Below are 137,040 nucleotides of genomic sequence, written 5' to 3' on the forward strand. Positions count from 1 at the left end.
TGGGGCTTACCGGCCTGGGAATCTCTATCCACATATTTTCTGGACACTGGCTTACAAGGGCTGCAAACAATAGGTATTGATTTGGCTACCTCTCTCAGGAGTGAAAACGCCAAGGGACGCTATTGGAGCAGAGCAGTGGGCCCTCGTGTGAACTGAGTGGGCATTTAGGCCAAAGCCCAGTGATTCCTGACATGAAGCTGCCTGCCGTTTTCCTGCCTTCGCCTGAAACTGAATCTTCATGAGGAGTTGCAATTCTGAGGCCTAAAGGGGCATTAGGTAGAGAAGGCTGCCTTTTTTTTTTTCAAATAGAGGTAAAATTCATATAACATAAAATTAACCATTTAAAGTGAACAATTCAGTGGCATTTAGTGTGTTTACAATGTTGCACAACCAACACCTCTAACTATTTCCAAAACATTTCCATCACCCTAAAAGGAAACCTTTTCCCCATAAGCCATTAGTACCCATCCCACGCCCCAGCCCCTGGCAGCCAGTGATCTGCTTTCTGTCTCTGTGTTTGCCTATTCTGAGTATTTCGTACAAATGGAATCATACAACACGGGGACTTTTGTATCTGATTTCCTTCACTTAGCTTAATGCTTTCAAGGTTCATCCATGTTGTAGTATATATCAGTACTTTATTCCTTTTTTTAAATTTAGATATAATTGACATATAACATCATATTAGTTTCAGGAGTGCAACATAATGATTCGATACTTCATTCCTTTTTACAGTTGAATAATATTCTGTTGTATGGTAATGCTACATTTTATGCATTCATCCATTGATGGACATTTGGGTTGTTTCCACCTTTTGGCTATTGTGAATATTAATGCTAAGAACATTTGTGTACAAGTTTTTGTTTGAACATCTGTTTTCCATTCTTTCGGGTATAGACCTCAGACTGGAATTGCTGGGTCACATGGTGACTCTATGTTCCTAACTTGTGAAGAAACCATCAAAGTGTTTCCCAAGGGCTGCCTTTGGAGAAGCCCATAGAATGAATGCCTGTGCCTGTTGCTGTGCCCACGGAGCAGAGCCCTTGCATCTTTGCGCTATCTGGAGCCTGAGTGAGCTGGGATAAGCAGCCCACAGGCTCCACCATGCCCCATTTGAGAGCTTGGGAGAGTCCAGCCAGGCAGGCTAGAAGCCCCAGCACCACCAGCTCCCCCTAAGTTGTCACCCTCCCCTACCAGGCAGTGGGAGGAGCCCTCAACCTCTGTGGTTGCAACTGAGGGACAATTACCAAGAGCTGCATCTGAAGATGTTCAGTCCCCCAGGCTGTTAGCCCGAGGGCCTGGTCTACAAATCCCAAAGGGGCAACATGAGACAGGGAAGCCACGCTGGAAGGAGCTTCCCAAGGGGCTACTACAAGAGGACTTACAAAGGGGGACTGCAGAGTAGCTGTCGGATTGTGAGCCAGTGCTCCTAGGGGGTGCCTCAGCCTTGCTGGCTCACCTCCCTCCAAATCCCTACTTGGAGCAGGAGTCCTTGTCATGGGCTGAGCCCCTACGCCAGTTCCTGCTTCATTACTACAGTCCCATGGAGGCAGGACTGCTGCTCTGAGCCCCAACCCACATGGCTGGGGTCCTTCCCTTTGGGTGGTACTGAGAAACTCTTCCCCTAGAGGCCAGACCACATCCCAGGGCCACTGGATCAAGACACACAACACACACCCATCACAGGCCTTTTCTGTTCCAGGCCCTGGGCTGTGAGCTAAGAATTTAATGAGGACAAATTCACTCATGTGTTGACTCAACCTCCACGTGTTGAGAACCTGGCACGTGCCAGGGGTAGGAGCTGGATATAGCAAAGAACAGGCCAGACAGGACCCCTGGCCTCATGGAGCCCAAATTCAGCAGGGAAGGACAGGAAGAAATAAAAACAAATAACACAACAAGATACCACTTGACACCCACTAGGATGGCTATAATCAAAATGACGAATAATAACAATTGTTGACAAGGATGTGGAAAAATTGGAATCCTTGTGCATTTCTTGGTGGGAATGTGAAAGGGTGCAGCCATTTTGGAAAACAGTTTGGCAGTTGTTCAAAAAGTTAAACACTGAGTGGGGCCAGCCCAGTGGTGCAGCAGTTAAGTTCACACGTTCTGCTTCGGCCACCTGGGGTTTGCCGGTTTAGATTCCGGGTGCCGACATGGCACCACTTGGCAAGCCATGCTGTGGCAGGCGTCCCACGTATAAAGCAGAGGAAGATGGGCATGGATGTTAGCTCAGGGCCAGTCTTCCTCAGCAAAAAGAAGAGGATTGGCAGCAGATGTTACCTCAGGGCTAATCTTCCTCAAAAAATAAAAAAAAATAAATAAAAGTTAAACATTGAGTTTGACCCAGCAATTCCACTCCTAGGTATGTATCTAAAATAACTGAAAACAGATGTTCACCCAAAAACTTATGCATCAATGTTCATAGCAGCATTATTCATGATGGCCAAAGCGTGAAAAAAAACCCAAAGGTCCATCAATTGGCAAGTGGACCGGGGGCCAGCCCAGTGATGCAGTGGCTAAGTGTGCACATTCCGCTTTGGCGGCCCAGGGTTTGCCAGTTTGGACCCCGGGTGTGGACATGGCACCGCTCATCAAGCCATGCTGTGTCAGGCGTCCCACATACAAAGTAGAGGAAGATGGGCACAGATGTTAGCTCAGGGCCAGTCATCCTCAGCAAAAAGAGGAGGATTGGCAGCAGTTAGCTCAGGGCTAATCTTCCTCAAAAAAAACCCAAAAAAAGCAAATGGACAAACAAAATGTGGTGTATCCATACAATGGAATAGTATTCAGCCATAAAAAGGAATGAAGTACTGGTACATACTACAACTTGGATGAACCTCCTCAAAACATTATGCTAAGCGAAAGAAGCCAGACACAAAAGACTAAATATTATATGATTCCATTTATGTGTAATGTCCAGAATAGGCAAATCCAGAGAGACAGAAAGCGGATTAGTGGTTGTCAGGGGCCGGGGGGAGAGAGGAAGGGGGAGTGACTGCTAACGTATATGGGGTTTCCTTTTGGGGTGATGCAAATATTTCGGAACTGGATGGAGGTGATGGTTGCACAGCATTGTGAATATACTAAATGCCACTGAATTGTACACTTTAAAATGGAGAATTTTATGTTGTGTGAATTTCACCTCAGTGACAAATGCACGACTTGATTTCAGCAGTGATTAGTGGTACGTAGACAGTGAAGACAATAACCAGGACAGAGTGAGGGGGGGTTTTAGCCAGGGAGGTCAATAAAGGCCTCTCTGAGGAGGTGACATTTAAACTGAGACTTGAAAGTAATGAGCCTGTCACACAAAGTGCTGAGAGAGGACCACTCTAGGGCGACAAGATGAAAAAGACTTGGACTCCATGTTCACAGGTCGGTGGGGGAGCCATATGCGGAGAGACAGTGAAACCACCACCCTGAGACCCATAGGCACAGAGTATCATGCGGACCCACAGGAGGGCGCTGACTCTGGCTGGGTGAGCAGGCAAGGGCAGAGAAGAAGCCTGAGGAGATGATTCCTGAGCTGAGCCTTGAATAATAGGCAAGAGTTAGCCAGGGAAAGGAGAAGGGGGAACCAGTGAATACCTGAAACCATGATGCCGCCCCCACTCAGAAAGAGCGTCACCTCCTGGTCCCCAATCCTGGCCTGAGCCAGCTCCAGTCGTGCCACTGCTGAGTTGCTGAAGGGCAGGTGCCTGGTGGCATCTAAGAGGAGTCTTGGCCACTTGCTGGGTTGGAGCAGGTCTGGGAGGGGAGGGCAGAGCAAGTCTTTTTAGATCTGCTTTTTCTTTCGTTCTCATGATGTCTGGGGGAGTGCAGAGTCCAGGTGAAGTGGCCAGGCCCATGCCTCATAACTTACAAGTATGTTACGTGTATTTTTGGTGCATAGCTAATCCTACTGCACTATTCCTACTCAAGCCTGGAGATCAAGGGTCCCGCACAGTGGCCCATGACCTGCACAGAAGGCGCCGTGAGCCCTGACCTTCAGTGCATATATCCAGCCACCAGGCCCATTCTGTGGGGGCCAGGCAGTCCACAAGCTGCTGGCTAAGCTTTGCAGAATCAGTGTTGGTCAGTCTTTTTGCTGTGACGCAAAGAACAGCACCCTCAAAAGCCTTTGTCTGCAACTAGCGCCTGCCTGAAAATGGTGAGTCAGCTCAGCTTTTTGGTGATTTCTAGCAAAAGAGAATCCCTGGAGAGATCTCAGGATGCCCACGTCTAACCCCCTTATCTAACATATGGGGAAACTGAGGCCTGGAGCAGGGATTGAGCCAGCTGGTAGGTGCAAGAGTCACAGAGCAGGATGACAGGGAAGAACGTAGGCACTGGATTCAGAGAGAACGGGGTGGGAACCATGGCCTCCCCACCTCACTTGCTGTATGGCTCCGCACAAGAGTTTTTCCCTGTCTGGGCCTCAGTTTCCCTATCTGTGGAATGGGAATAATAGCATGGCCTCTCAGAGCTGTTGTGAGGATTAGAGGTTGTGTGACATAAGATGCCCAGCGCTTCAGAGATGCTCAGGCTTTTTGTCATACCTGTTCCTTAGTCTGTGGCTCAGGCTACTTGACTAAGTGGCTTTTGTATGTGGAGCATCTGAATAGCCCGGCAGAACAGGGACCTCTGGAGAGGCTAATGGCCACTGTGCATCCCATCCCAAGTGTATTCCAAACGGGACCCGGGGTAGCGGGCACCAACCATTAGAAGGAGCATTGCAGAGAAAAATGAAGGAGCCACTTGTCTAACAGTCAATATCCCTTTCAGAATCTAGGCATGTTCCGGGTCAACATCAATAGAGCAAGGCAGAGAGCTGAAATTCACCGTCCTGTTTTCTTTTGAGTGACATGGAATGCTCTTTTTTTATGCAAAGAAAAACAGAACAACCCATGCCATTGTTCTGACATCAATTCAAAGCGCTTTCGGTGGGAGCAGTTCCCGCCCACTCCACCCCCCCAAAGTTGAGTCCCTTCCAATCCCCAGCCGCTGGATAAACTCCAGCTAGGTTTGCCAGGGAAAATGCAGGGAGTCCAGTTACATGGGATTTTCAGATGAACAACAAATAATTTCACAGTGTAAGTATGTCCCAAAGATTACACGGAACATACTTATAGTTCAAAACTATTCGTTGTTTATCTGACATTTAAATTTAACTGAGCATCCTGTATTTTTATTTGCTAAAACTGGAAACCCTAGCTCCAGCCAAACCAAGCGGGAGTTAGACCGGCGCCTGGCCACAAATCTGGGTCACTAGGCAAATTGCAGCGCAGGATAAAGCCCGCCTGAGCTGCAGCCCCGGCTGCCCAGACCTGCAGGAGCGGCCATCTTGTGGACAGCACTGAAACAGGGAGACAGCCAAGCAGGCTGATTCCTGTCCCTGCTGGGCTGCGGAGGCAGCGCAAGGGAGTTGATCCCTCTCTGCACCCAGTTCCAGAAGCAGCTGGTCTCAGTGACAGGAGGCAAGTACCTTTCAAACTACTATCCCAGACTGGCTAGCCCCTGCCTCCCTACCCCAGCCCCAGCAGCAGGCTGCAAGCTGAGCCCTGCCCAGTGTGGGAACCACTCCCAGCCAAGCAAGGCAGTGCACCAACAGCTCATGCAACGCTTTCTCCTGGAGTGCCTGCTCACACCAGGCCACCTGCAAGGCATCAGAGCTGGATATGGTGGTGAGCAAAGAAGATACAGCCTCCACCCTCTAGGAGCCCGAAGACTACCATTCGCCAAGGATCACATCTGTGCCAGACACTTTATAGGAGTCTTTGCATTCAGGCCTCATAATAATCCTAGTGCTATTATGATCATTTTATAGATGCAGATAAAGAGGCTCGAAAGCATAAGCTAGGAAGTGGGGCTGCCAGGATTTCAACCCAGGTTTGTCAGGATCCAGAAGACAGGATGTGCTCAGAGGGTGGAACTACAATGCAATGTGCGGGGACGACCTGGGGATGAAGGGGTCCGTTGCCTTTGGTGGAAGGAGGCAGGAGGCACCACACCAGGCTTTGAGCGCTGGAGGACCTCTAAGGTGTGGAGGTAGGGACTCAAGGCATGCTCCCCGAGTGGAAAGTGCCACAGCCCTGCTAGAGGACAGCAATGCTGGTAGGAGTGGACACTGGGACAAGTAGGAGATTTGTTTTATCACATTGTTCAGACTTATGACGTCCCCCCAAAGTGGACACTGTAGTTACTTGGCTTGAGCTCACCCCGCTTTGGCACAAGAGAACAACAGGTCCCTCTTCCATGGCCCTGTTTTAAAAGCCACGCTGCACTGGAGTATTGTTACAGCCCCTCAGATGGAGACACTCAGTCAGGAGGCATCTCCTAAGCGGCCAGTCCTCAGCCTCAGCAACAATTGCCAGGCTTCATTCATTCATTCGTTCGTTCGTTTCTTTAGCAACAAACACTTCCCAAGTACCTATTAGGTGTGAGATGTTAGGTGTGTGTGAGCCACCCAGCACCACCTGTGTTGATAGGGAATGACAGCGGGGCTCCCTCACGAATCATCTTCTAGGGTTTGGGTATCTCTCCTGCCACTCTTTCAGGCTCCAGGTATGTGGGACAGGGCAGGAGGGGTCCTCAGAAGCTGCCCCATGGCCCAGCAGGATGGTGGGCTTTGGAGCTGGTGGCCAGTCAGGGGTACCCGAGAGGGAGGGCGGGCAGGGCCCTGGCCAGTGGCAGTCTGAGGGCAGCAGGCCTCCATCCCAGAGTCCCAGGGCGGGAGGGCCTGTTTCGGAAGCGCCGCCCCCTCCCCGCCCCGCCCCGCCTCCCGTCTCCGGACTGGGCTCGAGGGGAAGCCCCAGGCGGGTTCCTGGCAGTCGCTATCCTCCCCGCTCCCACCCCCGCAGCGGCCGCCGGGAAGCCCAGCCCCCAGAGCCCCCCAGGGCCCCCCAGGCCAGGGCTTGTGCCAGGCAGCTCTGGTGGCGGGGCAGGGCCGGGAGCGTCGCCGCGCGGCCCCCGCGCCCTTGACCGCGGACCTCGCCGCCTCCCTATTGGCCGGGCGGGTCACGTGTTGGGCCGCCCGTCCCAGCGGGCGGCAGAGCGGCCGCCGAGCCCCGGTTCTCGCCAATCCCCACGGCCCCGGCCGCGCTAGCGCGAAGCCGCCCCTCGCTGCCGTCCCCAGCTCGGGGCCGGGCCTGGGAAAGCCGGGCTGCTGCCGGGGTCCCCAACACCGGTGCCTTTCCTCTCAGGACGCAGCCGTGCTCCATCTGGCTCGGTTACTGGTTGCTTCCCTCCCGAGGGAGCCCGTTCTCCTCGCCCTCAGCCAGGCCTGGAGCGGGACTCCCTCCTGCTGTCCTCCCCGCCCTTGGGACTCGGCTGCCTCTCACTCCTTTAGAGCCCGTCACTATCAACTCAACTCATCCCTCCCTGGCAGATGGGGACCGGGCATCTCTGAAACGTTAATGGAGGCGTGGAGGAAACACATCGGTTCAGTCACCACGAACACAACTGCTGATTTATGCAATGTGTGTTTACTAAGCACCTGCTGGGTGTTGGGGATGGAGGAGGGAGTGAAACAGGTAAGATTCCCACCCTCAGGGACCGGCCATTCTAGTGGATAAAGCAGGACAGCCAGGCCTTGCCTTTCATGAGTCAGCCCCTTTGTATTTTGATGCGATCAGAGGCATTTGCCTGTTTGTCCATGCGTGTGTTCCTCTGAGCTCTCCCCACCCGGTCCTGGATTCTGGTGGGCACCTTATGGAGAGGGGGAGAGAGTGGGAGACAAGAGCCAAGATGAATTGGCCCCAGCCCTAGCCCTCAAGAAGCTCAAAGCCCAGTGGAGAACAAGATGTGAAAACCCATAATTATACTGTAAGCCAGTAAGTGATGTGCCTGAGGCCTGACTCTGTGGGCACAGAGAACGATGCAGTGTGAGCAGGCCTGGGCCTTCTGCGGAGAGCGAGAGCAGAGCCATTTACTGAGAAGGATGGGAAAGCACAGACTTGTTTACCAGCACCACAGTCATTCTCCAGTGCAGGCTGGGAGCTTGACTGGCTGCCCTGTGCAGACACCAGTGGGGGTGTGAATCACTGGGCTGCGGAGTGGAGGTGTCAGGTTAAAAGGAGGATGCCCAGTTACATTTGAATGACAGATAAGCAAACAAACAAATGGAGGGACAATCATTTTTGGTGTAAGTATATCCCAAATATTGCATGGAATATACTTATACTAAAGAAAATCATTGTCTATATGAAATGCATATGTAACTGAGTGACCTGTATTTTTGTTTTCTAAATCTGGAAACTTTGGGGAGTGAGATTTGGGAATGGACCAGAGGGACCTTGTCTGGGAAGAGCCGAGGCCCCGCTGACTAGAGTCCCCAGTCTGGCGCTCCCCTCAGATGAAAATGTCTCCCCATTGTCTTGGAGCCCGGAGCAAACGGAGACTGGTGTCCAGCCTATCATCCCCCGACCCTGCGGGATAGAGGAGGGGCAGCTTCCAGTGGGGGAGGGAAAGAATAGAGGAAGTAGGATGAGTCTCACCCAAGGAATAAAGGCGTGAGGGCTGAGGCTTCCTGGAGAAGATTTCTAAAAGGGGCTCCGGACCTCCACACCAAGCAGGATGCTCTGACAACTCTGTGGAATTCATCATTTTCCATAGTGCGGGAAAGGCGCTGGCTGCTGGTCTGCTTCCGCCTGGGGGTGAGCAGTGAAAAAGGGAGAGAGCCAGGAAGGGTAGCATTAGAGTGGGGCTAGGGGTCCAGTAGGGGAGGGGAGTGGGAGCTGGTTCAGTCCTGACAGCAACTCAGGGCTCCCAGGGTGTACGTGTGGCCCCCAGGAGCTGCAGCAGTGCCTGAGGAGGTTGTCAGAAGCCATCTGTCGTGACACCCTAAGCCCCTGCCCCTGGGCCATCTTCTTGGTCTGTGTCCCTCTTTTGGTCCCTTCTCTCTGAGGCGACCTGTGGAAAACGGGCATGCTTTCCCCATAAGCTCGTCCCCTTGCCAGCTGCAGTGCAAACTGAGACTCCACGTCTAAAGGACAGGTGCCTGAGCCTTTCCCGTATAGGGGCTTCTTGACTGGGGGTCTGACATCGGATAAACCATGGCTATAACCACCACATACCCCACCCGGCAGCTGTCTGAACCCCAAGAATCACCGCAAATGGAGAAAAGGACGTCTCAGGGCTCAACAGTGGGCACTGAGGCTCTGTGGACATGGGTTTTATAAGGCCCAGGACACACGAAGTATAGACAGCCCACAGAAAACCAGAGCTGAATTTGGCCTAAAGTAAATATGCTAGCCACTGTAAACAGGAAAAAAATTGCTAGCTAGCAATGATTTTGTTTGCTTTTTCACAAGTTAGAGGCATTTAGGGAAAGTTATTTTAAAGGTCCAGATCTCTCCTGAAACAGGCACCCCCCAAGGCTGGTGGAGGCAATGCCTTCGTTTTAGCTCCCACAAATGTACAATGGGGATTGGAGGCCTTGGGAGCAGCCCGTCAGTCATAGAGGTGGATGTTACAAAAGCAACAACAAATAAACAAACGAGGCAGCTGCTCAGTGCAGGTTGGGGGACGATGTGGCCGCTGCCAAAGCACAGCCTCTACAAAGCACGTCGGAACACAAGGATCGCAGCAGGAGGAGTGCAGATGCGTGGGCCCTGGAGTGGATCAGCCCTGGGGTCACATTGCTGCATGCCACTCAAAAGCCGTGTGACCTTAGGAAGGCCCCCATACCTCTCTGAACTTCCGTTTCCTCATCTCTAAAATGGGTATAATCATCATCCTGACCTCGCAGGGCCGTTGTGAGAAGCTAATTAAATAATATATGGGAAGATATGTTGTGGCTTCAAGAAATGGGCACTCTTGTCAGAATCAGAGCAAATAACTGGCCCTTTAGACAGGAAGCTAGGGGAGCCCGGCTGGGGGCATTTTGTTCACAGGTACGACTCATCACATTTCACTGAGATGGATTTCTCAAGAGGAGTTCCCCAGCAATGACTGCCACAGTTAGAACGACCCAAACCCACCTGGCGTGGGCTTGACTGCACACCGCTTCCTGTTGGCCTGTTGGAGGCCATGAGATAGAGGGTGCAGAATGGAGGGTGGTGGGGGAAGGGGGGAGCAGGGCTGCTTTGGCTAGTGTTTATCCACCAAGCTTGTGCTGGCCAGGCTGGGCTGGTTAGGCTGGGGTATTCAGAAGGGCCAGAGCTGCGGCTGTGATCAGTGTGTGTGAGACACGTTTGCCTTGAGGAAGGGGATGGAGGGAGCAGAAACGATCTAGACTTGCCACCCTCCCTTGTCTAGACTTCTCCCAGTGGCATCCTGGAGCTGAAGGGCCCCCGGCACTCATGGCCAGCCCTTGCTGTGCAGGCAAGAAAAAGGACGAAGAAGTGAGAAAGCAGCCAGTTTCTCTGCTCCAGCCAGGCTGGTGCTAGAGTATGTCGCGAGTGTGTGGAAACTGCTGTGGTCTGTCTCTCCTCTTCTGAGAGAAGGCTAAATGAAGGGTCTGGAAAGCCTTGAGAGAAGGCTTTCTAGAACTGCCACAACAAAGTACCACAAACTGGGTAGCTCAAAACAGCAGAAATTTATTGTCTCAGTTCTAGAGGCTAGAAGTCCAAAATCAAGGTGATGGCAAGGTTGTGTTGAATCTGAAGGTTCTAGAGGAGGATCCTTCCTTGTCCCTTCCAGCTTCTGGTAGCCTCAGGCGTTTCTTGGCTTGTGGCCGCATCACTCCAATCTCTGCCTCCATCTTCACTCTCTAGTGTCCTCTCCCCTTCTTAGAAGAACACCAGTCATTGGATGTAAGGCCCACCCAAAATTCAGGATGATTTCTTCTCGAGATCCTTAACTAACTACATCTGCAAAGACCCTATTTCCCAATAAGGTCACATTCTGAGGTTCTGCAAGGACATGAATTTTGGGGGGACAATTGAACCCACCACACGCTCCTAACTGAATTTTGTATCAATGTGGCCATTCCAGAATTGGTCTTTATTAGATATTATTTATGAAGATATTGTTGATTGAGAAAAATGTGCTTCAAAGCGGCTTCCATTGTCACCAAAATCCCCTCTGAAGGGGTAGCCACAGAAACACATCCTGCCCACTGCTATACGCTAGTCCCCAGTATGGTACCAGGTGTATAGTAGGTGCTCAATAAATATTTGCTAGGTGAACAAATATGCTGAAATCCATTTAATAGCCAAATGGACTTGCACTTCAGCTGAGAGAAGCTGGCCGTGGGCACAAAGTCCCAGATTTTCACAAGAGAGTGCAAGGCATTTTTCAGACCAATCTGACAAGTCTAAAAGCAGTCCAAGCTGAGCCCCTCTGGTCAGCCTTGCCCACCCTCTGGGAAGTCCCCAGAGGGCATCCTGGGGCTCCAGGAACCATGTGGAAACCCCTGTTGTGGGTCAGGAATCAAAAGCAAATAAAATTTTAAGTGCTGGTGATACACCACACCCAGCACCAAGGCGTTGACAACCGCCCTGCAAAGTTCACTCCATAAAATTACACAGCTTTTTATTCTACCCCACAAGCATTTACTGAGAGTCAGCCTACACTGTGTCTTCTAAGAGAGAGTACAATTGTTATCATGCAAGCCGGGTGGTGAAAATGGCTCGAGAGTGAGGAAATACCCTTTCGATTAAAGGGATCCCATTGTTTGCAGGACGCGTATTTTGCTTTCTTTGATTTCCAAAAGGGAAGTGCAATATGAAAAAAGGTATTTTTTTAACTGCGATGAGGAAAAAAAAAAGCTAGAAAACATTAGCCATCTCTAATTGGACTAAATTGAAGGGCTGGGCTGCCAGGGTTACTGTTTTGAAATAGATCGTGCTGTATGCCAGCTTACCAACTGGTAATAGGTCCCCATGACCTTCAGTATAGTCTAGACTCTTTAGCATGCCGGTCTTTCACAGCTGTCACCATCTTCTGCCTCACTGTTAGGGATTAAATTGTTTTCTCCCAAAAGATGTTGAAGTCCTAACCCCCAGTACCTGTGAATGTGACCGCATTTGAAAATAGGGTGTTTTCAGATGATCAAGTTAAGATGAGGTCATTAGGGTGGTCTCTAATCCAGTATGACTGGTGTCCTCATAAAAAAGGAGACATTTGAACACAGAGACATGCACATAGGGTGAATGCCATGTGAAGATCGGAGTGATGCTGCCACAGGCCAAGGGACTACCAGAAGCTAGGAGAGAGATCTGGAACATATCCTTCCCTAGCACCTTCAGAGGGAGCGTGATCCTGCCAACAGCTTGCTCTCAGACTTCTGGCCTCTAGAATGTAAAGAGGATAAGTTTCTGTTGCTCAAGCCGCTCAGTTTGCTGTACTTTGTGACGGCAGCCCTGGCAAGCTAGTGCACCCGCCTTCTGTCCGGATCCTTCCTGCCGCCCCCAATCTACACTCTAACTGCTCCTCCCTAGATGCTCCGTGCATGCTGGCCATCGCCATCATGTGCTTTGGCTAGGGGGAATCACACAGCCAGGTGTACCAGGGACAGTCCCAGACTATTCCTGTTGTCCCAGCATAATAATGAATAGTTCCCCCTTCCAAAGGCGTCCTGGTTTGGGCCATATGTTCTGAGGTCACCCTAGCATTTTTCTGTGCCAACTCCAGCTTCCAGCGATCCTCCCCTCCCTTCTACCTGCTCTGTTCCAGCGATCCTCCTCTCCTTTCTACCTGGTCTGCTCAAGTTCTACTTGGTGCTCAAAGTCCATCCCAAACGTCGCTGCTTCTGGGGAATATACCCCACTTCAGCCAAGGTTTCATCAGTTCATCCTCTGAGTTCCCAGGGCAGTTTATACATCTCCAACCCACATCACTTGTCACGATGTCATGTCAGCTCAAATGTGCCCTTCTCAGGGATGCCCCCTCTGACGTCCTGACTGGCCCAGGACCCTGGTTATTGCTCTCATAGCACCCTGGACTCCCCTGCCTTCGTGGCCTGTAGCCCAGGCTGTCAGGAGCTATTTGGGGGAGTTCATATCCATTAGGGTAATCCATTACTTGCTCCTAACCAGTGGTGGCAGGGACCATGTCTGTGTCCTGGCACACAGTTTGGATGAAGAAACATCATGGGTGTTTGTTTAAGTGCTTCTCATCCTGTAAAGCTGTCATCTTTTGCCTGTCTTGGCTGCGTCTTGGCTCCTCTATCTCCTTTAGCACTTACTACTGTGTCTAGAACATGAGAGGTGCTCAATGCCCGTTTATTGAGATAGTGTTTAATTTAAGAACATAACTCAGTGGCTGAACAATACTGAGTCCATAAAAGACATTGTATTTATTTCCCTCCCTGAAGCCACACCATGTGATATTGGGGTCTTCCCGGATGATAAACACAACTGGGACAATAATAGGTCTCAGAGCGACTGTTCCACCAGGGTGGAGAAGTGATATAGTTACAGTAGTCTGATGTCCAGCAATAGCTGCAGTCAACCACTACGGGGGGGAAGATGTAGGAAATGGCCTATTTCAACCTCTGATCCAGATGATTGCAGAGGCAAGAGCTGTTGCAGAAATACACCACTAATAACTCCTCACATGTTTTTAGCCCTGAGAGTTTATAAAAGGTTTTCACTTATACAAGCTACATTGAGTCTCACAATACCTCTATGAACTAGCGAGGGCAGAGAAAGGAGCCCTGCAGCTGCCTTTATTCAAAAGGGTCAAATAGCATGTCTTCGAAGTCACACCCTTCAAGGAGAGGTGTGCTGTCCAGGAGGGAGCTTGAGTTTATAATTGAAAAGTGGGGTTCTGGTCCAAGCTCTACCAGCTACCAGCACAGTTACCTTAAGCCACCTGCAGCCTCTCTGAGTCTTGGTTTCCTCATCTGTAAAAAAAGAATGATCACATTATTTATTTGTCTTCAAAGGCTGTTCTGTGGACCAGATAAGAAAAGGGATTGAGAGGGCTTGAAGAGCTTGAAAGCTGTGGACATATTAGGGGCCATCCAGGGTGGCCTTCCCAATGAACCCAGAGAGAAAAGAGAAAGAAAGAAGTATGGCACTGGCATTAGGATAGGCATATGGATCAATGGAATAGAATTGAGAGTCCAGAAATAAATGCATACACATATGGTCATGGATTTTCAACACAGGTGCCAAGACCACTTGGTGGGCAAAAACAGTCTTTTCAACAAATGGTGCTGAAACAACTGGATATCCACGCGCAAAAGTATGAAGTTGGACCCCTGCCTCACATCATACACAAAAATTAACTCAAGTGGATCATAGACCTACGTGTAAGAGCTAAAACTAAAACTTTTAGAAGAAAACATAGTAGTAAATCTTCATGACCTTGGATTTGACAATGGTTTCTTAGATTTGGAACTGAAAGCACAAGTGAGAAAAGAACAAAATAGACCAATTAGACTTCATCAAAGTGAAAAACATTTGTGTTTCAACCGAAACCATCCAGAAAGTGAAAATACAGCCCACAGAATGGGAGAAAATCTTTGCAAATCATATATCTGATAATGGACTTATACCCAAACTATATAAAGAATTCCTACAACTCAGCAATAGAAAGATAAATAACTCAGTTTTTTTTAAATGGGCAAAAAATCTGAATAGGCATTTCTCCATAAGTTATATGCAAATGGCCAGTGAGCAAATGAAAATATGGTAAACAACATTAGTTATCAGGAAATTCAAACCAAAACCACCATGGGGTACCATTTCACACCCACTGGGATGGCTAGAATAAAAAAGATGGATAACAAGAAGTGCTGGTGAGGATGTGAAGCTATTGGAACCCTGATGCATTGCTGGTGGGAATGTAAAATGGGAAAGCCACTTCGGGAAACAGTCTGGCAGTTCTTTAAAATGTTAAACATAGAGTTAACATATGACCCAGCGGTTCTCACCCTAGGTGTATATCCAAGAAAAATGAAAATGTAGGTCCACACGAAAAATTGTACACAAGCGTTCATAGCAGCATTATTCATAAGAACCAAAAGGTGGAAACAACCCAAATGTCCACCGATGGATGAATGCATAAACAAAATGTGGTAGGTATATACATACAATAGAATATTATTCAGCTGTAAACAGGAATGAAGTACTGATTCATGTTACAACATGGATGAACCTCAAAAACATTATGCTAGGTGAAAGAAGCTAGATGCAACAGGCCACATATTGTATGATTTCATTTCACATGAAATGTTCAGAATAGGCAAATCTATAGAGAAAGAAAGCAGATTGGTGGTTGCCAGGAGATAGTGGGGAAGGAGAAATAGGGAGTGACTGCTCATGGATATGGGGTTTCTTTTGGGGGTGATGAAATGTTCTGGACTTAGATAGTGGCAGTGGTTGTACAGCTCTGTGAATATACTAAAAACCACTGAATCGTACACTTTACATGGGTGAATTTTCTTGCGTATAAATTATATCTCAGCAAAGCCGTGAGAGAGAGCGAGAGCCTGCGCAATGTTCTGTGTTGCGGGCAGGGCCAGGAGGGATGAGGGCTGAGGATGTGGGAGGGGAGCTTAGCTTGAGCAGGTTTCCATGTGCAGCACTGAGACCTGGGCTTTCCTGGTGCTCTATTAGCAATCTGAAAAGTTGCCAACTCCCTCATTCCCCAGCACTTCAGCTTTGTTCCCATAAGTCCCACGTCGAGAGAGGAAGGGCAGGTGGGTGGTCTGCAGCTGTCACTAGAAACACTGCCACTAGAAACATCTCGTCTTTTACTCCCTAGGGGCCCGACAGGGGCAGGGGAAGGGCTGAGGTGACTGAGGCTCCATCCTGCTCCCAAATAGCTATCCCTGGAAGCCTCCACTTGAAGACTCATAGGGTTAACAGGATTTGGGGGCGGGGGTGCACATGCCTCCTCCTTGGTTGATGACCTCGTCGAAGTGATCCCCCCTCCCCCCCCTCTCCCCCCCCCGCCGGAGGCTATATCTGGAAAGGGAGCGCCTTCCTCAGACTCCCTCTGGGGCACTTTTCTAAAGGACTCTCCCCAGCTCCTCACCCCTGATGGGCGTGATCCTTAGGAGGCAGTTTCTAGGGTGATTCCATTGTATCCTGCTCCCCTGCACACCCCAGCCTTCTCCCTGGTGTTTTTTTCTCCTGAGTGGAGAGGAAGGATCTAGGAAGACACTCTAGGAAAGGATCCTCCTTCGCAACTCCCATGAGTTTTTGGCAGTGACACAAAGAGGTGGGAGTATTTATTCTGGAAAGGACCCTCATCCTTCCAGTCGCCTGGGACTTGGGCTCTTGGCTAATTCTGGCTCCCAGTGGGAGGCTTTGTTTCTGAAGCAGGACACGGGACCTCCTGTCTGGGGTGGAAACTGACCTTGCAGGGTACGATCACGCCTGAGATGAACCATGGAGGACCTTGTCAATGAGTCTGAATTTTTGGTCCCCTTAGTTCAGGCTACTGTGGGGGCTTAATTAATCTTGTTTTTGAATTGTGGTAAAATACACATATCAAATTTACCATCTTAACCATTTTTAAGTATACAGTTTAGTAGTGTTAAGTACATTCACATTGTTGTGCAACCAATCTCCAGAACTCTTTTCATCGTCCTAAACTGAAATTTGTCCCCATTAACACTAACTCCCCATCCCCTCTCCCCGGCCCCTGGCAACCATCAATCTACTTTCTGTCTCTGTGAATTTGCCTACTCTGCATGCCTCATACAGGTGGAATCATGAAGTATTTGTCCTTTTGTGTCTGGCTTTTTCGCTTAGCATAACGACTTCAAGGTTCATCCATGTTGTAACCTGTGTCAGAATTCCCTTCCCTTTTAGGGCTGTATAATATTCCATTGTATGGATAGACAACATTTTCCTTGTTCATTCATCTGTCAATGGGCACTCGAGTTGCTTCAGCCTTTTGGCTCTTGTGAATGTTGTTGCTATGAACATGGGGGTGCAGATATCTCCTTGTAACCTTGTCTTTGGTTCTTCTGGGTATATACCCAGAAGTAGAATTGCTGGATCATATAATAATTCTATATTTAATTTTTTCAGGAACCACCATACTGCTGCGCCACCTAACTTCCCACCAACAGTGCACAAGGCTTCCAATTTCTCCACATCCTTGCCAACACTGGTTATTTTTTGGGTTTTTTTGTTTGTTTGGTTGGTTTAGATAGTAGACATCCTAATGGGCGTGAGTTGGTGTCTCGTGGTTTTAATTTGCATATCCCTAATGATTAGTGATTCAAGTACTTATTGGTCATTTGTATATCTTCTTTGGAAAAGTGTCAGCTCGAGTCCTTTGCCCATTTTTTAAGTGAGTTATTTGATTTTTTGTTGTTGTTATAGGAGTTCTTTATACATTCTGGATATTAATCCTTCATCGGATATGTGATTTGCAAATATTTTTTCCCATTCCATAGGTCGCCTTTTCACTCTATTGTGTCCTTTGATGCACAGAAGTTTTTAATTTTTATGTAGCCTAATTTATCAATTTTTACTTTTGTTGCCTGTGCTTTTGGTGTCATATCCAAGAAATCATTGCCAAATCCAGTGTCAAGAAGTCTTCTTCCTGTTTTCTTCCAAGAACTTTATAACTTTAGCTCTCACATTCAGGTCTTTGATCCATTTTGAGTTAATTTTTGTATATGGTGCAAGATAAGGATCCAACTTCACGCTTTTTCATGTCAAGATTTTCCAGCACCATTTGTTGAAAAATTGTCCTTTCCTCATTGAATAGTCTGGGCACCCTTGTCAAAAACCTTTTGACCCTATATTTGAGGCTTTATTTCTAGGCTTTCTATTTTATTCCTTGGTCTACATGTCTGTTCTTATGCCAGTACCACGCTATTTTGATTACTGTAGCTTTGTAGTGAGTTTTGAAATCAGGAGGTGTGAGACCTCCAACTTTGTTCTACTTTTTCAAGGCTCTTTTGGCTATTCAGTGTTCCTTGAAATTCCACATGAATTTTAGGATAGATTTTTCTGCAAAATTACCATGGTGGTTTTGATGGAGAGTGCACTAAATCTGTAGATTGCTTTGGGTAGTATTGATGTCTTAACAATATTAAATCTTTGAATCCATAAACATGGGGTGTCTTTCATTAATTTGTGTCTTTAATTTTTTTCAGCAGTGTTTTGTTGTTTTCAGTGTACAAGTCTTTCACCTCCTTGGCTAAGTTTCTTCCTAACTATTTTATTCTTTTTGGTTGATTAATCTTAAATAACAAAATTTCATTCGAGTTCAGCAAATATTTGCTGACATTCAGGTTTTTCCACTTTCGTTTCTTCCTTTCTCATATATTCTCTTTCAATTTTCATCTTGGGTCTCCAAATCTTTCAGTGTTTGAGAAGTAGCATTCTATTCACCTCAATATGAATCAGGTCAGCTCCTTCAAATAAAAAGATAAAGCTCTTTGTAAAAATCTGTTGAATAAGACACACTTGAATGTATCATGAAACAGGTCCTCTTGGGGCCTACTTCCTCAAAAAATTTTTAGTGTAAGAAACCGAGATTTTGTTACAAAACTCACAATTAGGGGCAGAAGGAGGTATCTTGTGAGTTGCCCTTTCTTCTGGGTGGCTTTGGTTTGATTTGTGGTCTGACTGGGGCCTGAGGCAATTTTCTCACCATGCTGCTTGTGGACTAAACCTCAAAGCCATCCCTGAACACCCTCTATTTGCCTAGCAATGAGAGACAAACAGGGCTGGCTCTTGGAAACACTGTGATGTCATAACAATAATCCCTGCATGTCTGGCCCCTGTGTCCAAGAGGCCCAGTGACAAAAACTCTGGGCTTCTCTTTGTGAGTACTTTCATGCCTCATTACTTGGCTCGAACTTCCCATCCAGCACCTGGGAAAATAGACCCTGCCGACCAGCGGGGCCTCTCCAAGGAGGCCCCACCTCAACACTGAGTTCTTTGAGAAAGTAGAAGGGAAACATCAGCAAGAAGCACTACTGCTTCTCGTCTTCTGATCTTCACTCTCTTCTGAATGTGAACACAGAGTCCAGCTTGATGCCCATGGTGTACTGGAGCCCTACGGTGTGCACGCCCGCAGGTCACTGGAGGTCCCAGAGAGAAGGTAGGGAAAACTTCTGGTCCCTGGGGGCCACAGGTGTCATGCTCAGGCTGTCCAGACTGGGCTCCTGGGTCTCCTCCATCCAGGAGAGCACTCCCTGTCCCCCCATGGGTCTGGGCCACCATCTTCTTCCAGTGGGGGCTTCTCCTTCGCCCCACCCAAGCTCTTTCCTTGTAGCACACCCTTGGTGTGTGTGGGGAAAACTTCATCACTTTCTCCCCTTCAAGGTCCTGGGCCTCTTATAAACAACCAACCAAACAAACAAGCAAAAACAGATTGATAATTGTGGGCAGCCTCAGGAACCTTCACTGAGGCTACCTCCCTCCCCTGCTTTAAACTTCAGCTTTATTGAAGTATAATTTATCCACAGTGAAATTCACTCATTTCGTGTTTAGAGTTGAATGAGTTTGGGCAGTTGTATACAGTGGCACAATCAAAGTATAGAACATTCGATCACCCCCAAAACTTCCTTCTTTGCCCTTTTGCAGTCAATCCCCTTCCCACACCTCTGGCCCCAGTCAGTCTCGAATCTTTCTCTCATTGTAGTTTTTCCTTTCCCCAAATGTAACATAAATGGATTCATACAGTTTGTAATATTTTGTGTATTGTTTATTTTGCTTAACATAATTTTTTGAGACTCATTCCTATTGTAGCATGAATCAATGGTTCTTCCCTTTATTGCTGAGTAGTATTCCACGGTATGGACATATCACCATTCAGCCATTAGTTGATAGGAATTTGAGTGGTTTACCTGTCTGACTATTATTTTCAAAAAGCTGCTATGAATATTTGAATACAAGTTTCTTTTATGAACAGAAGTTTTCATGTCTCTTGGGTAAATACCTAGGAGTGGTATTGCTGGGCTGTGTGTACTCTTAACTTTATAAATCACTGCCTGTTTTCCAAAGTGGCTGCACCATTCTGCTGAGGCTACTTTTAAAATAAAGGGCGGAGTGGGGAGAAGGAGGGAGGCAGTGCCACTCTGCAGTTCTGGAAGCAGAAGTTAGTCCCAGGCACTCATGTGTTTATTCTTCACAACAAGCTAATGAAGTAGATACTAATATCCCCATTTCACAAATGAGGAAATCAAGGCTCAGAGAGACGTCCTTGCTCAGCCACATATCTAACAAACGGAAGAGCTCAGATTTGAGCCCAGAGGCCTTCATGCCAATGCCTAGGGGCTTGCCCCCAGCCCTCTCCCACCTCACTTCCCATCAGCCAACCAGGCAGCTTGGGATCACTGCTGCCTTGACACTCTGTACCTTGTATTCACCTCTGTCCTTGCTGTGCTAGGACACAGCAACCCTGGGAAGTGGCATTTGACTCCTTTTTCAGAGGAAGCAGCTGATTATCAGAGCGGTAAAGTAACTTTCCCAAGGCCAACAGCTTGTCTCTAGAATTGCTGGGACTGGAATCCAGGTTTCCTGATTCTAAGTGTGTTCTGCCAGAGCACAGTGCCCAGCAGCTACATTTTAAATTTTTCATTTCTGACCACAGCTTTCTTCAGCTTTCTCCTTCCTCTATAAGGACGTCCTTCCCTTTCCTCTACCTTCCTCCACCCCGGGCTGATATAGTGGACCTGGTAGAACAAGGTGGTGGCAGTCCCTAGCTTGCATCAAGCCCAGGCAGGAGTGGGGACTGGGAGGTCAGAACGCCAGCAGTGGGGCCCGTGTGGTGAGTGTGCTAGCAGAGAGAAGCAGGAAACAGGCCATTTCCTTTCTCAGGCCTGCTTCTCACCCAGGAGGCTGGGGGTGGGAGTATGGTGTGCACCTGCCTGAGGGAGGGCAGGACTTGGTCAAGAACACAGCCACCTGGCCAAGGGCAAGGTGGGAATCCTATTGCTCAACCTTTACAGTTTTCAAAGTGCTTTCCCCCCTGTTCCTACTTGATCCCTACACCTACACTGGGAGGCAGGCAGGGCAGAAGTCACTGTCTCCCTTTCACAGGCCAGAGACCGTCTTCTCTATGGGCCTTTACTGCTTGGGTGGCCTCCTTCCAGAGCTGAGGCTGGTCTGGGGCTGGAGCCAGGTTAGAGGTTCTAGAGAAATCTTCTCCAATAACTACGTCCTTAGGATGAGGAGTGTCCCTGCTCTGTATCCTTCCCCTCCCCACATTGAGTAAAGGGCGTCAGTCTCATCCTTGAACACAGTGCCTACTGTATGCAAGTTCTCCAACCCAGCTGCTGCCCTGCTTCCACCCATCCACATTTCCTCTCTCCCTCTGCTTCAAGACTCACAGATTTGGGAATCCAGAGTTATTCAGTAGCCCACCAGGGAGCCTCTCTGGCATGCAACGTGTGCAATCAAGAAGCATTTACTGAGCACTCTTTGAAATCCAGTACAAAAGTGAATGTAATTCAAAGAAGTTCACAGTCTGGGGAGGAGAGCTGGCGGGGCAGACATGTAAGCAAATGCTGACATCAGTGCGATGAGAAAGGCTCTGGGGGGAGCTTTAATTCTGCCTGGCCCAGGAGCAAGTGCTATTTTGTTGCCTTTCTGGGAGTTTGGCCAATCCAAGAGAAAGGAACAATAAGTGTAAAGGGCTGGAGGGAGAAAAGATCCTGGTGCATCCAGAGAATAGAAAGAAGTTCCCTGTGACCAGACCAGAACTTGAAGTGAAGAGAGAGAAGTAGCACATCAGGAGAAATGGGTAAAGAGTAGGCGAGTTGGAGTCTGAAGGGCCTTGTTACTCATCTAAGAAATCTGGGGTCTTCAATAGGGTTAAAATGTGTATGTGTATGTATACATATATATACACATACACATATATATGTAAATATATATATATAAAATGATACAGGATTATACACACACACACACACACATATATATATATACTAGTATCATGTAAAACAGCTGTTTTTAGATGCTGGAGTACTAACAAATAAAAGAAAAAAAGAGGTCATATTAAAGTAACCCTATTTACTGTCAATTACCTGAACTTCTTATGTATAATGATTATGCAGCACGAGGAATATTACACATCTTCTTCTATGTGTCCGAGTATGGGTTTTTTTTTTTTTTTTTGATTACACACTGAATTCTCTTCCTGAAGTTGTCTTCCTTCTTTCTCCTTGCTGTATTACTGGTCGCCTGCCCCAAACCTCAAAAAGTAGAAGGAACTTTATCCTGAAATGTTTCATTTCACTAAGTCTCAAGAGAGTTCTTGGAAAGGCGTTGGCACAGTATGAAGGATGCTTCGGCTATTAGCAGGATTTGCAAATTGCGGATCCTGCACCTGAGTCAGTGAAATTTCCCTTGTTCCCTTATAGTATCTCAACTTCAAGCTGCCAACTCTATGTACCCAGTAATAGTTCAATTTAGTGACATCCGCTAAAGTTTTATCTAGAGAAATTTTCCCTCTGAATTTCCCCTTTGTTGGAGAAAAACACTGAAACACAGAGAAGACTCCTGAGACTACGCTTCCCAGCGGCCTCCGTTTGGCGCCTGCTCCAACTTCCCTGACAGGGGTGGCTCCTAGCATCTTGGCCCTGCCCATTCCCAGTACCGTATTTAGAACTACAACTCCCAGCTGACTCCACGCGTCGGACCCGTCAAAGACGGTTTCCCAGCAGCCTCCTGGGCGAAGAGGCCCGCCCCTTGGAGCGGCCCCCCACGCTCACCCGGCGCCTTCCGCCCGCCCTCGCCTCTGTCACGTGACACCCCCCGCCAACCGGGGCGCGGAGGAGGGCAGCGGGCGGTGGTCAGGGGCGGGGAGGCTGCAGGGGGCGGGCCCTGGAGGGGGCGGAGCGGGGCCCGGGAGCCGAGCAGCCTGGCAACGGCGGTGGCGCCCGGAGCCCGAGGTGGGTTTGCGCTCGCGGCTGGCTTGGCTCTGAGCCGGGCGCTGCGGGGATCCGTGGTGCGGGGGCCAGGAGGAGGAAGTTGGGACTCGCCGGGCTGGTGGGTCCTGCGGGGCCCGCGGGGCCTCGCAGCAACCGCGGGGGAGGGGGGGGGCGGCGGTTCGTCCGAGCGTCTTCGCTGTCCCCGCCGACCGGGGCTGAGGCCGGCGAGCAGTAGGCAGGTGCCTCCAGCTTCCCTGTTTCTCCCCACCCGAGGTCCCGGGCCGGCGGCGGGCGAAGGTCGGATGGGAATCCGGGCCGGCGGGCCGGGGCGGGGGTGGGGGCGTCGCGGCCGCTGCCCGGACTTTGCTTCCCCGTCCCGGGGCGGCGAGCGGGCCGGGCGGCGACGCGCCTCGGCTGGTCCTCGCCCTGGCTGTCCGCTCGGGGTGGGTGCCCGGCGCATCCCTGTGGGTCCTGTGGAGCCGCCGCATCCGGCACTGGCCGCGAATCCTCGATCCGCCTTCTCCGCCAGTGTTTCTGTGTCACGCACAAGAGGTTTATCTGCTTTTGCAACAGTTGAGGGAAGATCTGAGAGGGAACGGTTAGTTCCCTGATACGCAGTCGGAAGTATGCACAGGCACGAGCAAGCGCCCTTTGCCGGGTTGCCTCCCTTAGCTGTCTTTTGCTGTGCTCAGGAAGTGAAAACTAATTTTAGTTTATGCCTAAGCAAATATGAAATGAATCTGCTGCACAAATTATATTATGGGCTTTATAGACACAAAGTATGAGGCAAAGTGGATTGTGACTGGCTTTTAAACAGACATGCCAGACCTTCACAAGAATGGAATCATGGCATATTAGAATTGATTAAGATCTTGAAGTTCATATAGTTCATCTGTTTCCCATATGGGGAAACCGAGGCCCAGAGAGGGTAACTAACGTGACCTAGGCTTCGGGGCAACTTAGCAAAGCTAGTGTCGCAAGTCAGGTCTCGGGGGGTATCTTGGCGTCTGTCTAGACTGGGTACTTTTTGTCACAGCTCAGTTTTGCTCCTTGTGAAGTATCCATGCACCTTAGAGTCTTGAGACTGAGCCAGCGATTTTGCTGTGGTTCAGACCATTTTGAATTCCCTTCAAAACTGGCTTACCAGCCAGATAAGACAGTCAGGCTTGTTAATTTATAGAGACGTTTTGCTTTTATCCAACGTATATTTGCGGCATGATCGCTTATTCACCAGATTTGACTCTGAATGACCTTTGGCTCTCACAAAACCGAACCTACCCTTGAGAGCTTCTACACCATGGCGTAGGTTCAAACCAGTGGTGCTGCCAGTGTTTAATAGCAGCCTCCTGAGGTGCTTGCAAGTGGGGAACATGCACTGGGGCTTTAGATTCTAGTAGGGTTATTAAATGGTTGGTCTCCTTAGAGTTAGAGCTCCTTAAAGTTCTAACTTATATTTATCAAGTTGCCAGCGGTTTCATTCATTCATCGAACCCAGAATGCCCGTGGTATGCAGGCAGTATCCCAAGCCCTGGGAAGACAGCAGACGGCACCACTGCCGAGGTCCCTGCTTGACAGAGCTTATGTGTGGAGAAGCAGACAATAAAAAATAATGATGTATTTTCCAGTGGAGGTGAGCACTGTAAAGGAAAATAGAGCTCTGAAACTGCGCTGACAATACAGCAGGCTGGCATGATTGAGAGTGACTTGGGCATTACTTTGAATTGCCATTTTAGGTTGTTGGCCGCTCCTCCATTAAAGCAAATAGTCAAATCCAAAAGGTAAATGTGTCTGAATCAGAGATTCTCTGGAGTCATCATTTCTCCAGCGATTGCCTTTTGGATGATAAGTTCCTCACAGCCTCATGTTTTCTTGCATTTTGCCCCCTTACTTGCAAACAGTCAGTGGTTTTGAACGCCCAGGGAGGCGATCTTCGAATCCCTTGCTGCCTCAGTATTACCCCAGTCTAGCTATAGAAGGCTCTGCTGACGTCAGTATTGGCTGTTGATTCCATGCCAGTGCCTGCTGGCTTCGGGCTGCCTTACACGAGAAGTTTTCTTCCTGCACGCTGGTTTCAGCTGGGAACCTACCCTCTGAAATGATCGTCAGTCTTTGTGTTGTGTGGTTTGTAAAGAAACTAGTTCGTTTGAAATTAGCTCTAACGTAAAGAAACATTCAACTTCTTAAGAGCAAGAGTACAAATAAAATGGCATTACTGATAACTTACTATAAAAGTTCATCTGTTTAGTACCTTTTCAGTTCTCTCCTCTTCTGTATGTTCAGTGGCTTCAAAGGAAGTTTTCAAACTTTTACAGGTTCTGAAAAATGATTAAAGTTATAAAAAATACTCCAGTATTCTTTGTTCCAAAATGAAAGGAGAATTAACAAAATGTAGTTAAGTTTAAAAACCACCGAAAGAACATGTGGTTCTCGCTCTTATTGAGGGCTCCAAAAGAGGGAGAAAAGCAGAGCCTCTTCAAGGCTTAGTAGGCGACATTTTGAACTGGTGGCCAAAGGATTTCAAAGGCCAGAGTTTCTTGTTATTTCTAAAGTTTTTCAATTTTATAAAAGAATAAGTTGTTTTCATTATTCTTTAGTAATTTCCCTTCCCTGTTTCTGACCTCTTTGAAGTTCTGCTTTCTTTATTTTCTGGTTTCTCAGTTCATTATTCCTTTTTGGCACACGAGGGGACAGGGGCTGTCATTTGTCTATAGGGTGTTGACTCTGGACTTGAATCCTGGCTTTAATATTACCTGTGTGGCTTTCCGCAAGTTACTTACCTCTACTGTGCCTCAGTTTCCTTGTCTGTAAAATGAAATAACAATAAGTAAATACAAATAAATGAAATGAAAATAATAATAGTACCTTCCTTAAAGGGTTGTGGGCAGAACTGAGTGATAATCTACGTTAAGTACTTAGGAGAGCGTCTTGCACATAGTAGGCACTCAAGAAAAGTTAACTCACTGACTTAACTACATGGAACTCCCTTCTTTTCTTTTAAAGAAGAAAATGATTCTTGGCATGTCCTAATAAACTTCTGTAAATCCCGTAAGCATGATTTTGTAGACATTCTTCTGCATTTCATTGTTGACTCAAGGTTTTAGTTTCAGGTGACATTGGCAGCAGTGTCCACAATCTTTCAGTGTTAAGTTCCCTTTACTGTTTGGACTCAGAAATTACTCGAGGCCATATTTTGTTTGTTACTACAAATAAGAATAGAGCAAGAGAGGCTGCCTTCTAATTCCTCTGCTTTGGAAGCGAGAGGGTACCAGGAGACCCAGGTGGAGTTAGTTGAGTGAGATCCAGTTGGCATCCTGTAGTTGAAGGATGGTTTTTCATGTTAAATGTTTACAGTGTATTTTTCCACAAGAGCACCAGGACAATCTCATCCTTTTCTTTTCTTTTTCGGTGAGGAAGATTCGTGCTGAGCTAACATCTGATGCCAATATTTCTCTTTTTGCTTGAGGAAGATTGTCCCTAACCTCTGTGCCAATCTTCCTCTATTTTGTATGTGAGATGCTGCCACAGCATGGCTTGATGAGCGGTGTGTAGGTCTGTGTGTGGGAGCTGAACCTGTGAACCCTGAGCTGCTGAAGCAGAGTGTGCAGACTTAACCACTATGCCACTAGGCCGGCCCCTCATCCTTTTCTTTTTAAGAATGTGGCAGGCATCTCTGTGGAAAATTGGCATTGTGGACCAGTACTTTCTTTCCATTTCTAGCCAAGGAACAAGGAGTGGCAAAGGATTCTTTTGTCTGTGTGACGTGGTAGAAAGCTTCCTGCGTTTGGATTCCAGAAGTCAGGTTCAAGTCCCAGTTCTGCCCCTTCTTAACTCTGTAACATGGGACAAGTCATTTTACCTCGCTGCAGGTGGCTCTTCCATTTGTAAGATAGAGCTCAGAAAACCTGCACTACCCAGCTCCCGGAGCTCTTCCAAGAGTCAGATGTGCATCAGCACCCTTTGTACGCTTTGGGGCATTATTATTATTGCATTCATGTGTTATATAAGCCGTCGCTATTTGGAGAACTGCTGTAACAGGGCAGCGTCCTTCCTGTTCTTGGCCCATCTCCCCGGTAACTGTAGGTGTGGCCTCTCAGCCTCCTTCTCCTTCTTCTGTCAGCACTGAAATATGCAAGTGTTTTATTGCCCTCTCAAATGGACCTGAAGCCATTGGTACACCTTAGGAGCTTCCATTGTATTCATTCCTAAAACGATAGTACTGTATAGCCAACAATCACAGGGCGAGGGTAAGGTGGATCTCTGCAGCAGGGAACATTGCCTGCCTTTTTCTGCAGTGCCTCAGAAGGAGAGGCTTCCCTTTTTCCAGTCAACACCTCTCCTTAGCTCCTCAATGCAGCTTGAGGCCCTGCTGAGTTGGTCCATCCACACTAGACTGAATGCTCGCACTCCTGGGGTTAGGATGAGAAGAAATCCAGGGACTTGATTGCTGTCCAGGTCTATACCGCCTTCCTTGTTCGAAGAGAATGCGTGCTGAGTGCTCTTTTCTTGTTACTTGAATGTCTCTCAAAATTTTGAAATGACTCCATAAGTAGCTCTTTGAAATTTCATGTACTTATATTAGTTTAGTATTGCTGTTCCTCCACTCCTTGTCTTGATAGGTAACACCTGTATATTTCAGTATTAATTTTTTTTATCTTCCAAGCTTGTCCTAAAGAGGGCCGAGTTTTGAGATGTTTTCCTGGGCGGGTGAAACCTAACATGGCCCTCTACACGCAGTAGACATTTAGTAACCATTCTGTGACTTGAACTGGACAAGGGCCCGGGAGTTTAGAATCGTTTGGATGTGTTCGTTTCAGCCAGTTCTGTTGCATGTCTAGAGATCATATTCCCTGACTGCAAGATGAACCGGAGCTCAGGCTTAGCCTTTCTTTCCATGGTCAGTTAGCGAATGAATAAGAAAGCTCTTTGAGTCCAGTGATGGGAGAGGCCTCACACATTGATTTCCCACCCTTTTTCTTCCCAGCTTCTGGAGTTTTGGACTGGTGTCATGAGCAGTTTGAGTTTAGATTCGTTTTTGCTTTGCTTGTTGGTGGGAGGGGGTAAGGGAAGTTGAAGGCTAATAATTGAAAGTAAAAATAAAAGTACCTTGTTTGTAACTCATTCAGCTCTTATTCCCTTGCCTGTAGACCTCAACACACAGTGCTGCCCTTTCTTTAGCTTGTGGTAGTTGTTAGATATTGATAGCATGTCCTTACGCTGTGTGAGAGGAAGCACAGTTTCCCAGAGCCTCTCACAGTGCAGTGGGCTGCTGCATCAGGGTGTCGTGCTTTCCCCTTCATGGGAGCCCTGCAGGCAGAAGTGGGTCATAGAGGGGATTCTTAGCATTAGGTGGTGGACTTGAAATTCCCTTGTATGACCCTTAACTTTTGTTATGGCTCTGAGATTATTAGGTGGGGACTGAGAAAATGAGGACTGTGTGGTCAGCATTCATTCCAGCAGGCTTGGAATTGGCCCGAGCTCTTTTACTGAAATAAGAAATGTACCTGCCCCGCAGTGACCTCTGGGCATGATGTGTCAGTACTATTTGTGGGTCACAGTGAAAGGGAAGATTTGCATTTGGTTTCAGTGAGCCCCCAGGAGGGTGCTGCCATTGATACTGGTTATATGGCAAGCAGGATATAAGAAACTCCAGTCAAGATTCCATTTTGAGCTTCCTGGTCCTGAGGTGTTCCTTGCACATGTCGTTGGTTCCGGATCTGTGAGAGAAAGCAAGAGTCCTTACAGCCCTCACAGACAGACGGAGAACAATTGGAGCTGGTCGTCACCTCTTTGTAGCCCTCGTGGTGAGACATAAGTGATTTTGAAAGTTGAGGCTGAGTCTAACTCTGCTGGCCATTTCCCTTCTTCACTGTTATCAACTCTGAGATGACGTGATTGCTTCTCCAGAGGTTCCCATCACTTCTTTTTTTTTTTTTTGGAGGAAGATTCGCCCTGAGCTAACTATTGCCAATCCTCCTCTTTTTGCTGAGGAAGACTGGCCCTGAGCTAACATCCATGCCCATCTTCCTCTACTTTATACGTGGGACGCCTACCACAGCATGGCTTTTGCCAAGCGGTGCCATGTCTACACCTGGGATCCGAACCAGCGAACCCTGGGCCGCCAAGAAGCAGAACGTGCGAACTTAACCGCTGCGCCACCGGGCCGGCCCCTCCCATCACTTCTATGCCACCAAAACAGTGTTTCCTGGTTGATAACGATTGTCCTGATGGCCCTGCCCCTCCTCAGCTCCTGGGAGCTTGGGGGAAATGCAGAATCTCAGGCCCCCTCCAGATGACACCACCAGAATCTGCAGTTTAATAAGACCCCCAGGTGATCTGTATGTAAATTAAAGTTTGAGCAGGCTGGTCTAAGTAGCAGTTCACATCCTGGCTTCCTGATCCTTTGAGACTGCGCTGTCCTTTAGAAGGATAATTCAAGCCACATGTGTAATCTGTTTTCCTAGTAGCCGCATTAAACAAGGAAATGGTTGGAATCGCTTTTTGTAATATAATTTAACCCAGTATATCCAAAATATTATTTCAACAGTGCTCAGTATAATTATTAGTGAGATGTCCCACCTTTTTTGTACTAAGTTGTTGAAATCCGGCGTGTATTTTACATTTAGAGCACAAACCGTTTGGAGTAGCTGTATTTCACGTGTTCGGGAGCTACATGTGCTGGTGGCTCCAGTGTTGGACAGCGCAGCTTTGAGATACCTTCTGGCCTTGATTTGCTGATGATGTCATTGTATTCGCTGTCAATGCCGGAAGAGCAGTTACAGCCTCCGCTGCCACCTCGGTAATACCTTGCATTAACATTCGGGGTAATCTGTGCCAAGGCCTTCGCCCAGTGTTGTTACGTACATCTCATTTGAATCCTCACAACATCTCCATGTCATTGCAGAGTTTTTTCTTGGTTTCGGTTTAGTAAGCCGTATTAAGAAGTCACCATTGGTATACATGTGAAACGGAAGCTGCTTTCTTGGGGGCATCTTCAGAGAACTCGAGGAAGGCCTCCTCTGGCTTATGGGAGAGGGCGGAGAGTCTCTAAATAGAAGTTTCCTTGTGCTGGAATACTACAGACCAGTGGTTTGCCACACTGGCTGCTCATTAGAATCACCTAGGGCGCTTTAACTACCTGCTGCCCGCGCCCCACCCACAGTCATTCAGATTTATTTGATCTCAGGGGAGATCCGACGTCTGCAGTTTTTTAAAGGGCTCCAGGTGATTCTGGCGTTCAGCCCAGCCCCGAGCAGCTGCTCTAGGGGCGTGTCTCCAACTTTACAGCGCTGCGAATCACCTGGACTTCTGCTGCAACTGCAGATCCTGACTCAGTGGGTCGGGAACGGGCGGGAGAGCCCTCCTCAGTTGCAGCAAGCTCCCAGGCGATAGCAGTGCTGCGGCTTGTGGCTCGCACTTTGACTTGGAGTAGCCAGCCGCAGCAGGATCACCTGAGGGCGTTTCCAAAACGACAAGTTGCCTGGCAGCAAGCCTGGAGTTTCTGATTCAGTAGGTTTGGGTGGGGCCCAGGATCTGTATTTGAGAAGGCGCGCTGTTTTCCGTATTTCATTATAAAGTATTATGTTTACTTTAGGTTTTGTCTAGGCGCACTTCTAGTGCACATTTTTTTTGCATAAATGGATGGTGAATTTTATCAAACCCCTTTCCTGCTTTTATGGAGATGTTTTTCCCTCTTTAAACCTGTTAATGTGTTGGGATATTTTAAGGGATTTTCTAATAAAACTTGGTAGCATTAACCAGGTTTGCATTGCTGGCGGGAACCCAGCGTGGTTTTACTGCTGGACTCGATTGGTACTGTTTTCTTCAGGATTCTTACATCTGTATTTGTGAATGCGACTTGGCTTTAATGTTCCTGTCCTGGCTTGTCCTTGTGTAGTTCAGTGTCGTTTTGCTAGCCCTGTAAAGTGAGGGAGAGTATTCCCTTCTTCGAGTCTCTGGGAGTTTGTGTAAGATTGCTTCTTTCTTCCTTGAATGCTGGCCGCAACTTGCCCTGGCGCCACCTGGGCCGGGAGTGTTTGGTGTGGGCAGATTTTAAACTAATAGTTAACATCTGCTATCTCTGTAGTTACGCCTGTCTTTTCATTCTTAAAATCTTAATATTGTTTATTAGTGCCTTCTCTCTTTTTTTCTTGATTAATCTTACCAGAGGTTTGTCAGTTGTGGTTATGCAGAATGAGGTTTATCAGTATGTGAAAATGAATGAGCATAATTATATTCTCGTTTCTTTTTGATTAATTTTTAATGAGTAAAAACTTAATATGATTTTTTTCCTAAAGCTTGGCCCTCATTTAACATCTGTTACCAATCTTTTTTTTTTTTCTTCTTCTTCCCAAAGCCCCACGGTACATCGTTGTATATTCTAGTTGTAGGTCCTTCTGGTTGTGCTGTGTGGGACGCTGCCCCAGAATGGCCTGATGAGTGGTGCTAGGTCTGCACCCAGGATCCGAACTGGCGAAACCCTGGGCCCCCGAAGTGGAGTGCGCTGAAGCAGAGCGCACGAATTTAACCACTCGGCCCTGGGGCCAGCCCCTTTATATGATTTTAAGGTCAAACTTATATCAAGGTATATTCCAAAAAACCTTACTTCCACCTCTGTCTCCTGCCAGGCATGCTGTTTCTCACCCCCAGCCACCATAATCAATATTAGTTTTTAGTTCATTCTTCTGTGTTTCTTCTTTCACAAATTTGAGTAAGCCAGCGCACACACACATTTGTACTTCCCTCCTTTTCTTACACCAAAAAAGTATACTACATACACTATTTAGCCTCTTGCTTTTTTTCACTTAAAATATATCCTGGAAATCATTCTTCTCTTCATTTTCTCCTTCCTTCTTTTGAATTTATTCTGCTGTTGGATGTTTCAAAACATAGTATTTTTATTATTCTAGTATATTCTAATTTCCGTTGTGATAATTTTGTTCACCTTTGAGTTGTTTAGATGCATATTTTTAAATTTTCAAATGCATTTTCTAGGTATTTTTAAAACTGATCTTTAACTTAACTGCATTATGGTCAGAGAATGTGGTCTGAATACTCGTAGTTCTTTGAAATGTGTCAAGGGTAGGTTTATATAGTATGTTGTGGTTGGCTTCTTTCCCTTAGCATACTGCTTTTTATATTCAGCCATGTTGTCTCCTGTGTCAGCAGTTGGTGGCTTTCTGTTGCTGAACAGTATTTCATGGCATGGCTGTGATGTAGTTTGTTCAGTCACTAGTTGATGAACATTTGATTTGAGTCACTCTTTGGCCATTATGAATAAAGCTGCTATGAACATTTGCTTACAAGTCTTTGTGTGGACTCGTCTTTTCATTTGTCTTGTGTAAATACTTAGGCGTGACATTACTGGGCCATATGTTTAGTTTATGTTTAACTTTACTAGAAACTGTCAAACTGTTTTCCAAAATGGTTGTGCCATTTTGCATTGCCCCCAGCCAGGTAAAGAATGAGAGTTCAGCCTGGGCCACATCCTCACCAACACTTGTTATTGTCCGTCTTGTTACATTGTAGCCATGCCAGTGGGTTTATGGTGGTAGCCCGTGGTAGTTTTCATTTGTATATTCTTGGTGAGTAATGATGGTGAGATGTCTTCATGTACTTATTCGACATTCGTATATCTTCTTTGGTGAAGTGTCTGCTCAAATCTTTTGCCTGTTTCTTACTGGATTGTCTGTTTTATTATTAAGTTATAAGAGTTCTTTATGTATTTTGAATAGAAGACCTTTATCAGATATGTGATTTGCAAGTACGTTCTCCCAAACTGTGGCTTACCCTTTCATTTTCTTAACCGTGCCTTTGAAAGAGCAAAGGTTTTTAATTTTGATGAAGTCCAGTTTATCATTTTTTTCCTCTTGCATTTTCTGCTTTTTGTGCTCTAAGAAATCTTTGCTTAACCTAAGTTCACAAAGATTTTCCCCTGTGTCTCCCTCTAGGACTGTTGCAGTAGCTCTAATGTTTAAATCTATTGTGGCAGGCAGACCCTACAGTGGCCCCCCTAATTTCCAAGCCCCAGTGTTCACACCCTGTGTAATCCCCTTCCCTTGAGTTTATAGCCTTGTGAGACCTTGAGCAGAGAGGATCCAGCTAAACCGTACCCCGACTCCTGACCCATGGAAACTGTGAGATAATTAACGTGTGTGGTTTACAGCTACTAAGTTTGTTATGTAGCAATACAAAACTAATACTTCTATGCTTCATTTCAAGTTAATTTTGTATATCGTGTGAAGTAAGTGTCCAGATTCACTTATTTTTCCACATGGATATCAAGTTGTTCCAGCATCATTTGTGGAAAAGACTGTCCTTTTGCCCTTTAATCTCCTGGGTACCTTTGTTGGAAATAGTTGACCACTGCTAGGGCCTCCAAAAGATGGACTTAAGTCTGGACTCTATTCTCTTCCATTCATCTTTATGTCTATCCTTATGCTGATAGTATATTGTCTTGAATACTGAGGCATTATAGTAAGTCTGGAAATCGGGTAGTGGAAGTACTCCAACTTTGTTCTTTTTTTTCCATCAAGATTATTTTGGCTATTCTTGGTCCTTTGCCTTTCCATGTAAATTTCAGAATCATCTTGTCAATTTCTACAACAAATCCCATTGGGATTTGATAGGGATTGCATTGAAGCTATAGATTGATATTGACATCATAACAATATTGAGTCTTCTAATCCTTGAGCACGATATATATTTCCATATATTTAGATTGTCTTTAAGTTCTCTCAGCAGGGTTTTATAATTTTCAGTGTATGGATCTTGTACACATTTTGTTAAATGTATCCCTAAATATTTCATTTTTAATGTTATGCAAATTATATATATATATATGTATATTTTTTTTGGTGAGGAAGCTTCACCCTGAGCTAACATCCGCTGCCAATCTTCCTCTTTTTTTGCTTGAGGAAGATTAGCCATGAGCTAACAACTGTGCCAGTCTTCCTCTGTTTAGTTTGTGGGCTGCCTCCACAGCATGGCTGATGAGTGGAGTAGGTCCAGCCCCAGGATCTGAACCTGTGAACCTGGAGCATGAGAGACTTTAACCTTGGCCACGGGACTGGCCCCTGCAATTGATATTTTTATACTTCAGTGTCCATTTGTTCTTTGCTAATAATACAAATACAATTAATATTTATGTTGACCTTGTGTATCATGAAAGCTTACTAAATTTACTTACTAGTTGTAGTTTTTCTGTAGTATTCTTAGGGTTTTTTACATACTTGATCATATCATCTACAAATACAGTTTTACTTCTTCCCTCCCATACGTTATGCCTTTTATTTCTTTCTCTTTCCTTATTAAACTTGCTAGGATCTCTAAAAGATGTTAAATACAAGCAATAAGAGCAACCATTCTTGCCTTCTTCCCACACTTAGTGGGAAGGGATTTCATCTTTCACCATTAAGTATGATATTAGCTATAGGTTTTTTCATAAGTGCCCTTGACTGTTCCTAGGTTGCTGAGTTTTTTTTTTAAATCATGATTAGATGTTGAATTATGTTTGTAGAAGCCGTGTGTCAGATACAGTCTTCAGGAAAATAGTATACCTCATGAGTAGCCCTGTTGACTCTACATGTCACCATATTCATACCCATTGTCAACCGGCTTTTTCTCCTAATGCTGATAAAACTATTTCCATCTGGAGCTTGGGAATTATTTTTATTCTTCTCTGAAGCAGCATATATTGCTCCTTCAAAAACCATGGAAATTCTCTGTGTCGCATTCATGTGTCATTGTTATAGTACTGAAATTTCTTTATCTTCTCTTTCTTTGCTATTCTTTTGACACTGGTTTTGGTTCTTCTTCATCTCCTTGCCTTTTTTATGTCTGCCTTTTTTCTTAGATTATGTCTTCCACATCTACAAAAACTTCCTCCCTGCTAATAGTGCCAAGTTCCAGAAGTGTGTGTGTGTTCGTGTGTTTGATCCTTTCACCTTCTTCTCCAGCAGAGATGAGTGGCTGCTTGTATTTATGGCTGGAATAATAGCTCACTGCCCCAAGGAGGAAGATAACCATTGTCTATGCTCTGGGTCACTGCAAGTGTTTCTCTCTCTGAATCTCCAAGGCTTCTAAAGAAGCCAGTCCTTGGAGATTCCCTTTGGACACTTCTGACTACTATGGCAGACTGCCTATTGGGCAGGCTCCTAGTCCTGCTGCTGGTCTCTGTCTGCTAACCTTCAAGGTCAACCTGCTCTTGTAAACCAGGACTAATTAAGATGTATCAAGCCCAGAATTTTCAACTATTGGGAGACACTAGGCAAAATTTGAAAACCTCACTTGCTGCTTTTTACTTCTAGCTCATGTAGAGAAGGGACAGGAAGCTCCAAATCAAAATTATCCAGCCTATTTTTGGAACTCTTCTTTGGAATTGCCTTCAGAGACTGCAGCACCTTTTAAAAAATATCCTCAATGGTGTCAAAACTTTGAATGGGGACTCTGCATTTGACTTTAGGCCGAAATCCTTTTGAAGCCCATCTGCTGCACTTCATCCATGAGTGGGCGCTCATGCTGTGGGAAGCGCTGTTTTCTGTTTAAAACTTGAGATATGGTAAAATTCACGAGATGGTGGCTTACGTAGCTTTAAAATCTAAAGGCACTCTCAAAAGAATTAGAAGAATACTTTGAATAGTGACAGCATTGCTGGAATAAGTGCCCATCATCAGAAGGTACTGCTTTGCAGAACTCTTCTAGCTGCATATGCTCTGGTAGGCATCTCAACAAAGGCCTCGTTACATCTTAGTCGTGCCTCCTGGAGTATTTATTCTGTTTTTGTTCACTAGAAGTACATTTGTTCCTTCTTTTTAATATAGTTTAGAAAGACTCTTCCATGATACAAAGTAATATTGCAGTGGGCAAACAAGAAGGAATGTACTGGTTCAGTGCCTAACAGACATGGATTTGGGAAAAAAAAGTCACTATTTGTTTACTTGTCTTTAGGATGAAGGCTAGAGAACTTCTTTGTGATCATCAGATTTTATTACATAGAGATGGAATTCCAAAAACACCTTTTTTGCTCGGCTGCATAAGCAGGAGGTATAACGTCCTCATTTTTTATTTGACCATCTATTAGAGAATGAGAGCAACAGATTGCTGTTAGTGCATAAGAGGACCAGACTGACTGGGTTTGAATTCTCACTTTGACAGTTCTTAGTGCACACATTGTTTAACCTTTTTGTTCCTCGGGGTGTGTGTTTCTATATGAAGATAGTAATAGTAGTTGCCTTCTAAGGTTGATGAGAGTATTGAATGAGTTCATCTGTGCTTACAACAATGCCTGGGACATAGTAGAGGATGAGTAAATGGAAGCCATGATCATTACCGTGAGCAGATGCTCTGTTTTGCTTTACGTGTATAATGTCACCTGTATTATTATCTTTATTACTGTTTAACTTGCCTCATATTTATTCATCTCCCCAACTCAGTTGCTGTCTCCTTGAAGACCTATCTCAATTTTTGTAGACTTGCCTAGCATGGTCCAGAGTGGTTGCCCGGTATATATTTATTGACTGATTTTTGGCCTCCTTGGGAACATGAGTAAGTAATTATATATGCTGAGCAAGGAGTGTCTCAGAAATGATTGGCCTAGTGTCATTTCGTTATTTCTTCTAAGAAGCTATATTAATATTTCAAGGCTGGTTAATTTAATAGGTGTTTGCTGAATGCTTAAGGATGGATTGACAAAGTAAATTGTTCTGAATGTAACCATATGTTGACATGCCATTTTGTAGATTGTTAATTTCTATAGCTAACCTCTTGCCTGTTATGCATTGGATTGTGTCCTCCAAAAAGATATGTTGATAGGCGTAGCCCTCAGTACCTTGGAATGTGACCTTATTTGGAAATAGGGTTGTTGCAAATATAGTTGAGGTCATACTGGAGTAGGGTGAGCCCTTAATCCAATATGACTGGTGTTCTTATAAGAGAAGAGAACACCATGTGAAGACACAGAGACACAAGGGACAACACTGTGTGCCGACAGAGACCGAGCTTGGAGTGATGGAGCTGCAAACCGAGGAACACCAAGGCTTGCCGGTGATAGCCGGAAGCTGGGAGAAGCAAGGAAGGATCCTCCCCTGGAGCCTTCAGAGGAGTGTGGTCCTGCCGACACCTTGATTTCAGACTTGGAGCCTCCAGAACTGTGAGAGAATAAAGTTCTGGGGTTTTCATTTTTTTGTTTTCGTTTTTTTCTTTGGTGAGGAAGATTGTCCCTGAGCTGACATCTGTGCCAGTCTTCCTCTGTTTTGCATATGGGATACTGCCGCAGCAAGGCCTGACAAGCAGTGTGTAGGTCCACGCTGGGGATCTGAACCAGCGAACCCTGGGCTGCCCAAGTGGAGCACATGAACTTAACCTCTATGCCACCTGGTCACCCCCAAAGCTTCTGTTGTTTTAAGCTGCCAAGTTTGTAGTACTTTTTTCAACAGCTTCAGTAAACTCAAGACACTGCCCATCCATTATTTTGCATCTTTTCCCCATTGCTGCTTGAATTAGGATTGTTGACAACCCTGGGTTTCATTTCATCTCAAACGGTTGATTTGCCTACATTTTCATTTATTATTCATCTTCTCGTATAGTTTGATTTTTAAAAAATTGTGTTTACTGCAAGATCAGACAAAGGTATTGGAAAATCTGGCAGAATATCATTGCTGTTATTACATGTGTGCCAGAAGTGGGAGACATTTATAATATTGTTCATAACAGCGTTGTTTGTAAGAGTGAAACCTGGAACCAGTTCAAATGACTCCTGAGAAGAGAGTGGAAAGCAAAATGTGGAACAATGGACTACTATGCAGCAGTGAAAATGAGCGCACAAACTCCACACGTCCACATTTATGGCTCTTACAACAGCGCAGTGTGAGAAAAGCACAGGGCAGAAGAATGTGTAATGATTCCATTTATGTATAAAAGTTCAAAACCATGCAAAAGCAACATATTATTTAGAGATATATACATATGTGAAAAATTATACAGATATGCAAAGGAGTTATAAACACAAAAATCAGCCCTAGGGAGGGAGGGTGGAGTACCTTTAATGACTGATGACTAATGTCTCCAAAGTCATGAAACTCTCTGAGGGTGAGACTGTCTTCATTTGTTCATCAGCTGAGTGCCTAAGCTGCTCTGTGCTGGTGACACAATGTGAAACAGCCTTTGCCCTTAGGAAGCTCAGATCTAACAGGGGGACGTGAAATGTCAATGCATAAGTACAATGCAGCACGAGAAGTGAAATATTAGAAATTTGTGCAACGTATAGAGAAGTGAGGTGTGCGTTCGTGTGCATGGGGAGGTCAGGAAAAGCCTCCTGTGTCTTGAAGCAGGTAAATAAGGGTCCGGTGCCAACACGGCTCCTGCTTCTCCTCCCAGTGAAGGTGCCTGGAGGAATTTGTCCAAATAGCAGGTTATCATCTCTAGCCTTTTCTCCTCTCTTTATTTTTCTAGAAACTGCACATCCGCTCTTTAGTTCCTTCCACTCTACCACTAATTCCAGTTGAGGGAATCTTTGTCAGTAAAGCCCAGTCTGAGAAGCTCCTTGGGAAGTAAGGAGATGCTCTGAACTGGCACCTTCATTGCTCTTAAAACTATGACTGTTTACATGTGTCTACTCTTACCCTTCAACAGTTACTATCTTAACTTTTGCTTAAGGACGTACTGTTAAAATGTACTTTTTGGGAATAGTTTCTCACAGGGGGAAATAGTTAAGCAAAATACAGTTTTGTCATGGAGTCTATCAAGTGGGTTCATGAGTTTTGGAATTAGCAGGTGGATGGGGAACTTGATCTCGTTCCTATTTTAAAACTTTGTTTACTGGCGGGTATTTGATGGTTACAAAATCCATTGGTGAATTTAACGATATGTTTAAATGAATGTAATATCATTACTAGGTAGCCTTTTTACATTAAAAAAAGTTAACCTGATGGTAGTTGACGTTTCTAATAGTTTACTTAGCATAGCGATTTCAATTTCTGAAGGATTTCTAAAGTTACCCTGTTCTATGGCCACAGCTCATGCCGCTGAAGCCTAGCAGCTGTCTTGAAGATGTCCCATTTGTCATGAGGGGACCAGGTAATAGGGGGAATGGATCAGCTCAAGTCCCTCACTAACCACTGGAAAAAATGATTCAAAATGCATTCTCCACTGGATCTGAATTAGATTGTTTTTAGCCAAAGGTCTTTGCATCATTTAAAGAAGTACACGTGAGTGTATTGTGATTTTTAAAATGAATCGTAAATATCAAAATGATACAAAGAGTGAGTTTCTGCATGAAATGCTGTTTAGCATTTTATAATATCCAAAGAAGAATTGTGAAAGCAAATCCCCTATAGCCTTGAGGTTTGATGTGGCCAAGACAAGTGGAGAAGCTCTGATGCATACGTGTTGCATGTATCTGTTTGGAAAATAAGCCACTTTGAAGAGGGGTACTGTTTTGGAATAAATACAGTTGGATTTATTCTAAGAAACTTCTAGTGTATTTCTGGATCCTTGAGTCAGAATAGAAGGTAATGAGGTGAGATCTCCATGTTAGGGATCCACGGAAAGTGTCTCTGGGCTAGGAGTCGAGTGGTTTATTTTTTTTTAATGGAAGTAGGCATGCTTTAAGGATAAACTTCTTTAAGGCTGTTCAGAGCGTTGCCAAGATTAGATGGATCATCTTAGAAAATGTGTATGCAGAATGATTAGGCAGTATTAGCCATTGTATATTTTATGGGAAATCCAGCCAAGTGTATTAGCGCCAGTTTGAGGAATGACTTAGAGTTCATCAGAGTGCCTCTTGGACGAGGAAGGGACCTGGTGTTTGAATGCCTCTATTTTGCCATGCGCTGTGCCAGCATTTTTTTTACATGTTCCTCATCATGGCCCCATGAGGGGGGTAGTATCGTGCTGAGTTCACAGACAGAGAACTGTAGTTTATCCAAGGTTGCATGACTCTTATTATCACTCAAGTGACAAAATTGGGATTTGAAACCCAAACTGGTCTGAATACGGAATCCTGTCCTTGTTTCAACTACATCACACAGTTTTGTAGCTTGTCATAGTGACATTTGACAAGGTATAAGCATACGCAGTGGGGTTAATAGCTTATATTTTAGTTTAAAAGGACACAATTATTTGCTTTGGCTGAAGAAAGTTCATTTGGAAATAATTTATTTTAATAGTTTGAGGCAGAGGGTGACAGCCTGTTTCTGTAAATAACATCTTATTGGAATACTTCGTTTCCATATCGCCTATTGCTGCTTTAATGCTACAATACAGACCCAGTAGCTGCAGCAGAGTCCCTAAAATATTTACTGTCTGAAAAAAACAATTTATTGTCTGGCGCTTACAGGAAAAGCTTACCAACCCCTATTCAAAGGAAAATGTATAAAAATGAAATAAACTCCTAATTTTGCAGATCATCGTTTGTTTTCATGTGGATTGAGCAGATGTAGAAGTTGAATTGACAGTGTACCTCGTCTCAAGATGGCTGGGATGTGAACATTTCTCATTTGTACAGAGAGTGGTTTGGTTGAGGACATCTCAGGGCATCTTTTTCATTTCCTTGCCTGGTAGGTGGCCTACAGTCAGAACAACTTTTAATGTAAAAGTCAGAATACGTTAATTTAGTAAAATCTGTGTTTACGGGTACTCCAGGTACACAGCAGGACTCTCTCGGCAAGTGCTTCTCATTGGGGGCAACGCTCCCCCTAGAGGCCACGTTGGAATTAGGGGTGTTTTTGTTTTTAGTGTAATGTATTGAAAAATACATTATTATATTATAAATCACTGTCCTTTTATTTCTCCTTTATACTTGAGTTAAGACATTATGTTGATGATTTTTTGAAGTTGTGTTTATGTTGATAATATCTATGATTTTCATTTCAAACAAGCAAAGGAGGCTTTACAGAAATTTGTTTTATAACAAAAGGAGAGCTGGGTCTGGTAGTATTGAGCACTGCTGCCCTAAGTATTTGGCATTTCTTTTCAAAACACTTCCAAGTAAAGAGAGCTCCCTTAGAAAGCCCTGGACTTTTGGACTCCGAGGCTGCTTGTGCGTAACTTCTTGCTCGCTGGCAGGCATTAGAAGTTGGTTTTCACACTGGTAGGTTTCCACAGCTTTGGAAGGAGCCTCCAGAGAAAGACTATCCTTAAACTGCATTTAAACGTCCACACCGAGTGAGAAAGCACATTGAATAAACGCCAAAGAGAAGGCCTGTGTACCTTTTGTCACTGTTTGTGCACGGAGAGTTCAGAAAAAAACACTAATCGAGAGCCGTGGACCTCAAATCAGGTGACCATGGGAACTGGAGCTCCCCTTGAAGTTGAGATCTCACTTGCAAGGGCCCCGTGAGGTAGAGGTCAAAATTATTTTCTAATTCTGCTGCTTTTAGATTTTTACCGTAAGGGTAAAAATGGCCTGCATTTGACTAAAAGGGTTGATAGTCTTGTCTGCTGCAGGGGTTTTGTGGAGTCCTGGCCTTCATATTCAGCAGAGAGGGGAGCACTTTCTTTGCCTGGAAGAAGGGCATGGTGGAAGAGGTTTTCGAGCCTTCATCTGAAGCCTGTGCTTCAAAGGCAGCCTGTAGTGTAGGGTGGTCGCGCTCCAGTTCTCTTTGGCGCAGACTGCTTCACAGCGCCCTAGGTTACTGCTGCCGTTCTGCCGGCGAGAGCCGTCATGCCTGGAGCCTCTGGATTAGCCAAGGGTTTGCTCTACCATTTCTTTTAAAGCTTGCATGAATTTCTGGCTTAAACATTGGACAAACAACAGTTAAGTTCTTTGGCCAGGTCTTTGGTGCCCAGTTTATCCATTCATTTAACAAATACCTCTTCAGTTCCTACTGGGTGCCAGGCACTGTTACAGGTGCTGTAAATGCAGCAGGAAATAAAAAAGAATCCCCATCTGGCAGGGTCTTATAGTCTAGTGGGGGGCTTGTATTCTGGTGGGGGGAGGTGGACAGTAACAGCAGATTATCTGAAAGGTTATAAGTGGTAGGGAGAGGAGACGGAGAAAGAGAGGCAGAGAGTCGGAGAAAGAGAGGGAGGAGTCAGAGGTAGAGGGGCATGTGGGGGACAGAGAGCCGGACACTATGAGACCATTGACGTTAGTTGTCTTGAATTTAAAAAGAGACACAATTAAGGCCATGTTGTAACTTTAAAATTTGATTTATTAAATAATGCCACCTTTATGAAGCTTTATTTGAGGGGGTTTGGGGGCCCCAAGGATTGCTTGCCTAGATGACTTGAGTTTTCTTAACTACGTTTCTTAGTCTAAAACTCCTCCACTGAGATTGGGACAAGTCGCATCCAGCCTGGTTTCTTTCAACATAGAGACCACTTGGAAGCACTTGTTCCTAGGAGGAAAGGAAGCTTCAGTGTTAGTCAGGAGGCCTAGGCCAGAGCTGGCCCTGCCACTGACTTGTGACAGTGCCTTGTCACACACCCTCTAGGCTCTCCTGGTCATTTTTCTGTCAGGGAGGATTGGGCTTAAATCATCAAGTTTTTTTCAGGATCAAAAATGATAGAATTCTACCTTTGGTTAGATTCCTGTAAGTAGCATATATGTAGGGCATTTAGTTTCAATTTTCACTTTAAAGCCAAGGTAGCCCAAATTCAATGTTTTTTAAATAAAAGGGATTAAAACTTGATCTATGGGGGTTTGGGGCAAAATATTCTATAACCAAGAGGGTAGCTGACTTTTGCAAACTTCACTGTAACTTCCAGTTATTATTGATCTGCATTTAGAACAACATAGACATTTTAGAGATGAAGATACGGATGGACTTTCCGTGCTTGGTAAGTTAGAGACAGCCCAGGGCCTGCGCTCACCCATCTAGTAGGTTCTCCACAGTGCCACACAGCTTTCCCTGGTCCTGTTTGAGACATTTTCATGTACTTTTTAAAGAGAAGCGTTAGAACTAGGTCGCTGCGGCCGTGCGCTATCCCTGTAGTAGCTAACTTTCTTCCTGATGTTTCTAGGGTCAGGACTAATTTGTGGAAGACTTGTTTATGGTGTCAGCATTCAATAGCTATCCTTTCATAGTTGGGAAAAAATGCTAATAATTTGTTAACAAATATATCAGGCGATGTTCTAAGCCCTTCGTATGTATTACTTCATCGATTTCGCCCAACTAGGCTGCAGTGAAATACAGAGAGAGTAGCAGCCAAAGCCCGGAGTGGTTAGATAGCCTGCCAGGGTCAAAGAGTGAGTTGTAGTTGGGATTTGAACACAGTTGGTTCCAACATCTGTGCTCTCCAGCGTCATGCTGTTCTGACTTCTGTACATTTCAGGGATCAGTTGGAACCATTCAAGAAAGAGAGGGTCACTGATGAGATTTTAAAGTGAACCTCACTGTGGAACCGACCCATGTTACCTGGACCCTTGGATTTCTCAGATACGTATGTGATCCAATGTCTAATAGTAGCACTTTCTAGTGTAACTCTAAAAATCAGGGCTTTAGACATAAAGACTGCATATTATGTGATTCCGTTTATATGAAATGTCCAGAGTGGGCAAATCTATAGTGATAGAAAGTAAATTCATAGTAGCTTAGGGGCTGGGGAAATGGGGAGCGATGAGTGACTACTGATGGCTACGGGGTTTTTGTTTGGGGTGATGAAAATGTTCTAAAATTGATTGTGGTGATGGTTGCACAACTGTGGATGTACTAAAAACCATTAAATTGTGTACTTGAAAAGGATGAGTTGTATAATATAACAGTTATATCTCAATAAGGTAATTAAAAATAAGGGGAACATGAGGACTGTTATATTTAGTTCATTTTAAATTGAAGTTTTTAAATGAGGATTGAAGAAAACAGGAAGACTCATCTCTCTTTTATCGTTTATAAATAGAAACAGGAAGATGAAGACTGAGTTGACTGTGTAACCCTGGATTTTAAATTTCTTATATTGACTTGACATTATAATTTAACTTTTGTTTGAAAACATTGACTTATATTGTTAAAATGTTTTAAATATTACAGTATCTGATTGCTAAAAAGTAGTTTTATATCTGTTACTGAAGAAAGTCCCCCAAATAGATAATGTTGTTTAGCCAATGGAATAATTTCAGGGCACACACATCTGACTTGCTCTGTGTAGTCCATGTCATCCATTCTGCTGTCTCTGAGAATAATGGGTTATTTTGCTTGAATTGGAACTTAAGGTTAGAGAGGTTTTTCAAGGCTATTTTGTCTGAATTTAATTCATTTTGGAGTTATCCATTAATCTTTTTAAGAAGTTATTTGTAATTGCAGGTTGTGCTACCTCGTAGTCGTTTCCGGTTCTTTAAGTTGAGTATCCATTTCCATAAAGAATATTTTATTTTGCCCTAATTGTTCATTTTGAAGCTCCAGTGGTAGTTCTCCGGTCCCAGGGTTCTGGGGTTTGGTGAACCAGTGTACAGGCTCACCCCACCATGATGTTTCACAATATTGTGTATTTTGCACATAACCAAACATTCATTCACCAAATAGTTATGAGTGCCAACTGCATGCCAGGAGAGAGCCATGACCCACACGGACCCTCAGCCTTGCCCTTCGAGAGCTGAATTCTGGTGGGGCAAGCCCAGCAGTCCTAATATTCTAAGACTGTCCTCACCTCGCCATCTCTCTACCTCTTCATCCCAGTGGTTACCTTATCTGCATCTTCGTCACCTCTCTCGGGCCTTATTTAAGGACAGGGACCAGTACTTCACAGCTGTCAAATCCCTAGGTTTTGTGCTGAGGTGTGTGAATATTCTCCATGCTGGGTTCTCCTAGCGCGTGGTTGCTGTTTTAATGAGCCTGGCGAAAAGAATCCCATGTGTGTCCACAATCACCTTGATGAATTGGATGTGGTTTACTTCCCAGTGACTTCATATAGCTCTCTGTGTCATTAACTTTGATAAATAAAATAACCAAAGCATTACTTGGTTTCCTGTTGTTGCTATAATCTTCACAAGTCTAAATAAATCTTTACATTAAAATGATATTGTGTATGTTCTGAATATGATGCTTTCGTTTATGTCTGAGTTGTGATGAATATGCATTATTTAAATGAAGTATATACTTTCCCTAGAAAATACTGATTAAGTCAAATCTTACTAATTTGATTTCCATCAAATCCATGCCACTTTAAATTGCCTTAATTTGGAGAAAACAGAATTCTTAAAGGGGAAAATAGTGTGAGTTCAGTTGTCAACCCTTTTTATCACTCTGCTTGGCTGACTCTAAATTATCTTCAAAAATTAAGAAGGGTGGACATTTGAGGCCTGTTGCACAATTAATAAACGTTAAGATTTTTTAAGTGACAGTTAGAACGCTGTGAGTACAAATTCCAAGAGTGTATGTCATATCTTCTGCTGAGCTCCCCCGTGTGTCCTTAGCTGCCCTGTTCTGTTCTTCCACAGTTCCCTGCACCTTTATTGGAGGTCTTGCACATAACCTGTGCTGTGGTTACTCCTTTGTGTGTCTCATTCCCACTGGAGACTACGGAACTACGGCCTGTAAAGTGTAGTACTGTTCGTTCTCAATTGCAGTATTTACATCTCAGATGTCACCTATGTTTGAAATTGTGTACAAATTCAGTTGATATTGAATGTTGTCTTTCTTGGTAGAGTTTCCAGTATGGCTTCTGCACCAACTTCTAAGTATAATTCACACTCCTTGGAGAATGAGTCTATTAAGAGGGTAAGTTGAGTTTTCAAATTTATCTGTATTTTTCTCTGCATTTCTCTTTTTGTATTTGAATGTTAGTCATTTTGAGTTTATTGAATTATTAATTTCATTATTCATCCACATAATGTAAATTCTTTAATACACATGGTTTTATTTATTATCCCCCCTTGTTCCAGAAAAGACAGAATGTGTTATGTGTGTTAAGTGAGTTTTGCATTTGTAAATCCTTTCATGTAATTTCATCTTTGAGAACCTCTGTCTTGTGAACTCCTGGCAGACATTACATTTAATATGCTAGGCAATCCCTTGCCCCCGAAAGCTTTCAGAAAGAGGTGCTGGAGGGCCAAGGCTCCCTGAGCAGGCTGTTACACCTTCCTAAGTATTGGTGTTATTTTCTAACTATGAGGATAAAATAGTTGTATGAACAAAACAAATACAACGTTAGCAGAAAATGGTTCAAAATACTGAGGGGAAAATTGTGTAATTAGGGGGAGATTTGGGGACATATATTGAAAGGAAGGGATGAATTTCAAATCAGCTTTATTCATGCCCTTTTAAGGCTTTTGATACATGTTGTCCCCCAGCAAAGGTGAACTCACACTCCCACCAGGAGCGTATGGGGGTGCCCGAGCAATCGGAAGACAGCCAACTAGTGTCTTTTAATTTATATTTCTCTGATTACTAACGAAGGTGACCTTTAAAAAAAAAGTGTGTTTATTATTGTCCATTTGTATTTCAAATGACTGTGTCCTTTGCCTATTTGCCTTTTGGGGTATTTGGGGGGATTCTTTTCTGTTTTATTTATTTATTCTAAGTGTTCTTTATATATTATCATAATCAAACCTTTATAATATACATTATAAGTTGTACTCCTAGATTATTGTTGGCCTTTTAATTATGCTTATGATGTTTTGCTTTTGAAATACAGAGGTTTAAATTTTTTATGTAATCACATCTATCAGGCTTTTCTTTTATATTTTCTGCTTTTGGTGTCATGTTTACAAAGGTGTTTTTCATCCCCAAAATTTCATAAGTTTTTATTGTATTATAGTATTGTTATGGTACAAGAATCGGTTCTAAACACAAATAACTTCAAGAAGGTAATTATAAGTCCTTGTGTAACATTACTCTGATAGAAAGTATATCCTCTGTTAATCCCATCTTATCCTGTGTTAATCAAACATTCATGTCCTTTATTTTATGGTTGAATTATGCTTTCTTCTCCTGACCCAGAACTGTGGTATTTAAAAGGTATACCGAATATTAAATTTGCTCATTATACTTTTTTTTATTAGTGAGGGGCAGTGTTAAAGGATGATGATAATTTCTCTCCAGTCTTACCGTTCATATAAGGTGTGTGGTTTTGCTCCTCGTTGAGGAAGGCATTCCTGGCTGGGAACCATTTGTCTTGCCTTCCTAGTTAAACTGCTTAGCTTGCAAAGACTAAAACATACTGAAAATTGGCTAGGAATTTTCATCTTATGCCTGAATAAAAAAAGATAAAACCATTAAAAATCCAGCAAAGTGCCCCTCTTTGACAGCTTATATCTTACCTAAATACACACTTTGCATTTCTCTTGTTTTGTAATACTTTACATTTGCATAGCCCTTGATAATTCACAAAAATGTGCTTCTGCCTTTTGTTTCCCTTAATATTCACACAACCCCTTTGAGAGAAGTATTACTAACTTCACACATGAAATGATTGCAGTGTGACTTTGGAAAACAACTCGAAAAAAATGAATGAAAAGTAATGCCGAAACGACCTTTTGCCCAAACAGGTGTGAATGATGTGCCTCCCCCATCTGGCAGCGGACACAGGCGGCGTGTCATTGGTATTCATGTGTCAGGGCAGCTGAGTAGGTCGACAGACAGCTTTCCTAGGCTTCCAAGTCACGATGGCCAGCTATGGCAGATTATCCTCAGAACCACCTGTGGGTTTTGGTGGGTAATGCACTGCCTCCCTGGCACAGCTGCTGTAGCCATTTAATGAGGCACATGCCTGGGAATACCTCTAAAGCCAAGAGGTCTAGAGACTAGTAAAGTAACGTGAAGAATTTGTGTAGATGGTTCCTGAGGCCGTTGTCCGCTCCTAAGTTCAATGACAGACCACCTTTTCCTCTTACCTAGTTACCTGCATGAAGAAGCATCTTAGTAAAATGGGAAACCCAATATATAATAACAGTTATTTCCTGACATTGTAAGAAGATTCTGTAATTACTGTTGCTTGGTTAAGGCCCCATTAAAATGAAGTTTTCATTCCTACTCTTAACAAAAGATGACTAAATATTTAATGTAAAAAAAAGAAAGCAGCCACCGTATACATGTATCTATAGAATACACTTAATATTTACTTTGTATCACTTTCCTGAATGCTGTTAAGTATAAAGCACTTGGAAGGGGTGTTTAAAAATTAATATTATTGAAAAGCATGCTAACGTTATTTACAGAAAAAGTTAACACAGCTAATGAATGTTGATGCTAAGTTGTATTTTTTAGTTTAATTTTTCTGTGCCAGTTTTCTATAATGGTAAATATCTCTCTAATTCTTTCCTTCAAAAAGTATATTTTGGTTGGTTGTGTTCCAGTTTGCTTAAAAACCTGTGCAAATGTAATATCATTACTTCTGATGCTACTGTTTCATTTCCAGACTTCTAGGGATGGAGTTAATTGGGATCTCAGTGAGGCCGTTCCTCGACTTCCAGGAGAGACTCGCGTTGCTGGTAAGGATCCTATGAAGTTGGGATTTGAGTAGCTTGTTAGGAGGTCCAGCAGGATCAGATGGCTTCAGTCCCTCTTGCTCTTTAGAAGTCAGATTTAGACCAATCGGCTAGCTGTGTTTCAAAGTGTTAATATAGAGAGGAGTATCTCCGTTAGTTTCTTCAAAGAGTTCTTTCACGAGCTTCATGCTCTCCAGCATGGTGATAATTTTTACTCTGTACCAAAGACTGAGAATTACTTCAGGGAAAAAAGTGTGGATTATCTCTTGAAATTCTCTTATTGGAGCGATAAGCTCTCATGGTTTGAGATTATAACAACAAAATGATATTAAGGTTTTCTAGTGAATGATGTATGCTTTAAAATGATCAACTTAAAGGCTTAACGTCTAAGTGTTCTCTTCTTAGAAATGTAGGAGACCATACTGGTTTAAAATAACTTTCATTTGCCAGATAACTAATGTTATTAATATTGATGTAACATTTTGATTATTGACTGACTTTTTCATGATAAATTCGTATTAAGAGGAAGGTATTTACTTTGGAAGGACCAGCTCATTCTGGCTTTGGAAGCATCTGACAGCTTCTAGGCCAAGTGCTGATGCTGTGGGCATTCACCTTTTACGTGAGGGTCCACACCCTCCTCTCAGATTCCCGTGTATTTGGTAATGATGCAGTTACCATCGTTTCAGGGAACCTTTCAGTTTCTTGACTAAGACCTGGGTTGTTTACCGTAAATGGCTAAAGCATGGTGCTAATTAGATTAAGGTCATAAATGGGATGCCTTTGTGAGTTAGTTAGCAGTGCACCATGAGAAACTATTCCATGTCCACAGACTTGCACACATGATCCTAGTCTTTAAAAGGAAACCAGTGGCATGTGGCCTTCCCAATTTCTGGGTAAGAGCAGAGGATAACTTACTTTTGGTGGTCTTTGTATATAAAGTTTTGGTGCTCTGTGTCAGTGCCAGAACCTTACCGAGGTAGCAACTGATTGAATTAGCATGAAGTAGCCTTACTGGGTATTTTTCATTTACCACTTGAGGAGAAAGGGATTTCAAAATTATTAAGAAAAAAATTTAAAGCCATTAACACATTCAAGGACATCCTTGAAAGATAAGAAAAGGTATATTTTTCTTATGATAAATTAAGTTTCCTGATTTCATTTATCCTTATGTTTGAGTCTACTAAAGATGTACTGTTCTCTTGGCCATCTGTTTTATATCACTTAAATGTTTGAAGTGAATCTAGCTGAACTCTTCTCTGGACTATTAAAAGAGAAAGACTAGACTCTAGAAACATTTCTGCTGCTGACATTTATTTATTAAAAACATCACTGTTGTCTGTGTGATTAGAGGTTGGCAAACCTCAAGACCTATCTGCTGGTCAGTCTGTGAGGCTGTCCTATGGGAATTGCCATCCTCTGGTTGAAGTAGCCCAGTAGATGCCTTTCCAACCACCTGATGGTAGTTCACTTATCATTCACTTCTGCTTTCCAGCCCTTCTCACCTTGCCCCCGGTAGTGATGGCAGTGTGGGCGTGCTCAGGGAAGCACTGCTAGTGCCTGGAGGTGACATGTGGCCACGCTAGTTCCCCCGCAGCCCCACCTGACGTAGCATGGCGAAGTAGAAACATTGCCAGTGCTCGCTTTCAACCTTTTCAGTGATTTTTTTATTGTAGTTATTCTTAGCCAAATAGTTTATATTAAATTAGTGCCATTTGTTGTGTATCTTCGTATATATTTCCATTATTTTAGGGTACTTTTTTTATCTTAATAGACAAAGAAGTTATTTACATATGTCCTTTCAATGGCCCCATTAAGGGAAGAGTTTACATCACAAATTATCGTCTTTATTTAAGAAGTTTGGAAACGGTAAGTAGACTCTAAGACCATAAAGATGGCCCTAACTGTTAAAGATGATGCTGAACTGTTTCTCTTCTGCCTTGCAAGACTGACTGTGAATCACATTAACGTGGGGGATACATTTGCTTCTCAACTCTTAATTTTTGGCTTATGCAAAGCTTGTTTACCACTAACACTTATATATATAGGAATAGAATAAATTTAAAAAATAAGTTTTGTCCCTCATAAGAGTGGAGAGGGGTTGGTAACTGTCCTCATGTGCTAGTTTGGAGAAGTTAGGTCTAGAACAGTGGTTCTTTACCAGAAGCAGAGGTGAGAAGCACCTGTGGAGCTTGACAAGTGCCACGAGTGCCGTGGATGTACTGCAGCAGAATGTCCAGGCCTGTGGCCCAGGCACAGCTGTAATTTTTAAGACGGAGGAGGATGCTGATGTGAATCCTTTATAAAGACCCATTGCACTAGAACTTTCCAGGTGTTCAATTACAAAGCACAGGTAGCAGTTTAGAACTAGGATGACTATAGTGTGGCTTAGTGCCACTCTAGCTTTTCATTCCACAACCGTGAAATGTTTTCTGCAGCATTTCACAGAATATTCTATTGCTGAAACAATGAGATGGTGATGAGATGTTCCAGAAGGGAAAGAATGACTGACTAGCTGCTGTGGCTGGCACAGAAGGACCTATGGTAGATGTGGTGGGTTGCCCACAGGCCGGCCTAAAGAGGCAGCTGTGTTTTGCTGAGATGGACCAAGGAGGAATAAAGCGGTCCAGGGTACATGCAGAGTAGCCCACTGCAGCTTATACACAGGAATTGAGACTGTGGGGGGAATCTGCCTTTTGTTTTATTGCTTTTATCCCACAATTTCTTCAGGACAGTTCTAATCTACATTAGTTTGCATCTTTTGATTTTTTTAAATTATGGTCATTATTGTGTCCAAATTCTGAAAAACGCTGTTTATTTCTCCTAATCCCTTTGCTGTGGGAGCCCACTTCTCTAGTGTTCATAGTCCCACAGGGTTCGGAGATTGGGTATTTTATTTATGTGAATCTCTTCAGGCTTCTAAGTAAGACTAGAGCTGAAGAAATGTTCTAGTTTTCAAGAATGCAAAAAAAGATTCTGGGAATTAACAGCAGTGAGGTAGATGTCAACCCTTGGCAGCAATTCTAGAAATAATCACTTAAACAGATGATTTTTTAAGAACCTAAGAAAGAAAGAAACCTTTGGGCGTGTTATTGACACATTGTCTTGATTGGCATATGACAGACCCTAACAAAGAAACATGGGTGAGAATGGTGGCAGTGCACTTAGGTAGAATTATAGACTGTGTATTAAAAGCTCGATGCCAGCCAGGAACGGTGGTCACTAATGTCTTGCTGTGCGGGACCCTTCCTCTCCAGCGTTTCTAATATAATGCAGATAAGCACATAGAAAGCATTCATGTCCAACATGTGAAATACACCCAACGAGCCAACGTGCTTGATGACAGAATCGAGGTTTGAAAAGATCTTAATGGGCTAGGATATTGGAGTGAACCTAGTAATATGAAGTTTAGCATAGATAATATTCACTTAATAACAACCAGCTGTATCAATAAAGGATGGAGGTGGTCTGTGTTAACGGAGACCCAAGCTTATTTGGTCCAGAAATTGGACATGGTTGATTAAAAAATTAATATACCTGTAGGCTGAACTAACAAAAGCATAATGGAACGCCCAGACAAAATGAGACAGTAGTCCCATCTGAAGTGCTATGTTCAAATCCAGGTGCCACATTTTAAGAGGGACATTGACAAACTAGAGAGAGATCAGACAAAGCGAACCAGGCTAGTGAAGGGGCTGTCATATGAGCAATGATACAAATAAATGTTGATCTTTTGTCTGAAGAAAAAAAGACTGAAGGGAGACATGACAGAGCTAGCTTGAAATATATGAAGTGCCTTCTGTGGAGCAGGGGTTAGATTCACCCTGTACAGCTCCCAAGGGTCAAATTGGGACAGATTGAGAGATTTTATGCTGGTATATGCAACAATCATCAAAAGTTAGAATTAAAGCAAGTGTTACAGTGCCTTTGACCTCTGAGACACTTGGCTCGTTGACCAGGCACACACACTCACTTCCATTTTATGCTGTCATTGATGCTGAATTGGGGAAATAATATTTAAACTTTGCTGCCGTGACAAGATTCTGTATATGGTGTGATCTCAACTACTTAAACAAAAACTATCTGTAGAAAAGAGACCGGAAGGAAATACACCAGAAGTTTTAGTACTTGGGATATCTGGAGAGTAGAATTATGCCTGCTTTGTTTTCTTCCTTCCATTTGGAATAAGCATGTATTACTTTTATAACTGGGAGAGCACTTAGCAAGCTTTATTTATTTTGCATTCATATGGCGCTCTAGAAGGTGGGGATTAGCACTGAATGGGTGAATAAAATGCCCATTTGACACTGACTACTAACTTTTTTCTTCTTCCACTAAGTTTTACATAAACATTTTGACTGCTTGGCCACAACATTTAGTCCAAGTAGAAAAGCAAGCAGCTAATGGCAGAAAACATCAGATAAAGAAAGCCACTTAAGTGGCTATGCAGAAGCCTAAAACATAGTCATCACAGTGGTTCTTACTTAAAGTCCCAAACAAGAACATTAATTGTGGATTCTGCTGCAAAATGTGAATGCTTTTCTGTGTGTTTGACAAAGAGCTGTCTTCTCACTGGCATTTTGAAGCGGACGCCTGTGTGTTTCAGGTATGTAAATGCCGCAGTGGGAGTACCGGCTGACTCGGGAGTCAGCTGTTGAGTTTCGTGAGGTGTCAAGGGCATGTTCCTTGCTCCCATTCCCCAGTGCCCTAGAAGCACAGTGGTCGTTTCCTTAGTTTTTCACGGTGGCCTGCTTCCACCTGGCCCTCCTTCGTGGTCTCCCCCCTCCACTCTGCCCTGCACGCTGCCTCCAGAGCGATTCTCCTTAGAACGAGGCTGACCAGCTTACTTCTCAGTCCTAAAACTCTTATTGGCTCCCTGTTGCCCACAGAATAAAATCCACTCTCCTTTATGTGGCATAAAAATCCTTCTGACTTCTCCGGCTTCAGCTCACACCACTTCTCCCCATACCGGTCTCAGACTATGCAGTGCCTCCTCCCTTTCCCAGCACGTGAGGCCCTTCCATGCCTCTGTACCCTCGCATGTGCTGTTCTCACTGCTCCTGGCTGCCCTTGCAGAAGCCACTCTTTGTCTTCAAGAAGCCATCTCAAAAATCATATCGTTTCTGGAGCCGTCTCCAGCTTCCCTTGAAGGAATCTCTCCCTCTTTTTGTCCCCACAGCCCTTTTACCCATCTCTGTGTTAACACTTACTGCTGCGAAACCTTCCCTGGCTGCCCTCTCTAAACTTGTAATACTCCTCCCACCGCCTCCTCTCCCCCTTCTGTGTGTGTTGTTTCTCCTGAGCACTTGCCACTGTCTCCTAGTTTATGTATTGCGCTGCTGCTTCTCGGTCCTTGTCGGTCTGAGGACAGGGATACTTGTCTGTCTGTTCACTGGCGTACCCTCAGCACTTGGGACGGAGTCTGGCACTTCTCAGGTACTCAGTCAGACTGTGGTGAATGAAGGAGTTCTGTCTTGTTTAGTTGCTGCATGTCTGTGGTCTTAACTAATGGTGAGTCCTTTTGGTCCTCCATGCCTAGCTAGCACAGTGACCCCTAGGCAGTAGGTACTCGGTAAAAGTGTATCCAAGGAATGAACTTGGGAGGGAACAGGCCTTGTCACTGTGGTTTGACCACAACTTGGACCCTACGAAATCGTGGCATCTTGAATACGGGTTTTGCTTTTGGAGTTTAGAAATCCTGTAGCCACCTTTTGACCTTGGGGGTGCTCAGGAATTTGGCTTGGGGGTCGATCTCGTGACTACAGAAGGGGCTACTTTAGGTATGTAACATCTGTAATCTCGTAGACTACCATGGGGAAGACTGTTTCCAGGAACGTTTTGGGTTCAGGTGCCATAGAGGATGAGAAAGATGTTAACCCTTTGCGCATTCATATCTTTATTCCAGAAACATCCAGTGAGCACCATGGTGAATCTGACACCATGCTAGATAAATGTTAGGGACACGAGTAATTGCGGTATAATATGGTAGAGCCTGCAGTGGTTGCATAATGCTGTGAGGTTACAAGGGAGAGGATGATTAACCTCTAATGTGATGAGTCATAGAACACTTTATAGAGGAGGTGATATTTGAACTGAGTCTCGAAGAATGGTAACAATTTCCTGGACAGGAGGGAGAGTGGGAGGAGCATATCAGGTAGACAGTTTCCATATCGCATGTTTAACAATATGAAAAAACACCATATAGTCTGGAAATGGCTGAGTGATCTGTTGGAGCTGGAACACAGAGGGCAGAGGGAGGAGTGGGGAATGGGAGGAGACGAGGCTGGAAGAATAGCTGCCTCAAGAGTCTCGTAAGCCACAGTTCAGCAGTATACATGTTACATGGAGAATGACATATCGGATGTGTATTTCAGGAACAGAAGTCAGTTTGCAGCGTGTATGATGGGTTAAGGGAGGGAGAGGCTGGAGGCAGGGAGGCCAACTAGGAAGTTATTTTAGTTTTCCAGGTAAGCAATAAGGGCCTGTAGTCGTAGTCGTGATAGAAAGGAGGAAACAGCGTGAGAGATTCAGGAGGATTTTGGTGGCCATTTGGTGGTGGGAGTTGAGAATGATTCCTGTGACTTTTTTTTTTTTTTTTTTTTTGCTTGAATGGTTGGAGTTGCTCCCATTCATCAAAATAGACATTGTAGGAGAAAGAGTATGTTGGAGATAAACCCCTGGGGAAATAATCTGAATGTGTGCACTTCAACTGTACCACTACTAGGTGGAAATGTGTCAGAGCGGTTGGAAACGTGACTCTGAGGCTTCTGAAGTTATTAGCATGTCAGTAGATGAGATTACCTGAGAAGAGTATGTGACCAGAAAAAAGAGATGCCGGCTGAGGAGAGAACCCTGGGGGACAGGAACGTGTTTTTGTGCTGGGGAGAGAAAGAAGAGCCAGTGGAGAAGAGAATGAAGCAGCAGCGGTCAGAGCAGCAGGAACTCCCCTGAGAGAAGGCTGTGGTAGAAGTCAGTAGAGGAGAAAACTCTTGGGAAGGGAAGGAGCAAACCACGGAGTGAAATGTTGCAGGGTTCAGTAAGATAAAGAATGAACAGAGGCCTAGAGGGTGGCCATCGGGAGGTCACTGGGGGCCCTGGGGAGAACAGGTTCTTCGGAGATGTGAGCCTCATCCGTCTCTCTCTTGGTCCTCCTTCCGCCTTGTGGTGGGAGGATTCTCCAGCTGCCAGGCCTCAGCACACTTCTGTCTGTCCGTTCTCCCCATGACCCCATCTGCCCCTTGGCTTCGGTCTCTTCTCTACAGCTAACATTGTATGTTCACAAAGCTCCTTAGACTTCACTGAGCCCTCTCCCACTTGCCCTCATCCCATCTGATGACAACTGACTGGTAGGCAAAGCAGATGCTACCCCGGCCCGTTCCCTGGTCTTTGTTTTCTAGTGCTGACCTTCCTGCCGGCCCCAGTTTCTCATTTCTTACTGCCTGCTGGAGATCCTCGACTTTCACCTGGCATCCCAGATGCATGGCCAAGCCAAAATTCTTCAGCTCTTTTTCCCTCCCCGGTTCCTTCTTTTGGTGTCCTTGTTTTCCATGATGGTGCTACTTTTCTTCATGTCACCCTGGAGTCACCACTCTCCCACTCTTCCCACCTCCTCTGCAGTCTTCTTCACATTTGCCTGCCCTTTGTAGTCCTCCTGCCCACCCTAGTCTGAGGTCTGTCACCAGAGCCTGTCTCCCAGGCTCTGGCAGTAGCCTCTCCCACTGCGTTCTCTCTAGCTTCCTAAGACAGTACTGTAGTCTTATCATTCCTCTGCTCAGAAACTCGTGGTGGCCCTTTCCTTCCTCATTTCAGATTCCTTGGCCGGCATTCAGGGTCCTCTGTAGCCGACTCCTCCGTCGTCTTCTCACCTCTCTCCTGTGCATCCCCATGTTCTGGCTCGGGGACACTGCTCAGTGTTCCCTAAACGGGCCCTATGCTTTCTCCCCTCTGGACTTTCTTCAGGCCATTTTCTCCGTCTAGAATACATAGTCATCCCCACCTCAACCCTGCTATTCACCTCCCTTTTAAAAGTTATTTTGGAATATTTAAGATAGAAAGTTTATAAAGAATAACATACACATCTGTGGATCCACCACTCAGCTGAAGAAATCCCATTCCCCTTCATTCCAGAGGTAATCACTATTTGAAAGCTGGTATTTCTCACTCCTGGTCATTCGATACACCCCTTTTTAAAATAGAAGGAAGTATAGGAGATGTGTAGAAAGCTAAAGGAAGGGAGGCTTTTAAGCTTTCCACTTGAGCAGATGATAACCCTTGGGCAGTATAATTTGGTTCTAGGATTAGGACTGCTGACGCGATGAGAAATGTGCTGTGTATACAGTTTTCATTTTCTGACGATAAGTCAGAAACAGTACGTTCTTCCTGGATTAAATTCAAGGAGAAATTTGTTGATAGGGTTTTCTCTAAAAGATAGGAACATAGTGATCCAATTCTTCAGGCAGAGTATCACCCAAAGATTCTTGAAGGCCTTCTATAAAGAGAGAACACATATTAACTTTTACAGGGTAAAGGTGAGGACCTAGAGTGTCGAGATCTGTTTGCTTTGCTTTTTGATGGTTTCCCGGTACAGAGACAGGACTTGGAGAATCAAGATGGATGGGTGACCAACATATCCATCAGACCCTGTCTCTCAGCCGCTTCTGAAAAGAGCTTCCGACAGGTGCTAGGTATCATGCGGCCCAAGAGCTGGGCATCTGGCAAGTGTGGCGGCACTTAGGTTCCATAGTCTCTCTAACTGGCTAAAGTTGGAGCTGTAAGCCTTGGACACCACCCAGAAGGGAGGCAGAGTTTACCTGCCGTTGTGGACATTTCAAAGCCAGACCTATATTCTTTCCCAGAGGGAAGGCCCGCCCACTTCATTACAAGCATGAACAAAGAGGATTCCTGTAGTGTTTTTCTTTTCAAGAGAATACATTGGAAACTTTTCAAGGTTGTTCTTTTTTAGCTCCTTCTGCCTAGTGGATTTGGCAGTTCTTTTCATTTTAAAGTAGGTGAAATAAGGTAAAAAGACTGTAATAAAACCATCCCAGTGTGTCTGTAAGGAAGAACATAGGATCCGTTAACTATAGGTGTTCTTTTAAATTTCAGTCTTAAATCATCTCTTTATATTACTGCTGCAAAGCAGATGCTGTTTTCAGGTTAAATACAAATGCTTCCTGCTGATCATCTAGGTTTCTTTGCCTCTGTCCCCATTCTCAGTTTGCCAGCCTCCAAACTGGAGAGTCTGTGGGCTACTGCGCCTTGATGTGGAAAGTCATGAATGAATTTAATGAATTGGTTCCACTACAAGTTCAGGCTTTCAGACCTCAGAAAGGGCCTTGTCGCCGCTTTGGCAACTCTTTTCGTCTCGGACTGACTTCTCGTTACCTCCCCTACTGCATCAGTGACAGACCTTCCATGTTCTTTTATTGACCTGTCTGTTGCTCTGTTGAAAAGTGGAAAGTCGTCCTCACTGAGCTCCCATGAATTCCCTCTCCCACCTGATGATGTCTGTTTTCCCCGGCCTTTCCTCCTCCTCTCCCATCTGAGAGGAAGGAACCAGACGTCTTCTTTCCCACAGCGAGTCCCTCTACTTGAGCCTTGCTCCTTTCTCCGTTTACTCCTCTGGAGCCCAGGTGCCCCATCACTTGTTCTGAGTCTGACATTTGTGGTTTTCCTGCCCCGCTTCCCCCATAGCTCTGTTCAAGTCTCTTTATTTTAAAACACTTTCTTGCATCCCGTCTACCCCCTGATTCTACTATCCTTTTTCTTCCCCTTCTTTGCCAGACTTCTTTAAAGTTAGTCCACACATGCTGCTTCCACTTCCGGGCCATTCACTCCTTCACTTCTTGTGGTCTGGCTTCTGTTCCTTATTGAAACTACTCTTTCACTGCTCAACTCTAGTGGCCTTGGTTGAGTCCTCAGCTTCTTAACTTCTCTGTAGCCATGGGTATTGTTCAGTATTCCTGTCTTCTTTATCATTTTCTTCATGCATTCTTGGCTCTTTTCCTACTTCCACCTTTATCGCAGTTCAGTTTTTTCTTCTTACCTCCTAAATGTATATTTGCCCTGGAGTTCTGTCCTTACCCTCTTCTTTCTCAATTGTCAGTTGCTTTCCAATTCTGTAGCTCCAGTCCTGATCTTTCATTCTTCATTCATTGACTATTTGAGAGCCTGCAATGTGTCAGGCACCATGCCAGGCATGAGGATATAGTGGTGCGCACAGCAAACAGCCTCTCCCTCGTGAAGCTTTAGTTCTGATGGGACTGACAGGCATTAATCAGATCATCACACCAGTGTATAAGAGCAAGCTGCAAGAAGTGTTGCATGGGAGTAGTACAGGAGTGCAATAGCTTGAGGAGCCTGGGAAATTGTCCTGAGAAAATGATGCTTGACCCGTGGTCTGAAGAAGGAATAGGAGTTACCTAGTGCTTGGCAGGGGCTGGGTTGGAGAGAATAAGCTGAGAGAACAGCATTTGAGAGGCCCTGAGACCGAAGGGAACATGAAAAGATGACTGTGTGGCTGGGTTGGGTGTGAGGAGAATGGTGAGTGAGGAGCAGAGGAGGTAGGTGGTAGCCAAATGACCTCAGTTTGTAGACCCTGTTAAGGATTTAGATTTTTAGAGTTCACCAATGAAAAGCTTCAGAAGTGACTTAAACAGAGGAATGATAGCATCCGATTTACTTTTGTAAGAGATCACCCAGGCTACTGTGTGGAGGGCGGATTGTGAGAGGAGCGACAATAGATGCAGAGACCACTGGGCCAATTCCAGTGGTCCGGAGAAGTTGCTGGTGGAGATGGAGAGAGGATGACAGATTGGAGATTGATTGAAGAGGTAAACCTGGGAGATTGGATTAAGGATAACATACAAGGGATGTCGGGATGACTCCTAGGTTTCCACTGTCGTAAGTGGGTGGATGGAGTGTCAGGCACTGAGATAGGAAGATGTGTTTCATTCTGGACATTGTGAGTTTGAGGGGCCTTTGGGATCTCTCCAAGTTCTGTATTTCCAGCTGCCTCCTGGATACCTGTACTTGATTAATTTATCATAACCTCAAACTCAGGGTATCTAAAATTGACAATGTTAACCTTTCTCTAAGATCCCCTCCTATGTTCTTCACATCTCTTAGTGGGGCCACCTTCATCCCAGACACTTGGGCCTAAATCTGAGTCATCTTTGATTCTTCCCCAGTGGCTCATCTCCTTCTTTTGCTTTCTGCTCGGTCACTCTCCACTTTCAGATCCTCATAGCTTCTCACTTGCACTAAAACATTAGCTTCTAGGATTCCGAGGAATGGGCGTAGCGCTCTCCTTGGTGGTGCAGAGTGCTCAGTGGTGCAGAGTGCTCAGTGCTGCTAGATGCATCTTCATAAGGCGCCATTCTGTCATTGCATTCCTCTTCTCAAAACGCGTTCTGTGGATCCCAGTCGCCCTGGTCTAAGCTCTGGGGTACTCCCCAGGGAATCCCCCTGCTACCTTACCTTAAACCTGGACCGCTTGTTTTTTTATAAAACCTCGTGCTTTCCCACATGTGTAGCTGATATCACTGTTACTTGTTTTTAGAACACCAATCTCCAGCTGCTATTATTCCACCCTTTAAGGATCACCTTTGTCGTTGCCATCGCCACAGAACCTTCATGTGACCCAATCAATAAGAAATTGTCTTGCCCTCCTCTGACCTCTCATTCCACTTTGTCTGGATTTTTTTTTTTTTTTTGTGGCTCTTGGTACTTGCAACCTAGCATTGTGGCTATTCAGGTACACATGTCTTATCTCCCAGACTGGGCCCTGAGCTCTGTGAGGGCAGTGTCCACATCTTATTTATCTCTGCGGTCCTCAGCATCTGGTATAATTTCTGTTACTCAGTATACACTCCAGAGAGAGCGTGAATGAATGCATCTTTTTAGATGTTTTTTAATTTACTTCTCAACTATTTTAGATACTTGGAGGTACAGAGGCACAGAATTTTGAGTTAGAATGGACCTTTGAGAATCCTTAAATATTTAATGATGTTTAGATAGTGATGACTCAGGTTTCTAGAGAGTTAAGCTAATTTTCCCATTCCTGGATCTTCCAGTTTGGCCTGCTGGCTTATCTGATCTTGAACTTGTCATTTGGGGAGAACGTGGCAAGTAGCCTCATTACACCGTGGGTGCCTTTGGCCAGGAGCTGGCTAGTTCTCCTCAGTGTCCCATTTTCTGTTTTGTCTTGGGTCAGGCAATCAGAGCTACAGAATTCACTCTATAGAGGGACAAAGGATAGCAAAGGAGGTCTCGTCTCACTTTTAATTCTTCTGCTTTTTTTTTTTCCTTTTTTTGAGCAAGATTAGCCCTGAGCTAGCATCTGCTGCCAATCCTCTTTTTGCTGAGGAAGACTGGCCCTGAGCTAACATCTGTGTCCATCTTCCTCTACTTTATATGTGGCAAGCCTGCCACATCACGGCTTGCCAAGCGGTGCCATGTCCGCACCTGGGATCTGAACCAGCAAACCCCGGGCCACCAAAGTGGAACACGTGACCTTAACCGCTGAGCCACCGGGCTGGCCTCTGCTTTTTTGTTTTTCATTCTTGCTTCCATGTTGATATTAGAGTATCAGACTTTTATTTAGTGTCTAGTCTATGTATTTTTAGATGTAAGTTTGACATTTAGGAATACTGTTGAACCGGACACTCATAAATCTCAATATAATCTAAGCATAATAACAGACTACTTGATAGTATGTTTTTAATACCTAGATTATATTGAGAAGTAAATACATTATAATATGCAGCTATATGTGGACACAGTTAATTGAGTAGTGTCTTGTTTCTCTAGGCATTTGTATTTCAGTCATGTAGTGAGGTGTCTTCACCCCATGCCAACCGCTAAAGAATGCCTTATTATAGGTACCAACAGAAACACCTGCAGCTGCTTGCTAGAGCATACTGATCCACTATATTTGCAGAGCACAGTTGTATCTTCCAAATGCTAAGATATTCTCTGCTATAATAATAGTAATAACTTCATTGTTTTCTAGCTACCATGTGGTAGGCACCATGCTAGGTACTTTTAAACCCATTGTCTCTGATCATCCCTATTTTACAGGTAAATGTGGCTGAGAGATACAGTAACTTGCCAAAGTCATCCAGCTGATAACGTCAAAATTCAGATTTAACCAGTTTTGTCCAACTTAAGAGCTTGTGCTCTTTTCTTGACACCATGATAACCATACTCTTACACTTTTTAAACTTTTTATTTTGAAATAATTAGGAACTCTCAAGAACTTGGCAAAATAGTACAGGGAGGTGCTGTGTACGCATCACCCAGCTTCTCCAGTAACCATACTGCTTTATCAAAACCAGGAAGTTGATTGGCACCAGTCAGTTAACCAAGACTCTTGACTGTGCTTGAATTTCGCCAGTTTTTTTGTGCACTCATTTTTTCATGTTTTTTGTATACAATTCTATGACGTTTGATCCCATGTATAAATTCATGTAATTGCCACCAGCAATCAAGATGTACAACTCCTTTGTCACCACAAAAGAACTCCCTCATGCTGCCCCTTTATAGCCACAGCCTCCTTCCCCTCAACCCCTGGCAAGCACTTCTCTGTTCTCCATCGCTACAATTTTGTCATTTAAAGAATGTTATAAATGGAATCATACAGCACTTGATCTTTTGAGACTGGCTTTAGCCCCTCAGCATAATGCCCAGAAGATTCTGCCAGGTTGTTTCGTGTGTGTTTCCATAGTTCATTCATTTTTGTAGGTGAGCAATATCCCATGGCATGAATGCACCACGGTCGTATACTTTTTGACTTTCTAGAATGCCCATGAGCTATATTTATATTTCATGAAGAAATGGTTAGTTTTTTGTATTGTATTCTAAGGAGAAGGATTTAAAGTAAAAGAAAAACTTAACTTTATTTCTGTCCCCCAAAAGGACATCTTTTAAAGAACAAAAATTCAGTGAGCACCTTTTAAAGTTTTTCTTGATTTATCAAAGTTATCTCACACAGCATTAAAGAAAATATTGTAATTAAAAAGTTTGTGTAGGCCTTCCTATCTTTCTCCATATGAATATATATTTTATTTTATTGTAGTCACAGTGTATTTCGTATGCTGCTTTTTTCCACTTAAACTTATTTTCCCATGTACTGTAATTATTCTAGTAGCTGCATGTCTGTTCCATCGAGTGGACTAACTGCACTTTTCTCTACCCTGATGCCTACCGCTGGTTCTGTTGAGCATCTTCATGCATATAGCTTTTCCTCCTGGTGCCTGATAGCTGCAAGATAAGTTCTTAGGAGTGCAGTTGTGGAGTGAAAGGGTAGGACCATTTTTATGGCTCTTTTGATGTGTGTTCCCAGACCTTGGCTTGAATCTCACCCCTTCCCCCATGTTTAGTAAGCAAGTTACTGAAGCCTTTTAAAGCCTTGGTTGCCATGTCATGAAACAAGGATACTTCACCTATGTCCAGAATGGTCGTGAGGATAAAATGAGACGATGCGTGCAAAGCCCCTGTGGCAGTACCTGGAACAAACAAGGTATTCCATACATGGCAGCTGCTTTAATCTTGTTGCGATGATTGTGGTGTGACTTCACTACTGTGATTCCGTCGCGCCATCAGTCTTGTGGACCCCTGGCACCCAGCACTGGATAAGGATCGGTGGAGAAGCATTGTTAGGTGTTCAGGCCCTTCTCCTTTGGGAAGTGCACCCATGGCTAAAATAGGCACTACTTCCAGATGCTTCGTTTCTAGTACAGGAATACAGACATGTACATTCATGGCAACAAGGCAGAGTGAAGCGAGTGGGGTGACAGCAGACTGCATCAAGTGTTGTAGGACTTCCAAGGAGGAAGCGATTAATTCTGTCTGATCTAATGGGGAAGCAGGGCTTCGTGAGAGGTGATGCTTGCTGAGCCAGGGCTTAAGCCATGGGGAGAATTTTGGTAGTTGGGAGAGCTAGATCATCCTAAGCAAAGGGAAGACCAGGCACAAAGCACAGAGGCCTGATTGTAGACGAAATGTTTGCAGAACGGTGAGGTGGTCGCTTGCGGCGCACAGAATGTTGTGGGAGAGCAGCCTGCAGAGACAGGCTGGAAGCGACATCATGGGGCCTTTGAATTGTGTCCCTGGGCATTTAGTCTTTATTCTGTAGGCAATGCAGAATGGCAGATGTTTGGGGATGCATTTTGGTTGCATCGTTGACTATCTTAATGCTTGCTCTTTCGTGTGTGATCTCTGTCATGCTTTTGTTCGTAAAAAGTGGTAAAAGGGCCAAAGTAAAAATGACCTGAAAGCATACGGTTGTTTTTTATATGTTTTTGAAGTCCGAATTAAACTGACAGAAATACTGACTTTTGTGTTTTTGTTCATTACAGGATTCTGCTCTCATACTTGATGTTCCTCTGGGTGTGATCTCGAGAATTGAAAAAATGGGAGGCGCGACAAGTAGAGGAGAAAATTCCTATGGTCTAGATATTACTTGTAAAGTAAGAGATTCAGTACTTTCTTATGCAAAAAAAGGCACATTAGTGTTGAATGATAAGTAAAAACTTAATGTGGGTTTAAAAAAAACATCAAAGACCCCTGTTATCTAAGGCGTTGGCATGGTTCTTCCCTCATGATCAAGCTTTCCCAAACTGCCTGGGGAAATAGTTGCTATAAAAGGGACCCTCTGTTGTCACCAAGTGTGAGGGCTCTAACTGGTCGTTTGTTAGCTTGACTGAGTGGGAGGAAATCTTTATAGATAAAATTTCACACTTTTTAGTTTTTGTCCCAGCTTACTTCATATGATGTGTTACCAGCTAGACACCTTCACCCCGTGACAGGAAGGAGTACTACAAGAGCTCTCGCCCTCTGTGAACAGGATGTACTCTGACCTCTAACGACCTTTCTAACTTCTGTTTAGAGGTAGTAGCCTGACATTTTGTTTTGGCATGGTGAGCGGTGGAGATGTAATGATACAATGTACTCAGTTACAGTAGTGATCGTTACTGAGCATCTCTGTCAGCCCAAACAGGGGCTAAGAGCTTTACGTTTAATCCTCAGAGAGGGACAGTGGTGTCCCCATTTTATAGATGGAGAGCCTGAGGATAAGGACAGTTGGACAACTTAGCTAAGATTATCCAACACTTGGCAAAGTTGGGGTGCAAATACAGTGAGATAAGCATTTTGAAAACAAAAGAATAAACTTTCTGGCAAGAAAACTTGCTTTCCAGGCATTGAGTATCAGAAGAGTACAATCCGTAGAAAAATACCCAATCCTAGAAAAAGCTAGAGGGCATTTGGAAGTCCCCTGTCCTAGTGGTTCTCACGCCTGCTTGCGTATCAGGGTAAGCTGGGAAACCTTTTTTAAAAATTTAGATCTTTGGGTTCTACTCCAAATCCTACTGTAAGATAATCTCTGAAGGCTTGGGCCCAGAAGGTTGGGCCTCTTTCAAGTCTCTCCAGTGACTGAATGATCAGTCTAGTACCAGGGTCAGCACACTTTTTCTGTCAAGGTCCAGATAGCAAATATTTTAGGCTTTGTGGGACAGTAGGATCTCTGTCATACGTTCTTCTTTGTGTTTTGTTTTTTCAACCCTTTTAAAATATGAAAGACATTCTTAGCTTGAAGCCCATACGAAGAGTGACATGGGCTAAAGTTTTCTGACTCCTGGCCAGTCCAAGTCCTTCATTCTATGGATGGGGAGATGCGGCTTTGCTAAGTAGGATTACTTGCCTAGGGTTGCGCAAGGAGCCAGTGGAAGAGCCAGAGTTCAAACCCAAGTCTCTTTTTCCTAGTCTTATGCACTGTGATTTCTTAAAACCAATCTCCTATCCTTTTGTTTGGATTATGAATACAGTATTGTTTGTCTCCAGTTTATAAAAGATCAAGACTAGTTCACTATCAGAAACCGGAGGATTATGTCATTGTTAGACTTGAATTGAAATTCTCCATTATTCCCCACCTTGGCTTTTTTTTGGTTTTTGTTTTAATCTGAGCTACCTTAATGCCTTATCTACAATACCTTTATAAGGCCTTATGTATCTACCCTTTGGGGCCTAGAAATACGGGGATTTACGTTTAAGGGAGGGTTTTGCATTTTGCATTAAAGGACATGTGGGAGTAGAGTGTTATATTACAGTACTCAAGGGAAAATGGGGTTACTATTTTGATGAAGTGACTTTCATTCTAATACATTTTTAAAATAATCCTATTTGTTACTTTATCAATAAGAAAAACTTGTATTTAAATATTAATCCCCCCAAATTAATAAGACAGACCACATTCTTACCCTTTGGCTGTTTATTCTAAGAACAAAGGACTCAGGAACAACTGACCAGGCCTAATTCTCAAGTGTGACATATGTGTATTTCTTGGAATTAGCACTGAGCCCAAAGACGATGGCCTAGAACAATGTTGTAGCACAACCTTTTAACCCAATTATCTCCCTGGAAACGCCGATGTCTCAAGAGGCGAATTCCATTTTCTCAGTAACAGGCCTGAAGTTGATAGACAGGGAATCTGCTACAGTGGGATAGACTCTCTCTTCTCTCCTCTCTCTCATAGGTCAGCTTTCATCTGCAGTCAATAACCATAATAACAGTTGCGTTTCTTTCCCCAAACAAATAGTTATAATTCCCTACAAATTTGGTTCTACCAGTTCTGCGTATGGGCATTTCTGCTTGCCAGTAGCAACTTTCACATGGCGGATGTTGTCCCAGTGGATGTTGTCTAGCAACAGAGGAGAAGGTAGCTCTGAATGTGTGAATTCTTACCACCAACACCCGCCCTAGCCCCATACCAGGCCCTGCTGACACCTCGGAGCTTTAACAACAAAGCAAAGCCAAAACATACCACCACAAAGTCTTCTCTCTTCTTCCACACCTCACCCCCATGTACTTGGTTTAAAGAGAGTGTATTTTGAAGTCAGCAGTGATGGGGGTTGTTTTTTAGAAATGCATTATAGAAATGATGCCTCAGTAAATTAGTCCTTCAGCATTGTTGATATGGGGGTGTGTTCACTTCTACTCATTTATTATAGCAAGTCTTGGTGCATTGCCATATGACCCAGTTGTTAAATAGGCCGAGGGTCTGACTGCGAGACTCATGCCACAACACAACGCTCTTTCCCAGGTGTCCTTCCCTGTCGAGCCAGGCCCTAAGGAGACCAGGGGGAACATACCAGTTAGTAGATGCTCATATTTCTGTTACAAGTTTGGTGACCTGCCACCTGTGAGTCATTTGCCTTTTCCACTTCAATTTTCTTGTTGGCAAGATGAGATAGTAATTCTTTCTGTCCTTTAATTACATCGAATCCAATGACAAAAAGAAGTTGCTTGAAGCCCTTGTGCTTTGGCACATTGAAAGTAGTTGTTTTGAATCACTGATAGATCAGAATAAATATTTATCTAGAAATGGTCTAATTTCTGGCTGAGTGATTAAGAGGATGATGTTACAGAGTTATCATCTGACCCAAGGCTGTTAGGAAGACAGTGGCTCACAGGTCTTTGAGCCCTGAGGATCCCTGGCTGTCCCGTACTGTACTTGGGGCTCATTGCAAACCCTTTAAAAGCATATCATCTTATTGCAATGATTTTTTTCCTTCTGCTTGACTAGTGCTTTGCTTCATGAGCCAAAAACTCATATCTCAGTTTTCTTTTTTTAAAAAAGATTTTATTTTTCCTTTTTCTCCCTAAAGACCCCCAGTACATAGTTGTATATTTTAGTTGTGGGTCCTTCTAGTTGTGGCATGTGGGATGCCGCCTCAGCATGGCTTGATGAGCAGTGCCATGTCCACACCCAGGATTCGAACCAGCAAAACCCTGGGCCCTTGAAGCGGAGCGTGCGAACTTAACTGCTCAGCCACAGGGCTGGCCCCTCAGTTTTCTTGAAATATGTTGTGAATTGGTTTTTGGATTTTATTCAGTTACATGCTTTTAAAAATGAAAGCACAGAATCCTGGAGCTGGCAAGGCCCAATAGATACCATCTGTATGCAGAGTGATCAATCTTGGGTGGTTCCTTAGAGTCTAGTTCTTTACACTTCCTTCGCTGCTGCTTGCATTTTGGAATGTCTTGTGTATGTCAAGGCCTTTGGTGGTCCTTCACAGTAAAGACTTAGGAAGGTTTAAGAGTGCTCTTGAGATAATAAATGAAAAATCACTGAGAAATATGAAGATTGTGACATCTAAGAGAACATGGACTGGGTCTGTCTCACTCCTGAAGAATCCCAAGGGCCCAGCGCTGTGCTCAGTTTCCTGAATTGAAAGTGCACTGCAGAATGGAGCATTTTTAGTGCTCAGCCATCACTCAGTCACAGCACCATGATTGATTTAAGAGGCAACCTAAAACCTCTAGCTTTGAAATTAAGATAGACTGTTATATATTTTAATATATAATACAAATTGATATTTAAGGGAACTTATTTTGTTTGGATTCAATTTAAAAGGATGTTTTCCTGATTATTAAAGAAATATGTACTGGAAACTACCTTTAAAATCTGATTTCAAGCATTAATTTTTAGTACCTGGAAGCATAGTCACTCCTAATATGGAGTACTTTAATGTGGTTTATCTAGAACTCTGTGAAAGTAAAATTGTATAGTAAAAGTATATTATATTACTTGTAATGAGAGCTTAAAATGCCAGTCATTTCCTAATTTTTAAGTGAGACTTTACAGTAAAAGCATGAGGAGAGAGGGAGAGCTTCTGTATTTTAATGACATGTTTGACAATTCTGAGATTATATTTGATAGCAGATACACATTTGAGAAGTTCTATGAATAAAATACTGCTTTATTATTAAAATACCTTGGAAAGCAGGTAAAGTAGGTAGACGCAGAGATGACGTGCAAGGCAGGGATTGATCTCTCGTTAGAAAGTGCACATCAGCTCTCTCTTCTCTGGAGCACGGGCTGCCTTGTCTGTGTTCACGACTATCATGGGAATATTTTCAGGTGTTCTTAAACTGGATATTTCAAAATATCATACAAAACAAAGTTGTTTTCTTAGTAATCTAGATGAATTGCCCTTTCAGGTAAGTGCATCTTCTTCTCCCTTCGTTGACCAGAAGAGTTTTTGCTAACAAAGGTGACTTTGTTTGAAGACTGAACTGTCGAATTTCTCCTCTGCCTCCTAGGACATGAGAAACCTGAGGTTCGCACTGAAGCAGGAAGGCCACAGCAGAAGAGATATGTTTGAGATCCTCACGAGACACGCCTTTCCCCTGGCCCACAGTCTGGTAAATTCCAGGGTTCTCCTCAGTGTCTTTCATTTAGTCTCTGTGCTGCGCTTCCCGGTGTGATGTGTGTGCGAGGGTGTTTATTAAAGACGATCGAACCATTCCCAGAGGGAGTAGGCCTCTCCTCTGCTGGGCTGTGTGGGATGGCTCACCCCAGTGACTGAACTGCAGTGCCCGTGAGGCACATCGGAGCCCCGCACGAGCCTGGGAGCTCCACCCAGAGCTGGTTGTGCTCTCCCCCGCTGAGCGCGCCCTCAGTCATGGCCAGCCCCCTTAAAAAGGCATAAGGTAACGAGCGGGACCGTGGGTGCCATAGTGCAACACTGGGAAGTCACACCCCAGAGTTCGTTCCTCTCAGCTTAGGAGCTGACGAGCGGTGCGTGTCAGGCTTTTGCGGCACCTGTTCTAAATGGGAACAAGTCCTCTGAGCTCTAATGCCATTTAAGCAAAGGCGCTTCTAAAATCCAGATACGTTGTCTAGGTACTGCAGGCAGTTGCTGAATAGAGCAGGTTTATTTTTTTAAAAGAATGACATTTTAGGTGTTATTTGCTAGTGTTTAGTATATATTTGGCAGGACAGACTTATTATGCATTTAATTACTTACAATTTATGACTTAGTAAATAACAAGCTTCGGGATGTGTATACCTAGAACTTTTCCTTCCCGTTCACCAGACTGCAGGAGTAATCTTACTTTGTTTCACCGTGTGACTGAGATAAAGCTTTCCCTGCATCTTGCTCTTGAACAGTCTTCCTTTCTAGTCTGGCTTCTCCTTGCCTTCTGTTTTGCTGTCATGCCTTGCTTGCATCTTCTTACCCCTCTTCTTCTCCACTGCTTGACTCTACACAAACTTGGAGGTAAACACCTGCTAAGGGGAAAGCAAGGAAATCATTCTTTTAAAAAATATATATATAAACACCTTTAAGTATAGGATAAATATGCTACTGGCTAGACTGAAGATGATGAAAGAGGTCATTCAATAGAAGAGGTGCTTTGTAATGTAACTCTTCTTCCTGTGGCTTTTAATTTTTTTTTTTTTTTTGGAATAAAGGCCTGAGATTTTTTTCTAGTGAGATGAGGCTTCTCTCTTCCCAAATTTCATTGGCAGTTGTTTTAGTCAAGGGAAATTCATGGTTGACGGAAAGGACACTTATACAAAGACTGTGCAACTCCAGAAGGATATGAAGTACTCATCATGAGTCACGTATTGATTATAGATGCAAACGTAATGTTTAATAACAAATGCAATGATATCATAGAGTTGAATACATTTTCAGCCTTTTCTCAGTTTTTGATTAAATATGTGATTTAAGAGATATTTCAGTATTAAATACTTTCTAACTATTGGGATAAAAAGAGTTTTATGGGAACACATCTTCAAAATTATTCTGACAGTGAGAATGTAAGTCTAATCCATGAAAATTCAGTTAGGGAATGTATTCTGTCTTGGGTTTTGTATATCTGGCCCTAAATTATCAGAAATTTAAAGAATGGCTCATATAGCAGGTTTGAAGGAGCTGAGGCCCCAGCCCCTCTCCTACAAGATCTTCTTTCTCCATCAGCCATCCCCTTTCTCTGGCACCTTCTGTCTCTTTTAAGGTTTACTCCCTTAAAAAAGTCAAGTCTTGACCTAGCTTTCCCCTAAACTACTGTCCCATCTCTAACTTCAGTCCAGGCTTCTGGAAAGAATAGTTTATCCTCATCTCTAGTTCATTCATTGCTCCAACCCATTCCAGTATCCAGCTTTATTGCAGGCACCTTCTTGGAACTCAGGACCTCTTACTGGCCAAATCTAGTGGCTCACGTCAATCTTCATTCTGTTTGATTTCTCCCAGCATTCAACAAGTTTGACCACCGTCTTCTTGCAAGCCTTGGTTTCTGTGTTACTCTACCATCTTGACTGTTCCTCCCCACCACACAGGATTGCCATGTGCTCCTCTGGTATACATAGGACTTTCTCAACTTGGAGTCTTTGGTTTTCCTATCCTCTTTACCTGAAGTCCCCTTGTCTCTTTAAACCCCGTCCTCCACCATCTTGCTCAGTCCTAGGTTCTTTTCCGTGCCATGTGCGTTTCCCCGGTGGGAGTTCATCTTACCTCTCATTTGCTAGACTTTGCAGGTCCCTCTGTTAGAGCACCTATCTCAGTCTGCCTTATGGAATAATTACGTAGTAATTGCCTGTCCCCCCTGCTATCCTGTGAGCTTCTCAAGGCAGGGGTCAGCATTTCTTTATCTCTCTAGCCTCAGCATAATGACTTCTGCATAATGTATAATGACACTTTTTTATTCAACTCCGGTTTAGTAGAAAGTGGAGGAAAGATCCATTTTAGGAAAACAAATGGGGTAGATTTCTGGATCTAGCACCAGAGCTTGGGATTCTGGATTGCTGTCATTGGAGTGGTCCACAGAGGGGTTGATTTCTCAAGTCTGTGGTACTTTGCTTATTTTTCATATCTGAGCTGGGAATCCCTACTTCTTCCTTTAGGAAATCAATAAGTGACACACTGGAGAAAAAAATGTGAACTGAATTGCTCATACAAAGTTTTGGAAAATTACATTCTTTAAGTTTTAACCACTAAAAGTCATCTTTAAAAAAAGTTAAACTAGTTACCAAAACAATACAAGATACAGATAAAAACAGATCAGCTATTGACATGGCTTTCCGAATATTAGTCCCTGCTAGTCCAGTCAACATGCGCGGTGTGTCATAAATCGAGTTTGTTTCAGGACACTGTGTTGGATGGTGTCGGGGAGCCGTGCGGACAGATGAGAAGTAGTGCAGGATGGATGATACCTAGTCCCATTTGGTGATGTGACAGAAGTGATAGGACAAGTGCATGTGGCCCTGATATAGGATAGTTTACATTCAGTGATGTAAGAGAGATGCAGAGGAAGTCGACTGGGAAGTCACAGGAAGAAGAGCACATCCAACCTAGATTGGGAAAGCCTGCCTGGAATTGATAGCTGTTTAGGTTGGGCCTTGAAGGATATTCATTTCCAGTGGGCGAGGATGGTGGAGGAAGTGGAATTGCAGGTAAAGGCAAGACCCTGACCCTCGACATAATAGAGGGAAAGCTGGAAGCATTGCGGAGTGTCTATGAGGGTAGCCAGTGATGTTTGGCTGGAGCATGGGGAAGAGGAGCAGATCTAGGGTCATCCAGTGAAGGGTCTTGCTGGGATAAGGAGCTGGTGCTTTGGGAAGTAGCAGAAACAAGTGATAAGAATGAATACACCCTGAAGAACAGATGGGAGAAGAGAGCTCATGAAGCTAGGGAGGGGAGGCAGAGGGCCTGGCGAGAGGGCCCGAGGAGGAAGGAATGATGAGCTCTGTTTTGTTCACGTGGCAGTTGGTGTCTTTTGACAGAATTTACAGCAGCAGTTGCAGGCCTGTCCCTCAGAAAAGAGTCTAGAGATGTATATTTAGAATTGTGGTTCTTAATCTGTTTGGAATCATGGATTCCTTTGATAATATGGTGTAAATTATGGTTTCCCATCTCCTGAAAAGTGCACTTATGTACAAAACTTTATATAAAATGTTGGGTGACTCCAAGCCCCTCTGAAGCTCATCTGTGGGTCCCAGGTTAAGTAACGCTGGGGTGCAGTAGAGAAGTCCAAACGAGATCCTTGGGGAAGGGCAGCTTGTAGTGAGCCAAGATGGGAAGGAACCGGCGAAGCAAACGAGAAGGGTTGGAGAGGTGAGAGAAGAACCTGCAGGGTGCGGTGGGCAGAGGGCCAAAGGCAGAGGGAGGTTAAGAAGATGGCCCTGGGTGTGCGACACTGTGGAGGGTTGAGGAGAGGGGAGGGTCAGGAGGAGTCCTTCAGAGATGATGATATTGAGCTCCCTGGGGACCGGACCCTGTAACTCTGAACTGCTTGAGGTTGGGACCTTCTTTCCTTCTCTTTGTATCCCTGCTGCCTAGTACAGGGCCTGGCATACATTTGGTGACCCTTTTTGAATCCAGGAAAATGATCTGAGTGGAGAGGACAGAAGCCAGTTTGTGGGGGCTTAAAGAGAGAGTAGGTGGTGGTTAAAAAAAGAACAAAAAACAGTGGTAGCAGCCAGGTTGAGAGAAGACGTGTTTTCCTTAGAATCTGAGAAAGGTGAGTGAATATATTTGTGGGCAGGGCAAGGAGTCTTGCCTCTTTTTGAGGCAAGAGAGAGAAGGGCTCCTTTCTTGAGCAGCCTCCTGGGGAAGGCAGAGGGGGATGGGATTAAGCCCAGTTTGTGGGGCAGTTTTGGAAAGGAGAAAGGACAATTATTCCTCTGAGACAGGAGGGGAAGGAAAGTTTCCAAACTGCCACAGTGGGGAATGCGAGAGTGGGCCAAAAAGGGATTTCCTGGAAGCGTCATGTAAGCCTGATTGCATTGAACAATACAAAGGGCCCCTGCCGGAAAAATGGCACTTTGTTAATATCAGGGAAACTGTTAAACCAGCTGCAGATTATCCCAGTGGTTTATATGGGCATTCGAAGTCAGAAGTAAACTTGCTGTTGTATCCTTGAAATGGCGTCCAGAGGCCTGGAGAGCTGGGTTCCAAATCCAGCCATGGGGTCAGAGTGGGCTTTTCCTTTCAGACCACCCCTTTGGCTCTCTCTTGCCTCCTTCCCCATTAGTATTTTCACCACTCAGTGTGTTCAACTTTGAATGGAATTGAAGCAGTGTTGCCACACACAGTCAACGCCAAACCGTTCACTTGACTGTGTAGTGTGTCAATCCAGTAAGACTTGAAAACTATTCAGATGACATTTTCTATTTCAGCCAACGCATTTGTTTTCTTGTTTTATTTTTGCTTTGCTTTTCAAAAACAAGAAATTGTACCAATTTCTCAAACTGCTTTGTAACTCCATACGAGTTTTAGGTAAATGATACATTTTTATATGTGGAATGCTTATGATGTGATGGTAATTTTTTTTTAAAGCAGGAACAAAAATTGTGTACATACGAACAGAGCCTGATAGCGCTACAGAAGAATAGAGTTTGATTGTTAGGGTGGAGCGGTAATGCCATAGTTCCTCTTTCATTGATTTCCTTTATCATTTGCTCATTTTTTACTCAGATGGGATAATCATGGGTAACAGAAATTTTAGATGAGGGTTTTTAAACTGTAAATGCCAACCTATCTTTGAGTCATGAAATCAGTTTACTAGGTTGCAACCAGCATTTTTAAATAGAAGAGACGAGAAAATATTAACATGATAACATATAATATGGAGAAGTATGGTTTCATGAAACGTTTCTTTCAGTTACCTTGTGTGCGTGTCTGGGTCATGATGTAAAGTGTGTGGCTTTCTGTTAATCATGGTCTAGAAAGTTTGAAAAACAGCTTTTAGATCACGGTAGAATATGTATAATAAAGTGCAATTTTAAGTTAATTTAGGCATTAATAAAGTCACATAAATCTATCTTTATAACTACAGGCATGCATGGATTTTCTTGAATTTTGTTTAAGTGAAAGGCTTGACTTTATGACTAAACTCCTGGGCTGTAGACTCCCATAAGGGAAGTGAGAGCTCAAAGAAGTGGAGCCTGAGCCCTGGCTGCTGGGCTCACAGCAGCCACTGATGAGGGACACCTGGTGAGAGCCCTTGTTTGCAGAGCCCTCTGGTGTGTGGTCCTGAGCACGTGCCATGGGGTCCAGTAGCCCGTGTCTGAATCTGGCTCAGTCGCATACCTGCTTGGACACTTTGAAAGTCACGTAGTATTTATGTGCTTCAGTGTTCTCCTCTGTAATGGGGATAATGACAGTCTCGCCTCCATAGGGTTTTTGTGAGCCTTAGATGTAAAGTGCTCACAACAGTACCTGGCACGCAGGAGGTGCCCAATAAATGTCAGCTGTTCTGTTATTACTGCACCATTTTCCCAGCAGGTGCAAAGCACCAGGATGATTACCCCAACACACATTTTTCCAAGAACGTTAATAAAGTAATTGTGATAATATGTGGGGCACTTTAAGCCCTTTGAAAGAAAGATGCTATATAGATAAAGGTTAGTATTCTCATTAACGAATGATTGGTTGTAACTTGATAAAGGATTAGTCGAAAGTCTTCAATTTCAGAGTATTAAATCAGAAAACATCTTAACTAGAAATGTGAGCTACGGGTAGCAGTGATATGTAATAAATAGAATTCTTCAGAAACTTTTCCATTTGTTTTCTTTCCGCCTTTTGACCCTGTGCAGGCCTACTGCTTTCGGGGTAATGGGGCTCATTCAGGTTTGTGTTTCTGCACTTGCCGTTTTTCTGTGTCATTCTGAATTAAACTCTTTGGCATTGCAGTATTTTCAACTTGTTGTTATTCTGTGAGCTGATTAGCAGTCATATAGTGGCAAAGTTTTTTGGTGTTTTTTTGTTTTAGTAAATTTGACCTTCTTATGGGCGGTAGAAATAGGCACAGGAGAGAAGACTTGCTGGCTCTAATTTTGAGAGAGAAGCAACTGGGTTGCAAGGCCTTTTCTGTGGAGACCAGCTGCCTTCCCCGGACTGATGGCACAGTGCTTTCTTCTGTGAGGATGGAAGCACTGTCTCAGAGACAGCAGCACCTCTGAGAGCAGGGCCCGTCTGCATCTGCAGGGGTTGGTTGCTGCTGCCTTTGGTTTTCATAGTCTTTGCCTAGCTTTGGTGAGCCACATCAAACCCTGTCATGTGGCTTAAGTGCTGTACCATTTCTACCTTGTGTCCCCTCTTGCTCTACTCCAATTGCACTTGCTTATAAAAATGATTACATAAAAATTACTAAAGTTGGTTATGGGGGTGTACATCTTTTTTGATCATTTGAATGAGGTATAAATGATCCTACCAGTAGAGAATTAACAACATAGGGTACTTTTTCCTATGCCTTCATTTTTCAGTTCAGAAATGGGGAAATTTTTATAAAGTGCTTTGAGATTTTAAACCAGACTGAAATTTAGTGGACTCTTACTTTCTAGGTTGATCACAGAATTAATAGACAAAAGCAAATAGCTCATTTTCAGGTGTGTTTTGAAATGAGAAGTAATGTTGCATGCGCGTGCACGCCCTCCCCGCCCCCATGCTTTGCAGCCTAGGTTTGCCCTTAGGACTGCAGTATGTTTTAGTTCTCTATTTTCTTTTTGGCCAGGACTTTTTTCTTGAATAAACAGTAAACTTGACTAATTGAGTGTCTAATCATGCTTTTCAGTCTCCTCCCTTCCTGCCTCCTCCAAGACTTGGCCCTCTGTTCTCTCTCAGTCTCTCTCCACTGCCTCTCCGCCCGGCCTTCAGAGGTGCTCAGCCCTTCTCCCTGCTCCCCATCTCCTGGAACTGTGGGCCCTCTTGGACTGCCCTCCGCATTTCCAGCTGTGTTCAGAAGCATAGAAGTCACTGCCTGTCTGCGCGTCCTCAGCGGCCACTCCCTTCGTAACTCATAGTCTGACTTCTGGCCCTCCTACCTAAGGGAAACTATTCTTTTAAAAAATAAAAGTGACTCAAGACCCTAGAAGCTCGGTAGTCTGTGAGACCTCAGCCTTTTCCACTGTGCCATCATTTGACTCTTAACCACCCTTCCTTTCAAAGCTTTTCTTAAAATATTGAGTAGCTACAAGAGAATGTTTGTAAAATATATGTAAAATCTAAAGAGTTAGGGTCTATGGAGCATCCCTTTGTCTCCTAGGATGTGGTGTCTCCCGCTTCGTTCACCATGTCTCTCTTCAGACATGCCTGGTCTGCTGAGTTCTTTTTTGCTGCCTCATGGTATGTAGTTTCCTGGGCTGATTTGTGATTATTGCCTGTGAACTCACATTCATTGGACCTTTATCTGTGGGAATACTGAGGCCAGGATTGAAGGCAGTTTTACATTTCCTTCTGCTAGGCATCTTAGGGAACTACCATCCTGGGACAGTTAGAAATTAAATTCTCTGCTTGATGTTTTTTGGACCATCCAAGTTTTCTGAGTTCAGGCTGCAAAGTGGTTAAGGGCTGCCTTGTGGCTACAAATTCCTGGCAGGGGACAGCAGTGGAGATCTTTTTCCTTCCTTGCTCAGCACCAATAATCCAGGCAGGTGAGTGCCTTTGGAGTCTCAGGTGGTTATTTCCCATCTGTCCTCCTCCTGAGGTCGCAGCCCTTGGGAGGCCAAGCTTCGCTGAAGGGTGTTTCCAGTTTGACACCCATCTTGGCTTCTTGGGTGCACCCGGAGCTTTATGGCCTAGCCCCTGTACCCCAAGAGACCATGGAAGCCAAGTGTGTGAGTGCCCTGAAGCCAAAAGCCAGTGCACTCCTCTTGCTCTCTGCATTCCTATTGGTCGTCAGTTTTTGACTTCTGAGTATTTATTCCTCCCCAGCCAGCTCATTAGTGCACTTTTTCTTTTTTTTTTTTTTTTGAGGAAGCTTAGGCCTGAGCTAACTGCTGCCAATCCTCCTCTTTTTGCTGAGGAAGACTGGCCCTGAGCTCGCATCCGTGCCCATCTTCCTCTACTTTATATGTGGGATGCCTGCCACAGCATGGTGTGCCAAGCGGTGCCATGTCTGTACCCAGGATCCCAACCGGTGAACCCCAGGCCGCCAAAGCGGAAAGTGTGGACTTAACCACTGCTCCACCAGGCTGGCCTTAGTGCACTTTTTCAAAGATTTCTGTGGTATCCAGCATTTTTAGATGTTTTCAGCAGAAGTCTCAGGCCATCTAGACCATCATGCTTCCAGACACCTCTCCCTGCCGCTTCTGAGATCGGAATTGCCTGGCCCTCCCGCCTCGCTAGCTGCTTTCTGCCTCCTCTGCTTCCTTCTGCTGTCTAAATGTGGGTTTTCTAGAAAAGTCCATGCTTCCCCTCCTCCTTCCTCTGTGCTATCTCCTCAGCAATCTTTCTCACTCTCCTGTCGACCAGTGTTGCCTTTCTGAGCATGGCTTCCAGACCTATCACTTCCTGTTTCCCTTTAGCCCCTACATACCTTCAACTGACCCCTAAATGCTTGTTTAAAATTACTCTCTCATCCTTCCCCCAAACCTACTCCTCAAGTGCTCTCAGTTTCTCTAATGGGATCTCCCCCTTGTCCTCTAAAATCAAGGTCATTGGAAGATTTCCATTTTCCTTAACGTTACTAAACCCAGGGCATCTTTCCTGCCGCCTGACTTAGTTCAGGTTTCCATCTCTTCCCTCCTGTACTGTTGGAATGGTGCTTTATGCTGGAATGGTGTTATACCATTTGGAATGGTACCATTGGAATGAAACTGCTTGTCATTTTCCTGCCTCCATCCTGTCTCCTGTCCAGGCCATCCCTACGTGTGCCTTCTCTCAGATTAATTTCCCTGGGACACAGCTCTGATTCACTCCTTCCCTTGCTCTCGAAACTTCAACGGTTCAGTGTAAACACAGCCTCTGTCTCCTCCACAGCGTGGCCCCCGCTCTCAACAGTCACTGTTTTTCTACCCCTCCTAGACTCTGGCAGCGAGACTGAGGTCTTTGCTGATGGCCACATATTCTCTGAGTTTGGCTACCATTTGTGCCTTTTTGTCATCATTGTTAGGTCCGAAGTTGTCTTCTCCTTCCAGGGTAGTTCAAATGCTATCAGCGTCCTTCCAGACATCCTCTGGAGCCCCACAGTGCTTTATCTGTCCCTCTCATGGCATTTACCACTTTCCTCTTTACATGACCGACAGTTGTGCCCTCCTCATCTCTCTCCTTCGGAGGATTTCTAACTCCTTAAAGATGGCGGCTGCATCTTACTCATTTCTCCACCCTTCCCTCCACTTAATGCTTTGTTCACAGTAGGCTCTTGGTAAATGTTTGTTGAGTGAGTATACTAATGGCAGTAGAGTGAATGGTTAGGGACTAGCAGCAACCAAGTCATCAATAAGTATATTTTGCTGTTTAGAAAGGTCATTTACTCAACAAGCATCTACTTTAAATTTTTTTTAAATAGCTAATGTCTGCCCATGATTGGAAATTCAGGAAGTATAACAGAGTATTGTTATAGACTGAATGTTTGTGTCCCTCTAAACTCACATGTTGAAGCCCTGGCCATCAAAGTATTTGGAGGCGGGGCTTTTGCGAGGTGATGAGGTCATGGGGGTGGAGCCCTATGATGGGACTAGCGCCCTTATGAGAAGAGGAAGGAACCAGAGCTCGCTCTGTCCACCACGTGAGGTACAGCAAGAAGGCTGCCTGTTGTAAACCAGGAAGCAGCCTCTTACCAGAATGTGACCTGCTGCCACCCTGATCTTGGACTTCCAGCCTCCAGAACTGTGAGAAATACGCGTTTGTTGTTTTAAGCCCCTCAGTCTATGGTATCTTGTTATAGCAGCTTGAACTGGTTAAGACAGGTACACGGTAAAAATATCTCCCTCCTAGCACCCTTCAGGCACCCCTTTCCCCTCCTCACAGACAATCAGTGTTTTCAGTCTATGGCTATCTACCCAGTGGCAGTTGAGACCTATGCAGGCAACTTGTTATTTACATCCTTTCCCCCTTTAACCCTAGTGGTAGTGTGCTATATACGTTCTTCCGTACCTTGCTGTTTAAATTCCCCAATAGATACTGTCCAGTGGATGGGCTACTCCACTCTATTTATGACTGCACAGTATTATGTTGACTGTACCATACTTTATTTATTCAGTCCTCTGTTGATGGATATTGAAATTATTTCCAATCATTTACTATTATATAAACTACTACAGTGGATAACTTTGCATATACGTCCACCATTTTCTATGTGTTCACGTATATTTTAGGATAAATTCTTAGAAGTAGAATTACTCATATTGCCAAATTCTGCTTCATGGAAGATGTACTGGCTCTCACTCCCACACACAGCACGTCAAGAGTGCCTGTTTCCAGACATCCTCTCCAACTGTATTTATTTCTGTAGCTGCTGTAACAAATCACCACAAATTCAGTGGCTTATAAAAACTTGAGTCTATCGTCTTACAGTTCTGGAGGTCAGAAGTCCAAAATGAATCTCGTGGGGCTAAAAGATCAAGGTGTGGACCGGGCTGTCTTCCTCCTAGAGGCTCTAGGGGAGAATCCAATCCTTGCGTTTTCCAGCTTCTAGAGGCCACCACGTTCCTTGGCTCGTGGCCCCTTCCTCCATCTTCAGAGCCAGCAACAGTGGGTTAAGTCCTTCAGATCACTCTGACTTTGCTTCCATGATCACATCTCCTTCTCTGATTCTGATTCTTCAGCCTCCTCCTTCCGCTTTTAAGGACCTTTATGATTACATTAGGAGCACTCCAGAAATCCGGGGTAATCTTCCTATCTTAAAGTCAGCTGATTAGCAATTTTAATTCTGTCTGCAACCTTAATTCCTCTTTGCTGTGTATGGTAGCATAACACAGGTCCCAAGGATTAGGACATAGACATCTTTGGGAGGCCCTTATTTTGCTTGCCATGCCAATCCAGTCTGCTTTCTAATTTTTTTGTCTTTGCTAATCTAACAGGAGACAATGTAGATTATAGTTTTATTTTGTGTTTATCTTATTTGAGTGAAATTGAATATCTTTTGGCTTGAGCTATTTGTATTTCTTTTTCTTCATTCTCTGTATCTTCTGCCCATTTTTCTTTTGGGGTTTTGGTCTTTTTCTTGTTAGTTATAGGAACTCTTTATGTAATAGCTATACTGACTTGTAATATGAGTTGCAAATATCTTTCCCATGTCTTTTTACTTTGCTTATGGTAGCTTTTGCTATGGAGAGTTTTTTAAATGTTTATTTGGTAGAATTTATTAACTTTTTTCTTTTTTTGTGTGTGACAGAGGTCCCTTAGACCACCCCAGGTTCGGTGATTCACTAGGAGAACTCACAGGACTCAGCACATAGTCGTCCTCACAAATGTGATTCATTATAGCAAAAGGAACAGGTACATGGGGCAACGACTAGGGGAAACCAGGCACAAGCTTCCAGAGTCCTTTCCCAGTGGAGTCACGCAGGATGCGCTTAATTTCTCCAGCAGCGAGTTGTGACGCCACCTGGGAACTGTTACCAACAAGAGAAGGTCGTTAGAGACTCAGTGCCCAGGGTTTTCTTGAGGGGCTGGTCATGTAGACAACCTCTGCCTGGTACGTACCAACAGTCCAGATCCCAGAAGGAAAGCAGGGGTCCGGCATAAACATTAAGGTTTCCAGAAACATTTAGGCAGAGTGAGCCACTCTTATCAGTTAGGGAATGGAGAGAACTCCTCCAAAATCCAGGTTCCCAGAGGCCAGCCAAGGGTCACCCGTGCATGAAGGCCTTTCTAAGTATCGCAGTCTCAGACCAGCTAGCTGAACTCTTTCCTGCACACTTTTCTTTTATAGTTTCTGGGTTTTAAATCCCAGTTAGGAAGGTCTGCCCCACTCAGAGTTATAAAAGAATTATCCTATTATTTCCTCTATTACTTTAATTTCTTTTTTAAAATTTAAATATTTGCTCCATTTGGAATTTATTTATGATTACCGTGTAAGATATGGATCCAGCTGTTTTTTCCCCTGTTGCTGCAACACCATTTGTTGACTAATCCACTGATTTGAAGTACTGCCTCTGTTGTGCGCTGAATTCCTATATGCATTTGGTTTTATTTCTGAACATTTCTTTTCTTGGATCAGTCACTCTTCATGTACCCGTAACAGTCTTTTAACTAGTGAGGATTTTTCTTTTCATTCCTTTCCTCCCTACTTTTGCTCCACAGGCATTTGCAGGATGCCTACATTGTGGCTAGGTGCAGAGAGCTGGAGATGATACACACTCCCTGTCCCCAAGGAGCACAGTTTTCCTGAGTGATGTGGATAGACAGATGCATATGCGCAGGATGTCAGGGGAGCCAAAAGTAGGCACTTGGTATTGAAAGTAGGTGCCTGGTATCGAGGAAGCCTTCCTGGAGGAGGCAAATCCTAAAAGATGAGTAGGAGTGTTAGCCAGGCAGAAATGTACATGGCAAACTGAAGGAAAAGTGTGTGCAAATGCGAAAAGGCTGGACTGCATAGGGGTTGGTGTGTGTGTGGGTGTAGTGGCAAGAGATGGTACTGGAGGAGGAGGCTGGGAAGGCTTTTGGGAAGGCTCCTGAAGCTTGCAGAGCCTAACATGCCCCCCTAGGAAGTTTTGCTTTTTATCTGAAGGTGAGTGGGGAACCATTGAACAGGCTTAAGCAGGAAAGTGACATGATTTGATGTCTGTTTCAGAAACATTACTTGAGCTGCAGCATGCAGAATGGATGGAGAGGGGAAGGATTCCGTTTCTGGGGATGTTTGTCAGTCACCTAGGTGCTTGACAATGAGGGCTTGCAATGTGGCAATCAAGAGGGACAGTAGAGAATGGATTTGAGAAAGATCTAGAAGATAAGATCAGTTGAATTTAGTTATGAAGGGGGATGGGATGATAAATAGGGAAGAATCCAGTCTGGATAACCAGGTGAATGGTGGGGCCAGTGGTTGAGATGGGGAATGTAGGAGGGGAATGAGGAAGAGGCAGCGAGTCCCATTCTAGATATGCTGAGTTGCAGGTATCTATGGGACAACCAGGTATAGCTCCTAGGAGGCAGGTGGCTGTGTAGACCTGGAGCTCTGGCCTGGGAGAGGTTTATTTGCTAGGCCTGAATGTGATCATTGGCATTTTCATAGATGTGGCCACAGTTGCCGGGAGAGAGAATTACAATGAGAAGAGGGGCAGCAGGTGAACTCTGAGAAATGTCAGCCTTCAATGCTTGTGATTGTGGACAAGTAGTAACGAATGCTTTTTCCAAATGGTTCCAAATGACATTTCAAATGTACTTTTGTGGTCCTTTCCTGAATAAATGAATATGTACATTTATATGTGAAGGTAACGTGACCCGGAAATATTAAGCCAATTTCCCCGGTAGAAATAGGACTAGGAGAATTATTTACACAAACGAAAGTATAAATGGTAATTGATGTGCTAGCTGCTTTTGATTTATGCGACTTTTGTCAGATTTTTGGATTAGATTTCTTTTCGTGCAGTTATATGAATTAACTTACCATGTCAAGTCGTGTGAAATAGGCTGAAATCACTATCGAGCATGAAGATGTTACTTATAAACTTTGCCAAGTTTCAGTACCTCCTACGGTTCTTCCTTAAAATTTTAGGCTTTTTCCCCAAACTTTAATGGAAGCATTTTTTTTTTCTTTTACGAAGGGGTCTTGTTTCTTAAGTGTAATCTAAAAGATGAAAATGAGGCAGTTTTACATTGCTGCACCCTTAAATGGTAGATGGAAGCTTTTAAAAAGACAAATGTCTTCGATTTCAGAAATCAACTTAGAAAAAAATGCTCACTTAAATTTCTGTTCAAACATTGTAAAGTTGTCTCGGGAAAGAAGTAGTTAATGAGCAGTCCCCGGAATTTTTAAGGCTCAGTATTCAGAGTTGTAGTTTGTTTGCTTCGTAAACAAGATCTGCTCTTCCTGAAAATCGTGTCCATCGATGACCATGCCATTGCAGGGTGGTAGCATCGTTTGAAAGCACTGTTAAACCAACATAGCTTGTCAGTTTATTCCCCTGAATACTGTGAAAATTGTTTTCTTTTGTAACCGTCTCCCTTTTGAGTGATATTTAACTTTTATGCAGCTGACTCTCAAACATCCAGTTCAGAGACACGACAAGTCTTTGGGGGAAGAGGCAGTCCGTGATGGGCTTCATGAGATCTTGGAGTCCTAATTCGGTGACAGACAGCTCTCCCTCCTCAGAGAAGGAAATTTGTGAATCTCTCAGCATTTATAGATTCTACTAAATAAAAATAACCCCAATCTAAATGTTTTCAGCAAGTCAGTGCATCTTTATAAAGATGCCATTTAAAAATAATGGCTAATTAAGTGAAAGCTAAAATCTGTTGTCATTTCAGATTTTTCCCCCACAGGACACAACAGTGATAAATGTAGCTAAATTAGAATGACAAGTTACATTCTCTTTGTCAGAGCTGTTTTTATCCTCAGTGTGAAATCGGAGATTTTCATCTCAACTTTGTCCTTTAACATTTTTCAAATGTTACATTGTACTATTTTTAATCCTGGAAAAAATGCACATGATTGCTTTTTTTTTTTTAAGTCTCCGTGCATGGTATCTCTTGACTAGTAGGAATCTGAATTGGTGAAATGCCCAAATACTAAAATAGAGCCAAATAAAGGAAGAGCCACTTGCTTGAAGCCAGGGGTGAGTGCTTGGGAGTATATGTTTTCTGATGTCGGTTTCCTGGTTTGGGTATTGTACTCTAGTCATGCAAGGTGTTCACACTGGGGGATGCTGAGTGAAGGATGCATGGGATTTCCCTGTACATTTCTTTGCAACTTCTTGTAAATCTATAATTATTTCAAAATAACTTTTAAAAAACAAGTGAAGCAGCCCCCCCAAAGAGCTGGACCGCACAGAACCCTCAGGCTAGATTCCTAAGTGTTCTGGAGTTTTCCCCATGGCCCTTCAGGATCAGGGTGATGGCCCCTAGAGATTCTGGTTCACTGGGGGTGGGGTGGGCACAGTTGAGCGGCACCCTGGGAAAGCACCCCCAGCCCCAATCCTGAGGCGGAGCTGGGGTGTGGGCCCAGGCCGCAGAAGGAAGCCAGGAAGGGCTCCCTGAAGCACTGACTGCAAGCTCGCCCCCTGCAGAACACTGCTCTGCTCTGAGGCTGCACCCAGCCGGTACTGACTCGTTCTTGACTTTTCCGTAGGCTGTGAAATGAAGTGGGGGCTGGGATGGGTTCATGAAGTTGACTTTGTTTTTGCCCATTTCTCAAACCTCACTCGCTGCTTGATCCTCAGAAAGGAAAGTTCTCTAGAACCAGTTCTCTCTGTGGGACTTCGATTTCCCAAAGAGAGGGTCCAAATTGACCCACGGTTATAGTCAGGAATACCTGTGGGAAAGGTCACCTCACTAAGAAAGCACTAAAGACACAAAGCCTTAACAAATGTGTCGTCTGTAAGAGATAATAAATGACAACTGAGGCCTCCAGACGTGTAACCTGTGTAGGTTTGAACAGTCTTCAGACAGGAGCTTTAATTAGGCTTGTAAACAGGTTGCCACTTGGTGCTTGTTAACAGTGAGGTACAGACGATTGGGCTTGTTAGCCTTGCTTTAATACTTAGTAGTTTTCTTTTTTGTTTTTTTAAATAATCTACTTTTATGTTACTCTATTGAGAACTTGAGTTTCAAAATTCTTGCTTTGTTCTCTTACTGAATCTTTAAGGAAAAAGTAAAAATTAAAATCTTGCAAATCCGTCCTGGAATAGTCAACTCTAGAAAATGTCAGCATTGGTTCTCTTAGCATGTTTGCTTCCTTAGAGCCAAGTAGTTTATGGACAGCTTAGTGTTTAAAGAAAAACACAGTGTGAACACTAACAAGTAATGCTTTTCTACAAATCTGTGTTCTTGTAATTGGAAGCTAATTTATTTGGATGGTTAAAATGCTAGTTTAAGCACCTGGTCCTTACCACCTTAAGCTCCAGTTCAGTATTAGATGTGTTGCTGTGTATTTCATGACAAGAAATATCTGGCTGCTATGTGATTCATAAATTTTCCTGAAATATTTGAAGTCCAGGTCTGGCTCTTACCATCAAGAGTAAACTGGCAGCCGTTTCTGTCATAGAGTTCTCAGAGGCAGGTTTCAGGGGTGAAGGGGGCCACCTCATCAACTCATCCTGTATTATCTGAATGTCGCTTGAAATACGAAGTGTCATTCCAGAATGATTTCATGAGAAAGGCCACCTGATATGTTGCTACCATGAGGACATTGCATCATTCTCGTATTAATGAGACAAATTTTTATGTTACTTGTACTCAGAGTTCTCTAAATCAAACATATTAAAGGGATTATGGAGGTAATTTTTGCTTGGGCTGTATGCTCTTACCTTCTGATGATAACAATTTTATAAACTTGTCAGTAATTTTAATATAAAATACAACAGAATATTTGGAGCAAAAGAAGAGTTGCTTTATTGTTAATGATTGAGAAATAGTAAGTTATGTTGAAAATGCTGCTGGCAAGTCAAAGGACACTGATAGCATTAATGCACATGATGATTTTACTGGAGAGAAAGCCTTATCTGGCCTTTGAGTTAGCAATTGTATTCTTTGTTTTTAAAAGGCTGCCATATTTGCCTGAGCTTCATGGGGAAGATGCAAATAACTAAAAACAAAAAATGAATAAAAACCATGTTGCGATCATGAACTTATTCCAAGAAAGTAGATTCTAGGTTTTCTTCTAAAGTGAGTGACAGTACAGCCTCATGTCTCAAACCATCTGCCATCTACAAGGGTGTCAACAGCCCGGCGCTCAGCAGTATTATTTACCTGTGCCAGGTATAGTCTCTGGTGCTCAGATGTCACTGAAAGAATGCTTAGATGTGTTCTCTAGATTCTGTTTCCGGATAAAGATTGTAGCATACATCTTAGTGCTGTTTTTACCGAAAGTCCCTCTGTCTTTGAGTTAAACTTCAGTTAACAGAAAGCATTTGTTCTTTGCAGTGGTATTGAATAATTTAGTACTGCTGTGGATTCACTGTCAACGTAAAGCCTCAACGAAATGCATAGCTAGATCAGCGTCATTACTAACTTGTGGTCGGTGTGCTATCCATCACAGAATACACGGCACTTGAGCCTAGCACTGCCAGAGTTTAAACCTACTGAGGGTGCCACGTGCTTTGGAAAGTTCCAGAAGACAGTCCAGAGAGCATATTATTTATCAGTTTTTACCTTAAACCTCTTGCCACTTAAATACAGAAAACTCTTGCTGCTAAGTGATGCTTTTCCAGAAATTCTCTGTAATGTAGGGGAGGGAATGCTAACATTCAGAGTTGTGGGCTGATAACAGAGGAAAATGGGCACAAAGGAAGATAGTGGAAAAGTGCCCAGATATGGCACCTCCAGAGAAAGCAGATGTGCAGGGGCTGTATAAGGCTGCACATTTTCATTCAGTCAACAAATACGTATTCTGCCTACTAAGGGCCAGACACTGTTCTGGTTACTGGGGATACAGGATGTAAACAAAGCAAGTGTCTACCTACATGGAGCCCGTGTTCTAGGGGAGAGGTCAGTGAGGGTCCAAGAGTAAACAAACAAGTAAATATGTAATATGTCAAATGTTTGTAAGTGATAGGGGGAAATGAAACAGGAAGGAGAATAGGGGCTGCTGTTGTTGGGGTAGCATGTTGTTTTTCTATGGGGCATCAGAGAAAGTCTCATTGATTAGGGTTACATTTGAGCAGAGATGTGAAAGAAGTGGGGGGAAGCCATGAGGCAAAAGGATTACAGACAGCTGGAAACAGCAGGTGCAAAGGCCCTGAGGTTGATGTGTGCTTTGTGATTTTGGGGAGCAGCACTGGAGGCCAGTGTGGTTGGAGTGGAGTGAGCAAGGGAGAGAGCAGAGATGTGATAGGGGATGTGGCCAGATGGTAGACAGCTGCTTTTGGAAGGACTTCCATTTTTTTACTCCAAGTGTGATGGAAAGCCACAGAAGGATTTGAGGCAGGGGAATGACTTGACCTGACTTAGGTTATGACTTTTAGAGGTAACTAAACTTTAGCGATAACTTTAACTTTAGAGATAAAGATGAAAGCAGGGGACCAGTTAGGAGGTTATTAGTATAATCCGAGTGGGAGATGGTGGATGCTTAGACCAGGGTGGTAGAAATGAGGTGATGAGGTTAACACCAAGGTTTTTGACTTAATCAACTAGAAGGATGGGGCTGTCATCTACTGAAATGAGGAGGTTGTGGGAGGAGCTAGATTGGGTAGGAGGAGTCAAGCATTTAGCTTTGGATGTCTTAACTTCAAAGTCTTCCAGATGCCTCTTAGGCACTTGGTGGTTGTGGAGTGGACGCTTGGATGATCAAGTCTGGAGATCAGAGTAGGGGCTGGAAAGCCATCGATATTTAGGAGCCACTAGGGTACGGATGGTATTTGAAGCCATATTTGAAGCCGAATTTGAATTGGGTGGTATTTGAATTCATCAGTATCACCTTGAGAGAGCATAGATAGAGAAGAAAAGAGGTCCAAATCCTGTCATTTCACAGACATCAGGGCTTTGATTCAGAATTCACAGGGAACAGTTAATTAAGCATTTTCCTAACATGTTGTTTCTTTTTTAATAGATAAACGTGTCGTTGTTCCCTTTTGAAACACTTGCACTCTTGAATAATCATTCCTGAATCTTTTTCTTTTTTTTTTTAGTGGCTGTTACCTGATCAATTGCTAATACTGTTTAAAATTGATAGGCATTTTTTGGTCTGGAAATCTGATTTTTGTGGAACGTAATTTAAAACAAAATTAAAAGAGATATTTGGTGCTATAGAAAATTGAGGTCTCTAAAGTAGTTATTGCTCAAGATAGAAGGTAGTGTAAGTCTAGTCTTAATTTTCCACTGTTATTTCTTTGTTTAAAATCTCAGTTTGTGTTGTGATTTCATGGTAGGCAAATCTGGTGAAAAATCAAAGGATGTAGTCTTGATAGACTATTAGTTTCTTCACGCCGAACTTTAAATCCTTTTTTCCCCCTTTTCTAGCCAATATTTGCATTTTTAAACGAAGAAAAGTTTAATGTGGATGGATGGATGGTTTATAATCCAGTTGAAGAATACAGAAGGCAGGTAAGTCAACAGGTACTGTGACGTGTGGTGAATCTCAAATACGCATGGTGATAATGCATCATCAGTCATGCCCTTTGAGAATCAATAACATCTTTGCTAAATATATATTAATGGCAGTGGTATAATATACCTTCCTCTATCTATTACTATGTAATTTATGACCTCATTTCATAGCCATATTCAAGCTGCATTGAAGGCCGGTTGGCTAAGGTCTATTTCTTTCCCCTACATGAAGAGCATGAGTTCTATGTTGTTCATGAAACGGATGAAATACTTGGAGTCTGGAAAAGTCAAATTCTATACCCTACTATTTGGGAGTTGATGTTACTGTATATATATATATTTGGGAGCTTAACTATTACTGGCAGTTGGATTTCAATTATATTTATTCCACTTTGCAGATTCAAATGAGTTAGAACTGTTTTCCTGTAATGATGACTTTTTCAAGAAAGCTTTGATGGCTGTATTAGAGTTGCCTTAGTAAACTTTACCTACATGCATATTTATTTGGTGTAAGAGGCATGGTATAATGTTGCTGTTTAGGGACAAAGGGCTCTTGTGGCCTTTTTTTGTGAAGAAGATCCTGTGCACGTTATGTAACAAGTATAACCAAGTCTATAGGACACCCAGGAGTTTTGTGATAGAATTTTTTATAGTTGTCATTCTACAAAGCTCTTAAAATAATTGGGAAATTTTGTTGAACGAGCTTTGAGAATCAAATCAAGCCCAGTGTCTTTATATGAAAGGGCAGGGAAAGTAGAAGTAAAGTAAAATTGCAGACCCCTGGACTTTAAGAAGAACCTTCTAGCCACCACCTCCACTAATAAGCACCTGGGTTGATTTCCTTTTTTAGTCTTGATCAGTGGTTTGTGTATTCATAAGCAGATTCGATGCTCAGGGATGTGAGTCTGGAAAGTTTATCTCTAGAGCATGTGTATGAGGTAGTATGTCCTATTGCTTCTAGAAATCAGCTTTAGACTATTGAGTTTTCAAAGGCTGTGTATACCTCATGTTAATGACCTCTATTCTGGGTCAGTTATTGAGGCAGAAGAAGGATCATTAAAACATTTTGCATGCTTTGGAGACCTCTGTAGCATTACGTATTAAAACATTTGTACCTTATTTTTGGCGTGTTATTGACAATATTAAGACTTACTTTCTAGGTCAAAGCTTCTAGCTTGAAACAAAACAGTTCTTGTTTTTAAGTTTGCATGCATATCTGAACTGTTGAAAGTATTTTGTTCTAGACTGCCATTATATTCCATCTTTTTTTCTTATAACTTTCTGATGGGACTTATAACTCTAATTGGACTCAGCATCAGACTCATCCGTTTGGTCGGTGGTCTATAGGACCAGACCTAAAGAAAAGGTACAATGTCTTTCCCCAAAGCAAGCATCCACATAGCTGACTTTCGTGTGTCTATTTGTGTATTTGTGAGTATGGGGAGAGAATATTCCACCACCTCTGGATCTTGTCCATACTAGATACAATTTTGCGGGTAGACGGTAGTATGGGAGGTGTCTTCCATGTCTCCTTGTCACATTTTCAGTCTGCTTAGCATGCAAATGACTGTATTTCTCACACAACCTATAGGGAGATCACCCATCCCAAGCAACTTGGTTGAAAAAACTCCTAGGAGGTGGCGAAATGAGCCTCCCCAGAGGGGTTTCCTTTATTTCCCCTCTGTGGCTTTCTTCATAAACTTAGCCTCTTTCTACTTTGGAGCAGACTGAAGCATTCACTCTGTTTTGAGTAGGGAGAGGAAGTTCCCTGATCTCGTTTCTACCCTCAATTAGACACGGTTACACCATGTACTTTTCTGTGGGGTGGGGGGATCGCAGGTCGGGGTGAACTTGGGTTTATCTTTATTGCAGGAGTAGTGAAGAATAGCTTGACATGAAGTAAAGGAAGATCTCAAATTCAAGAGATTCTGTATTTACCAATGATAGTTTAGAATTATGGAAACCACCAGTGTTTTGTCTTGTGTTCTCATGTTGTCTGGGTTATTGATTTGGCCCCTTATTATAAATCGGTAGGCTGTCACTCCCCTGTAGTCAAAGAGGCATGTGCAGATTCTGCTAGAAAGGAGGCCCAAGGCCGAATCCAGGGGTGAAGTCACACAGCACTGACTTGGACTTCCTTTTTTCCTGCAGGGCTTACCCAATCATCATTGGAGAATAACTTTTATTAATAAGTGCTATGAACTCTGTGACACTTACCCTTCTCTCTTGGTGGTTCCATATCGTGCCTCAGATGAGGATCTCAGGAGAGTTGCAACGTTTAGATCCCGAAATCGAATTCCAGTGAGTACTGCAATTGTTTTTTTCAGAGTGCCTTTTTTCCGTAAAAACGGTAGTCCGGTAATTCAGAGAAACACTCTTTTGGAATTTCAATCCAACAAATGATTATCAAGTGCCTCTGAGTGCAAAGCTCCATGCCAAATGGGAAAAGAAGGACAACAGCACCTGCCTTCCAGGAGCTCACGCTCAGGGACGGAGGAGGAATGCAAGTAGTTCGTATATGAGAGAGGGTACAAGTAATGCTGTCATACGTAAACCAAGTGCTACGTGGAAGGACAGAGGAAAGGACAGTGTCTTTGTGGTTTCGTCTTTGTAGCACAATACCTGACATATGATAGGCTCTTGATAAATGTCGGCCGAGTCATGCTGGAAACCATGCACTTTCTTACGTTATAGAGCTATAAATACAGGCTTTTACATAGGATTGGCTTATCCTCGTCACGTTTGCAAGCTGTGCTAATACATCAGCAAACTGTAGTCAAGTGCAGGTTATTTCAGACAGTATACTCACGGTATCGTTGGACCTAGTGCACAAAGTTCTCTTTGACTCTTAAATATTTATGTATGAGTCATACTGTCTACTCTGTATACATAAATTTTATTGACTAAAAATTTAGAGAATTTCTTCCCCTCTGTTAATTTTCAGGGCATGTCATAATAAGTACATTGTTTTATTTTGGTTTTTCAACAAAGGTTGAAGAAACTAAGATTTAATGTCACTTTGCCTTTAACTTCCAAGTCTAAACATTTTTGTCCTTAAAAGGATATTTGTGTAAAACTTTTGTATACTGTCAACATAATATGAATTGTAACTTTTAAAATTTACTTGCTTCTCTAATTATGAGTGCCTGTTCATGTCTTCATGACATATTGTGCTTGAAAGTATGTTCTTTAGCTCATTCTGCTGGAACACAGTGCTAGTGAAGCTGGAGGTACGAGTTCGCTCCTCTTGTGCTCTGTCTGGACAGACTTTTCTGTGTCAGCCGCAGACTCCTGCCCTGCCCTGGCCAGCTGTCTTGATAATACATGCCTTGCTCACTAGAGAACTTGGCTGGGGCAGTGTGGATCGATTTTGTTCACTCCTTCATTCAATTCCTATTTATTGAACATCTACTGTGCCAAAGATGTGTGTGTGTGTGTGTGTGTGTGAATTTTGTGGGACTGGGGTCGGGAGAGGAAAGGAAACAACTGCGCCGGGTGCCCTGTGCTCAGGCTGCCGTCTTGACCCAGTGGTTCCTCCTATTCTCAGTGAATGAGAGCCCGCTATGGAGCGCATAGAATGCTGAACTTTTTATGTATTTATCCATTTTAGTGATCCTTCTTACTTTGTGATGGCCACCAATTTGCATTTATTTTTCCTAACAAAACTAAGGCTCAGCCGTCCATCACCTCTATATCTTTAGTGATTATCATACTTAATAATATCTAATAGTAGATAATGTACTCTTTCCGATATGCCTTCTAACCACCTGACTTTTGACTATAACCTAGAAAACATAGGTGCTTTTAATGCAAAATCATTAATATTTGATATCCAGTTCTTTTTTTTTAAAGCCCATATAAAAATACAGAAAGAATTGATGAGAAAGCAATCTTGTTATTTTGTGCACAAATAAGATACTATTATAAAATATCTATTGACGGCTAAATCTTTGTGTATGTCCTTAATTATTTATGCCTCTAGATATTAACTTTAAGAAGAAGAATCTAATATGGTACCCTATGCTTTAAAAGCATTCACAGTAGTTGATATTGTGAAACTAGCATGATTTGTACCTGGTCAGCTATGCAGCAAGCATCCTTTTTAAAAGTTAGTTGAGATCCCAAAAGAAAAAGAAAGTAAGAGATGAAATAACTCATAAGAATAGCATTTCCTAACATGGCCTGGTGAGTCCAATCGCAAGTCTCCAAGCAGAGAGAGGAGGGATGTCCTTTCCTCTGTCCTTCCACGTAGCACTTGGTTTACGTATGACAGCAGGTGGCACAGGACAGTCTCTTGCATGTGACCCAATTTAAATTTAAAACTTGCTGAGGGTCTTTATCAAATGTTAAGCCTCTTGTATGTGTAGCAGCTTGCTCTTTTGAAAGTGATCTATCAAATCATCACATTGTGCACCTTAAACTTACAGTGTTATATGTCGATTATATTTCAATAAAGCTGGAAAAATTAAATTACAAATAAATAAATACATAAAATTGATCTCATGTCTTTTATCTCTCTTGAAGCAAAGGCCGTAGGAGGTAGGCGGGGCAGATGTCATCTCCACATTGTAGCTAGACCATGGAGCTGGAGGAAGGCCAGTGTTTTTCCCAAGGCTTCCCAGTTCTGAGCCTTTGGACCCTTAGGGGCCACAATGGTGGGGTTTTGGGGGTTTTTTTTGTTTTTTGTTCTGTGAGGAAGATTGGCCCTGAGCTAACATCTGCACCAGTCTTCCTCTATTTTGTATGTGAGACGCTACCAGAGCATGGCTTGATGATCAGTGTGTAGGTCCACACCTGGGATCCGAACCAGTGAACCCTGGGCTGCCAAAGCAGAGGGTGCAAACTTAACCAGTGCACCACAGGCCAGCCCTTCACAATGGTGTTTTTAACTGGTCTCTGGCATGGTGCAAAGACTCAATGGATGAGTGTTCGTTCATATTATCATATAATCTTTTCTCACTATCCCACTGTCATTATTATGCACATCAAGTTTTTATGAACATAAATGCTTGTCATTTGCCATCGTGGAGGGGGTGACTTCAAAGACAACAGCGTATCTGACCTGATTTTAAGTGAGCTCAAACACTTCTGCTTGTTTTAGTTCTTAGGTCTGCTTTTCATGGTTTTTCATATCTGATATCACTGGCCACCCAGCCTGCCTCTAGATGCTAACTCGAGCCAGCATTCCTGCGCTGCACTAGATGCTTGATGGGCATTCTTCATTCGGTCCTCCCAGCAGCCCCAGGAGATAACGTCCTCCCCATGTGAAGAAAGAGGAAAGGGAAGGGACTGGCTGTGAGCCCAGTGCCCAGGTTAGAGCCTGGGGCAGACATGGACCCGCCCCCAGAGCCCTGTGCTGTTGCCTGCCACACTAACCTCCCGGCTCCTCCTTTTTTCTTTTTTAACAGCTTTATTGAGATATAATTCACCTACCAAACAACTCACCCATTTAAAATGGACAATTCTATAGTTTTCAGTGTATTGCATTATTAGCCACCTTTTACAGATATTGTTTCTCATGTGCTATGAGCTGAGAAACTAGATATCAAATATGCTAGGCTGGTGTGCAAAATGAGAGAAGATTGATTCTGAATAAAGGCTCAAAGGGGGCCTTGGGTTCGCAGGTTCGGATCCTGGATGCAGACCTACTTGGCTTGTCAGCCATGCTGTGGAGACATCCCACCTACAAAGTAGAGGAAGATTGGCACAGATCTTAGCTCTGGGAGAACCTTCCTCAAGCAAAAAAAAAAGAGGATTGGCAACAGATGTTAGATCAGGGCCAGTCTTCCTCACAAAAAAGTTAAAAATAAAAAAAGACTCGAAGAGCTCTGCTAGGTGTGAGGTATCCAAGCTTTATTGTGGAGACTCTGGCAGCTTTCTTGGCTGTCCTGAGATCTTTTTTAGTTCCTTTGAGTTCCCCCCGCCCCCCATCGTGTGAGATTCTAGAATTGAGACTGCTGGGAAAATGACCTGTAGACAGGAGTTGGTATCATGAGAAGTATTCAGTACCAGAGATGATTTTCTGTACCTCTCACTTTTTGCTAAAGCTGTTTCTGTGTGATAACAAATCCAGTGGAAGCTACAGAATTGAAATCATATCAGAAGCTTTCTGTTTCCTTTAAGTGATAGAATTTTTTAGGTAAGCATTGTACTTCTCTTAGATGTGGCGCTAACTAAGAAAAGACTAGTAAAGGGGTTGTTGTTCTCATTGTCTCGGAGTAGTCACCATTGTTAAATGTGTGTTTCTGGGCACTCACAGTGAAATCGCAGGTGAACAATTTTTCCATTTCAGCAAAATCAGGTTCACTTCATCATGATTGTTAGTGCTTTATTTTTTATAGTTTTAATTGTTTTCTTGAGATTTGTTTTTTTTCTTGATAGCTTAAAATTTCTGAACTAACCACAGGTGCTGTCGTGGATTCATCCAGAAAACAAGACTGTCATTGTACGTTGCAGTCAGCCTCTTGTCGGTATGAGTGGTAAACGAAATAAAGATGATGAGAAATACCTTGATGTTATCAGGGAGACTAACAGACAAATTTCTAAACTCACAATTTATGATGCAAGACCCAATGTAAATGCAGTGGCCAACAAGGTGAGTATATTTAATGATGTAATAGAAACTTATCTTACATACAGCATGCGGTGTGTGCATGAATGTTTTTGCCATAGTATGTCAACATATGGGTTAGAATTAGTAGTTAAACTTAGTTTAAATGAGAAAACTAGGGGGCCGGCCCCGTGGCCGAGTGGTTAGGCTTGCGCACTCCACTTCGGCAGCCCAGAGTTTCGCCAGTTCGGATCCTGGGTGTGGACATGGCACCGCTCATCAGGCAAGGCTGGGGCAGTGTCCCACATGCCACAACTAGAAGGACCCACAGCTAAAAATACACAACTATGTACCGGGGGGATTTAGGGAGAAAAAGGAAAAATAAAGTCTTTAGAAAAAGAAAACTAGTTTACTTAGGTAGAAAGTAGTTTTAGTCTCAGAACATATCTTAAACAAAAGTTGAATACGTTAAAATCAAATGAAAATAATTTTCTGGTAAATTAGGCAAATCTACAACTGTAAGGAACTTGAATTTTGGCCATAATCTTAGGCGAAAGTTAGAATCTCTTTGGAGCTCTTTCGGCTGTTGACGTTCGCTCTCAATGTGTGCACTCTTAAAGCATCTGTGAGGAGTTGTGGGAAGCTGAGATTGTTAAAATCTTAAATCTGTGGCTTTATCAAAACAGTCTCTTCACTATACTCATAAATGTGTATTCTCATTTATATAAGATAATTCAAAAATGAGTAGATCTATGTATGTGAATTTTACAATCACACACACACTGTTGTTATTTTCAAAGAAATCTGTCTCAGTTGTCTTCTTGGCCTTCTTAAGTAGAATATGGAAGTGCCCCTAAGGTTGGTTGGGGTCATCATTGTGAACATGAGTGGCTACAGTGTGTCACCTTCGGGAGCTCCTCTGAAGCTGCTGTGAGGTGTAAGGCTGTTTGCCCCTACACTAGATGGCCCCAGGTTGATATGCTTTTTACGTTCCATTTCTCCTTTTTCTTTCTCTTTTCCTTCTCTCGTTATTGCCAGCTGCCGCTTCCGAGTGTTCACATTGGGCCTGCCCCTGGTTGTTCACCCTCATCCCGCCTTTCAGATTCGTTGTTTCTCCTTAGCTGTAGGCTTAAATGTCATCATCCTGAATTACTTGCCTCTCCCGAGGTCATTTCTCGGGTGTCTTCAGTTATTCAGAGCACAAGACAAGCACCTGAAAGCACAAGTCCTCGAGCAGCCCAGACGGACGCAGCAGCTTCCTATCTGGAACCTGTGACGTCTCTCTACGCGAGGGTGTGGAGGACGGCATGCCGGAGGGGGGGCTCCACTTGTCATTATTTGCACACGGATCATCATCTTACACATTTACCCCTGGGGAGCCCCTCGCCCCTTGCGTGCTCTTGGACCAGCTCTTACTACAGTTGGGTTTTGTTTAGGTAATGAAAATGATTTTGAAATTATATGTAAAGCAATCAGGAAGTGAAATCGATAAGTAAATTAGGAATTATAAATAAAACATTTAGGAAATTGTCTAAATATGAGTATCTTTTAGGATTATTCTTAACGTTATTTCTGTTCTGCTGTTGTTCATATATAACTCAGAGTTGAATACATGTGTAAAACACACTGTTTCCATGTATACATTTAGCCTGAAATAGATATAACATTAAAATGAGGTATTTAGAAAGAATATTTTAAAATATTAAAATGTATAAAATGAACATCTCATATTAACTCTAAATTTTGTTGTTATAGCAGTAGAATTCTTGAATGCCTTTTTAGCACTCAGGAAATATGCCTGTGTTTCTGGTCCCCTTAGGAATAAAGGGAAGGAAAAAATTAAGGAAAAAGCCTAGGCTTTGAAGATGTCTGCATCATTCTTGAAAAACCACACACGGGTTCCCCTCCTCCCTCAACCGTGTCTCTCCTCTAGTCATCTATATCCATAGCAACCGGCCTTTGGACCTTTATGTTGTCGTACTAGGTAATCTGGATTGTTCTTTTTTGTTGAATGGAAAAAAACTGAAAAGAAGACTTCAAAAATAACCAGAGATGGAGAATTTGAACTTTTGGGAACTCAATCTGTGCTTGACTAATTGATTTTTACCCTTCTGACTTCTGTTCTCTTTGGACCTAATTGTTCCTCCCTTGCGGATATTTAGAAATTTACAACCCCGGATGTAACAAGTAACATGCACACCATTTTAAATTAAACAAACCAATCCCAGGGGCGGCAAGCTGCAGCCCCAAACTGCTTCATTCTTGTGGAGGTGCACTGTGATGAATTAAAGCGGAACTGTATTAGTGTCTGTTTTTGCCAGAAACCTTAGCAATGAGTGATGAGGATATTTTCCTTTTAGTTTTTCGCATATCGTCTTCAGTTATTTGTGAAGGAAACTCCAGTGTTGAGAATCTCTTTGAAAATCACCGTAACTGTTTAAAAACCCCACGTGCAGAGAAGTGGGCCGCCTGTCTGTGGGAGGGTGACATATGTCGTTGCATTATAGGCTTGCAGATCTAGCAAAACTTAGACTCGCCCTTTCCTTCCTGCCCTGGGCCTGCAGTTTACAAAAGTGACTGCCAGGTGGAGGAGCACCTCTGCCGGGACCTCCCTGTGGAGCTGCCGGGTATTATTCCCTGAGGCCTGGATGGCCAAGAAGAGGGGAATGTGGCCCATTTGTCTATTTTTTCATTAGCTAATAACTTTTGAAAACAACAAAGTGAAGGTTTATTGTCTACTTACTGCTGACGCTATTTATAGCAAGCTTTAAAAATAAATTTCTGTCTAAATAAAATATATTTTCTCACTTAGAGTCTGGAGACCCAGGCCTCGGGCTCGCACGTAGGTCTCCAGGTTTGGAGTTCCAGGGGGCAGCCTTCCTTCCCCTCAGGAAGCCTTCTCTGAGACTGACTCTGGAAAACCGCATAGGCTGCATGTGGGCCCTTCTGTCCCAAGCTGCCAGTTTATATTCCTTCTTTGTTAGCAGTAGAAAGAAAAGAGGCCTCATGTAGCGAGGGCACGTTTGTCTGGTGCCTTCCCCTTCACTCTTCCGTTCCAGGCGCATCTCCCTGTCCTCTTGTTACAGACGCTCCAGAGGTAGTATAACGTTGCTCTGACTGTATACCTACCTTTACTGGCGAGTTTACACATTCATATGTTTTCACAGTGTTAATTAGCCTACTTCATTACAGCTTATAGAACATTGCTTTCTTCAAAAGTCTCTGAATTATTGAACTTTTTCTTAAAGGGCCAGAGGTCGCATGTTCCATGGCATTTAAAAACATTAAGCAGACTGCAGACAGATTCCTAAACAAAAGCATAGCATTTCTTTTTGCCTATGTGGGAAACAGGCGTCTTCACCATGCTGCCAAGGTGGCCCATCACCGGCCCTGGCAAGTTGGGACTTGGAGGCGCTGTGGGAGGCAGCGGCCGTCTTGCCTCCTCTGGGAAGCTGTTTTGTGCGGAGGGCCCGCTGCGCGGAGGGCTCTGTCCTTGGTGTTTGCTTAGCAGGGACACATGGTGTGCTTGGAAAGGGTCAGGCTTTGAAGGCAGACCATTTAAATTCTACTGATCACCCGCGTGACTTTGGGGACAGTTAAATAGCATCTCTTCTCATTTGCAAAATGGGGATAGTCATACCTATCTTGCAGCGTTGCTGTAAGAGTTAGATAAAATTATGTAAAGCAAGAATCAGTATCTGGGATGTCATGGGGCTCATTAAATGGTGGCCGGTGTTAGCTGTTGTAGAATACGATTCCTCTTAATCCTGTGAGACCAAGGTAGTATTACCCCTTATTTTATAGGAGAAGACATTGAGGCTCAGAGAGGTTGAGTGCCTTGCCCCAGATCACACAGCAAAGAGGGACTGAAGATGGGCTGTCAACCTGGGTCTGTCTGACTCTAAAGCCTGTTGTTTTCCTCTAGCCCATCCTGTCCCACGTGAGCGCTGTCACAAAGCCAGTACCTCCACCTGCAGAGTACCGTTACACAACTGATGGAGGACAAGGACGGACCTGCTCTTGCCTTTCCAGACCTGGAAGAAGAGCTAGTAATCATAGGACATTCTGAAAATGATTTTTTTCTCGCAAATATAGATCCCCAGGAAATTGCCAGCCTAGCAGCTTTTTTTCTATCTCAAAATATGACTAAGGTTGTTGAGGCTTCGTGTTGGATAGAAGACAAGTCACATCAGTTATTGTATCTAAGTTGGAGGGTTTTAGGTTGCGATTTTGAGGAACAATAACTTTTGGAATATTTGTGTAAATTACTGATGCAATAGAAAACCCAACCAATTGTTTGTATATCTTGTTTCTTAGGCAACAGGAGGAGGATATGAAAGTGATGATGCATATCACAACGCAGAACTTTTCTTCTTAGACATTCATAACATTCATGTTATGCGAGAATCTTTAAAAAAAGTCAAAGACATTGTTTATCCTAATGTGGAAGAATCTCATTGGTTGTCCAGTTTGGAGTCTACTCATTGGTTAGAACATATCAAGGTAAGCACATTTTTTAAAAAAAAGATTTACATATATAAAAAAGAAAGTAATTGTTGGGGCCAGCCCGGTGGCGCAAGGGTTAAGTTCACACATTCCACTTCGGCAGCCCAGGGTCCGTGGGTTCAGATCCCAAGTGCGGACCTACGCACTACTTGTCAGGACATGCGGTGGCGGGCGTCCCGCATATGAAGCAGAGGAAGATGAGCACAGATGTTAGCTGAGGGCCAGTCTTCCTCAGAAAAAAGAGGAGGATTGGTGGCAGATGTTAGCCCAGGGCTAATCTTCCTCTAAAAAAAGGAATTGTTTAGTGGAAAAGGAATATTTTTTAATTCCTTAAATTTGAAAAAATTGAACAGTGAGAGGTGAAATATCCATAGTTTGGGTTCTATATTTGACAGCTTTGTGTTTCTTTATAATTTGTTTACCCAAATTAAAGATTTCACGGCATCGCCACCAGGATATGTTTAGAGTTTGTAGAGCTGTCACTTCCATCTCATCAATAGGAAGCAGTTGAGCCTTGCACAGGGGTAGGAATAGCCACTGTATTATCTAACTGCTACTGAACATGACCCTCAAGGCAGAGAGCGATCGTTTGTATCGAAACTAATCTCAAATTGACTGATTTTAAAGAATGAATTTGGATTTTTATTATATTGAATCCTTCATCTTGATAAAGGCATCAAAAACCTTCCTTCTTTTAAAAGCAAAAGTACTTGAAGCTGGGGGAACTAACACTTTTACTTCTGTAAACAAATAAAAAGTCTACTTTAAATAGGTGAATTATTGATATAGATGGTTTTCTAGTCAAATTTTATTTTCCAACTTGATAGGAATCATATTTTTATCTTGTCTAACTTTCACTTTTTCTTAATTTGTCATCCTCAAAAATGATTCTAAGTAAATGTAATGTGGTATTCTCGATGGGGTCCTGGATTAGAAAAAGAGTCTTCGGTAAAAAGTAAGGAAATCTGAATAAAGTGTGGACTTTATTAAAAATAAATTAAGTTTCTTAATAATTTAATAATGTATCGGGGGTTGGCCTGGTGGCGCAGCAGTTAAGTTCGCACATTCCACTTCAGTGGCCTGGGGTTCGCCGGTTCGGATCCCAGGTGCAGACATGGCATCGCTTGGCAAGCCATGCTGTGGCAGGTGTCCCACATATAAAGTAGAGGAAGATGGGCACCGATGTTAGCTCAGGGCCAGTCTTCCTCAGCAAAAAGAGGAGGATTGGCAGATCTTAGCTCAGGGCTAATCTTCCTCGGAAAAAATAAATAAATAATGTTTCAACATTGGTTCATTAGTTGGGACAAATTTACCATACTATTAGAAGATGTCAATAATAGAGGAAACTGAGTCGAGTGTATGGGAACTTTTTGTAGTACCTTTATACCTTTTCTGTAAATCTAAAATTATTCTAAAATAAAGAGTTTATTTTAAACAAGGATTGTGCTCATTATGTACAGACCATCATGCTAGACCCTGTGAATGGCAAAAGGTGTAAGACATACTTCCTGCCTTTAAGGAGGTTCTTAGGGTTGAAGAGATGATATGTATGTGTAAAAAGAAACATAATATTCCAAGGTACTGTATGTGAAGTACCAGTGAGGCTTCATAGCAAAGTCAGTGGAAGGAACAGGCTCTTTGGATTCAGTGGGGCTTGATCCTGGTCCTTGAAGAAAACAGAAAGGATGAGGGAGTCCATTCTAGAGAAAGAGCAGGCTGGACAAGAGCTCAGAAACAGGCCTTGGTAAGGCCTAGTTGGGAAAAGTGAGAGTTTCTGTAGTCGCAGGTTAATCTAGAGAGATCTGGGAGAAGCCAGGCATTCTGGGGCCTTGACTGTCAAGTTAGGTTATAGGGAGCCCCAGAGGTTTTGAAATAGTGGGTTACTTTAGGAAAATGTTCTGGTAGCTGCTTATAGAATAGACAAGAGAGGGAAGAAAGTAAAGTCAGAGAAAACAGAACCATTTCAAGCGTCCAGAGATGGGGTAGTAACGGCCTAGATTAGAATGCTGCCGGGTGTGTGTGGGGTGAGGCACTAAGAAAGGGACAGACACGAGCTATTTCCAAGGAAGGGTCTGTAGTATTTGATGATTAGCTAGATGCAGGATCTAAAGAAATGTAGGATGATACCAAGAGGTTGAGCCTGGCTAACTGAGAAAATGATGTCACCATTTGTAGATGAAGGGTAGTCCTGACTGGGCCTTTGGTCAAGAGAAACACCATGCACTTGGGGTGGTGGCGGGCCGTCAACCCAGTGTGTCTAATAGGCAGTTTTTCATGCAAAGTGGAACTAACAAAGAGGCTTGGGACTAAGATGTAGGCCTCGGAAGCAGCTCTTGGGCAACAAAGTCAAGCCAAGCCTTTTAATGAGGATGCTGAGAGAGAGGATGTACAGAGAGACCAAGGACTGAGAATGGGCAGGAGGCGAGAGGTGGCGCTCATCAGAGAGAAATCAGGAGATCAAAGAAGGATATTGGAATTTAAAGAAAGGAGCTAAGAGTCGGTGGTACTTCAAACATATTTATTGGGGACATCCTTGATGACCTTGGGGGGCAGACTTTTATGGGTGTCTACAGATGGGGTGGAGGAGAGTGGAGGAAATTGAAGTAGTGAATACAGACTATTCTTTTGAAAAGATAGTTAAAGGAAGGGAAGGGTCGAGGGTCATATGATTTCAAGAAGAGTTTTTTAAGGGCTTTTGTAGACAAAGAGAAAAGATACACTTTAGGCATTTTTTTAAAGGAAATGACACAGATCTGAAAAGGTGAATATAGCAGGATGTTTATAATAGTGACAAATTTGAATCAACCTAAATGTACAAGAAAAGTTTTATCTGTATAATGAAATACTATGCAGTCATTAAAAAGCATGTAATGTGCTATCTGTTAACACAGGAAATGCTCAGTGTGTAAGAGTGAAAATGCTTTGAAAGCCCTAATGAAGGAAAACATGTTTGTATGCAGAGAGCTTTAGGAATGGCGTCAAAAAACATGTTAACAGTTATTCTTTCTGAGTTAATCGCACTATGGTCATTTTTATTTTCTCCTTTGTGCTTTTCTTTGTTTTCTCCATTTTTTTCAGTGAGTATCTGTTACTTTTGTAACTAAGGGGAAAGGCTTTTTTTTTTTTTGAAGAGAGAGCACAGGTACAGGAATGATTGGCAAGGTGAGTCACCCCCCACTCTGAGCTAGATAGAAGAGACTGGTTGAAAGTAGGGCTCATTCAGTGGCTCTGGTGTGTGAGGAAACGAGGAGTCAAGGCCACCTGCAAAAGATGAAGCATGGAAGTTAGGATTTACGGAATATGGAGAATGTTGTAAAAGGCCCCTGGACATTTTTATAGTTTTGTCCATAGAGATGGGGATTCAAAAGAAATTAGAGAAACTGTCATTGTTCTTTGAGGAGACCAGGTGTAACTGGGGAGCCCAGGTGGACACGTGTACCAAGATCTGACTCAGGGCTTCCCAGGTATGAGTCAGATGGTAGTGGTTCAGACAGGGGAGTAGAGATGTGGGTAGCCTTAAGCTGGACCTTGAAGACTGGGTGGGAATTGGGGGGGACATTTGGGCAGTGCTCCTTCTGGAAGCTCTAGGGGAGAATCTGTTCCTTGCCTCGTCTAGCTTCAGGTAGCTGCTGGTGTTCCTTGGTTTGTGGCCGCCTCGCTCCAGTCTCTGCCGCCATGATCACGTTGCCTTCTCTTCTCTCTGAAATCTCTGTCCTATCAGGATACATGGATATAATTTGGGGCCCACCTCCATAATCCAGGATAATCTCTCCATCTCAAAGTCATTAACTTGATCACGTCTGCAAAGTCCCTGTGACTATCTAAGGCAGCATTCACAGGTTTCTGGGGGTTAGGACCAGGACGTCTTTGGTGACCATTATTCAGCCTTCCGCACTATTTGACAGCCTCGGGGCTGCTGAATGACATGAGGCATGGCCATCACTAACCTGCACTCAGGTGAGAGGGTCCCACCACTCTGCAAAACGGCAAGCCTTTTCGGGTGAGAAGACCACCACCCTTGGCATGTGTCCTAAATCCTCATCCCAGTCCGCTGATGGAGCCCCAACAGGTTGGAAGGAGGTCTCTGGTTTCTGGAGCTTCCATTTTCTCTCTGTCCTTTTCAGTTTTCAATATTCTTCCCCTATATTCCTTCCCATTTTAAAGAGACATATTGTTTTGTGCTTCTTAGAAGGCAGCTAGCCGGCAGCTAGCATTCACTGAACACGTGCTCAATGTCAGCACTTTGAGGGGATTATCTCTTTTAGTCCAAGACAGGCTGGTGGGGGTACCATTCCTCTCATCTCTTCAGAGAGAAAGGAACCACGGTTATGTGACTGGCTTAAGATGTGACCTGTCAGAAGTGGTGGAGTGCGGTTTCAAAGCCAGGCCTTCAGCCATTGAGCTGGTGCTCTAGCCACCGTGCTGTCCACTGCTCCATGGCTGTCATTTCTTCCCATCAGAGTCACAAGTCTATCCGATTATTTAAGTGTTCAGTGATGTGTTTTTGAAAATCTGAATTAGTTTCATTTAGATAATTGTAACTGTTCCTGTCAAGAAGTGATGGAATTCATACTTTATTGGAAAACATCTGATATTTTTAAAGATAATCGGCCAAGATTGCATCCCCTTTTTATTATAAGGAAAGTGCCCGAGAGTCGCCCTCAGCTTCATTAGTTGGACTCCAGTGATCTAGTGTATTACCAGTGCTTCTTAACAGCCCTTTCTTCAGAAGGGCCTCGAATTCAAATTGTAAATAGGATTTCGAGGAGATATTTAAAATGCCTGAAGAAATAAACCTGCTCCATTCATTTTAAAAGCAATGATTTTTGTACAAATAATTGATGTGCTGTCAGGTCCCCTAACCTGTCCTTCTTGGCATTACTTTGTCCACTTATCTTCAGTTACTGTTTATGTCAAAATAATAAAATCGCATTTCTTTTAAAATTTCTGTACATCAGACCTTTACTTAGTCTGACTTTTCCTTGAATTAGTTAAAATAAATGAGTATTTCAATTTCCTTGAATTAGTTAAAATTACCATAATAAATGTCTGTTGCACGGCGGTTAGAATTTGGAGAGCTCCAAAATGACATAATATATGTAAATGGCTGATAAGCACATGAAAAGATGGAACCTTCATACACTGATAGTGGGAATGTGAAATGGTATGACCACTTTTGAAAACAGTTTGGCAGTTTCTTAAAAAGTTGAGTAAACGTACATTTACCATATTATCCAACCATTTCACTCTTAGGTATTTACCCAAGAGAAATGAAAACTTATGTCTGTATAAAAATGTATACGTGAAAGCTCACAGCAGCATTATTCATAGTAACCAGTGCTAGAAACAACCAAATGTCCATCAGTGGATGAATGGATAAATAAAACGTGGTCTATCCATACAATGGAGTATTTTTTGGCCATAAAAAGGAATGAAGTAGTGATATAGGCTACAACATGGATGAACCTTGAAAACGTTATGCTAAGTCAAAGAAGCCAGACAGAAAAGGCCACCTATTATATGATTCCACTTATATAAAATTTCTAATAAAGGCAAAACTATAGAGACAGAAAGCAGTTCGGTGTTGGCCTGGGGCTGAGGGTGGGAGCAGAGATTGGCCTTAGATGGCACATGGGAAGCTTTTTGGGTAATGGAAGTGTTCTACAACTGGATTGTGGTGATCGTTGCACAACTGTGTAAATTTATTAAGTCTTACTGAAGTGCACACTTATGATGGATAAATTCTATAGTTTGTGAAGTATACCTCTGTAAATACCTAAGTCATCAAAAATGACATCATAAGAATAACTCTTTGTATACATAAATTTAGTAGTACTTCTGAGTCTCAAATTTTTACTAGAAGGCCATCACTTTATCTCTAGGTGAGTATTCTGCGATTTTTGAGCCACCCAAGAGTTCATATTTTGTCAGTTTAAAGGCTAAAAGGTGATTTCCATTCTCTCAGGTCTTTAAGGTCTAGACTGGACCTCTTGGGCCAGTGATTTTTCTAATATGATCACTCTTATGAGTTGAATTGTGTCCCCTCAAAATTCATATGTTGAAGTCCTGACCCCTAGTAGCTCAGAGTGTGACCTTATAAGGTCACCCCAGATGTCATTAGTTACGATGAGGTCATACTGGAGTAGGGTGGCTCCTAATCCCCTAAGGCTGGTGTCCTTATGAAAAGGGGAAATTTGGAGACAGGGACACGTGCACAGGGAGAACAGCATGTGAAGACTGGAATTATGCCGCCACAAGCCAAGGAACTACCGGAAGCTATGGGACAGCCCTGGGACAGGTCGGTCCTGCCCTGGAGCCTTCAGAGGACACGTGTCCCTGCTGACACCTGGGTCTCGGAGTTGTGGCCTCCAGAACTGTGGGACAGTAAATGTCTGTTGTTGAAGCCCCCCCATCTGTGGTGCTTTGTTACAGCAGCCCTAGTGGACTTAGACAATCATATACGTGAAAATAAGTCTGAAATGCAGTTTGGCTGTTTGTGTGTTTGGTTTTAGCAGTTTCTGTAGAGGCAGTGTAACAGATCCTGCAGCTCCTGGTGTTTTGTTCTCAGAAATCTTTCTGTTCTAGACATTAATAGTATTTTCAAACAGGACTTCTTCTAGGGTTAGAAGCTGTAATTTCAGGGGCCGGCCTGGTGGTGTAGTGGTTAAGTTTGTGCAGTCCACTTCGGCGGCCTGGGGTTTGCAGGTTCAGACCCCCAGTGTGGAGCTACACTCCACTTATCAAGCCATGCTGTGGCAGCATCCCACATACAAAATAGAGGAAGATTGGCACAGATGTTAGCTCAGGGCCAATCTTCCTCAAACAAACAAAAAAACCTATAATTTCAAATTTAGCAGTATCTTACAGCTACCCCCTGACTCGCATGTTTTTCTCTGCCAGCTTGTTTTGACGGGAGCCATTCAAGTAGCAGATAAAGTCTCTTCAGGAAAGAGCTCAGTACTCGTGCACTGCAGTGACGGATGGGACAGGACCGCCCAGCTGACGTCCCTGGCCATGCTCATGCTGGACAGCTTCTATCGGAGCATCGAAGGTTTTGAAATATTGGTACAAAAAGAATGGATAAGTTTTGGACATAAATTTGCATCTGTAAGTAAACAATAAAGCTGGTTTTTTTAAACGTCAGACTACCACCATTTGGTATTAAAAAACTAGTTGTTGGGGCCGGCCCAGTGGCATAGCAGTTAAGTTCAGTTGCTCGGCTTCGGTGGCCTGGGGTTCATGGGTTCACACTTGATCTTAGTCAAAAGGCCGAGAAGCGATTGGTTCCTGGGGTCAGATCCCTGGTGCGGACCTATGCACCACTCATCCAGGCATGCTTTGGCAGCATCCCACATACAAAATAGAGGAAGGTTGGCAGGGGTGTTAGCTCAGGGCCAATCTTCCTCACCAAAATAACCACAGCTAGTTGTGAAACCATGTATTCACTTCTAAGAAGAAAATCTGTGGAGTGTAATAAAAAACACTCTACAGGTTTGAAAATGTGTGATGCCTTGGGTTACTGAAGGTCTTTTTAGGAGACATGTTTATCCATCTGCACTATTTACAGTTTCACTTGGAAGTCATACAAAGAGTCTGCATAGAAGCATTTAAATTGAAATTGTGCAAAAGGAGGAAGATAGGATGACAATTCTTGCTCAACCAATATTGTAGCTGTTAGAGCCAACTATATTTGTAGAGATGCTAGACTTTTAGTTGCGGCTGTTTTTATTACTATTCTCATATACATGTTAAAAATTGAGAGAACCTATTAAAATTCATATTTCCCGGTCTTGTTTCCAGACACGCTTTGAATAAGCATTTTTAACAAGCTCCCCAGATGCTTCTCATGCAGAGGACCCATAGACAGTTTCAGAAACACTGCTGTGCAACCTTTTAGCCTTCATCCAATCAGATGAAATAGTTATAACACTCACATAGGATGATGCTGTGCCAATTTGTATCAGTATTTTATAGATGCTTAGTTTCCATTATTTCAAAACTTTACATTGTTTTCTATATTGCCAAGAAAAAATAGACTACTCTCTGAGAAACTTGGCATTTGGAAAACAAGTCGCTGAGTTGGATGGTCACATTTTGTGGTTCTGTGCTTTCTCAGTTTTGTACCCATAAGTTAAAACAAATCATCTTCATCTCCTCTTTTAGAGGATAGGTCATGGTGATAAGAACCACGCCGATGCTGACCGATCTCCTATTTTTCTCCAGTTTATTGATTGTGTATGGCAAATGTCGAAACAGGTAAGGGCTACATAGGATGAAAATACATTCAACTTAATGTTTCAGTATTTTAATATAATGTCTGGGATTTGCCTCAAAATAATACAGGGCAGAGACAGAGATGAAACGAGTTTGGCCATGTGCAAATAATTCTTGAAGCCAGGTGATGGGTCTATGGGGTTTGTTTTCTTTTTATTCTCACTACTATTTATATGTCTGGGATTTCCCATAATCAAGTTTTTAAAGTTCAGTATTTAACTGTATTATCTCTGCTAACAGAGGAGCAAGCAGTTGACAATACCCAGTTGTCTTCTCTGTTCACTCTACGTCGGCATTTGCGTAGACGCATGCTCCTAACTTACAATACCGAAAAGCATTAAACTCTCTGTGTGCCCTGGAGACGCAGAGCACCCAGAAGATCGGCTTGCTCTCTTCCTTCTCCTCCACTTCTTTGCGTGGCCCTTATGTAAACTCCTGGGCCCCGCGCAGAGCGAGCGCCGGCAGGGCTCCGGGGCGGGTGCGGTTCGCAGCCTCTGCCTCCTGCCTGGAAGGTGTGGCGTGGCAGGGTTTGGCACCTCTCTGCTGTTCTCCGAAGGATCCGTCTTGAGTTTTCATGCTCTCTTTGCTCGTTTCTTGTGTCTAGTTCCCGACAGCCTTTGAATTCAATGAACAATTTCTGATTACGATTTTGGATCATCTGTACAGCTGCCGCTTTGGTACTTTCTTGTACAACTGTGAATCGGCTCGAGAAAGACAGGTGAGCGAAAATGCTAATCCTGTCAGTTAAATGTGTCTGGTCTGCTGTGAAATAAAAAGAATTTAATAGCTTGATTTGTGGTAAATGCAAGGTTTCTCATTTTGTACCCCCAACTTGGGTGTTTGTACTTCAGCCGGGATTTGTTGAGTGTCTGCTATCTACCGCAGGGCTAAGACACTGACTTCGCCCTTGGGGAGTAGGAATGACTTCAAAGTTAGGCAAGGTCTCCCTCCCAAAACGCCATAACGAGTTCAGGAAAGGGAATTTTTTAAAGGCATAAACCCTCACAAACAGGGAAAATGAGAAAAGAGACATAGCAACAAACTTTTAGAAGTGGGAAGGCTAGTAGATAAGTGGTAAATAATGTAGCTTGAGAAAACTGAATCTCAAACCAGCGGCAGGGAAGCCAAGAACCAGCCCACTTTGTGTCACAGGGAACCTGGATGACTCGGGTTCTGGGGAGAGGGTATACCAGGTGTCTGGGTCGAAGGGGGAAAGATAAGACAACTGGAAGCTCTGTTTAGAGTAAGCCATTAGCTTCCCCAGGTCCCCTCCACCACTCTCTGGAGCTGAGGACTCTGTCAGAGGTTGCTTCTCGAGAGAGGGTGAGAGTGAGTCTCTGGGCTGGGGACCTGAGTGTCATCAGGGGCCCCAGCTCACTTCCCTTGCTGACTCCCATAAATCTAGCAGCATGTCCTTGTCTTCCAGGTGGGAGCATGAAAGAACTTTCTCTGTGGGCAAGGATAGAGGAAATGGAGCCCTCCTTCATTACTGGCAGGAGTATAAAGCAGTGCAGCCACTGTGGAAAACAGTCTGGTGGTTGCTCCTGAGAAAGCTAAATAGAGAATTACCATGGGACCTAGCAATTCTACCCCTAGATATATACCCAAAGAAGCGAAAATAAGGTTTGAAACAAAAACTTGTATGCACATGTTCATAGTGGCACTACTCAGGGTAGCTAAAAGTTTGGGCACCAACCCCAGTGTCTATCACCTGATGAATATATAAACAAAATGTGGTCTATCTATACAATAATATATTAATCAGGCATAAAAAGGAATAAAGTTCTGGTCTATGCTACAACATGGATAAACCTTGAAAACATGCTAACTGAAAGGAGCCAGACATAAAAGGTCACAGATTGTATGACTTCATTTATGTGTAATGTCTAGAATAACAAGTCCATAGAGACAGAAAGTAGGTAAGTGGTTGACAGAGGCAGGAAGGAGGGGAGAATGGGGAGTGACTGCTTAGTGGGTATGGGGTTCCCATTTGGGATGATAAAAATGTCTTGGAGCTTGATAGAGGTGGTGGTTGCACACCATTGTGAATATTCTAAAAGCCACTGAATTTTACACTGTAAAATGGTGAATTTTATGGTATGTGAACTCCACCTCAATTTTCAAAAAGAAGAATTATCTCTGGGGAAACTGACTAGCCCCAGAAGAAGGACCTAAAGATACCAACACCTAGAGTTCCCCACAGTGAAGCTCACGTTGATGAGCCTCAGGATTTCAGAGCCTCCAGTCAACTCTTCTCTTCTCCACTCTTAAATAGTGGCAGACAACCGAGAGGGGGAAAAAGCAGCTCGGAAAAAATAGTTACCATGTAGGGAGGGCAGAAATGTAGACAAGAAGCTATCATTTAATATCCCCAGAAACATAAGAACATATTGGTACCACAAAATAATAACAGGATATTGTTTGGAAAGAACATTTAGAGATCAGAAAGGAAGCTGAAACTAAAAACACGCTATCAACAGAAATTAATAACTCAGCAGAAGAGTTGGAAGATAAAATCGAAATCTCCCAGAAAGTAGAGAGTAAAGACAGAAGTGGAAAATGAAAACAAGATAAGAAAACTAGCAGATCAGTCCTGGAGGTGCAATATCAAATAACAGGTGTTCTAGAAAGAGAAAATAGGGAAACCAGAGAGCAAGAAATCACTGAAATAATTTGAGAATATTTCCTGGAATTGGAGTATGTGAGTTTCCACATTGAAAGGCCTGCCAAGTGCCCAACCCAGTGGACAAAAAGAGAGCCATACTAAGGCACATCATTGGGAAGTTTCAGAAGACCAGGGACAACAAAAAAGATCCTTGAAGCTTCCAAAGAAAAAAAAAGAATGGGTTATTTGCAAAGAAACAGAAATCAGGATGATTTTGAGTTCTTCAACAGCAATATTGGAAGCAGAAGTCAGTAGAGCATTGCCTTCAGAATTTTAAAGGAAAATAATTTCAACGTAGAATTCTGTAGCCACCAAATTGCCAATCACACGTGAAAGTAAACAAGGATATTCTCAGACATGGCATCAAGAAAGATTTACCTCCCATACCACACCCTTTCTCTGGAAGCTGCTGGAGTGTGTACTTCATGCAAACAAGAAAGAAGATGACGGCGTGGAATTCAGTAAGCAGGAGCTCCAGCACAGAGAGAGGCAAGAGGGGATCCTTGGGGCAAAACAGAAAAGGACCTAGATGACAGATGGACTCAGGGCACAGGGGCAGCCAGTGTAGCTTTCTCTCCTCCGAAGATGAAACTGGGGGGTCCGGATGTGCTGAGTGTCTTAACGGAAGTTTAAGATGCTGGAGGAAGAGTTTAGGGTTGAATTAATGATAAGTGCCAAGAAAAGCAAGCAAACAGAATAGACACTTGTTAAATCAAGGGAAAACAAAAAGGTTGTGCAGGCGAAGAAATCACAGACTAGTAACTCTACATGGCTCACCTGGGAGTAGCATTTGCTTCATCATGAGAATCTAAACACTGAGCTCGGATCTCATCCCAGCTCCGCTGTGTGCTGGGGGTGTGAGGCAGGATGGAGGGGGCCTTGTCAGGAGTTACTGACTATCTCTGAATAGCCAACATGTAGCAAGAAGAGCATTTTATTTAGAGATATGGAGGTGAGTACCAAATAAGCAAAGAAAGCAATTTAAAGAACCAAATACTGTTGCTTCTGGGGAGCCAGGTGAGAAACTGCTTTTTTCATAACAAACCTTGTCAAGCTATTTGACTTTTTAAACTATGTGCATGTATAAAAATAAAAACAAGCATGCAAATAAACACAACGCAGTGTAGATTGTGGCATCGAAAGGTGCGAATGGAGTTTTAGGGGGATTCCAAGGAAGGCAAAATTAGGCTGCCATTGTTATCGTTCATGTTAAAGTATGTGTGTTAAAGAAATTTCTTCAGTCGCTTCCTTCAAGTGGTTCTTTTTAGCTTCCAGTTTTAGCTTATTGGCCCTTTCTTATTGAAGTCATTACTAGGAAGAGTTTCAAATTTTGCCTTCGGTAATTTTAGTACTTGTATTTTTATTTCCCGAGCTTTGATTTTTCTCTAGTTTATGGCCAAAATCAGTAAAAATCTATAATAAAATGAAAACATGAATATCTGTATGAGATGATGGACACTAGACGGAAAACCGGAGACTCAGTGCAGTCAGTTAGCCAAGTGTTTTCAAAGATCTGGCTCTTGGCATGATGTAGATTAAACATCTGCATGATTGATTAAAATAGCTTTATATCTAGATGCCTACCGTCAAGTAGACACAGGTTAAGATTTCATAGTTCTAACAAATACAAAAATGAAAAAAATCAGTGACATCTTAGGATAATTTTTCTTTCTGCTGAATTAAAAAGAGCATACTGTCCATCTGTTGGTAAATGTTTTACCTAGCCAGGAATAGTCTTCTCAGGTCAGTGAATTGCATTTAATGTTACAGCGTCCTGTACCTCTCTCCTGCGTAGCAATAGTGGCTCTCAAGCGAGGCCATTATCTATGCAAATATCGGTAAGTGGCTGCCTGAGCGCTCACTGGCCCAGGAGGCTTTTTGAGCTATTGTGGGCATAATGTAAATGTAGGATTCAAGTTGATGCTCACCTGTGTTGCCACAGGCTGCAAAATGGTTTGTGTACTGGGTGTGTGTTTACTTAGGCTTTCCACTTTCTCTCTCTCTCTCTAGAAAGTTACAGAAAGAACAGTTTCTTTATGGTCACTGATAAACAGTAATAAAGACAGATTCAAAAATCCCTTCTATACTAAAGAGATCAATCGAGTGTTGTATCCAGTTGCCAGCATGCGTCACTTGGAACTGTGGGTGAATTACTACATTCGGTGGAACCCCAGAATCAAGCAACAAGTAAGTGAAAGCCAGTGATGTCGATTGGTGATTGTTTCTGTACGTAGATAATGCGATTTGGTAGTTTTTTAAAAATATCATGAGAGGGGAAATACCAGACCAAAAAAATCATACTTGCTTTTAAACGCAACTTTAATTAAAAAGTATTTTTAATTGCCAAACCATTTACTTTGATTGGCGTTAAACTTGTATTCTTCTGCCTACATGAATAAAATATAAAATTTTTTTGCTAAAATGTAAACCGATTTAAAGCTCTGGAAAATGTTCGAGTTTTGCTAGCCAAGGATTTCCTTTAATCCCTGGAAGCTGTTACGCATCCTAAGAAAATTCTTTCCAGTGACTAAACTTAGATGATCCCTCAAGGAGAGAAAACGTTGTCTCCTCTCCGGTTCAGGTGTGTGTATTAGGTCTGCTGACACCAGTGCTTTTTACTGAGAGTCTTCAGTCCTAAAATAAAGATAATTGACCTGTCAGTGGATAGTGCACTCAGTTGGCCATTTATCAGTCACAAAGTGAAAACAATGATTTTTGAAGCAAAAGACTCCACATTTTATTAAAGATGCACTCAGGCTTTCCACTCTCCCACCACCATTCCATCTAAAATCAGAAGAAAATACAGCCTGTTTGTAAAGGCTCAGAAGGACCTCCATCTAGTGATCTGTTCTAAACGCTATAAATAGTCAGTATTTGCGATTGCTTTTCGTAAAGCTTTGCCCATTTTCCTGCAGTTTGGATGGTTTACCTGTTCTCACAGGCCAGTCTTGCGTCAGCGCCAGCTTTAATCCCACTAGAAACAGGCGACAGCAGGGGCTGGGAGCTGCAGTCTGTCTCGTAGATTGTTGATTCCACTTAGCCAGCTGGCCGCACGCCAGTCCGTGCTCTCTTCTCATGGGGGAAGTGCGTGGTTCAAGCTGGCACTTTCATTTCAAGGTCTCTGCTGCTTGCATGAAAGGCTTTTGCAATTTAGTAATGGTTCAAATGTGTAATCTTTTAGAAAGTGACAGATTCCAGGGCTTGACAACATTCGCTTGTTTAGTTTAGGATTCAAGAAGCACATTGAGGGAATTTATTTAGCAGTAGTTCTAGCATTGGGATATCAAGGGAAGAGGAAATGGGAATTTTTCCAGGATTCTAACCACTCTTACAGAGGACGTGTTCCTTTTCTAATTAAAAAATATTACACAGGTGAGCACTGTTTGTCCTATAAATTAAGCCTTTTCTGTATTTACCATGGCTTGTTTTTAAACCATCAGTAATTAGGAAGTGTTGACAATTTCCATACAGATTCTGTAATCTCCCCTCAGTTGTACTTGGAGAAATTCTTGAAATTTCAAGAAATTTAGAGCAATTCATTTCATTTCTGAATATATAAAGGTAATAATGAGAATTGTGTGACAAGTCAAGTTTGAAGGGACATTGTTAGAACTGCCTGTACCATCTCTCTCCCCATCATTCTCATAGAGCTTTGCAAAAAGGAACTGGGCCAGATAGGAAGGCACGTTCTTGACTAAAGATTTTTATTTGGAGACAGTAATTGGTTTATATTATGATCTATGAAATTTACTCAAAAAGGAAAATAACATATCCTTTCTACATAGATTTTTCTGAGTGTGGAGGGTCCTACACAGATCCTTATGTCCCTTGGCACTTTGTATTTTCATCTACCATTTACTGAGTGTTCGCATGCGTCAGGCACTGAGGGGAGGCAGAGATTAAGAGGAGGCGGTCTCTGCCCACTCGGAGCTCCTAGGCTGATGGGGGCACCGAGGAACATAAGGTGAGGATTAAAATGCTCAGGGAGAAATGCAGTACTAGACATGTGAAGTGAGTGCCTTAGATTTCCTTGAAGATCATATGTAGAACATTATTTCATACATAAATAGATTAAAATCTGATCACATAGGACTTTTTAAATTATATAACATAAACCTGAAAGAATATACTTAAACAGTTAGGAGTTAAATTGCCATTCAGTTGTGTGGCCCAGTTGGCATACAGACAATTACCGGGTACCTATAGTGTCCACTGCACTCTGATGTACTCTGAGTATTGAAAGATACAAAAGCTTATACAGCCCTTCCCTATAATGAGGCGTTAACCTAGAAGAAGGCAGGGTTAGTGTGCTTTTAAAAGCAAAAGCCAGCAACCCTTGCTATGACATAAAAATTCAGCAGAGGTGCTGGCCCCGTGGCCAAGTGTTAAGTTCGCGGGCTCTGCTTTGGCGGCCCAGGGTTTCATCAGTTCGGATCCTGGGTGCGGACATGGCACTGCTCATCAAGCCATGCTGAGGCGGCGTCCCACATAGCAGAACCTTCAGAAGACCCACAACTAAAATATACAACTATGTACTGGGGGGCTTTGGGGAGAAGAAGAAAAAAGAACTCAGCAGAGTTGATGGAAAGACCAAGGCTTACATTTGATGAGCTATCAATAAGAAAATTTGGTACTTTATTTCATATAAGGAAATTGCTCATGCCGAAAGCAAAAGTCTGAATTGGTCACATTATAAACCTGAATGGGGCCTTTGGCTGCCGCTGAGCCTCCTGTTGCCCTTTGGGAGCCACTGTACTCCACGGAGCTGCTAACCAGGGTTGCACCAGCCAAGGCCATGTCTGTGTCATGGTAACTGAAGGGTGAGAACAGTCCAGTCAGATATTCACAGGCTGACCTGTGTGGTGTTTATTTCTAATAGAAAAGTGAAAAGAAACATGAATATGGAAATCGTTTGAAGCCTCAAATGCTGTCATAGCTAGCTGATTGCCTAGCATCTAGTCCACGCTGAGCTGGCGTGCTCTTTCCTTCTTCATTCCTTTCCTAAGAGAGAAGTTGAGTTGTAGTATTTAAAGTCACTTGACTTCACATTGTGTTTCTCGTTATTTTGTCTTTTGGTGTACTGTCACAAATGGACTCTCTCCTTCTATTATAGCCTCCAAATGGTTGATGTTTGTCTAGAGGCTAATGACTTTCATATTTTGTCCTCATTGCTAGACTGGATTATCTTTTCATTTCTAACAGTTTTTCTGTCTACTCTCCCGAGTGTTCTAATTATACACCTTTGTCATTGGCAAAAGTGATTGTTTTACCTCTGGTTTCTTTTTCTTGTCTAATTGTACTTGCTGGTACAATAACAAATGGATTCTAATAGTCATATGAAGAAGGGAGGTTTTAAAAATAGCCAAGACAATTTTGGAGGAGAATATCGAAGAAGAGCTTGCCGTGCTGTGTATCAAGACTTATTTGAAGCAGAGTAGAGCCCAGAAACAGACTAGGGGAAGCAGGTGGCATTGTGACATGGAGGGAAAAGATGGACAGTCGCTGGTAAACGGTGCCAGCATGGCAAGTCAAGCTTAACAAGTCTAAAATGGAACTCCCAATATCCCCGCAAACCCGCTCCTCCTGCCATCTCCCGTTCAGCCCTCAGCAGCTCCATCCTAGTTGCTATGGCCAGAGCCCTTGGAGTCATCCGTGACTCCTTGCTCTCTCACACCCCACACCTTGTCTCTCAGGAGAGCCCGCTGCGCTTGGCGTTCAGAACCTGTACCACCTCCGACACTTTCCCCAAGTACTGCTGCATCGCCTTCCAGCTGGACTCCCTGCTTCTACCCTTGCTTCCTTCTAGTCCCTTCTCAACGTGCTGGCCAAAACGGTCCTCATACAGCACGCACCAGATCCCACCAGTCCCATATTCAGAACTGTCCAGGTAGCTGTTCACCTCGCACACTCAAAGCCCAAGCCCTTCCAATGGCCTCTGAGGCCTTATGTGACCCCACCCTCCCCTCTCTGACCTCCTGGCCTCCTCACCAACACCTCTTTCTCACACATTCTGCTTCGGCCACACTGGGCTCCTTGCTCGTCCTCAGACACTCAACTGTCTGCTTCGCTCCCTCTCCCCCTCCCTCAGGCCTTCCACCAAGAGTCACCTCTTCAGTGTGGCTCACCCCAACCACCCTATTTAGAGGGGAGCTGGCGCTCTGCCCCCATCCCCGTCCCTCTTACCCTGCTCTGCTTCTTTTCCATAGTATTCATCACCTTTAAACATTCTGTGTGACTCACAGGATTGTGGTATTCGTCGTTTGTCTGTCTCCCCCTGCTGGCAAATAAACGCCACAAAAACAGGGATTTGGGCCTCCTTTGTTCGCTGATGGAGCCCCAGGGGCTAGAACAGTGTCTGGCCCTCAGGTGAATACATAAAGAGAAAAATGGGCGAGGGATTTTAGCAGGCAGTGCACAGCGCTTACCAGGCCTCAGGCCTTCTCCCAAGCATTTCCGTTCTAATACCACATATGCCTTCCTGAAAAACCTTACGTCCTGCAGAATCACAAGGTAAAGAGAACGAGGCTTACAGGAAGAACAGGATTAGGAGGTCGGAGGAGACTTCTCCCAACCTGAGGACCTTTGTATCCAGAGCTTTCATGGAAGCGACAGTCCCAGTGGGAATGCGGGCATAGTCACGTCTCTGCAGCATTTGCATCTGGCCGCCATTGATTCCTCCTTGGCAGCCTATAGTGGGTTGAATGGTGTCCCCTAAAAGACATGTCCCTCACAACCTGTCACTGTGACCCTATTTGGAAAAAGAGTCTTTACAGATTTAATTAGGTTAGGATCTCAAGGTGAGATCCTTCTGGATTTAGAGTGGGCCCTAAGTTCAATAACAAGAGACAACAGGGAGATTCGAGACAGACACACAGAGGAGAGAAGACCATGCCAAAACAGAGGAGTGGTTGGAGTGACATGGCCACAAGCCAAGGAAGCCTTGAGCCCCCAGAAGCTGGAGGAGGCGGGAAGGGTCCTCCCCTAGAGCCTGCAGAGGGAGCGCAGGCCACTGACAGCCTCATTTCGGCCTTCTGCCCTGCAGAGCTGTGAGAAAGGAAATGTGTCGTTTGAAGCCACCAAGTTTGTGTTAGTTATGGGAGCCACAGGAAACTAACGCACAGTCTTAAAGCCCAGGGCTCATGCTGCCTTCTCTGAGACACAGGTCCTGGAGGGCTTCTGCTTCTACTGCAGACCGTTCTCCTCGGCGTTAGAAATCACATCCACAGTATGGCCATCTCCGTCAGCACGTGGTCTTCACAGCTTCCTTGGTGCCCGCAGCTTCAGTAGATAGCTTAATACAATGGAAAGCAGGATGGTTCTAGAAGCCACTAGCACTAAAGGAAGGCACTAATGTAGACTATTGCCTTTTTTGTAAATGTCTTCATATATTGCTCAAGTTTTCTAGAAGCTTGCCCTTGATCACTTCAAAACATGAACGTCCCGGCGAGGCAGTCTTCCGGAGGCCGTTCTGTTGTATATTTTGGCCTGGGTGGTGATTACATTGATTTATACTTATGTAAAGATTCACTGAGCTGGACATTTTAAGATCTGTGCACAGTACTATCTGTGGTTTATATCTCAGTACAAAATTTTGAAAGATTGGAGCCAGCCCAGTGGCATAGCACTTAAGTTCGCATGCTCCACTTTGGTGGCCCAGGGTTCGTCAGCTTGGATCCCAAGCATGGACCTAGTGCTGCTCATCAAACCAGGCTGTGGCAACGTCCCACATCAAAAATAGAGGAAGATGGGCACAGATGTTAGAGCTCAGGGTCAATCTTCCTCAGCAAAAAGGGGAGGATTGGCGGCAGATGTTAGCTCAGAGCTAATCTTCCTCAGAAAAAAAAAAAAAAAGTTTAAAAAATTAACATGCTGGGGAGAATCACATCCTGTTCCAGCATGACTTATACCTTTATTCTGCCATCAGTCCCATATTTATCACTCAAAGAAATGGCATTGTAGCAGAACATTGCCTGACTTCACTCTCCCAACAGCCCTGTGAGGTCTGGACCGTTCTGAGTCCCATTTGACAGATAGGGAAGGTTCGGTCACACAGCCGGCGAGAGGCAGACCTGAGATTCACGCCAAGGCCAGCGGGCCTCAGAGCCACTGCTGTCAACCGTGCGTTAATCTGGGTAATAGCACATGAAAAGATGTGCTAGAGCAGAGCAATGCAAACTAAAAGTACCATGACATACCAAGTTACAGTCATCAAATTGGCAAAGAAAAAATTACTCTTACATTCTCCAGTTCTGGTGAGGCTGTGGAGCAACAGGAACCGCCAGACATCACTAGCGGAGCATAAGGCCCTCTCACCACCTCAGAGAACAATTTGGCAGCATCTAGTAAAGCGGAAGAGACCATACTGTCTTCTTCAGCAGTCCCCCCCTAGGAAAATCCCTTGGAGAGACACTGGCACGTGCCCGAGGACTTGTGTCCGAAGATAGTGCTACAGCATTGCGTGTGGAATAGTGAGGAGCGCTATAATAGTGAGGGCATTACCCATCCTCCATCAGTGTGGAAGTGGATGCATCGAGTGTGGTTCCTTTATTCGGTGGAACTCAACTGCGCTCCAGTTCAGAACCGTAATGTCGGGTCCGAATGTCAATTGATGAATACAGAATACCACCGTTGATGTAAACTTCCACATGTGGAGCATAGTGGTATATTTTGTTGCTGGGTACTCACTTGTAGGAAAAATGTCACAAACCTGCACAGTAAGGAAGGCGACACTCCAACCTGAGAAGAGTTGTTGCCTCTGGGAGCGAAAGAGGGGAGCGGTCCTGGGGATGGGCGACACAGGAGACTGGAGCTGTGTCTGGGTTGATAAATTTAGAAAGATGGTGACGCATGTGTGAGGAAATGTGTATGTTATTTCTCGGTGGCAGACAGCTGGGTGTTGTCGTATTCTTGTACTTGTGTGTGTGTTGAAATTTGGGGGTATTGGAGGACAGTGTGTGTGGACGCTAAACCTCACTACGAAGGCTTATTGAGAAGGCAGCAGGCACGGCCGGTGGCTGGCGCGGAGCAGGCAGGTGTCTGTGACGTGGCACCGTCCAGCAGTAACGCGTCTTTGTGCTTCTCTGCAGCAGCCAAACCCAGTGGAGCAGCGCTACCTGGAGCTCCTGGCCCTGCGCGATGAATACATAAAGCGGCTCGAGGAATTGCAGCTCGCCAACTCTGCCAAGCTTTCCGATCCCTCGACTTCACCTTCCAGTCCTTCACAAATGATGCCCCACGTGCAAACGCACTTCTGAGAGGGGACCCTGGTGCGGCGTTAGAGCTCTGAAGAGAGGAAATAGCTGACTTTCATTTGGGGCCTCTGTACAAAGTAGATTAAAATATTTGCCTCCATGTAGAACTTGAACTAACATAATCTTAAACTCTTGAATATGTGCCTTCTAGAATACATATTACAAGAAAACTACAGTGTCTACACGGCAATCAGAAGAAAGGAGCCAAGATGGGGTTTTGGAAAATCCTGACACCTTTCCAAAGCAGTTTTCGAAAGATAAAATTTAAATTTAATTTACCTCTTTAGAAATGCTCTGTATATGATATGTATTTTGTAGGCTTAATTGGAACAACATTATTTTAAACTAAAGGGGAAAAATATATGTTTGTGAAATGGATTTTCCTCAAGCTGCTTATGCTAGTTGCTTTGGATTATCTAAAATGAACCCAAATGTGAAAGACGTGTGTTACTGCCAAAACCAAATTGAGCTCAGCTTTCAAGGTATTATCCAAAAGCAAGGTGTTAAAATAATTGCCAAATTTTATTCCATTGTCAGTGGTGACTTAAGGAGAAATAGCTGTGTAGATGAGGTGTTCATTATCTTGAAATTTTGGAATATGAAGTGTTTTCCCCTAATTTTCAAGAGAAGCATATTTTTATATTAAAAAAAAATGGGGCCCAGTGAAATATGATTTGATTTTTTTTGAACTTTGCCAATTCTGTTTCCCAAGTTCTTCCGTGAGGTTGCCTAAGATTCGGACCCGGTTTCAGGTTGGGGAGCGCCCTTCAACAGCGCTGTCTCAGGAGGTCAGATGTGTGATGCTGCGTTGGTGACTGTTTCGCAAACGTTGCTCTAGTCAAACCAGCTCATCTGCCGAAGTGTAGGGTTGAGCATCTTGGAGGTATGAGCTGTTGCTAGAGCATCATTCTTTGAAATAGAAGCTGTAGATGTACACTGTTGAGCGTATTCTTGAAAGTATTGTTTATGAATTTCAATTTAAATGGTGTCGGATGCCCCTCCCCCCAAGCGTGCATAAAAACTGGTTCTACAAATTTTTACTTGAAGTACCCGGCAGTTTGCTTTTTCAGGTTTTTTTTTTTTTTTTTTGTAGTATTAAATGAAATTTCAAATGCAGTTCTATTTGATATCTGAACTAATTCATTTAGTAAGTATATTTGTAAAAGGTAAGGCTAGAGTTAAAACAATTAACGTGTTTTACGATGATTTGTAAAGGACTATTTATAGCTAATATGGTTATGTTTTCAATGAATTAAGAGAGATTAAATATATCTTTGTAAGTTATTTTATGTCATAGCTTAATTGGTCTACCAAATAAGACATCTCAAATACAGTAGCAGAATGTATAAATTTTGTATGTATGAGAAATTTTATTAGACATTCTCTTGCTTTTTGTAAACGCTGTAAATATTTCATAAATTAACAAAATATCACTCCATAAAAAAGCTAATACTAATAGCTTAAAGGATCTTGTGAAATTTCATGAAAGAATGTCCACGGCAATAACGATAAAGACCTGCTGTAATAAACGTCGTAGCTGCACACAGCGCCCTCTTTTCAGAGAGGTCACTGTGGATGTGAGTCAATGTGCGTGACGCCCATCTTTTCTTCTCCTGGCTTGACTTCCCATGCTTTCCCCAAATTCCAGCGATATTGGACATTTAAGTGCATTGACGATGCAGATTTTACGTCACAACTGTCTTTATTGAAGTAAAGATAGCTTTCACAAAAGTGCCAGGGGGCATAGGCACGAAACTTCAGACTCTGGATGAATACAGCAATTGACATTAAGGGAGGGGTCAGGACATTGGTTGCAATAAGCCAAACTCGATGTCTCTTTAGGTAAGAATTTTAAAAATTCTTCAAATAATACTGCCAGTTGGAAATTACATTGTTTATCTATGTACCTCCTAAGAATGCTAAACAGTTACAGCAGTAAACTAAAATTAACCATTTTTTAAATGTCAGAATAGTGTTCAAAAGCTTAAGCTTATCTTTTAAAAGCCATGAGTATTTGAAATATTTTGCAAGGTTCTTCTGCAGACATTGCTGCATTTACTCCTCACTGCAAGCTCACAGGCTACGTGATACTCTGTTATCACTGTTTTTCACCTGAGGAGAATCTCATTGCTCCTGGGTTCACCAACACACCCCAAGCCCCACGGCAGCAAGACAAATTTGTGCACGTATTCAACTGAATTCTGCTTCTCAAGTTCCCACTGAATAGCCTTAGCTCTGCCTTCTGGAATGAAATGGAATAATCTCTCTTCCTGGGACAGCCCTTCAAATAGTTTGGAATCATATATATTTTTGATAATATAACAGTTTTTCTCAATATAGCCATAGCACTTTCTGATCTATTTTTGATAATGCAGCAAAGCTTATCCTTATGCTTTTTTGGTAGGAATAATACTCAGACTTTCAAAATAAGCTGACTACCATCTCATCCCCTGCAGCCATCTCGACAGAGTACAGATCTGTGCTGTCATTCATTCGGACAGCACTTGTGACATTTGGGGGCATTAGGCAAAAGCAAGACTCTAAAGGGAACGTTCCTAAAATTGGGGGATTTATTACAGAGCGTATGCACCTATGCCTGCAGGATGGAGCCATTGGCGGCCATTAAAGCCACAGAGGGGACGCGCAAAGGAACCAGGAAATGTGTGCAGCGTGCAGCCCGCAGACAGGAACGAGGAGTAGTGCATTGCGGAGACGTCTCACGGCTGAAATAGACTGCAGTGGGATTGTTTGAGGTTCCCAGAATCACTAGGCATGATGCTGGAGCACCAGTATTTGAAATAAGAGTCTGATACTGCAACAGCTCTCGGTAGATTTATAGCTTAGTTAAGGAAATCTTAGCAAAGTCTTCTCTATTAAACGTATTTGGAAGATGAAAGGTCAGCAGAACAAAGTATTCTCATTTCCTTAGGAGGCTTAGATTCCAATATGGATTATTCCTTATTTGCAATAATTTGTCTTTTAAAAGCAGAAGCTGTGTGTGTTTAAACCATGTAGGGTAACTAAAGATTTAGACACAACCGTTAAGGCCCAGCAGTTCGTTTCTCTAGTAGCTTTGGAGAACATGAGTTACGCGTTTACAGTACTTAATACTTATGTGCTTCTGAAATAGACCGCATTTCACAGTGCATTCCACATAAATTACGAACGAACGTTGTTCACCTCATTGCAGGGGTTTTATGTCACAAACTTGTATTAGAAAGAATCCTGGTCAGAATGTGTGGCAACCTGGGTTCCCGTCTTGGCTCTGGAACTGCTGCTTGGCTGGAAACGTGAGGTCCTCCCAGCTCCCAGACGCTGTGGATCCGGAGGCCTGGGAGGAGGCCTCAGTGTCCATCTGCGTGGTGAGGATGCGGACTGCCCGTTCTCAAAGGGTCCTTACAACTTAAACAGCCCTTCTCAGGAGTGCATTTTAGTCGCTCGTGCACATACAGTATTTATGGCACAAGATGGCATTGGCCTCGTGTATTAGTTTCTTGTTTCTGCTGTAAGAAATCACCACAAATTTAGTGGTGATTTATTTTCTTACAATACACATTTATTCTCATACAGTTCCAGAGGTCAGAAGTCCAAAATTAGCCTCACTGGCCTAAAGTCAAGATGTAGGCTGAGCTGCGTTCCTACTGGAAGCTCTAGGGGAGAGCCCTTTTTCAGCTTTTAGTGGCCACCTGCTTTGTGGCCCCTTCCTCCGTCTCTAGAGCCGGCAGCGTAGCATCGTCAAATCTCTGAAGTCTGACTGTTCTCCCTCCCTCGCTGACATTTAAAGGACCTTGGTGATTATCTTGGGCCCATCTGGATAACCTAAGCTAATCTCCCCATCTGAGTCAGTTAGTTAGCAACCTTATTCCATCTGCAGCCTTAACATCCCCCTTGCTGTGTCAGGTAACATACTCACTGGGTCCGGGGATTAGGACAGGGACATCTTTGGGGGCCAGTATGCTGCCTCCCACAGCTCGGTCCCTGTTAGCTTCAGATGGCAGGTGAGTCTGCAAGGCGAGAGGTCACACCCAGCTAGCGATTACTTACCATTGGGTGAATGACTTGCTTGATTCATTTTGTTACATCTCAGATGAAATTTAGATTTACAGTTGCCTCCAATTTTATTCCCTCTTTCTATCTTTGCATCTATACAAAACCAGCCTGTGCACTTTCAATTTCCTTGGTCCCTAAATGGAAAGAAGGGAGCTATTTATTGGGAGCATATGTGCCAAACACTGTACTACTGAGCCTGCCCCACAACCTTATAAAATTGATCTTTTTTGGTCATTTTATAGATGAGACTAAGGCTCACGGCCAGAAGTAGTTTTTAAGTAAGCTCATTTCAACAACTACTGTCTACCATGACCCAGACCTGTGCCAGCCAGTCTTTGTTTGGAAACAAACATGAGTAAAGCAGTGGCTTCCTTCAAGGAGTGCCTGGCCTAGCAGGACGACGCTCCGGTTAGCCGAGATTTCCCACGTGGGACACTGCCTACACTGGTAGAGGCAGGTGGGGGGCTTTGGGGCCAGGGTAGGGGGTCAGGGAGGAAGTTCTTGGGAATGTGGTCAGAACTGAGTCTAAAAGTTAAGTCGGGGCTCCGTCACACCTGTCATCAGGGGAATGTACATTGAAACCATAGTGAGATGCTGCCCCACAGCTGTGTATTGGCAAACTTTTCAAAAGTCTAGCAATCCCAAGCATTGACAAGGTTGTGGGCCAATAAGAACTCTCATATGCTGCTTTGGAGACAGTTGGCATTACCTGGTAAGATCAAAGTGATATCTCCTCTATGACCTACCTGTTGTTTTATGTTAGTTCTTGAATAACTATTAATTTAGGTGTGAATCCTGCTAAAACTGGAAGTGAAGCTGTAATTAGATCAGACAAGGAATTTCTGCTCTTGGGTATATAGATGCCCTTGAGAAATAAGAACTTCTGTGCACCAAAAAACACGTACAAGAATATTCATAGCAGCTTTGCTTGTAATGGCCCCCCAAAACTGGAAACAACTCAAATATCCATCTACAGTAGAACAGGTGAATTGTGGCATATTCATACAATGGAATACTACACAACCAGGACAAATGATCATACTACAGCTACACGCAAAACAGATGAATCTCATAAGCACGTTGATTGAAAGAAACCAGATACAGGAGAATATATGTTATTCTATTCATATAAGTTCAAAAACAAACTAAACTCTTGTTTCAGCATGTATAAATGGTAAAACAATAAAAGCAAAGAAATCGTCACCATAGAAGAGAACAGTATGAACAGAAGCATCTAGTACTTTAAACGTGATACAGCGTACGTGTGGAACTCAAAGCAAGTTGGCATTCCTGGATTGTAAAGTGCAGGGGACTGGGAGGAGATAACCGAGAGGCAGGCAGGGGCCAGTCATGGGGCTCCTTGGGGGCCATGTTAAAGAACTTGTATTTTCTTCTCTATGCCCTAGGAGCCACTGAAGGGTTTGGGGCCATGGGAGGGACGTGATAAAATATGAATCACTCTTGCAGCCATTTGGAGGGTGGATTGCAGGGTGACAAGACTGGAGACAGGCCGGTTTGAGGCTACTGTAGTTGACCAGACGTGGAAAACTGAGCCTGGAGTACAGCCGAGTACAGATGCAGATTGAAAAAGAGTCAGTAGGACCTTGTGACTGATTGGAAAGAAGAGGCAGGAAAGATGTCAAACATGACACCGAGGTTTGGGTAGGGCAATTGGGTGGCAAGTGGTAGCATTTCCAGAAATAGAGAATATCAGTGGAGGAGCAAGCGGGGGTGGCGCTGGGGCCAGTTCGGGACATGCTGAGTGTGAGGAGGACAGGCGTCCAAGATGTGCTTGAGTATAAAGGCCTGAAGCTCACCAAAGAAGTCGGGGAGAGAAACACAAATCTGGGGACAAAACTGTGGAGTGGAAGACATTGCCCATGCAAGTGAGTGAAGAGAAGTGACGAGCCACAAGTCCAGATTTTAAGGGGCAGACTGAGGAAGCGGAGACCTGGAAAGAGCTGGAGAAGGAAGGTGCGAGAAGCGCAGAAACAGTTGCATTGTGGAAGGCAACAGAGAAGATAATTTCAAAGAGCAAGTGCTGAGCATGAGAGATCTGGTAAATTAAGGACGAAAAAATGTCTAGTTAATTTGGACAGTAGGAAGTCCTTGGGAGACATATATGAGAGCTGTTTCATTGAGGCAGAAGCCAAATAACAATGAATTAAAAGTCACTGGCCCAGATTCTAGTTCAAGCAGCTGTAGGAAGCATGAGCCCAGTTTGAGAAACTCTGACTTTGGCACCAGGCCTGCTTTAGCACCACCAAGCTGCAAGGAGGGCCCATGGCTCGTGTTGCAGATCCCAGGGCAGGGAGCCATGTTATAGTAAAGAGAGGACAAAGAAACCGAAGAGGAATAGCCCTGCCTCCTGCTGTCATTCATTCGACAGATACCTATAGAGCCCTATCAGCTTAAACCTCACTCCAGTATGGAAGTCTTCCCCAATGCCCCTCCCCTCAATCCCATCTTTGGTCCCACTGCCCTGTGCTCCCGAGCGTCCGATACTTCCCCTACCGTGCCACCTGCCATACTTGTGGAAACAATGTGTTGAATGTCTTTCTTCTTCACTACAAGATCAGCTGTATGAGGACAGGGACCATTTCTGCCTCGTTCTTGGCTGTAGTGCCCAACAGGGTGCCTGGTGCACGGTAGGTACACAATAGATATTTATTTGAATGCATGAACCAGTGAATGAATGAATGAAGGGGGGACAAGTGTATGCTGCTCTTTCTAGAGAGTTGACTATAGTAAAGAAAGGAGAGAGATTCGAGAACACCTTTGGGGAGATGAGACCAGGAGATTGGGCTTTGCGAAGGAAGAGGCTTAAGTGGGATCATACGTGAGAAGGAAGGAGCCAGTGGAGAGAGTGAGATTCATGATAGAAGAAGAGAGCTGTTGCCTGACAGAGCAAGGCCCCAGGGTGGGCGTGAGCCCAAGGATCTAGGCAGAGAGGGATTTGCCTTGAACAACAGAAGGGCCTTGTCTTCCCCAGCAAAGAGAAGAGGAGGGTGGCTGCAGATGAAGAAACATTTGTGGGGAGTGTGGTAGCAGAATAACGGCTCCCCAACGACGTCCACGTTGACTCTCTACATGACGTTACATAGCAAAGGGGAATTAAGGTTGCAGGGTGCTAATCAGGTGACCTTGCTGTGGGGAAATCATCCTAGATTATCGAGGTGGGCCCAGTGTGATCACAGGGGACCTTGACAGTGGAAGAGGGAGGCGGAAGAGTCACTGTCAGAGCGATGCCTTGTGAGAAGGACTCACCTGGTTTGGAGATGGAGGAGGGGGCCATGAGCCAAGGAATGTGGTGGCCTCCAGAAGCTGGCAAAGGCTAGGAGCCGCATCCGCCCCTAGAGCCTCCAGAGGGAGCACAGCCATAGTGACGCCTGGATTTTAGCCCTGTGTGACCGTGTCAGACTGCCGCCCTCCAGAACTGTAAGAGAATAAACGTGTGTTGTTTCAGCCACTGAGTTTGTGGTAATTCGTGACGGCAGCAGTAGGAAACTAACACAAGAAAAAGAGAGAATTTGTGAAGTCCATGCCTGATGAATTCAATTCTCTTAAACATTCCTCCAATATCCGAGGATTGTAAGGAAATTCAAATTAGCCCAGAGCAGAGGCGGGTGAAGAAGAGGAAAACATCCCTGAGGAGTGGCGGTCGCCAGCCAGCTCTCTTGCACGTGGTCGGAATGCACTGCACGAGACAGGTCAAAAATCCTCAGGCACCAGTCTTGTGGCGCCCCCAGGTGCCCGGCAGAAGCACATACAAGTGCTCTCTGAGGAACACCTTCATCCCAGGCCTCTTAAGAATCCTCACAATTTTCCCAAGAAAATAAACAGCTCACCGTAAAAGACAGCAAAAGCAGCAGACAGCGGGGCAGGGCCTGGAGGCCGTCAGGCGGTAGGATTATCGGATACCGGCAGTGGTGTGCTGAATTAACACGCGCGGGCTCACAAGAGCTGATGGCAGGCATCTCTTCCCAGCTCTGAATTCAGTCATGTCAAGGTGGGAGTATCTACACCACAGAAATCAGCAAATGCTACAAATCGGTGGTTTTTCCTTTCTTCAGAGAGCTGATAATTAAACTTTACCAGCACACCACTGGATGTGGGTTGTAAAATGACCACGTATATTATCTTTAAAGAAAGAAAACCTAGGTGACCTGGGGTTTACCAATGAGATTTTAGATAGAAAACCAAAAATATAACCTGTGAAAGAAAGAAATTGACAAGATGGACCACATAAAATTTAAAAACTTCTGCCCTGTCAAATACACTGTTAAGAGAATGAAAAGACAAGCCACAGACTGGGAGAAAATCTTTGCAAAACATATATCTGATGAAGGACTGTTACCCAAAATATACAAAGAACTCTTAAAACTCAACAATAAAACAGCAAACAACCCAATTAAAAAGTGGCCAAAAGGGAGCTGGCCTGGTGGCGCAATGGTTAAGTTCGCACGTTCTACTTAGGTGCCCGGGGTTTGCAGGTTCAGATCCCGGGTGCGGACATGGTACCGCTTGCCAAGCCATGCTATGGTAGGCATCCCACATATAAAGTAGAGGAAGATGGGCACGGATGTTAGCTCAGGGCCAGTTTTCCTCAGCAAAAAGAGGAGGATTGGTGGCAGATGTTAGCTCAGGGATAATCTTCCTCAAAAAAAAAAAAAAAAGTAGCCAAAAGATGTGAACAGAGCACCAAGGAAGATATCCAGATGGCCACTAAGCATATGAAAACATGCTCCACCTCAGATGTCGCTAGGGAATTGCAAATTAAAACGAGATGCCACTACACACCTATTAGAATGGCTAAAATCCAAAGCTCTGACTGCACCAAATACTGGCGAGAATATTGCACAGTAAGAGTTCTCAGTCACTGCTGATGGAAAGGCAAAATGGAACAGCCACTTGGGAAGACAGTTTGGTGGGGTTTTTGTTTTTGTTTTTTACAAAACTAAGCATACTCTTACCATAGGATCCAGCAGTTGTGCTCCTTGGTATTTACCTAAATGAATGGAAAACTAGTGTCCACACAAAAACCTACACACAGATACCTAGGGCAGCTTTGCTAATAATTGCCAAAACATGGAAGCAACCAAGAAGTCGTTCAGTAGGTGAGTGGGTAAATAATCTGTGGTACATCCAGAGAATGGAATATGATTCAGTGCAAAAGAGAAATGAGCTGCCAAGCCATGGAAAGACATAGAAGAACCTTAAGGGCACAGTACCAAGTGGACAAAGCCAATCTGAAAAGGCTCCATACTGTGTGAGTCCAACTATACGAACATCCTGGAAAAGGCAGACAATGGAGACAGTCAAAAGAGCAGTGGTTGCCAGGGGTTGTGAGGGGAGGGCGCAACAGGCAGAGCACGGGATTTTTAGGGCCGAGAAACTCCTCTGGATGACACCCTAACGATGGAGACGTGTCGTTACACATTTGTCCAAACCCAGAGAATGTACAACACCAAGCGAGAACCGTAATGTACAGGGTAGGTTTTAGTTAATAACAGTGTGTCAACAGTGGCTCCTCAATTGTGACTAGTGTACCACACTAACAAGGGAAACTGGGGAAGGCTGGGCTGTGGTATATAGGAACTTTCTGTACTTTCGCTCGATTTTTCTAAAATCCTAAAACTGCTCAAAAACGAAACAAAGGAAAAAGCCTATTAATTTTTCAAAAGGCATCCCAGGTAATTCTGTGCAGCTAGTCCAGCACCAAGCGTCTAGGAACTACTGTTTTAGGCAATCCCTGCATTTTGGTCTAATTGCATCATTAAATAGATGCCATTGAAAATTTGTCACTGATTACCGAGTCAGCTTCCTTTGGAATGCCTTGTTGTTGTACTGATGGAGACTTTGGACAACAGTATGCCAAAAACGTAGGGCGAGAGGAAGAAACCTGGGCACCTCAGTGCGTCTTCTAATCCAACAAATCCATGAGTCTCTGAGCCAGTTTTCAACTGATTGCCTCTCAGCCCCAAATCCACCCTTCTTTAACTGCTCTGTGATAGTGGAGGTGGGCTTTGTAAATAGTTCTCGCTACCAACTGGCACAGTGTTAATCCTTGTCAGCAGAAGCTGCTGGAGACATACTGAAGGAGAGAGGAGCTTCCCTTCCAGGTTCTGGTGTGCCTCCCTTCTTAGTGCCCTGCAGAGCACAGCTTCCTCCAGGGTTGGGCTCCTGAGCACGCAGTGTCTTGTGTGCTGGGCTTCTGCATGTATTAAGTATGCCTTTTAGTGTCTGTATTTTCTGATGCTTTGACATCTGGGGCCTTGCTGACCCTGGAGGCATGCCCCTCTCCGTTAGCCATTTCCTATAGATAGTAAATAACTCGCCTGTGGAGCATGCTTTACAAATGCAAGCCAACCAATCCAGAGCCCACATCCCCAGCCACCTCCTCTATGGGCGACCACTGTCCCCCTGCCCTGATCGCCCCGGGTCCAGGTACCAGGCAGGCAGGAAGAGCCCCTATGCCCCAGAGCCTGATCAAATTACTCGAACTAGCCAATCCTAAGCCTGCTCGCCCTGCCTCGCCCATCCGTTCCCTCAGAAACCACAATGAAGGCTCTTTTTCACAGTCCTCCCCTCTCCCTCTGCCTCGTGACTGACCCTGCTGCTTTCCTGTGTGGCCCCCAGTGGTGTGACATGTCCCGGGCTCTCAGTTTCTGTGACTATAACATAATGTCTTTTCAGTAGCCACTGTCTCCTGATCTGTTGGCCTTACCACACCTAAATAGTAATAAAACCCATGAAAACACCGCAGGAGGAAGTTTAGTTTCTCCTGCGCTAGGCTCCTGCACGATGCAGCTTTCTTCAGTGCTGGGCTCCAACCGAGCAATTTCTCTAGCACCTGGCTCCTGCAGAGGATGTCTTCCCCAGCTCCCAGTTCCTACAGCATGTGGCAGTCAGCAGGGCCCAGTGGCCAGCACCTTCCATGGAGTGCCACAGGATTCCAGCCTGGGGGTGGTGGCCACTCCCTATACCTGCAATTTATGTATTCTTTAGAGTTTTTACTCACTAGTTAAACTCTCCTTACTCTTGTCAAGTTAAAAAGATAATTGGCCTGTTATCTTACCCTCAAAATGAGTTTACTCAGGAATAGCGAAAATTATTGCATTTTGGTTTGTGCATGCTATGGCATCCATAGGTGAATCCAGAAAACAAAGGAGGGGAGTTGCTTTTTACATGGGAAAAGGGACAGTAGGGAGGGGCTGTCCTAAAGGAAAGTCCATTGGGGGAAAGGAACAGTTCAGGGCGGCAACAGCTTCTCACTGGCTGAGCTGTGGCTTTTCTCATTGGCTGGGCTGTTGCTGAGTGAGGAGAGAAATCTTCCTTCGGTAATAAAATAGTGTTACTTCCCGTGGAAGCTGCAAGGTACCTCTCTTCCTGTTTGGGGTAATTGACCGTATATGATAAGGCATGCGAGCTCCCCCTACAGGCCATGCGGACTCCGATTTAGTTAAGGTCTCTTATTAACTGCCACGCACCAATCCCATTAATAGTTCTTCCTATTAATCTTTCAGTGTTCAGATGACTGTGTGGTTTCTGCCTCTTGATTGGACCCTGACTGATACAGTCTACTTGGTTCCATAATCACTTTTAATCATCTTTTCTTCAGGAAATGTTTGAGAGGGGGAAGTTGTGGTTTTTGTTGGTGCTTTGCAACAGAGACCAAGCATCTATTTCCAGAATGTCATACAAAACAAAAAGGATCTGAACAAAAGTGTAGAGCTGGGTGGGCGCCCATCTCCTGAACTAGAAAGTTCCGAAACTGATTACACCCCGTTATCAGGTGATTTATATCTCTGCCACACTTGATTGACTGAAAGTTGAATAATGGAACTCTGTTTATACAGTCTGTCTTTGTAATGGGCCAGTGTCCTGTGTCCTGCAACTGAGTTTGATCAGTTTAGAAAATTATTAGCACCATGAGGGAAAAAAAACCCCAGAGAATCTGTAGCTTTAATTTTAGCTTCTTTATATCCAATATCCAAAATTGTCTTAAAAAATTTTTGAGGCAACTTACAAAAATACAAACAAGATAAAAATAAACTAGTTAATCAAGGAAGCTGGGAAACAAAAGTAGGAACAATAAATGAAGTAATTGGATAGAATTCATGCTTCAGGGTCCACAAGTATGCCACATATTTGTCTCTGAAGTTTTTAGCAAGCACAGATGACATGATTGGTTTCCTAATTCACAGTGTCCCTAAGATAAAAATTAGATCTGTTGTTCAAAAAGGAACAACTATTTCTGGTACGGAAACCAGGGTGGCTTTCTCTCATTGTTCAGGGTCTTGTGAATCATGAGCCAAATCCACTGGATACCCTGACGTTCCATTTCTGTCCAGTTGAAAACAAACTATGTATGGTCACCAGGTGTAGTACAATATCTGGCACATGTTAAGCCTGCAATAATGTTTAACTGAATGAATGTGTACATTTCTACCTCTTTCTATTAAAAATAAAAATGCCACAGTGGTAAAGTTCTTGTAAAATAATACTACTATAGCAATGGCAAGAAATTCAAAGAGAGCTTGGAATTTGAATTTATTCTTTTCAGTCTTACTTCCAAGACCCATTCCAGCTGTAAAATCCAGTGTTCTCCCCACTACTACATTAATACGTGTCCGAGGTCGCTTCCTCAGAAGCAGAGACTAAGGCAGGCATGTGCGGGCATGTGACGTGCGCTGGAAGAGCTCTCAGGAGAAGGGAAGGAGGAAGCAGGAGAGAGGGAGGCAGGAGCTGACCAAGGATGTGGTGGCAGTGGGAGTCTAGTGGCAGTCTGATCCCAGGAGGAGCTCTGCAGTTAGAAATGCACCGCACAATTGTTTCATTTGGCGTCAAGGGGACAAGCTTTTGTTCTCCTGTGGCAGTCATGGGCTGCAAGCTGCCCCAGAGTAGGGAAGGGCGGGTGTGTGTAACCTGCTAGGAAAGGTGGCTCCCACAGCTGAGGGCAATCCTCCAGAGAACGGGGTGCCTGGAGCCCTTAGCAGCCAGCACGCCCCGCAGCTAGGGGGCGGGGGCAAAGCCGCCAAAGTGGATCCACGCAGAGGCCCAACGCTGTCCATGTCAACATTAAAACTGCTTCATCTTGGGGCTGGCCGGGTGGTGTAGTTGTTAAGTCTGCACGCTCTGCTTTGGTGGTCCGGGGTTCGTGGGTTCGGTTCCCAGGCGTGAACGTACACCCTGCTCATCAGCCATGCTGTAGTGGCATGCCATATACAAAATAGAGGAAGACTGGCACAGATGTTAGCTCAGCAACAATTTTCCTCAAGCAAAAGGGGGAAGATTGGCAACAGATGTTAGCTCAGGGCCAACCTTCCTTACCAGAAAAAAAAAGTCTTTAAAAAAACAAAACTACTTCATCTGTGCTGGCAAGTGAGAGACAAGTTTTTATAGTTGCATTAAATAATAATAGCTTATATTTGCATCATGCTTACAACACACCAGGCACTATTCTAAGTGCTTTACATAGATTAAAATTCATTTAGTTGCCACAACAAGGCTATGATCAGCGGTATTATCATTATTATTATCACCCCCTTTTGCAGAGGAGGAAACAGCACACAGAAGTCACTTGCCCAAAGTTACCAGGTGCTGGGTAGTGGAGCCAGTTTTGAACCAAACCATCGTAGCTGGGAGTCTGAGTTCCGGCGCACTATACTCTGCTGCCTCGCCACAGGACTCGGAATTCTGTCAAAGTAAAGCGTGTTAGAGTACCTTTCTCATCTCTAAATAAACATGTCTCCACTCTTCAGTGTTTACTGTCTATAAATTTCGGCCCCCAATTACATCAAGCCAATTATCCGTGCTATTTCAGAGTTAGGAAGAGAAATGGATAATCCCTATATATATCCGATATTTTAACTTCTATGCGAATATAGATATCTTTAGCATTCAAATAATTTGTAACACTGAAACCAGATTGTGAAAACCCTCCGGGGAAGGCCTTGCCCGCCGCCCCCTGCTCCCTGTCCGCCCGGGGGCTGAAAGCGTGGCTGCCTGCCTGCTGGCCCCTGGCTGCCATGGGTGGCAAAGAAATGCCATGCTTTTCTCCCCACTCGCCTGACCCCACGGGACAGTGTTCCGAATGAAAAGCCTCCCCTCACACTGCACAATGAACAGGCCAACGGGAGGCTTACACATTTTCCCTGGAAGCTGGAAGTGGATGCATAACGTCCTGACTGGGCACCCATATGCTACTCCCCTGGGGGAGAAAACTCCTGTGTGTTTTGGTTTTGGTTTTGATTTTTTTCATTGTTTTGGTCCAGGCAATTCAAGAGTCTGGGACTAAGTGGTTTGAATTCAGGATCGCCTTTTCGTCCCCTCCGTGAGAGATGGTTCATGACATGTGTCAACTTGACTGGGCCACAGGATGTCCAGATATCTGGCTAAATATTATTTCGGGGTGTGTCTGAGGGTGTTTCTAGAAGAGCAGTTGAATCGGGGGACTGAGGAAAGCAGATGGCCCTCCCGAGAGTGGGTGGGAGTCATGCACTCTATTGAGGGCCCGAGTAGAAGCAAACGGCAGCGGAAGGGGGACTTCTGCCTGACCCGGAGCTGGGACGTCAGCGTCGGGCCCTCAGTGCTCCTGGTTCTCAGGCCTGCACACCCCGACTGGGATCTACACCGTCGGCTCTGTGGCTCTCAGGCCTTGGAAATGCAGCACAGGCTTTGCTGCGTGCGTCCCCAGCTCGCAGATGGCAGATTGTGCGACTTCCCAGCCTCTGTGACGGCGTGAGCCAATTCCTCATAATAAATCTCATCATGCAGAGAGAGAGACAGAGAGAGAGGGAGACTGTTTCTCTGGAGAGCTCTGACTGATACACCCTTCCCGTCACTTCTTAACCCTCACCTCCAGCTCCAGTTGTCCTCTGAAAGGGTTCGCATTACAGTCCGCACCGCCTCCACATCGCTGGATCCAGGGACACTTCTCTGCTCCGTCTTACCGGGTGTCTCAGCACCACTTGACACTCTGGGTCATTCTTTCCTTCTTAAAAGTCTCCACCCTCTTGGTCCCCAGGACGCCTCTGCCCTGGCTCTGTTTCTCGTCTCTGGTGACCCCTCGGGTGCCCCCAGAGCTCCTCTTCTTTCACCCGCCCCTTAAATGCTGGGGTTCTAGCATCTCTCCTCAGCACGCTTCTCTTCTCTTCTCATTTCACAAGTTTCCCTAGGTAAACTCGTACATTCTCCTCAGGGCCGCCCCTCGGGGGGCACAACCTGTGCAGGCTTGTGAGGACCCGCACTTTCCATCTGGTCACCCAAGGCTGAAGATGACGTCCTCTCTTCCTTGGGCTTCCGGGACGATCTTGCCTCCCGGACCGCCCCCTATTCCCGACTTCTTGAATGTGGCTGCCTTAAGGGGCTTTACCCTGGGGGGATTTGTGGAAGTGTGCACCAAGTGAGGCGGAAAGCTTGTCTCTGAAGCCTGCCCTGCAGGTTGAGGCAAGCGGAGTCTCCGGAGCTTTGGGAGTGTGGGCTCTGTGGCCGGCGGTTGGTGTGGGAAGGAGAGCTGACCCCGCCTTTGTAGAGCGCCTGACATAAGACTGAGGACACGTTCAGGACAATCTCAAAGAACGATGGGTGGTGGAGATCAGGGTGCACAGGGGCAAAAGCCTCCCAGGCCACCCTTCAGCCCTGCCAATAATCGGACCTATGGCTGGGAACCTTCTGGATAAATCTGGAGGCAAAATGAAGTATCCTGTGGCATTTTCTAATGCAGCTGATGGAGGCACAGGTATTAATAATTTCACTCATTTAGTTGTATTTATTCGAAGTGTCATTGAGAATTTCAACCTCACAAAAGCACCTCTGGACACTGTGATGGTTAATTTTATGTGTCAACTTGGCTGGCCATGGTGTACAGACGCTTAGTGAAACACCAATCTAGATATTTCTATGATGGTCTTTTGTAGATGTGATTAACATTTAAATCAGTTGACTTTGAGGAAAGCAGATTGCCCTCCATAATGGGGGTGGGCCTCAACCAATCAGTTGAAAGCCTTAAGTGCAAAGACTGAGGTTCCCCAAAAAGGAAGGAATTCTGCTCCAGACTCTGACTTCAGACTCGAGACTGCAACATCAACTCTTGCTGGAATTCCCAGCCTGCTGGCCTGACCTACAGAGTTCAGATTTGCCGGCCCCCACAATTGTGTGAGCTAATTCCTTAAACTGAATCTCCTTCTGTCTTTTGCTCTTTGTACACACACACACACACAGACACACACACACACACACACATACACACACTCCTCTTATTGGCTCTGTTTCTCTCAAGAACTGTGACCCGGTATGTTTGGTAGGCATTCTGGTACCCCCCAGTCCAGCTATTCCTGAACCCCTGGAACCTGTGAATATGTTAGGTTACACGGCTCAGGTGGGCCCTATCTAATCACATGAGTCCCTTAAAGCTGAGAACCTTCTCTGACTAGAAGCAAAAGAGATGCTTCAGGAGGGGAAGTCAGAGAGATCAAAGAGTAAGAGGGGCTTGACCCGCCATTGCTGGAGGGGGGCCACGTGGAAACACCAGAAAGAATGAAAGCAGCATCTGGGAGCTGAGAGCAGCCGGCTGGCTGACAGCCAGCAAGGAAATGGGGACTTCAGTCCTACAACCACATGCAACTGAATTTGGCCAGCAACCTGAATGAGCTGGATTCTTCCCCAGAGCCTCCAGAAAAGGGCCTAGCCCTGCCTGCTCTTTGATTTCTCCCTTATGAGACCCTAAGCACAGGACCCGATTAGCCCACGCAGACTGCTGACCTACAGAAACTGGAGAAAAGAGATGTGTGTGGTTTAAGCCACTAAGTTTGTGGTAATTTATGATGGCAGCAACAGAAAAGAAACCCCAGTGCCCAGTGCTGAGCAACATCAGGAAATAACCAATAATTGTGGTGAGAAAACTCTTGAAACGTTCATGCAGACAGCTCAACATTGTTAAACCTGGCTAGATGGTACTTCTGGAATGCGTGGGGTTAATGCTGGACTTGTCACAAACCTGGATCCAAGGTGGCAATGTTTTGCAAGGACACTTAGAACTTATGTCCATCTGTTGCCTCACTCACTAGGAACTGCTTTGGGTTAAACAGCACAATAATAGGCACAGAACTGAACACCACGAGCTGGACACACTCCCCCTGCTGGAACCACAGCTGGCACCACGCTTTGCTTGATGACGTGGATGCCCTCTACTGAGGCCTGCAAAGAGTGGATCCAAGGCCTGCTCCTGTGAGTCGACATTACAACCCCTGCAAACAGTGGCACAAGTTATCTCTGGGGGTACTCACGTGTAGTTCCATAGAAGATTAGATTCGCTCATTCCTAGCGAAATGATCTTATTGAGAAACTCATTTGACAAGCAATGGTCAGGTCCACCTTCATTTGCTTGATTCTTTTTCCAGAAACGAAACTGGTGGCCTCATCTATAGTTCCCAAATTGTGATTACATTTCAAAAAGAGTTTCTTTGTTTTCCAATTTTATGAACATGCACCAACTTTTTATTCGCTCTCTCTCCTGAGATCTAGACCCCTGTGACCGACAGTCTACTGGACATCTCCACTTGGGTAACCAACAGGTACCTCCCAAGGCTGCCATGCATTCTCGTGCAGGCTGTGCGGTGCACAAGGGGCTCACAGTTAAGGGGGACCATTCACAGTGAAGACCTCATAGATTTCTAGGTCTACTATGGCAGTTTCTTGGCATATGGCAGTCAAAGGTTGAGCTTGAACAAAATCAGGATATTATGACAATTTTTTGGCAAACAGAACTATAGTTGTTGTGAAGAAGGGGTCTCTTTTTCTTTTCTTTTCTTTTTTCTTTTCTTTTTTTTTTGGTGAGGAAGATTGGCCCTGAGCTAACATCTGTGCCCATCTTCCTCTGTTTTTGATGTGGGACACTGCCACAGCATGCCTAGATGAATGGTGTGCAGGTCCATGCCCAGGA

General features: G+C 43.9%; 1 protein-coding gene across 11 annotated transcripts; it reads left to right on the plus strand.

The window, feature by feature from the left end:
• The first annotated feature begins 22,628 nt into the window (after positions 1-22,628).
• Positions 22,629-120,631, plus strand: MTM1 (myotubularin 1). 11 transcript variants are annotated; one of them, XM_070258232.1, is made up of 17 exons: positions 22,742-22,847; positions 40,128-40,281; positions 43,001-43,108; positions 43,969-45,381; positions 48,020-48,092; positions 49,864-49,958; positions 63,449-63,559; positions 68,193-68,294; positions 87,713-87,796; positions 89,951-90,100; positions 94,206-94,394; positions 98,667-98,852; positions 105,756-105,962; positions 107,019-107,111; positions 107,734-107,847; positions 111,805-111,981; positions 118,881-120,631. In XM_070258232.1, the coding sequence occupies exons 4-17, from the start codon at positions 45,319-45,321 to the stop codon at positions 119,046-119,048; spliced, it is 1,812 nt and encodes a 603-aa protein (XP_070114333.1). In that variant the 5' UTR covers positions 22,742-22,847; positions 40,128-40,281; positions 43,001-43,108; positions 43,969-45,318; the 3' UTR covers positions 119,049-120,631. The 11 variants fall into 11 exon arrangements, with proteins under 11 accessions (XP_023489679.2, XP_023489678.2, XP_023489682.2 ...); XM_070258230.1 differs by lacking the exon at positions 40,128-40,281 and having other exon boundaries at positions 22,669-22,750; positions 45,309-45,381; XM_070258233.1 differs by lacking the exon at positions 40,128-40,281 and having other exon boundaries at positions 22,688-22,750.
• The last annotated feature ends 16,409 nt before the right edge of the window (positions 120,632-137,040 follow it).

Source organism: Equus caballus, chromosome X (genome assembly GCF_041296265.1).
Source record: "Equus caballus isolate H_3958 breed thoroughbred chromosome X, TB-T2T, whole genome shotgun sequence".
In the NCBI taxonomy this organism is placed as follows: domain Eukaryota; kingdom Metazoa; phylum Chordata; class Mammalia; order Perissodactyla; family Equidae; genus Equus; species Equus caballus.

What these genes read in the sequence shown, in the direction of transcription:
- MTM1 (XM_070258228.1), top strand. Translation starts at nt 29,464, where the DNA reads ATGATGTCATTGTATTCGCTGTCAATGCCGGAAGAGCAGTTACAGCCT. An exon ending in TTCCCCTGGCCCACAGTCTG is followed by an intron (nt 68,295 to 87,712) that starts GTAAATTCCAGG and finishes CCCCTTTTCTAG; the next exon opens with CCAATATTTGCATTTTTAAA. An exon ending in ACCCCAGAATCAAGCAACAA is followed by an intron (nt 111,982 to 118,880) that starts GTAAGTGAAAGC and finishes GCTTCTCTGCAG; the next exon opens with CAGCCAAACCCAGTGGAGCA.